This window comes from Zootoca vivipara, chromosome 6 (genome assembly GCF_965207765.1).
Source record: "Zootoca vivipara chromosome 6, rZooViv2.hap1.1, whole genome shotgun sequence".
Lineage (NCBI taxonomy): Eukaryota > Metazoa > Chordata > Lepidosauria > Squamata > Lacertidae > Zootoca > Zootoca vivipara.
In genome coordinates this window covers 61,466,290-61,605,583 of record NC_142589.1, presented here as the reverse complement: position 1 = coordinate 61,605,583, position 139,294 = coordinate 61,466,290, and the positions used below count along the sequence as shown (strand labels likewise).

General features: G+C 44.5%; 1 protein-coding gene and 2 long non-coding RNA genes across 9 annotated transcripts; 1 reads left to right on the top strand and 2 right to left on the bottom strand.

The window, feature by feature from the left end:
• Positions 1 to 22,619: 22,619 nt before the first annotated feature.
• On the bottom strand, positions 22,620 to 29,285 carry LOC148685369 (uncharacterized). Of its 2 annotated transcripts, XR_015950620.1 has the most exons (3): positions 27,326 to 29,285; positions 23,950 to 24,020; positions 22,620 to 22,801 (listed from the first exon to the last, which is right to left on the bottom strand). It is a non-coding gene; the product is annotated as an uncharacterized LOC148685369 (long non-coding RNA). The 2 variants fall into 2 exon arrangements; XR_015950619.1 differs by lacking the exon at positions 27,326 to 29,285 and having other exon boundaries at positions 23,950 to 25,841.
• A 2,464-nt stretch (positions 29,286 to 31,749) lies between these two features.
• Positions 31,750 to 119,595, bottom strand: RPS6KA1 (ribosomal protein S6 kinase A1). 4 transcript variants are annotated; one of them, XM_088672361.1, is made up of 24 exons: positions 119,175 to 119,508; positions 95,877 to 95,921; positions 62,397 to 62,458; positions 60,704 to 60,767; positions 56,651 to 56,767; positions 54,502 to 54,583; positions 54,193 to 54,273; positions 53,657 to 53,736; positions 50,486 to 50,592; positions 49,566 to 49,603; positions 49,271 to 49,413; positions 47,935 to 48,005; positions 46,989 to 47,077; positions 46,000 to 46,064; positions 45,052 to 45,154; positions 44,084 to 44,211; positions 43,326 to 43,451; positions 42,822 to 42,911; positions 42,034 to 42,192; positions 41,585 to 41,746; positions 40,233 to 40,309; positions 36,127 to 36,244; positions 34,222 to 34,359; positions 31,750 to 32,863 (listed from the first exon to the last, which is right to left on the bottom strand). In XM_088672361.1, the coding sequence occupies exons 1-24, from the start codon at positions 119,244 to 119,246 to the stop codon at positions 32,741 to 32,743; spliced, it is 2,340 nt and encodes a 779-aa protein (XP_088528487.1). In that variant the 5' UTR covers positions 119,247 to 119,508; the 3' UTR covers positions 31,750 to 32,740. The 4 variants fall into 4 exon arrangements, with proteins under 4 accessions (XP_088528487.1, XP_034976981.3, XP_034976983.2 ...); XM_035121090.3 differs by lacking the exon at positions 60,704 to 60,767 and having other exon boundaries at positions 62,405 to 62,458; positions 119,175 to 119,595; XM_035121092.3 differs by lacking the exons at positions 60,704 to 60,767; positions 95,877 to 95,921 and having other exon boundaries at positions 62,405 to 62,458; positions 119,175 to 119,533.
• Positions 119,595 to 129,371, top strand: LOC148685368 (uncharacterized). 3 transcript variants are annotated; one of them, XR_015950616.1, is made up of 4 exons: positions 119,595 to 119,703; positions 125,474 to 125,576; positions 126,438 to 126,582; positions 129,141 to 129,371. It is a non-coding gene; the product is annotated as an uncharacterized LOC148685368 (long non-coding RNA). The 3 variants fall into 3 exon arrangements; XR_015950618.1 differs by having other exon boundaries at positions 119,598 to 119,700; positions 125,477 to 125,576; XR_015950617.1 differs by having other exon boundaries at positions 119,650 to 119,911.
• The last annotated feature ends 9,923 nt before the right edge of the window (positions 129,372 to 139,294 follow it).

The window sequence follows — 139,294 nt, the reverse complement described above, 5'->3', positions numbered from 1 at the left end:
GGGATGAAAGGCATTGTAGTCTAGCAACATCTGGAGTGCTACAGGTTGTTGTTGTTTAGCTGTTGCTAGGGCAGTATCCTATCCAACCTAATAGGCCAGCCTCCCCTGTAAGTTGTAGTCGTTTAGTCGTGTCCAACTCTTTGTGACTCCATGGACCAGAGCACGCCAGGCACCCCTGTCTTCCACTGCCTCCTGCAGTTTGGTCAGACTCATGTTTGTGGTTTCGAGAACACTGTCCAACAATCTCATCCTCTGTCATCCCCTTCTCATGCCCTCAATCTTTCCCAACATCAGGGTCTTTTCCAGGGAGTCTTCTCTTCTCATGAGGTGGCCAAAGTTTTGGAGCCTCAGCTTCAGGATCTGTCCTTCCAGTGAGCACTCAGGGCTGATTTCCTTCAGAATGGATAGGTTTGATCATCTTACAGTCCATGGGACTCTCAGGAGTCTCCTCCAGCACCATAATTCAAAAGCATCAATTCTTCGGCGATCAGCCTTCTTTATGGTCCAGCCCTCACTTTCATACATCACTACTGGGAAACCATAGCTTGAACTATACGGACCTTTGTCGGCAAGGTGATGTCTCTGATTTTAAAGAGGCTGTCTAGATTTGTCATTGCTTTTCTCCCAATAAGCAGTTGTCTTTTAATTTTGTGACTGCTGTCACCATCTGCAGTGATCATGGAGCCCAAGAAAGAAAAATCTCTCACTGCCTCCATTTCTTCCCCTTCTATTTGCCCGGAGGTGATGGGACCAGTGGACATGATCTTAGTTTTTTTTTTATGTTGAGCTTCAGACTCAACATAAATGAGCTACCTCTCATTTATAAACAAAGTGATGTAAGACTGTATTATTTTGGTATTATAAGCTATCTTTTTGTATTTAAGGTATTAAAATTGATGAGTAAACAAATTTCACTTTGTTACACCAACATTTGGGGTTGTGTGCACCTTCAGTATTAGTTGAGAAAACCAGCATAGTACAGAATGCCACATTCTGTATTTTTCACCCAAGATCCAAACACCATGGTGTATATGGCAGCCCAATGGAAAATTATGAATAATTAAGGTTTATGTTTTGGCTAATTGTATAGCTACTGAAACCAGTAAAGTTCTGCCCTTGATATTTTGCTTATTCTCTGGAGTTCACTAGATTTTTCATAGTTACATTGCCAACAGACAGGTAAATAGAACAAACTTTTCATAGCTTTTGATGGTAGTAAACACTAGCTTTTGCTAAATATATGGTAATAATATTTTGCTTTTTAGAGATAACTTGTTTTGAGCATTTATAGTTTTGCGGTAGCAGAAGCATGTAGCTGTGTCAGAATTTTCCTTAGAGAGAAAATATTTATAACACGGGGGTGGGGGGAAATGGGGGTGTACAATGGCATGCAAGGAAAAAAATCTTATGTTCTGTTGGTTATTAGCTCCTAGCCATATGGGAAAACATTAATCTGAAGTTTACTATTTCTGTGGTGCATTAATGCTCTGATATTGTTCTTATACTCCAGGATTGTCCACTCTAAGTCAACAGCTGACATGTAGTATCTATACTGAAAGCTTCATTAGATCATATCTTTGCATAGTGCAAGTGGCTCCAGTTTAAAGTGGGGAAAAGCTTCCTATAAATCTAGCAAATACAAAAATATGCTGCATTGGAAATACTGCTGGCCTCACACTTGCTCAGCCACCATAGCAGAGAAATGATTTTACATTTTGGCCAGGAGGTAGTGTAGGATATCAGATGAAAACTGGTAGCCATGTTTGGCAGAGCCTCTAGTATGAGGGAGTAGACATTAACAATTTACCCATGATTTTACTTAAACTGCTTTGCAAGGTTCACTTGAAAAGTGGCATAAAATGTCAATGTAAATGAATAAACTAACAAATATGTCAGCAGGACCTGGGTGGGCAACATTCATCCAACTAAATGTATAGAACTAGTGTGCAGGTCAGAGCAGAAATACTTTATAAACATGATGACAAGTACACATAAGTGCATTTGACATGTATCAAAATTAATACGTATGGGCCAAACTGATTGCCTTTGAGTCTTTTCCAGTTTGTTCCTTCTGTTACATGATGTGGAAGATGACAGTGCATCAATTGGTCTATTTCCACCTGATTTGCTCTTTTAATGCTGTTTTGTTCTTTGTGCAGTTATAAATTTTTTGCAACAGTGCTGCTTTAGGATGGTGACGATACCCAAATTGAGCATTTATCCTAAGACTAAAATATAATATGCCAACATTCAAGCTTTAGGATTCCTTTAACTTTTCTTACTATGTGTGCTATCCAACTAAGTCACACTTAACTAATTGTTAAGTCCACTGATTTCACTGAGCCTACTCTATGACTGAATTCTAGGGTCTTTTAAAAGGTAATCAAATCAAATCAAAATAAAACAATTAACACAAACACAGATAAAAACAGAAAAATCTAAAATCATCAGAAAAAATTCAGCTGAGATAAAACAAACTGAATTTAAATGTCTGTGAAAATTAAGAAAATCTTCACCTGGTGCCAGAACAAAAGCAAGGTAGGCATCAAATGATACCACCACAAACAAATGGAATAGGGCCTCTGTTGAAGATCTTACCGTACTTTACTTCCAGACAACCTGTTTACTAAGCACTCATCCTAATTTGTTTGCAGGGTGATAGACAACTTCAGCTATTTATTGAGCATTCATTTTGATCTGTTTGTGGGGATGTTAGAGGACACTGCATTAAAGCAACTATTATCGTACACTTTCCAGTGCATTTTTCTGTCATTTTCCTTATAGCAAAAAGTTTGATTCTTTTTTTATAGAAGCAGATTTGTTGTGCAAGAGCTCTGAATCAATTTTTCATTGAGCAACCTGAATACAAAGCAAGTTTCCATACTATAATGCATTTTTGCATCACTAATATATGTATTTAATGCACACAACCCTAGCATATGGATTTTTGTACACATTACTTGGCTGGAGAACGGCATTGCAAAATTCAGAGATGTGTGACTTTTGAAGGATGGCTGTGTTTTGGTTCGCACATTATTTTCGAAAGTGTGAATTAGATAGGTTTCCCTTTAAATGCAAACTGAATCAAATTTCTGTCCCATCCTTAATCTACAGACATTCCAAGCTGACAGAAATAAAACTGCATAGTTATAGTGGACTGTATTTCAGTTATTAAATGGTTGAGAAAGACCAAGATTCAGAAGAATGTATAGAATCAGTTTGGCTATTTTCTGGCTGAAGTTAAACACAACCAAGAAACATAGGGTTAAAATGCAGCTGGAAAGGTTTGAACTGGACATTGGGAAGAACAGTGGAACACTGGTATAGCTTGTTGTCTGGGATTCAGTAGCATCATCATTTTTTGGATTAAATCAAATTTTTAAAATTTAAATGATAGTACTTTTACTTTTAACAAATAAATTTGTTTTAAAAGTACATGCAGTGATTAAGTGACAGTCTCCCATTTCAGACATTATGGAAAACAGTGATTTAACAAGTCAGGAAAGAAGCTCCAAGGCTAGGGAAGGGAAGGAGTGAAAATAAAGCCTAGGATCAGGGTATTTGAAGGACTGCCTACTCCCACATGAACTTGCTTGGTTGCTTAGATTAAAATCAGCACCCACTCACTAGGTACCACCTATACATGTCTACAAAGAAGTAACTTTCACTGAATTCAGTGGTACTTGCTATAAGATGAGCAGGTATAGCAGGAGTGGGGAACCTAAAGCTTTGTAGTCAGATATGGCCTTCCAAGCCTCTCTATTCAGTCCTCAAAACTCTTCCAAGGCCACATCCCTCATCAACACTGCTCTGCACTCTCCTTCGTGCTTTTCCCTGGGTGGAATGTGTCCTTGTGCTATGATACTACTTATTTTTGCATAGATGAAGATATGTGAGTTGTGTAGATTAGCTGGAATATACCCATTGTACAAAAGTTAACATTGACATATATTGCTCTGCCCAGCTCTGCTTATGGCCTAACCCATCTCTGGCATGTGGCCCCTGGAAGGCAGCCCAAGAGGAAATATGTCCTTCTGTCTGAAAAAAGGTCCCCCAACCTCAAGTATTTCAGTCTTAATTATTTTAAATTATGTTGTAAGCTGCCTTGGAAATGTTATTGTGAACAGCAGGGAAGACTTTTTTTTCAAAACAGAAACATAACAAGCCCTGCTTCAGATGTTTCATTAATAATATTTGATTTTATATCCATCATGGAATTTCAATTATTTGTTCATTAATATCAGTACTAATTTCATGGATCAATGCCTTGTCGTGGCGAAGGGGCTTGAATAACTCAGAGAAGCTATGAGCTATGCCATGCAGGGCCACCCAAGATGGACAGGTCATAGTGGAGAGTTTTGACTAAACGTGATCCACCTGGAGAAGGAACTGGCAAGCCACTCCAGTATCCCTGCCAAGAAAACTCCATGGACAAAGACAACAGGCATATAAAAGTTATGACGCTGGAAGATGAGCCCCTCAGGTCGGAAGGCGTCCAACATGCTACTGAGGAAGAGCGGAGGACAAGTACAAGTAGATTCAGAGCTGATGAAGCGGCTGGGCCAAAGCCGAAAGGACGCTCAGTTGCGGATATGCCTGGAAGCGAAAGGAAAGTCCGATGCTGTAAAGAAAAATATTGCATAGGAACCTGGAATGTAAGAACCATGAATGGAGGTAAGCTGGATGTGGTCAAAAATGAGATGACAAGAATAAATATCGACATCCTGGGCATCAGTGAACTAAAATGGAAGGGAATGGGCGAATTCAGTTCGGGTGACTATCATATCTACTACTGTGGGCAAGAATCCTGTAGAAGAAATGGAGTGGCCCTCATAGTCAACAAAAGAGTGGCAAAAGCTGTAATGGGATGCAATCTCAAAAATGACAGAATGATCTCGATACGAATCCAAGGCAGACCTTTTAACATCACAGTAATCCAAGTTTATGCACCAACTACCGGTGCTGAAGAAAGTGAAATTGACCAATTCTATGAAGACCTACAACACCTTCTAGAAATGACACCAAAGAAGGATGTTCTTCTCATTACAGGGGATTGGAATGCTAAAGTAGGGAATCAAGAGATAAAAGGAACAACTGGCAAGTTTGGCCTTGGAGTTCAAAATGAAGCAGGGCAAAGGCTAATAGAGTTCTGTCAAGAGAACAAGCTGGTCATCACAAACACTCTTTTCCAACAACACAAGAGACGACTCTACACATGGATATCACCAAATGGGCAGCATCGAAATCAGATTGATTATATTCTCTGCAGCCAAAGATGGAGAAGCTCTATACAGTCAGCAAAAACAAGACCTGGAGCTGACTGTAACTCAGATCATCAGCTTCTTATAGCAAAATTCCAGCTTAAACTGAAGAAAGTAGGAAAAACCACTGGGCCAGTAAGATACAATCTGAATCAAATCCCTTATGAATACACAGTGGAAGTGAGGAACAGGTTTAAGGATTTAGATTTGGTGGACAGAGTGCCTGAAGAACTATGGATGGAGGCTCGTAACATTATACAAGAGGCAGTAACAAAAACCATCCCAAGGAAAAGGAAATGCAAGAAAGCAAAATGGCTGTCCAACGAGGCCTTACAAATAGCGGAGGAGAGGAGGCAAGCAAAAGGCAAGGGAGATAGGGAAAGATACAGGAAACTGAATGCAGATTTCCAAAAAAACAGCAAGGAGAGACAAGAGGGTCTTCTTAAATGAGCAATGCAAAGAAATAGAGGAAAACAATAGAATGGGGAAAACCAGAGATCTGTTCAAGAAAATTGGAGATATGAAAGGTACATTTCGTACAAAGATTACCATAATCAAGGACAAAAGTGGTAAGGACCTAACAGAAGCAGAAGACATCAAGAAGAGGTGGCAAGAATACACAGAGGAATTATACCAGAAAGATATGGAGGTCTCGTACACCTCAGGTAGTGTGGTTGCTGACCTTGAGCCAGACATCTTGGAGAGTGAAGTCAAATGGGCCTTAGAAAGCATTGCTAATAACAAGGCCAGTGGAAGTGATGATATTCCAGCTGAACTATTTAAAATTTTAAAAGATGATGCTGTTAAGGTGCTACACCCAATATGCCAGCAAGTTTGGAAAACTCAGCAATGGCCAGAGGATTGGAGAAGATCAGTCTACATCCCAATTCCAAAGAAGGGCAGTGCCAAAGAATGCTCCAACTACCGCACAATTGCACTCATTTCACACGCTAGCAAGGTTATGCTTAAAATTCTACAAGGCAGGCTTAGGCAGTATGTGGACCGAGAACTCCCAGAAGTGCAAGCTGGATTTCGAAAGGGCAGAGGAACCAGAGACCAAATAGCAAACATGCACTGGATTATGGAGAAAGCTAGAGAGTTCCAGAAAAACGTCTACTTCTGCTTCATTGACTATGCAAAAGCCTTTGACTGTGTCGACCACAGCAAACTATGGCAAGTTCTTAAAGAAATGGGAGTGCCTGATCACCTCATCTGTCTCCTGAGAAATCTCTATGTGGGACAAGAAGCTACAGTTAGAACTGGATATGGAACAACTGATTGGTTCAAAATTGGGAAAGGAGTATGACAAGGTTGTATATTGTCTCCCTGCTTATTTAACTTATATGCAGAATTCATCATGCGAAAGGCTGGACTAGATGAATCCCAAGCCGGAATTAAGATTGCCGGAAGAAATATCAACAACCTCAGATATGCAGATGACACAACCTTGATGGCAGAAAGCGAGGAGGAATTAAAGAACCTTTTAATGAGGGTGAAAGAGGAGAGCGCAAAATATGGTCTGAAGCTCAACATCAAAAAAACCAAGATCATGGCCACTGGCCCATCACCTCCTGGCAAATAGAAGGGGAAGAAATGGAGGCAGTGAGAGATTTTACTTTCTTGGGCTCCTTGATCACTGCAGATGGTGACAGCAGTCACGAAATTAAAAGACGCCTGCTTCTTGGGAGAAAAGCAATGACAAACCTAGACAGCATCTTAAAAAGCAGAGACATCACCTTGCCGACAAAGGTCCGTATAGTTAAAGCTATGGTTTTCCCAGTAGTGATGTATGGAAGTGAGAGCTGGACCATAAAGAAGGCTGATCGCCGAAGAATTGATGCTTTTGAATTATGGTGCTGGAGGAGACTCTTGAGAGTCCCATGGACTGCAAGAAGATCAAACCTATCCATTCTTAAGGAAATCAGTCCTGAGTGCTCCCTGGAAGGACAGATCGTGAAGCTGAGGCTCCAATACTTTGGCCACCTCATGAGAAGAGAAGAATCCTTGGAAAAGACCCTGATGTTGGGAAAGATTGAGGGCACTAGGAGAAGGGGACGACAGAGGACAAGATGGTTGGACAGTGTTCTCGAAGCTACGAACATGAGTTTGACCAAACTGCGGGAGGCAGTGCAAGACAGGCGTGCCTGGCGTGCTCTGGTCCATGGGGTCACGAAGAGTCGGACACGACTAAACGACTAAACAACAACAATTTCTGTATATTTAAAGTAAATATATAATTCACCTTTATTTAGCAGTTACTAAAACGTTCAGTTAATAAGGATATCAAACTGTTTAATTGTGAAATAAATTAATATAGTTAAGGTATATTGTTTTAAGTCGCAACATCATTCCAAATGCAATGCAGAGGCTCTATTTCTTCATAAATCAACATATTTCAATGGTTATATCTTCCAGAAAGAATGCCTTCCTTCAGAAAGTAAAGAATGTATAAATGGTGAATCTCATTTAAATCAATTATTTAATTTGGTTTGATTTAAATTAATTTACCTTGTAACAAACCAACAATATGAAGTAACATAACAAAAATGAAGGGACCCTGCAAAGGAAAACCAAAATATAAATGATTCTCTCCCTTCCAAAAGCCAATCAGGTCACAAGAGTGCAAAGAAGCATAAAATACACAGTGAGTAGAAGCTAGGCTGACCTATCCATAGAATACAAGCATGCTCAGCAAATTCTCTGTGTCAGACTGTACTTGGAAAACTACAGTGATCCTTCCTCTAGACAAGTGAGGCTGGACAGCTTAAGAAACATAAGACTTCCTCAGGCTCAGACAAATGATGCCCAAATTTAGTGTAATGTTATACAGTATTCACTGTGATTTTTTTTTATTTCCCTTCATATAGAATCAGCTTGCCTGAATAGCCATATGCTGTTCTTCCTATAACATGGGGTGGGGGGGTGGGCTCATGCTTATTATGTATATTCATTTGGGAATTTGTTGTGATTGAATGACATATTTCTTTTCTTTCTTTCATGCAATATCAGGCATTCTCAAGGCTTCAGCTTCCCGATCTGTGCAACAGGGCTCACTGGAATATTGCAGGGGAAGGGCTGAAGAATTAAGAAAATTATGAAGTCAGCCACTCCGTCCAGTTCACACGCAATGTTAAACAGTTAGTTTGGTGTAATGCACACTGGCATTTTGCTCCCCCTAACACTTCTGACTGTGCCGTATGTGGGAAGAAACAAGCCAATCTGGTTTATCGTGACGTGAACCCAGGTTCATTGTTTGTTTCTCTTCAAACAAACCATGAGTATAAGCCAAGTTTTGTTTTAAACTTACTGCTTGTGGTTTGATTGGAGGAAACAAATCATGAGCCTGGGGTGGCATGTCATGACATGCCAGGCTTTTTCTGACTTGTTTCCTTCCCACACAAGTACAGTCAAGAGCAGGAGAAGAGCAAGCAGCTTGTGCGTGTTAAACCATACTTTATTTTAAACTATGGTTTAATGGTTGTCAACAAGGCCCCTGGCAGGCAATCCATCAGGCAATCCATACTTTAGCAATCAGATGATCAGGTATCCTCTGAACATGAGGTTGCATGCTCTTTAAGGTTGCACACCTATACCTACTTATTTAGGAGTAAGACCCATTAAACTCAATATAACTTACTTCTGAGTAGATGTGTATATTAACAATTGCCATACCTTTGCTTAATTACATTATTTGTTGGCTATTAGTCTTAAAAACAGAAATACAAAGATGACTATAATTATAAGCAGAGTTCAAAATACCAACGAAGTGTGATAAACACAACTCGAGCAAGAGATAAGGTGTTAAATGTGATTATGTGACAGTACAGGAGCTGTAGTTTCTGTGAGAGAGGCAAGTGATTGTCAACAGATAAATTTTAGTTTTGTACTCTCACCAAACTGCACTCCCAAAATTCTTTGAGGAGGAGTAGCTAACAAGCACAGACAAGCAGCTCTACACCATGGTTTGTTTCCTGTAGTCTGGAAACTCAAACCATGGTTTGGCAAACTATCCAACCTGAACCAATGTGCTAATTTATGTTGAAAATAATTGCTATTGATAAGCCATGCATAACATGGTGCTCATACATGTAAACAAGTAATTTATAAAATGTAATATAGTGTTACTTACATTTATTATTTTCTGTTGCTTTGCTTTTACTCTTTATTTTCTTTTCATTCCACATGGATTGGTGGATTCCTCCTTCAAACTTTTTCAGAATTGTATACATTTATGCATACGTTGTATCTTCCATTTCCATTTGATTGTTACACTTTTCCAGTCAGCTGGATATTTTTATTCACTTCTCTTTACCCTTTATTCTGTTATCCTCCTGCTTCCCAACCTTCTCCATGTTCATTTGCTTTTAGTCTCACTTTGCTACCTCCTCAAATGAAGCTTTCATTGAGGAAACCAGAAGGCTCTCCTATTTTCTCATTAGCTAATATTTTGCTTTGACTCCTGAGTTCTTTAATCTACTTTCCCTGACCTCTTTTCTAATATTTGCTTCCTCAAACCCTAGACATTTCAACATACAGTATTAGGAAAAGAAGAACGGTTGTACAGGATCAGATATACAGTGGCACCTTGGTTTTTGAACACCTCCGTAGTTGAATGCTTCGGAACTCTATTGAGTTAAATACAAGCATATTGGTATGCCACCTCTTTTGTAGACATAACAATATGCTAGTGTACAGGATAGTGTAGGGGATATGTGAGGGATGTCAGGAATCAAAGTCACCCCTCTCCTAGCATATTCCCAGTGCTGCAAATTTTTTGTTCCCCTGCTTGTTGACTTGCACTGGCAGTGGGGACACACCGGCATCATATCACACTGGTGTATTCCTAGTGATCTAACAGTGTAGAATTTCTGAGGGTGGGATATCTCCAAGACTTAAGCTAAATCATAAGGTGCTAAATTTAGAGTAACTGGTGGAAATTTAGCATAGTATTGTGCCCCAAGGCATTATTTCTTCTATTGTTTAATTGCACGGTAATTTTCAATTTCACTTCAGACTAAAAAGGCCAAAGTCAGACACTATATCAGTGGTCTCCATAATGGCATCCTGACACCTTCAGGCACCCCATGTCCATCTGCCTATTTATTTATTTATTGATTGGGGCTTTTTGATGTTTGGTTGAGGTGGATTGTTTGAGTTTGGGAATGCTGACAGTTTTTTAAAAAAATGTTTTATTTGGTTTTTTTGCAGCTATTTTGCCCATTGTTTTGGCCACAATAGTTTTGTCGATTTTCAGATGTGCTCCTTGCTCCAAAGATTGTGGACACTGCATTAGATTCTAACAAGCATCACAAACATCACCACCACCATCAAATGATTATATATAGATGCAGACTAGTAGCCCAGGTACAAATGACCAAGCAACATTGGCCATGCCCTGAGTTATACTCACTGTTTACACCCTACCCTTATACAAGCAGATAAAACTAACCAGGAAGAGCTTGTTTATCATGCTCTCCAAACCCAGGATCCTGATTTGTTGTTTCCAAAGGAGCCAGGGTTTGAAGGCTTACAAATCCTTGCTTGTTTGGAAGCAACAACTGGATTCCCTGTTTGGCATATCACAGTAAGCTAGCCCTTCCTTGTTAGTTTCCATGCTTGCAGGAAGAGAGGTGTAAATGGGCTGCATATACCAGCATGCTGCTTGTTTATAGTAAGATGCAACTGAAAGATTAAGCTTGTTTAATCATTTGAAAAAGACATATCAACAATTGGAAAATATTGATTCTATTCTGAATTACCTGAATATGGATGCATTGTAATTGCAACTGTAGTTCAATAAAGATCTATAAAAGTCTATGTTTCCCATGTTATTGTTTCTGCTTTCCTGTTAAGAGAAGGGAAACTCATGTTTATCACTGCCCTCTTTAAAATTAGTTTTTCCTAATAAATTTACATCCCTGATAAAGACTGTATATTACCATATTCAACTTTCAGTCTTACATCATATGCACACATACATACATATTTAACACTCATTTTCTCTTTCCTGTTTAACTGTTTCCCCAATGCTGTTATAACTTCTCCCTACCACCTCAACAAGCAGCTGATGTGTTTCTCCTTTATGTCTCATCTGCAATTTGGGGAGGGTGTCTCCTAATCTGGAGCCCCACACAATCTTCTTAACCTACTATAACTGGGAGAGAAGATAGGGCACAAGCAACTTCATATTAAGCCACCTGTTCATATGTGCATGTCTTTGCACTTCTTTAAATTGCCCTTAAAGGAGCACATCTACGGGTGAGCTGCATATAATTCTGTTAAGGGTTTTGTCTCTCCTGTCCTAAAAAACTGAAAAAAATTCTTCTAAAATGTTTATTATACCACACTACTTGTTATTACAACACATTTCACCTTGACATCTAAGCACAATAGTAAAATGTATCAGAATACATTAAAAGTATGAGTGCTCTGCAATAAGCTGAAGGATATTTTGTTTTGCTTGCTCACTTCTCTCTCTCTCTCTCTCTCTCTCTCTCTCTCTCTCTCTCTCTCTCTCTCTCTCTCTCTCTCTCTCTGCAAAGGAACACATTTTTCAAAATACAAACCCTTGGCCTCCATCTAGCATTACTCTTGACTGGATGTCTTCCAGCAAGAAATGTCATGAATAAGATGCTGTCATGATGGGACACTATAATATAAGCATTTTGGAGTTTGCAAACAATGTATTAGTTAAATTAGTTAAAAAATAAAATTGGTATTATAAAAATCTATTTAAAAAATCTGTACTACATCATACTTTTATCTGAGGATAAAGATCCTATATATCTTCTCTGATATGCACATTTACTCAGAAGGAAGACACACTGTGTTCAATAGGGCTTTCTCCATCAGTGTGTTTAGGCCTTGCCTTGGATTTCTAGACTGCATTTAATGACTGTCTATATTATTGAAACAAACAAACAAAATCCTTCCAGTAGCACCTTAGAGACCAACTAAGTTTGTCATTGGTATGAGCTTTCGTGTGCATGCACACTTCTTCAGATACCATAGACAGATAACTGTCTATATTATAGGGATCTTCTACAGTACCTATTCCCTTAGGCATTTGATAAATACTGCACACAATTATTAACTCAAAGTGCTTCACAAACATTAACTAGAACTCACAAAAGGAGTTTTTTGTGGGAAAATGGTAAGTTAAACTCTAAAAATGCTTATTCATATATTGAGAACCTGCCTTTTCGGAATTGTAACACTCACGTATAACACTGGTATTTAAAAATATGTGTAAGGAGTGATTATATAATCAGGCATCATAACACTTCGTTGGGAGTGAGCCTACATATATATATATGACTAGAGGGTGTGTTAGTATCCATTTACCGGTATTACAGGTGGCATCAACTACTCTAGAGATATAGGACTTGCATCTGATTAAGTCAGTTCTGATCCACAAAAGCTGATTAAATAATACATTTGTTAGTTATTTTTGCTGCAACAAACACAGCTAGAGCTCTGGAATAAATTAATATTATTGGTAATATTTACCCTGATCTATGAGACTGGCAAATTCATCTCTCTGTCCATTACATGAAGAAGTGTCACTGATTAGATGCAAAGGAATAGTGGGAACCCCCAAGGGAAGAAAGCTCAAAGCCAAGGGAGTGTTCATAGAACAAGAGAGAGTGGTCAGAGAGAGAAAACTGGGGGCGGGTGTTGGAAGCTGAAGAAGTAACAGGGCTTAGTGAATAGGGAGAGTCTGTGGCAGAGAACAGTCCAGACTCAGAGGCAGAAACTCATACAGGAGAAGAGGGAGGCCAAGAGGCAGAGAAGAATCAGGCTGGTGAAGGAGCACAGGTATTTCTCTATCCTGTTGAGGCAAGCTCCTCTCCCTCCTGGCCTCCCAGGACCAGGAGAGGCATAAATTGGGAGCAGCAAAGTCAGGCATGAAGGCACAGTCTCAGATTGTTTGGGGAAAACCCTGGAGAGGAGGGGACTTAGGCAGCTATTGGGGGGGGGGAGGGACATTCAGTCTCCACAACTGCTTCATAGGGGCAAGGACCTAGCAAGGAGTTGCTGTGCTCATTAGGGCTTGGCACTCCTGTGCAGATCCCTTTTTTCCTAATAAAGAGTTATTTCCACCTCCTTGGTGTGCTTTACTGCTGGCTCGCTCCTGACAATGAGTTTTTGGATGGTTAGAGAGCATATGCATCTGATTCTCCAGTCATTTTTTAATGTAACAAATACAGGGACTTTGCCACAGGCCATTGCTGTAATTATTTCTTGTCTTTCCTCAAGCCCCATCATTTTTTTCAAAAGCAGCTGAAGAATCCAATGTAAGGGCATCTCTATCCCAGCTACATCTCCTCTTGTCACGCCCATTTTGGACATTTATGCTGACATAGGTAGCTGGACCACAAATTTGCCCATACAGATGTGAGCATCTTAGAGAATGTGTTATCAGAAGCATTTTACAGAGGAGTCCTATACATGTTTCTTTATAAGGAAGTCCCATTATGTCAGCGCAATGTATTCCCAAAGTCCCAGGTCAGTATACTGCAACCTTATTCCCAAGTAAGTGGGTAGCTTCAATGATCAACAAGGGTATGGGGAAAACACATTGGTAACTCTCTCTCTCTCTCTCTCTCTCTCTCTCTCTCTCTCTCTCTCTCTCTCTCTCTCTGTGTGTGTGTGTGTGTGTGTGTGTGTGTTAATAAAAATAAGAAGTGTGCAATTAGAATGCTTGCCATGTGCAATTCCTGCCTGGGAGCTTAATGCCTGGCACTGCTGTTGCCACTGCTGCCTCCCAAGTTGAGTTAGGTTCACCTTTGGCCAGTCTCTGTCAGACCACGAAGGCTGGGGGTATCCTCTTATACCACCCCTTGTGGGGTGGTATAAGGAGGCACCTCTCTTTAGGGTGGGAGCTGCTCAGAGACCAGAGGTGGTAGCAGCTGCTGCCCAAAGGACTCCGAAGGAGAGAGGAGAGGAGGCAGAAAGAATGTAGTTGGTCAGGGGAGCCCTGGACACAAAAAGGTTGAAAACCTCTGGGTTAAAGAGACACTTTGCAATTCAGAAAAAAATGACACAAGTTTAACTCTTTAAAAAGGGTGAAAATCAAGCATCTGAAGAACTATGCAGTAACTGAATATTTGAGGATAATAATAATAAGAAAAATAAAGAACTATCAATGCCCATTAAATGTAAATAGAAGTGAAATGCAGGCAGTCCCATTTTTGTTTTCTGTTGAGCTGAGTCAGTCAGTTGGGCTGAGTCAGTTGGGCTGTCAGTCAGTCAGATGTGACAACAAAGCTGGCTGTGGGTTTTGTAATTAGACAGGGCTGTGTTTGTAGGTTTTGACTGGTAGAGAATATATATATAGTTGGGGGAAAACCATCAGAGCTTCTTGTATTCCCCTCTCTTCAGTGTTAACAGGAGGGATGCAAGTTATAGGAGCCTTGAGGGGGGATGGGGTAATGGAGGGGGCGGGGAAACCAGAGCAAGGCCTGAGAATTCTCATCAGTCCTCTGCTCTATTCAGCAGCACTAACAGGAGGATGTGAAGCCTTTGTAGCTACAAATGGGATAAGAAAAACAGCAAGAATAAGCCTGAGAATACTTAGGATTTTGCCCTCTTTCTCAGGGTTAATAGGTACACTGGGTAACTGAGATGTAGAAATTGAATCAGTAGAAAACAAGTCTTCAGAATGATCACTGTTTTTGCCCCTGTCTCCCAGCTAGCTTAATTGGAGGATGCGAAGCTCTGGTAGAAATCCAGAGTTAGGATTTGCAGAGTGTACTGCAAAGTAAAATGTGCAGCAAGCCCGGCCAGATTCTGAATTTTCTTTATCTGGGAAAGAGACTCAGGATTATCATTCCATGTGGGTGGGAATAACATACCCAGTGGAAAGGGGTATTGAGAAAACTATTTCCTTTGGAAAGACAGATCATTTAAAACCCCATTTTTTAAATAAAAAAATAAGCTGATCTAAACTAAAGGCCCCAAAAGTGTGCTATATGCTGTAGTTCTGCCAGAGTGTGATTTCCACAAAGGAAGGAACCGATGTAACTGTATACTTACTGTTTGACAAAGCAAGACTTCTCTATTTGGATTTGATTTTGGTGGGGGGAAATGTCATAGAAGTAGAGCTCAGAACTTCTCTTTTGCAGAATCAATGGGAACAAAGGTGTATTAGGAAGGATTCTGTCAGTTGCCCCATTAACCGCTCTGTGTCCCTGTTTAAAAACAATACTTTTAGACATTGTAAGCCATGTGTTAATTGACATATATTTTAGGAGAGGAAAGCCTGGGGAGCACAATCATCCCCTAAAAGTTTTCACCTGTTCTCCTGCATATCCTCTGATCCTAAGGACACTCACTCCTACTTACTCCCAAGCTGAGTCACAAGCAAAAGGCTTTCTAACCTACTCTCTGTCAGCATATACAGCAAAGAAGGCTTTGGCATGGCCTTCTCCTTATTATGCACCTCGGTGACTCTCTCCTGTGAGCAAGCCAGGATATTGGGAAATGGTAGTGAGCCTCCAAGATGCCTAAGGAAAGGGCTCTGCCAAAGCTGCTGTTGTAGTTTGTACTGTGGAGTCATTTTTTAAAGAGCCCTTTGCCTCCATCTAAGCCAGGCATGTCCAAAGTCCGTTTTGGGGGCCTAATCCAGCCCACCGGTTGGTTTAATACGGCCCCTGTGGCAGTTTATTTCATGGGGTAAAATCCTAAAAAAAAAACCAAAACCTCAACAACTTCAATCCTAAAAGAAGCTCAACAACTTTGGTCGGCCCCCATGGTCCTTCACTTCATCAGATCTGGCCCTCTTTGAAAAATGTTTGGACACCACTGATAAGCCTTTGGGCATATGAGTCCATGAGCAGAGCCAATGTCACTGGCTCTCCGTTGAAACCTGGCCCACGTTTTACAAATCTTGTTGCTTGCCCAAGTTCTAGTTAGTACTTCCTCCTGAAATAGCCACCAACTTTTCAAATCCCCCATTCCCTTCAGCATTTCCTCTTAAATCCTTCACTCTTGTCAGAATGAGAGCTCAGAACCAGATGCAACACAGAGAGAAATGAATGTCTGAATTGGAAGCAGCGCCACTAGCTTCTTCCTATGACTCCTGTGTCCTTCCTGTGCATATTTTCTGCAAAATAACCACCAAAGTCTGCCTATTCCTTTGTTCTTAACCCACCCACCCCCATCTCATCTACAAGCAGGGTCTTTCCCGCTTTCCAACTTTGCTCCCCATCTCCCTGCTTCACTCCAGTCCTGCTTTCAATTCTGCGACATCATCACTATTTCAGAGGACAAATTTGCTGCTCTAGTTATATCTGTACACTTGAGGGAAAGATCCACAGAAATGAAGGAATATTTCCCCTAATCCGAGGGTGTCTACAACAAAACGTTTTCTCCCTCTAATAATGTTGTGACTGCAGGCACAGCTTCAGGGCTGGGCTTTGGAGCCAAAGTTTAGGGTAATGTGCAGGAGGACCCCCAACAAATGGAGCAGGACTGGCTTATCACAGTTTTGAAGGTCTTATAGTCCAGAGTGTCTGCAATTATTTATTTAATTTCTATATCACCCTTCATCTGAGGACCACAGAGAAGTTTACAGTATAAAAAGCCAACTGCACAGCTTCCAGGGAGCTCTGTACTTAATAGGATGGTTTATTCATAGGTCAGAGAATGCTTTATAAACCATAAAGGGGCAATTCTTAACTCAGTTGGGCTCTTGATATTGCTGAGGTGTTTTATGAAGTGAATTCCAGGATTCTAGTGGGGGTGGGGGGTTGCATTATTTTCAAAAGCCACACTTAAGCTCTTGTAGTGTGGCAATAATTGGGGAAGGGGTGAAAACGTGTACGTGTGTGTTTTTCCAGGTATTTATTTCGCCGCAAACGTCCGTGTTAGATTGGGCAACAGAAATCTGAGGCGGATGCCCCGTGACTGAAAACTGGGGCGCCCTCAGTGTGTGCGTCGGGTGGGGTGGGGGGGTTGTCTGGCTGAAACTGGCAAATACACATGGCTTGCGAGGAGAAAAATGAAAGGCAGGGAGCAGGCGCCCCCTTTACTCTGTGTAAAGAGGACAGGCTCGAAGCTCCCAGGCTCGGCAGAGCTTGGCGCCTCTGAAACTCAGTGAGAAGCGCCCCCGGCTAGGGAGTGGAGGTGGGGGAGGGAAAGGCTGTTCCCAGCTCCGAACCGCGTTTTCCCGCTCACTCCCCTCCCCTCTCGCTAAACGAGATATTCGGCTCTCTCACTCCGTTGTTTGTCGACTGTATGCCGCCGCGGCGGCCGGGACTCGTTCCCCCCGCCTCATACTCAGCATATTTACACGCACCACTTCGTTTTTCACGCCGGCCGAAGCGTCCTTCAAATCCCAGAACGCGCCAGGTTTGCTCTTCGCTCGCCCTCACCCTCGCAAGGGGAAGAGAAAGCGAGGGCTCGCGGTGGTGAGACCGGGGGGACTACTTGACATGGTTGCCACAGTCTCGGCGGAGGGGTTTTAACGAGAGAGAGCGGATGAGCGATACTGCGGCTCTGCTCAGCGCTTCCTGGAAACTCCCGCTTAGGAGCGGGTGGGGCGGCCAGGAGGGGGGCGGGGAGCACGTCCTACACTGTGAGGGGAATGGGCGGGTAGTCAGTCAGTCAGGTAAAAAGCGAGCCCGAGCCCAGAGGGCAGAGCAAGAGTACAGAACTGAAAAGTAATCGTCACAGGGGCACCGCATACAGTGCTCACTGTCTGAACAACAAAAAAGACCACAAACCCTGCACATTTTAAAGGGGGTGCAGATGTACACTTGACCTAAAAAGAGGGAGAGAGAGCAGAGGCGTTTGGTATCTGTCGTCCAGAGGAACACAAAAGACACCCCCTTCATAAGGGGAAAAATTGTCATCCGTTTACAGAACACAGCAGGGGGAAGGGCATAATGACCCCAATAACTCTTTTTTTTTAAGTCAAGGGCGCCGAAGCACTTCTCCCAAGCGGAACCCCAAACCCCGAAATTGGGGTGGGGCGAAATGAGGAACCTTTGTTGTCCACTGCTTCAAATAATAATTTAGAAACAACCACCAACCACCCCATGGGCGCGTGTTAATTCCCACAACTCAAAAACACGGGGGCCAGTGAGAGAGGGGTGAACCCCGAATCGTGAGATAGTGGAGCGCCTTCTCTGAAGGCGAGGGGGCGCCCAGTCCACTAAAATCTAAGGCAGGTCGGCTTTTGCTTACTTCCAAACAAGGAAAATCTAACTTTTCCATGGGTGTGTGTGTGTGTTTCAGAGTCTGCTGTAGCTTGCGCCACTATCCCAAATGGAGAGTTAATTAACCCCCCCCCAAAAAAAATCTGGAAAGCGCACAGCAGCAGTCACCCCCACCCCTCCATACTCCTACAGACTTAGAAAGGGCTAGAATAAGGGGAAAAGCCCGTTCGGTGTGTGTACCCCCCTCCCCGCTTTCGCTCCCTTTTTTTTTTGCTACTAGAGTGCCTCCCCCCCAACCCCCACACACTTCTCTTTCTCAGTCTCCTTTCTGAGACCTTCAATTTATCCCATCACCAAGCTGCATGTCAGCTGGGAGGTGGGGAACAGGCTCCATAGCAAGCTGCTGCTACAGCAGCATCGCAGAGGGTTAACGGCAGAGCAGAGCTGGAGGATGGGGGAGGGGAGGCAGGGTTTGTAAATGGAAACATTGGTACATAAGCATTTAGCACAATCAGTAGGAAAAACGGCCCAACTGCAGGGAAGAGAACAAAAACTCTCCCTGTGCTGCCCCCTGGTGCCGGTTCTTGCAAATTTCCCTTAGCAAAAGGGAGAAAATATGTATATGCGTGTGTATTACTCCAATTAAACTTCTCTCTCTTTCTTTCTTTCTTTCTTTCTTTCTTTCTCTCTTGCTTGCTTGCTTGCTTGCTTGCTACTTTCATTTGCATGTGAAACAGGCGAAGCACACATACGAATTAGATTGCAGGCAGGGTTAGCTCAAGTTCAGATTCTTGTTAATGTGCACATTCCATAGCCATCTCTTAGTCACAACGGGCTTATCTGGTCATAGGATCAAGGGTATAAGTAGAGGAGGAGGAAGGAAGGGTGTGTGAGCTTTGGGAAGAGAGGATTTTTGGGGTGGGAGAGGGTGGTGCTGTTGAGAAACCAAAAGAGATATGAGTAGGAATTTATCAATAAAAAACTATGTGTGGCTGGGGTGGGAAAAGCTAGTCTGCACCTTCTCCAGGCACTCCATTATTCATATGTAAAGGTAAAGGGACCCCTGACCATTAGGTCCAGTCATTACCGACTCTGGGGTTGCGGCACTGTTTTGGGACTACAATTCCCATCATCCCTAACCACTGGTACTGTTTGTTAGGGATGATGGGAGTTGTAGTCCTGAAACATCTGGCAGGCTGAGTTTGGGGATGCCTGTTGTAGATGGACTATCCATCAGTTCCCATACCACCTATATCACTGTTTGCCTAAGAGAGAGACTATTCCACAGGAAATGCTTGCAGAGCAAATAGCTCTGCTACGCTTAGCAAACGATGCTAGCCATATCCTACACTTAGTGGCAAACAATCAAAGCAAGAGCTTTCTTAACTTTGTCAGAGTGGACCTCTCCTAGTACTAAAAACAAACACCAACAACAGCGACTCTTGTGCCACATTACACTAACAGATTTATTGAGTAATAACAATGGTTTTTCACATTACATGTGTTAATTGACACTAACATGATTGGCCCTACCATTAGGCAGACAGAGGCACCTGGTTTTGTGTGTTATGAAAGGGCAGCAAATTGTTAGTTTTTTAAATTTATGATTGTTCTGTTTTTACTGCCTGGGAAGGGAAAGAGGCACATGTGATTTTCTGCTTCGGGTGCCAAAATATATGCCTTGACTAGGGGAAGCGGTACTTGCTTTCTGCCTCAAGCAGCAAAATGCCTTGGGCAGCTCTGCTTACCAATGGCAAGATGTCTATGTTATCAGCAACTATTTTTTTGTGAATGGCCCTGTTAATTACATAATTATCACCACCCCTGTACTTTCTGCATTCCATTTCCCTCTGACTTCACTGTTTATAATCCCCTCCCCCAAAGTATGTGTGTGTTTCTGTGTGTAATACGTGTGCGTGTGTAAAACTCAATATTTGTGCATCTGATAAAGTGGGCTGTAATCTATTCAAGTTTAAACCAGGCACCCCCAAACTTCGGCCCTCCAGATGTTTTGGACTACAATTCCCATCATCCCTGACCACTGGTCCTCTTAGCTAGGGATCATGGGAGTTGTAGGCCAAAACATCTGGAGGGCCGCAGTTTGGGAATGCCTGGTTTAAACCATAATAAATTTGTTAGCTTTTAGGATGTCACAATAGGTTTTGTCTTGGTTTTGCTGGGAAAGACTTTCACAGCTATTGCTATGCAAACCTCTTCAAATGTATGACAGACAATTCAGCTAACAGTATAAACTCAACCCAGACTTAGGGCCATACATCCAACCTCAACCCTAAAAGAAAGGAAGCAGGGTTATACTTTTAATCCTGGACTTCCCTGGCAACTGTCCACGGCTCCCACATTGAGAAACACTGATTAAAAGCACTTTCAAGAGCTTCTTACTTCTGTTACTGAAGGACAAACATGGTACAAGACACTCCCCACCACACACATTGTTTTTTTTAAAAAAAACTTAGGATAGGATCATCATCAATCCTCTTCCATTTCTGCCAATGCTGACAAAGGGAGGCATTAAGCTAACACCAGTGCCCAGCAGGGTTCCATGCATTTGCTTCAACAGATTCCTGTTTAATAGAGCCTAGCACACTTTTGGTGCTAAGTAAACATTACAATTGTAGAAATCATTCGTAGGTATAGTGTTTTCAGAGGTTGTCAATTGCTTGCATGTTCTGAATCTTACTAGAGTATATCTACAAGTGGTACCAATTTGTCTGGACATAATATTGCCTCACAAGAATAAGGATCTGCCTTGTATCATGTCAGTCCAACAGTCCATCTGGCTCCTTATTGTTTACGCTGACTAGAGGCAGCCCTCCAGGGTCTTAAGGGAGGGATCTCTCTCAGCCTCCAGAGCTGAGAAAATGTAACTGAAGATGTTGGAGGTTAAAGCAGAGCTTTTACACATAGAAAACACATGTTCTGGTACTAAGTTATCACCTCTCCCCTCTCTACTTAAAACCAGACAACTTTAGTAGTACAAATTTTGCCCTGTGGTCAGCGTTCCTTGCTTCTGCCAGGATTCTCCATGCCATTCTCCCTGGTTTTCTCCTACCCCCGAAAGTCAATTAGCATTCAGTGCCCACTAAGCATATTCAGCCCACACAGTTCTAGATGGGTTGTTGTTTTTTTGTTTCTTTTTGTATTTTTGCAAACCTTGAAGTTCCCCCAAGCCTGCGAATATCTCCCCTTTGTACATGGATGGTGCTGTTTTGGCTATGTAAGGATCAAGGGAGAATGAATTTGCTATTAGCATGGTATAATGGATGCAATTTTTAAATTCTGTACCCTTTTCTCATTTTCAAACAGTCCCTTTCCATATTCTCAAAATTGTTATATTAATTCTGAAAGCAACAGAAAATGAATCTTGTACACCTCTAGTCCAGTTACTAGACCTTTTAACCCTGGACTCTCAAAACATGGACCTGACAGTGACTTAGTACAGCTGCTGAGAGCAAGTAAAGGCACATATAGGATGGAGATGTGGAGTTTCTCCTTCAGATACTTGAAGCGGCCTTAATTCTGGGAAATGGGGTTCAGGGTAGGGGGAAGGCTTGTGTCTGAAAACAGGACAAATCATATTTAAGTGACTTCTCTCTTCACATGTTTACAATTTCCTCCTCTTCCTTTTTTAAGATCTCATAAGATGTAAGAAAGATTCTCTACTTTCTTTGTACTCACCTTGCATTGTTAAATGTGGAGGGCGCCACATAGACTATGATAATCCATGCTATAAGGAATATTACTCATTATTTAATAATTCAGTGTATTACTTAATGTATCTTAGAAGTTAATGCCTCACAAATGTAGCTACATTTTTTATTAAAAAAAATCACTCTCAATTTTCCAATATCTTGGGTATGCATGTAGAGGACAAATATTTTAAGGTTTCGACAAGTTTGGAGACTGATGAAAGGGCAGGGGGCGGGAGAAGATGTGTCCTTGTTGTAATTGCAAGGTAAGTGTCTCTTCCTCTCTGCTTTCCTCTTCATGCTTTAATCATTTTGACACCAGGCTGTACAGAAGTAATTTAAAATTAATGTGATTGACACTCTGTGGATAGCAAGGCCCAATGCAGAGCTCCACCTCCTATGCAGGATGGCTCCAGTTGAGCTTTCAATTGGCTGCCAAGCTTAAGGCAGCTGACACAACACCTAGCAAAAATACAGCAAACAATTAATTTGCTAATTTCGTTCTCTCTTTAATTTGAAACCAGAAAATTGTCAGCCATCAGGTCAGAAGCGTAGTAGCTGTCTAGTCTCAGGATTCTGTGTTGAGAGAGCACTTGCCGTGTTGGTTGAAGCAGGAGAATGGAAGCCAGAAAAGTAGACAGCTCAGATACCCAGGCAGATGAAGGGCAAGCTATAAACAGTTTTAATAGAAATAAATAACATTTAAGAAGTCAGTTATGTACCCAAGTATTGAAAGCAAGGGAAGAGAGAAAATTGAGAAGCTTGAAACTGGAGGGTTAGAGGTGGAAAGATGGGAGAGAGATGATTTTATACCAAAATCAAGGACAGACAAAAGAAAGGACTTCTTCACATAGCACACAGTTAAATTATGGAATTCTGGTTGGCTACTGTGAAAACAGGATGCTGGACTAGATGGGCCACTGGTCTGATCCAGCAGGGCTCTTATTATTGTCCTGTGTTCAAAGGAGCTGACCCAGCGTGGTGGGCCTGATGTGGCATTGAGGCAGCCTTTCACAGAATAGGAAACAAACTGATGGCTGTGTGTTTTATTGCAGGGACAAAAACCTTTTATCCTTTTACTTCACATTCCCTCTAGGACAGGGAATAGGAGATACTCTGGCAGATCTACCCTCTTCCATGCTAAACTTGGAGGACCTCAAAATAAGAAGTGTGAACACACTAAAACAATGTAGATCACCCCAACACAACTAATTAAAAAGATATATTGGTAATTTTAGAAGTAGTGTATGGCATGGCTTGTTTATATACTGCCTTTTAGCCCAAAGCCCCATGAATACTGTTTTCTCAGTGAGCCATGAATGCTGGCTATGTTCTGTCTCTAACACAGAGGCAGCGTGTCTCTGAATGCCAGTTGCTGGGAATCACAGATGGGGAGAGTTCTGTTGCACTCACATCCTGCTTTGGGCTTCCCAGAGAAGGCACCTGGTGAGCCACTGTGAGAATAGGATGCTGGACTCTATTGCTATTTGCTCCTATTTCCCCACCCACAATACAGAATTCTCTGTGGGGTTGCATGACCAGCCCCTTCATCACCAATGTAAATATTAAAACCCACACTTAAACCTTCCCCCTTTTTTCAAATTCTGTCCGCACATTATTTGCATTCTGCAATTTGTCATTTACTTTGCTGGTAGACTTTATGACAATCAATGGCTGTTTCATAGCCTAGCAGTGAGGCTCAATAGTTAGAATATCAGTGAATATGTTGCGTTGGTTGATGAGGTGGGGTGGGATGGGAAGGCAGCAGGCTCACAGGTGAATAGATTAAAAAATAATAATACACATGATAATACTCACTGAAAACATTGTCTTGCTGTCCATCTAAGCACCAATATGGAAAAAGACTGGGCAGGAGGCAAGCAGCATTACTGCAACAGATGAATTAATAGTTGCATTAGATACTAGTGTGTCTGGGTCTTGAAAACCTCAGTGAAACTTCAAATATATTGGGAGTGGGGAAAACCAGTTCGTTATGTTTCAGCAACACTGTTTTCCATTGGGTCCATGGAAACTAATTTTCTAATCAGCAAACAATAAAAAAGCAGCCTGAGTGATTCCCATCCGCAGTTTGGATTCCAATTCTATCAAGGGAGGAAAAGCCAGCTCAATTCAGTAAGGCAGCACTGAACCTCTAATTGACATAATTGAGACAGACCAGCAACTGGATTGATAGGGCAGAGAAAGGGAGCAGGTGTCCTGATTGAGAAAGAAATGGAAATCCAGGACTGCAGCATCCCTCTTAGTCCATAGTCTTATAACAACTGAAAATCCTAAGATGAGTTGATTCACAATGTAATGAAGTCAAAGGCAAACTGGCAAGAGTCACCTAGGCAAGGGTACTCATGTTGTTCCCAAAGCCTATTTCAACATTTGTGGGTGTTGTTGGAATAAATCCATATGCTGTGTGTGAATAATGCAGAGAACTTCCCCTGGCACATCTAAAGCACAAGGCGAAATTCTCACCATGTTTTATTTGCAACTAAGATAGTATTTATTCCATATTAGCTTATATTGCCCTTGGCTTGCAATCCTTTTCTCATTTGTCTCCCTAACTACCCTGCTATGTAAGTCCTGCGAGTGAGTGGCGTTTAATTTTCCTATCCCAAGAGTCCATCTTTTGTCTCTTGCCTTATTTATAAAAATATTTGTATACCACTATTAATTAAAAGATCAAAGCAGTTTTCAACAATCACATGTATGTACAGTAAAGGTAAAGTGGTAAAGGGAACCCTGACCATTAGGTTCAGTCGCGGACGACTCTGGAGTTGCGGCGCTCATCTCGCTTTACTGGCCGAGGGAGCTGGCGTACAGCTTCCGGGTCATGTGGCCAGCATGACTAAGCCGCTTCTGGCGAACCAGAGCAGCGCACGGAAACGCCGTTTACCTTCCCGCTGGAGTGGTGCCTATTTTATCTACTTGCACTTTGACGTGCTTCTGAACTGCTAGGTTGGCAGGAACACGGACCGAGGAACGGGAGCTCACCCTGTTGCGGGGATTTAAACCGCCGACCTTCTGATCGGCAAGCCCTAGGCTCTGTGGTTTAACCCACAGCGCCACCCGCGTCCCTATGTACAGTAAATACCATGTAAAATCGGAGATCATACACCGGTAACTATTACAGAAAAATATTTTCTGAATTTCTTAATAAGCTTGGTGGCACAGAAAAGCTTTCAGCAGACGTCTGAAGGTTAAAACAGAAGGTGCCTACTGAATTTCTATTAGCAGAGTGTTCAACAGGATTGGGCTGATTGTACTAATGACTCAGTTTCTTGTTGCTGTCATGTGAGCCTCGCCAACTGGGGAAACAACTAACAACACTCCTGCAGGTTATCTCAGTGAATGAGCTGGGATATAAAGGTTTAGGTGGTCCATAATACACCCTGGACCGAAATTGCATAAAGTTGTAGATTCATACAAGGACCCTGAACTTGGCTTAGTAATAAATGTGCAGCGAGATATTTTAACAATGGTTTCACTCCCTTCCAACTCTACAATTCTATGATTCTATGTTGAAAGCTGTGCATCCTATCAGCAGTCTGGCCACCACATTCTGCACCAGGCATGCTCATAAATCCATCAAGTTAGGAAAAAAACATATTGTCCAGCTTGTGTCACTCTTACATCACATTAAAGGAATTAGAGAGATGGTAGAGGGGCATTTTTTATTTTTTATTTGTAAAACATCTCTGGTTAGTCAGTTGAAGGTGATTTTTTTTCACCAATGACAATCAGATTGGCAAATTCCAAGTAAAAAAATAAAATAAAAATCAAGTCAAATTTTGATCGGTTATGAATCAATTAATTACACCATGCAGCTCCTTCATTCTTCTAATTGTCCTGGGCTTTGGGTAGAAGGAAGACTAATCTAAATATTTGCATAACATGGAGTGCTATTTACATAAGAGATTTGGTATAATTTGCAACAAAAAGCTAGCCATTTTACTCATAAGTAATCCCCATTGAGGTGAATTATGTTTTGTCAGACCAAAAGATAATCATTTCTCCCTTGTAGAAAGATTGAGAAGCAATCACAGTACAGAGATTGCTAGCTTTCAAGAGTTTTATCCAATGTGGCATTAAAATTTAAAACCTTTTAAAATTAAAAGGCTATTTTAAACAATTTAAAATAAGCAAATGATTTAATACACAGCAAACTGAAGACAGCAGGTCTACTAAAACAAGCAATGCTTTGTCCACTAAAATGAAACTGTTTCCAGTATATGCTTATATGTGGCAATGAGGGCACCAGACTCCGTTTTCTTTAGGTTTTTATAAAATGTTTGTATGTTTATTTGTTTGCAATGCTCAAAGGATGAGACGTGTGCAGGGAGGTGAAACCTACAAGCTGCAGCCCAATGTTAGCCAAGCCCTGCTCCTTGCATTGCTTTCTAAAAACAGTTACTTAGGGGAACATCCTGAAAGGTACGGTGGTTAAGCCCCTTCTAGCCCTCTTCTAATTCAAGCACTGAACATGGGTTGATCTAAAGAGACAGCCTGAATAAACAAACAGTACTGATGCATACTGCTAAAGAAACACATGATGGAAAGATCCAGGTAGAGGGGCCATGGAGGTCCTTCACATAGAAAAAGGGGTCAAATCATGCCCCCTTCTAAAACTGCAGCAAAGGGAGACATCCCCAAACACAGAGAATGATTCCTCACCTGCACTTCAAGCACTTGGGAGAGGGAACATTCTCATATCTATCAACTATATCTATCTATCCACACACACTGCAGAAGTCCATGGTAAAATAATGGGAGAAATTCCCATTCTGGGTTAGTTTTGTTACCAATGACCTGCAGGGTACAATCTGGAACTTTTGTTCTCATGCACCATGCTGATGCACAACTACTAGCTTCGCAGGAATGCAGACAGCCAGATCAGACCTAGATGATGTCCAAACGTACCTGACAACTAGAGATTAGAACTGCAGACCAACTACTTTCCTTGCTGGAAGTTTGGCGTTTGCTCAGGCCAATCACAAGAGCTTCACCCAGAGAACAGAGCCACAGATATGCAGTTCCTTTTGAGGAACTATTAAAATAGCTTCTCCCACCTCCACCCAAAGCACCCAGATCCCAAGGCATAATAAACAAATGCGCCAGAATTATGGGTACCAGCAGTTTCCTCTGGTGCTCTGTTTACTCAAATGTTGTGGATCAGGACAAATACCTGGATTTATGTGGATTATGCTATGTTCGAAATAGCACTGTAATCCAAGTAGCATAGCCTCTTCTACTTTTTCTACTATTCCAACTTGGGGTGCCTGGCCTGGTGCATCTTCCATCCATGTCTGAAAGCCCCACATTCATCAGCACAACTCCTCTTGCTGTAGAACAGTGGTGTGGAAGCCTTTGTAGCCTGAGGGCCACATTTCCTTCTGGATTACCTACTAGGGTAAGGGGGGGGGAGTTATTTACTTTTTTTTTTTAAAAAAACACATTAAGAAGTAATATCTTCTCTTCTGTGGTCTCCTCTGTTGTGCAGCCTTCCTCTGGGCCCCAGCCTGCTCTCTTGGAGCGCTAGCCACCGTGGAGTAGACTCGGCTTAGGGCTTGGGCTTGGCCATGTGTCCTTGCCCTCCCGGTGCTCTCCTACCTCTCCTTTTCAGCAGTGGCAGCAGCAGCAGCGCAGCAAGGTCGGGGCTCCCCTCTTTTTCTCCTTCCTCTTTCGCTCTTCTCCTTCTCCTCTCCTCCTCCCTGCATCGGCTCCGGGGTTTTTACTCGCCCCAGAGCGCCACTGGGCAGTCAGCTGGGTGGCCGGGCACTCTTGCTCCCGGCTCTATTTGGGTCGTGGGGGGGTGTCAAAAGTTCCCCCAGTTGACGCACCGGGCGTCCCTGGTTCCCCCCTCGGCAGTGGCAGCAGCCCGGAGCCAGCCTGGTAGCACAGTTGGCTCTGGCTGGCTTCAGGAACTGCTCGCTGCCGTGGTGCCCGCCATTTTGCCTCACCGGAAGGCCCCATATGATGTGTCTTGTGCCGTTAAACCAATTGCGCAACATTCATTCCATACTAATAAATCTACAACACTTAAAATATAAATCCGGGGACATTAAATGAAATCCAGGGACATTCCGGGGACGGATTTTGTCTGGGGACAAATTTGTAAATTTGGGGACTGTCACCGGGAAACAGGGATGTTTGGTAACCATAGACTAGGGGCCACATTCTGGCAGGGCCAGAAGCAACAGCTGATAGAGCAATGAAGTTAAACTTTGCCTTTGTCCAGTAGGCTAGTTTCTACATACACTTGCACATTCCTCTTAAAGCTCCATCCAGACAAGCAGGAGGCATTAGTATTCAAGAATACATTTCAACCAAGCAAAAGCAAGGGTGTGATGCGGAGCAAGTGAAGGAAGAGTTCTGAGGACCAGGCAGAGAGGCCATAGGCTCTCTACCCGTGCTGTAGAGCCTACTACTGTGTGACATCTTCAACTGGCAAGAGTTAAATGTGGTTTGGCACCTCTACCCCTCAAAAAGAGCAAGAAAAACTAATTTTGGCTATGATATATACAGAGGGTAAATGTGTGTGTACCAGTAAGACAGGAGGATAAACTAGTGCCTAAATGGTGACATGCATTCTAATGATTGGTGTTCTCTGATATTTTAGAAACTCTGATGTGCCAATTATGTTAGTTCTTTGATACTACTGTGGGAAAACAAGTCACACACAAAAATGAGATTTTTGCCATTTTCTCCTCCTTACCCTGACCTCCATTTAGTCAAATCTAGGCCGGAACCATTCTGAACATGGGGATAATTTCTCTGGACTGGCAACTGCTATTACTTCAGAGCCACTGTACACAAAATGTAGTCTGACTGCTAGCACTGGCCTAGATAACAATAGGAGGAATTAGGGCTTGGGGCTGGGTATGAAACAAGGTACAGTATTCCGACACTGCACTTTGTACGAGTGGAACTGGTGGTAAAAGATTGCAGTGTATCCTTCTCCAAACGAGAGCGCTGCTGTTCAAGATTCCAACCAGCCATTCCCTCAGAGGGGAACTTAATTATACTCTTCCACACACCCCTGCTTATTTTCTACTTTGTTTTTAAAATTAATTACACAAAATTCTAGCACTAGAGATATAATACAAAAATACATGTAATTCATATATCAAATATTTGTCTGTCATAATGTTCACATCTCTAGATCATATATTAGTACATAGCTGCCAAATCTCCTGTTTTCCCCGGGAAATCCCCGTTTTTTCCAGCTGTTCCTAGCTGAAAAAACGGAATTTTTGTTTTTCCTCGGCGGCCATTTTGGAACTGGGCGGAGCATGCTCAGAAGCGACTTTTGATGCTACTCTGCCCAGCTCCAAAATGGCTGCAGTGCGACTTCTGGCGTGACGGCCATTTTGGAACTGAGCAAAGCAGCATCAAAAGTCACTTCTGAGCATGCTCCGCCCAGTTCCAAAATGGCGGCAGCGCTACTTCCGGTCTGCTATTTCTGGCCCCGTCCCTTATTTCTCTGACAGCAACTTGGCAGGTATGTATTAGTAATTGCACCTCTATTTGACTTCTTTTCTAAGGAAGTATGTATACAAGGAATCCTGGGAACTTTAGTTTACCCCTCAGAGAGCTACAGTTTCCAGGATTATTTGGGGCAAGTCATGTGCATTGTGTGTACACTGCCTAATACTCAGCATCTATAATGAAGCAGTGCTAGCTGCCACAGTGGCATATAACAGCATACATACAGTACATTTTTATTATATGACCTCAGTTAGGACCTCAGGGTTAGAGGTTTCTTTTAGTTACAGGGTGTTCAGAACTAAAAATCATAATAAAACCTCTCTACCCCTACCAAAAATATTCAGACATCTTTTAAAGTCTTCTGACTAATTAACGAATCCTCACCCATTTCCTAATACCAGCCCTGCTTGAGTTTGATGTCACTGAAGTCTGCTTCTCCATCCACAGTTGTTCCAGGGTAGACTGGTAATGTGGTTAAAGGATCTATACAATTATCAAATGCAGGTTGAGATACTGAACTCATGGACTGACATGAAAGGTCCTCCATCTGCTGCTCAGTTGTTGCTGGCAGGGACTCCTACGCTTTTAAATGACTGACACAGGCAAAATTTGAGCAGGTGTTGTTTCCTTGCTGCATCCCAGTTAAAGCTCCATCTGTTGAATTTCTGCTCTGACAGCTGGTAAAAATACAGGAAACTTGGGGTAGGGTCGGGGGGAAGGATGTTAACACTCTCCAGTACATGAAGCTGATTTAGTAGGGTGATCTCAGATCGAGTTCTGCACAGGCCATCTTCAAAGTACAAACTCGAGTCTGGAAGCTCCTAGACACGGCATTGTTTTATTATTTAGATGAGCTCACCAGTCTGTTCTATGGGGAGTTAATCAGGGACAAGAGTGGGGTCCTCCTAATACTGTTACCGGTATTTACGAGGAAGAGCTGCCAAGAAAAGATGCAAGGAGCAGCAGCGGCATGTTATATATTAGCCCCAGAGGTGAAGAGAAAGCAACAAGTGGAAGCATTCAATTCTTATTTGACCAAAAAGCTCTGCTGGGTACCAGTTTGTTCAAGGTGCTGGTGCTTCCCTTGAAAGCTTCAAGTCAAGATAAGGAACCTTTTCCAGCCCAGGGACCACATGACAGTTGTCAGTGTGGCCAGAGGCAATGGTGGCTGGGGAAAATAGATGAGATTCTTACCAGTGTATAGGCGGCTATATTCCAGCTATGCAGGAGTCAAATAGACACACACACACACACACACACCATCTCTGTCCAGGCAGAGTTCAAGGACACATTCCAGTTAGGCAAAAGCAACTGAGGAGTGTGAAGAGCAGGCCCAGTGAGGGGCTACAGCAGGCATCCCCAAGCTTCGTCCCTCCAGATGTTTTGGACTACAATTCCCATCATCCCTGACCACAGGTCCTCTTAGCTAGGGATCATGGCAGTTGTAGGCCAAAACATCTGGAGGGCCGCAGTTTGGGGATGCCTGGGCTACAGCTTGGGGAAGAGTCCAGAGATCTGGAAAGGGAGGACCGTTTTTGGCCTCTGGGACTGAGGTTCCCCATTCCTGCTCTAAATGGTTTGCATCCAGGATCATGGATATGAACCTCCTTCCTCTTAAAGATGTGGGGATAGGGGCTCCATGTTTCTATTGGTTTTGGAGGCATGAGTATTTGGAACATGGGAGAGGGTCTTCACCTATATTGTGGAACTCTGATGTGAGAAGTGAACCCAGGCTGGGAAAAGCACAACCAAGCACAGGGAGGCAAGGTATGGGAGGGTTCAAGCTCTCCTTTCCAGCCCTTTTAATGAAAGTGAATGGAACAGCCACCCATGGCAACCTGCTCCATGTTTAGTTTAGACCATACTGCAAGAGATCTTTGAAACATTCTCCAAGAAATTCTAGGTAGGCACATCAACATGAACACACTACCTTTTCAGGCATTCTCTAACACATTAGGATCCAGAGTATGCAAACCATGCACAGGAACAAAAAACTGTGATTACAAGAACATTACCAATAAGGAATTAACTAGTTCGTCTTCACACTATGTGCAATGTAGAAGAAACCCTACAGCACAACAAGGATGGACAGGGGAGTATGAAGTCAACCAGTAAAAAAACTTCAACTGCATGGTATGTTTTATTTGAAAATTCGGACAGAAACCCTGAGTTACCAGCCACAGAATCAGTTAAATAATAAAAAAAGAAGCTGATTTTTTGCGCTTTGCATCATGAGGCTCTGGATTGTGCTATTTGATAGAGAGTTTTTAAAAACCAAAGACAACCCCCCCACCTAAAAAATAATGGAATTTTCACAGTGGGAAAAGTTTTCTTACAAGCCCATTGCACGTTCAAAAGCTAGATATAATCCGGCAGAGGTCTAGGAGTCAACTGGATTCAAGGATATAGAAAAAGGAGTAATCCCGGAACCCTGCAAGTGGGAGGGTGTTCATGACATTGTGATGTCCAAATGGGGAGGGGGGGGAACAGAAGAAGAGAGGACAGTTTGAAATCTTCTTGGATAGCAGCCACGTGGCCTGGAGGATAGGAAGCATGAAATTCAAGAAGCTCATGCACACAATAACTCATAGATTATGTAAAAGAGAGGGAGAGAGTCTGCACAAACAGAGGGGATTCTAAGAACAAACAAGCCACCCCATTAGAGTGACCTTGGTGAGAGGGGAGGAGCAAATGCTGTTCCAGCTGTACCAGGTTTGAGTTGCAGGGCTATCAACTTGCCCAAGGCGCCTTTTTTTTTTGTGCAAGTGGAGGAGATTGCCTGTGTCACTAGCATCACACCACGGACTGCTGCAAGTTCAAATTCTGTCATTCACCTATATAGATCCCTTTACAAATAGTCTCTCTGTACACTTAAAACAACAACAAAAAAGAAATCCACAGGAATAGCAAGAGCTAGTCTTCCTGAAGGCACTTGGCCCTGATTTGCATTTGAGGAAGTGCTTCAAAGTGGACTTCTAGGGTGGGTGATATTTTTCGGCTCCTCTGGATGTCCAGAGCAGCTTGTGCAGAGTCAGGAAGCAGCACGGGCTGTGTGTGTGTGTGTGTGTGTGAGAGAGAGAGAGAGAGAGAGAGAGCGCCCAACATTCCCATGTCACAGTGTGGTTGACGGGAGCTTCTTGACCCGCCTCTGAGCCAAGAAGGAAAACTCGATGGGTTTCAGCTGGGGTCCTGGCTTTGAGTTATTCAGTGCGGAGTACGTGGCAGCCATAGCGCCCTAGGAGAGAAGAGCCACAGGTGTTTGCTCAAGTTACACACACACATAAACCCTTCCTGATACCTGACCAAGAGCCTGAAACAAAGCCAAGCCAGTGCTACTTCAGTAAAGTATGAATGCGCCCGATATGCTTGCAGACACATGCATCGTACCAGGTAGACTTCCTTGGCAGCTGGAATTGGCTGCAGTCTCCATGTTAAACATACATTTGAAGCAAGCCCATGCAATGTGTGAAACAGCCTCATGCAAAGGGGTTGCTGTTGTTGTTTCTGCAAGAGTAGTCCACAGTGCCTGTTTTTGTGAATGAGCTCCTTGGAGGTGCAACCTACCACCAATATGCATGAATCCTTGCTCTGCTTAGCTGTCTGCTTCTGCCAAGAGAGACTGGCTATGCCAATTACAATGTATTCCCCTTGTACTGTACCCAGTGTGTTTCCACCCCCAGTTCTAGGTGCTGGGATTTGACTTATAAAGCAGGGACAGTGGACCTATGGCTCTCCCAATGTCATTACAACTTTCATCAGTTTTGGCCACTGGCTATGTTGCTTGGGGCTGATGGGAGTTGTGGTCCAACATCATGTGAAGGGCATCACATTGGCTAACCTTCACTTAAATGATCTGGGTCTGGAATGCCTCAGGGAACATCGTCTCCCATGTGAATTTGCATTCCTTCTCCCCCAAATTTTGAAATCTGCCAGGGAGTCACTGCCCAGTGTCCCATCCCTTAGTGTATCTACTAGCAGGACCTGCTCGCAGTTGCCATAACAATGTGGACTGACTTCCTCCTTGTCTTATTTCCTGGAGGATTTGGAGAGAATTGAGAGCTGCTCAATAGAGATAATAGTGACTGTTGCCATTCCTATTTATGATGCTGCTTTTAATGTAGCATATTTTCAATGCTTTTTCATGTCTAGCAGCTTTTTGGCTCTACTGTATTGGTTACCTCTATTCCTCAGCTGACATCTAGCAGCCGCCATTCCAACAGCCTGCAGCAGACAAAGATGGAAGCTGAGAGAGCAGCTCCATTTGGCTTATCCTCTTCCTGTTTCCATTCCAGCTGGTCATTAAGAACTAATATGTACCTACAGGAATTGGTGCCTGAGTTTGCGTGGTTTCCTTTTCCCTCATCACCTTTTTTCCTTTTGTGACATGTCTTTTAGATTGTAGGGACTGCTTTGTTTTTATTGATATTAAGCAGCTGTGGGGACATTTTCAGCTAAAGAGCAGAGAAACACCCTACCAGTATTTTAAATGAATAAATAAATATCAACATGGCCAATGTGTTATATGTAAGGTGACAATGCAGGAAGCACACAAATCCCTCTCCCTCTGCCACCACCTCCCACCCAGATTTGTACCTTTACAAGCTGTACATCCTGGTGATTTAACTGGCTCTGGGGCAACTTGTCCTTCTGGGTTATCCATAAGTGCTGGAGGACTTGTTTGGCTGTCAGGCGCTGATGAGGATCAACGTGGAGCATCTTCGATACCAGGTCCTGCAACAAGCATTCAGAGAATATAGCTGCTGTATGCCTTTTTCACCTGGGTGACCTACAAATTCACAGATTTTTGACTGGCTTATAAGGCCAGCACTTCTATTTCTCAAGTTCCTGGCTATATTTATTTGACGCTTGTTCCCAGAATCTGACTTTGGTTGTCTTATAGAAGAAAGCGCACCCTTGATATCCAGGTGTAGATCACTTTGTTTCTTCCTTGTGCATCTGACAACTTTTTAAATTACTTAGGGATCCCCCCCCCCGCCAAGAAGCTCTCTTTTTCCTCCTACCCTTCTTACTGTAATAGCTCTTCTATTTAATCTACACTCCTTTACTATTCCAAGTACCCACTGGTGGCAAGAGGACTGCATAGATTACCATCAACCAATAGGGGAAATTTCTGCATTCCAAAAAAGGCTGATAACAAGATCCCAGTCCATTGTAGGAATAGGTAAGAACTTCCTGAAGTGTGTGTGCTGCTTTGATTCAATTACGCAGCTGGCAACAGCCCAGCAACATTTTTGAGGGTGGACACAGATGACACCTGCCCTAGGACCTCTTAACTTCCTGCCCCCATTGATATTGCCTTTGCTGTATTGATTTCAGTGCCTGCAGCAAAAAAAGGCCTTTCTATGTTTAGGCAAGCCTATCTTGACATGTAATTTTATTTTATTATATGTATTTTAAAATAATGGCTGATTTTACATATATTTTTATCAATTTCAAGTGAACTTGCTTTAAACTTTTGATTTTGTGAGTTTTTCTTAATAAACATTAAGCAGTTATGGGTGATTAAATGGTTTATAAATCCTGTTGATTAAACAAATAATTTTAAAAGCCAAATTATGTCATCCTTTTTCATACCTCTAGAACTTCAGTGCTGACTAGATTCCAGCCACCATCTCACTTCACCTTTCAATGTCCTGGATGTTCAATTATTCTGGGGTGTTGTGAAGGAAAAAAATGTCTGCCGCCCCCACAACGAAACATGGCAGTCACCAGGCCCAATATTTGGGGAAATACCAGAAGTCTAAACTTCTCTTATATAACACACTGAACATGTAGAAAATTCTTGCCATTATGGGTGTTGGTGGAGGTGTTCATGCTCCAAGTCAAATTATAATAATTGAGGGATAGTCAACTAAGTTCTACACAAGACTCATTGAAATGAATGAACTGCTCCAAGTAAGACTAGCATTGAATACTACACCCTAAGGTCTGGGTAATGAGATCGAGAAACTCTGCAACCAGGATTGAACATCCAATGCCATTTTGGCAGACCTGCCCATTTTATATAAAAGTGCTCAGTATCAACATCTCACACACATCTCTGCCCATTTAAGATCCGTGTGTTTTATTCTGAAGGGCAGGTAGAAAAAGATGGAGCAGAAGATGCAGGAACGAGGTCAGGATGTGTTATAGGATGGGGGCAAGAGAAGCAGAAGCCACAGACAGCATTCAGGGAACAGGCATCACAGCCTTGCAAATATTGCCTGAAAACCTTCCTAACCACAGAGTTTGAAACTAGAAAACAAAAGTGAGCAAGGAGATGTTCTCAGGAATCCAAGTGTTGCTCCATATAAAAATTCTGCAGAGAACTGAAAGGGACCAATAGCTCTCCAGATACCATGCTAATGACAAGAGCAAGGTGCAGGGGTCACTTCTCTGCAGGACAGGAAGTCCAGGGATATAGCAAGCCCCTGCCCCAAGCCAGAAGAAGGATGACAACACCCAAACTCCACTTCGAACATCAGCACTCAGTCTTACCTTGGCTGCGTCTGAAACTGTGTCCCAATTCCCCCCTTTAAGGGAGAACTTTCCCCCACCTATTCGCATGAGGATCTCCTCAGGGGTGTCACCGGGCCCATTTGCAAATGGGGTGTACCTGCAAGAGAGGAAAAATAGTATTTTTTATTTTTTTTTAAAAAACTGCAACACTATGGTAGCAGATGGAAAGGAGGGGTGGTAAGCCTGGAACAGTGGGAGGAAGGAGGTAAGGTTGGGGGTGGGGGGTGGGACTACCTAGGAACAAAGAAGAGGTGCTAAACTCCTAGCAGACTTCAACAGACATAAAGCTTTTCTGCACAAGTTGCTATTTTTTTTTTTTTTTGCAAAGGGGGTAAAAAAATACCTCCATGAAAGCTGGGATTATCAGGAGAGACAGATAGACAGACACAGTCTCCACACTAGAAGATGTCATAAATCATTATAATTATGACCGTGCAATAAGTCAAGAGTGCCTTATTATAAGATGAATTATGTGCGCTAGTCTGTCAATGATTGGCTGGGTGTAGAATATTGCAAAGGGTTGACCAGACCGACCTTCAGGTTCATTATTGCTCTAAAATGGTTAATAATATGTTCACACCAGTTTTTAAATGTACAATTCGTAGTAGTAGTAGTAGTAGTAACAACAACAACAACAACACTATACCCACAGCAGTTTTTCTAAAGCTTGGAATCCCTGCTTGGATGTATTGAAAAAGAACGGGTGGCACCATATAAAACTGTTTTAAGAGGTACCCGAAAGCTGGAAACAAAGAATAATCTTTTAATGGGGGTGCCTCAAAAACAGTTCCGATAGGCCCAGTTCTGCACCAGGTGATGGGAGCAGTGAAGCCAAGGCTGAGTGGAAGTGTACATGCTTGGAATGCAGAAGGTCCCAGTTCAGTTCCTGATTCTTTGCCAGAAGCCAGTCAGTACTGAGCTAGTTTGGCCTATACTCCTACCTGCTTTAAGGCACTTTCCTATGATCCTATGCAGTTCAACCTATTTACTGTATTATGTTACTAAACAACCCCTTCCTGCACTGGTGGTGGGGCACTCATGGAAGCTCACAAGATCTCACTGGAACCCGGAAACTGCTGCTGATGGTGTTTCTCTGCTGCTGGAGGCGGGTGATCTGTTGTGGGACGGGGGTCAGATCTGCCGCCCCCATGCAACTTGCCTTAGAAACAGACTGCTTCATATTGCCTCATTAAAAGGATGGCACACTGTGGATCTCCATTGAACACTGCCCAATTTCCATAGCTGCATCCAGTTGCAGCTACTGAACCATTATCTCATTTCCTCCATTCAGTGAACCCTGGGTAAAAGGGTCTTCATGATTTGGGATTCCTCACCCCCCCCCTCATTTAGTGCATCGCTCCCCCAAGCCCCATGCTCTTTGCCTCTTCCCAGAATCATTAGGATTCCCATCAGGCCCTACATTCTTCCTTCAACCACTGGGGCTCCTGAGAAACACCAGAAGAGAAGTCTATTTTGTGGATTCAAGGAAAACGCTGACACCTAGTGGTTAAGACCAGTTCTGGGACACCCAAGCTAAGGGTGTGGCACACCTTCCATTACTTTTACAAACACAAGAGGATACTATTCCAAGGGCTATCATCGAAAGTCACCTGATGTAGCAGCCTCACTAGGGCTAAACAGATCAGAGTGGTAAGTGCCCTGAGCCCTATCTACGACACCAAGTCCCTCTCAAGAGAGGTAGGATACAGTTGTTGACATGTATCTAGTTGTAAGGTTAGGGCCAGCCAAGGACATTTCACTACCTCAGGTGGAGTAGCAAATGACATTCTCTTCCCCCCACTCCAGTCAAGGTATGTCATACCCAACACTGATCAAGTTGTTTGGCACCTGAAGCAGAAAATCTCACATGCTCCTCTCCCTCCTGGGTGGTAAAAATGCAACAATAAATTAAATAACTAAACAGTTTGCTGCCATTTCATGACACCTGATTATTATTATTATTATTATTATTATTATTATTATTATTATTATTATTTGGGGGGAACACCTCACTCTGCAAAAAGACATTTTGTTGCTGGAAGTGAAAACAAGATGGAGTCCCCACACCCTAGTTCCATGCACAGAAGCTGACCAGACTGGTAACTGATTCTAACTGCAACACAGGTGACAAAGATAGCAACCCACATATCCACATTTGAAGGCAGCTGGCTGCCAGGTGGACCAGGATGAATGGTTGGTGTGTGTGGGTGTGTGTGTGTGTGTGTGTGTGTGTGTGCCACTACTGTCCACACCCCATACCCAGCCTCTGTTCCCCAAGGCAGCTGCCTCTCTCCACCTAATGTCTTACTCTGTAAGACTGGCATGTGCTCAGTGTAGTAGTCTGTGCTTTTTGCTGGAGATCCAGGACAGACTTAATAGGCATCCATCTAGAACCAATAAGAAACTTGGGGCTGCAATGTTTAATGGATCGATTTGATTAGAAACTCTTTAATCATCTGAAAATGTGCATCTGATTAAAACTAAGTAGCATCTTTTAAAAAAATCATTCATGAAAACTGCAGATGGCAAGCGCCACCCTAAAATAGGCATTTTATTGTCTTATAGAGGACAGAACGACTCTTATTCAAATGATGCCAGCTACACACGTGTGTATAATGTAAAAATGAAGAGTATATGCTTCTTGCTTTGGAAATACTGTTTTTACCTAAATCTTTAATGCTTAGCCACTGACCCCCCCCCCCCCCGGTCACTTTCCCCAGGGTAACCTTTTCAGCCTTCCTCCTTCCACCCAATGCAACTGCTAATCCCCCTTTTCACTTACCCAGCACTATTTTGAAGGTGCTTCTCTCAATTATTGTACAGTACCTCCATTTTTCACCTTCAGCCCCATTCCCATGCCGCCTCCTGTTGTTTTCCCCGGCCCTTCAAGGAACCCAGTGTAATCCTTGCTCCCCACCACCACTTTCACCAGCCACCTCTGTTATCACATTGATCTCTCCCCCCTCTTCCCCTCACATACAAACAAAGACTAATATTTGCCTCCCCCAGTCTCCTTCAACCCTACCCTGCCCCCTTCCAGCAGCCCTATATTGCCTATCAACCCTCCTCCTGGACCTACCTTCTTCCCTCCTTGCCATATTCCCCCTTATTCCTCCAAATGCTCCTCTAGCTAGAAATGCCCTCTTCAACCCCAGGCACTGCCACCTGCCCTCTCCCCAATTCCTCCTCCTCTCCAGCTTTCTTCCCCCCATCACTAGAGCCCTACAATTCTCTCTCACACACACCTTCACCCCTCCCCCTCATATTCCCCCTCCAAACAACACGTTGCCCCATGCCAGTTCCACCTGTCTCAACCTCTGCCCAGGCCTTCTTTTGCCGCCACCCCACAGTCATTCACCACCACGGACCTGACTCCCTCCTTTTTCCATTTCCTTCCTGTGCCTCCCCTTCTCCTCCTTCCTGACCTCCACCACCATGGGTGATGCTGTCCTTGCTCTGCCAGGGAGCTTCTCTAAACAGATGGGATCCCAGCATGGCTGCTTACTCTTCTCGGTCTTCCACCTTCTGTCATGGTGCCTGGCTGTCTCCCACCTGCTTCTCCCTGCCCTGATATTAACCTGCCCCCACTTGCTTCTTGCTTCTCTTCCCCTGTCAACATGTTGTTTTCGCAGGGTGACCTCACCCTGCCCTGCCCCTGCCTTGAGAACCTTGGTAAGCAGCCAATGGAAACATTGTGATGATGGCCTAGTGCAAATATTATATAGAAATGTGTGTGCATGTGCGCACATGTGCATATGTGTGGTGTAAAAAATAATAATCATACAATTAAGCAATTAAATTTTTGCAGGGAGCTAGCGTGGTGTAGTGTTTAAGAGTGATGGATTAGAAATAGGAAGGACTCGAATCTCTTGCTCAGCCATTAGGTACACTGGGTGATCATGGGCCCTTCATTTTCTTCTAGCTCAACCTACCTCACAGGGGTGTTGTGAAGATAAAAGCCAGAGAGAGGGCAACCATGTATGTCCTTCCTTCAGCTCCTTGGTGGAAGGGTGGGATAAAACTGTAATAAATAAATAGGGCTGAAAGCCTACTGTTAACCAAGCACAATGGATGCTGGCACCTACCCTGCCAACATTGTGTAGAGGAGGATCCCTAAGCTCCAGATATCACAGGCTTCATCATAACCTTGTCGCTTCAATACCTAAATGAGATAAGAACCAAGAAAAATGAGAGAGAACATCAGGTCACATCCATACCACACACTGAAAGCACTATTATACTACTTAGAATGCTGGTACCTGTCGCTTGTTAAGGATGCTGAGCATTCTTAGGAGACCCCTTACAAAGCCACACTTCCAGCGTCATTAACAAGCTACATTTCCCAGGATTCTTGGGAGAAAGCCAAGTGGTACAGGAGTGCTTTATCTCCCCAATAAGAATGAGAATGAATGCAATAAGAAGTGGGGACAACTTGAGCTGGTAGCCTCTTCCGTGTTCCTTTGGTTCTAAAAAGAAAGTAGTGAAGAGAAGAACACAAGTGGACTTTATCTGTTTTTAGGCCTGTAGCATCATGAACTAAAAAGGCAATGCGTCAAACACACAAAAGCCCAAACTCAGAGATGTTTAGGGACATGTGTGTATGGTGTCTCACAGCTGAGTCTCAGAACACATTTTTGCCATACGGCATAGGTGGATCTGAGAAAACCAAATTTTGCCTGCCAAAAGTTTAAAAGAAGCTATGGCAAAGCCAACAACTGGCCACCGTAACTGCTGTATAAAGAACAAGAAGATTTTTTTCTGGAATAGTAGAGAGATAATCGATTATTTGATGATGGGTGAAGATAAATACTCTGCATATTAGGTTTCTGTATCTGCTTTAGCAGCTCAATGGATTAGACAAAATTTCATTGAACAACATGGGGTCCAGTGTGCTGGACACTACTGGTGCTATATTGTACCTCAATACTGTTTGGATTTTTTGTGATGGCCAATGTTTTTAGCAGATAAATTTGACTGCCTGCCTGATGCATCTGCCAAGCAGAGCATACAACCACCAGGGGTCTATTAATCTACTGAATATAATTCTGTCATATTATAATCTGCAGCACAGACATCTTGATATCATCTGGTTTGTTCTAGGCCTAAGATGATTTGGTGAAACTGGCTGTTTACTGGAAAGGCAATTCTGGTCTGTGTTCAGCGATCAAACTAGGTGTGAACCTGTTTAGCAACAGTTAAGCCAAGCAGGGAAGGGACGGCTAGCAGGTCAAAATGAAAGTGTCCAGGTCAATCAATGTAAATGTCATATTTCTACAATAGCTAGCAAGAGGCACCATCAGAACAAGGACACATTCCAGCCAGGCACAGTGGAAATCTGCTTGTTTGCACCTGTATGCTGAAATGGTTGAGAACAGTAGAATGAGTATTTTGTAGACTATGGCAGCAACCGATGCAGCAAAGCTCATGAGCTACTCACCTCTGGAGCCACAAAATTGGCAGTATAGCAAGGGGTCATGAGGAGCCCATTGTCTGCCCTCAGCTGCTTGGCGAAGCCGAAGTCACAAATGCGAATAGACTCTGGGTTGCCAGATTCATCTACATAGAGGATGTTGCTAGGTTTCAAGTCTCTGTGGACCACCTGTGAAGGCAACAGTGGAAACCACAGGTTATTCCCTCCGGTCATGGCTGTCTTCCAAGTTACAAACAATAGCTATGCATTCACTTATACCCTGGTTTTTCTGTTCAAATACACTCAAAGTTTCATCCTTCTGACACTAGGCAAATACCTTAATATCTACCAGGTGATTTAAGGCCCTAATTGGTTATGTTGCTTCTCCCCAATTGACACACTTGCTTCTTTGCAACTGGATGAGAGAAGGAGAGATCTCTGCAGCATTGGCAGGCTTCTCCATATCTCCAACTTACGCCTTGCGAGTGAAGATATTCCACAGTCTTGCAGATCGTGTGCAGGACAGAGCTGGCCTCCCTTTCAGAGAAGCACTTCTGCTTGAGGATCCGATCCAGCAGCTCCCCTCCTCTCATTAAGTCCGTGACCAGGTAAACATGCTTGCCATCGTCATACACCTATCAGATGGACATGTTTTAAAGAAGTTACTATTTAACTACACTCCTGAAACCTTTTATAAGCATACAGAATGGCATTTATGACCAAGTTATCCTGCTTCGCATAAGAGTCCATTATAGGGTAGGAGACTGCACAGGGCAAAGTGTGCCCTGCACACATTTGCTCCATGATGCACAAAAAAATTAGAAATGGGGACAAAATTTGGCTTTGTGATGGGCTTGTGATGCCAAATCCATGAAACTAGAGAAACTGCTGCATCTGATCCAGCAAAGCACAGCTGGAAAAAAAGACAGCCTGCATGAGAGCATGCTTGTTCCCAGGCATCCAGAAACACATTGCCATTCCAAGGGCAAGTTCTGTGCTGGAACGAAGGAGAGTCAAAGCTATATTGGAGTGAAACATCAGAATTCACTTGCACACAGCTACGCAGAGACTATGCAACCTGCAAGGCTATTGCTTTGCAAAAGGTCAGCTGTGGATCCAAACTGGATGGAACAGAGGGAGAGAAGGGACACAAATCTACATTTTCTTATGGAAGAACTACAATTTTAGTTCCTGAGACACATGCAACCCACCAGCAAGCAAGGCCCTGAGTTTCCAATCAACCCTATTCTACTATTACACTCACATCCTTCAGAGTGATGATATTGGGGTGCTGTCCATACCGTAGGAGTATCTCAATCTCCTCCGAGGGATCCTGCTTACTCTTGTCAATCACCTGCAAGAAGGTACCTCACTTATTACAAAGCCACACCAATTTAGCATTTATATCACATGAGTGTTCAAAACAGCCCTAGCATTATCCCCATACTGCAGACTGAGGCTGAAGACATAAGACAGAGACAGAGAGGGCAGCAGCAGCACAAATGCCCAAAGCCACCTGGCAAATCCATGGTGGTACTGAGATTTGAAATCTGAATTCACTTAAACTACTAGGCTGCACCAACTCGGGTCCAAGGTCTTGCTGTGCAAAGAGAAGGCTGGCAAAGGTTGGGACTCTGGAGTCTGATGCCACAAGGCTTAGGATTTAAGTGCTGGTTGCCAGCCTTGGCTCCCCCCCGCTAAAAAAACACCTGCAAATAAAAATCCCCTTCAACTATGTCATGAGATTCTTTTTAAAAAAGGCTCTGACCTTGACAGCATATTCTGTGCCCGTTGCCTTGTGAATGCAGCGCTTGCACACCGAGTAGGAACCTACGCCAATGGCCTCCTTCACCACGTAGCCGTCACTAAACTGGTGATTCTTACCATGCAGTTGCTGGAAGTCAGATTGAGTACAAAGAGAAGAGGAGGGCGAGAATTTAGGCTGCTTCAGTGGGCCAAGCTTCCTATGCTGACTGAGGCACACAAAGGGCTATTGTCTCTTTAATTTATATACTTCAAAAGGAGGCTGTAGGCTGTGGGTGTGCACCAGACTGGGCCTCCAAGTGAGGTTGTTTTCTTTTTTTGGGGGGGGGGAGGTTTAAGCTTTGCTCTCCAGAATGATTTCCCCCATGAACATCCTTCCCCCAAAATGCTACTTTCCTCTGAAAGTCCCTGGTTCAACAGGGCTGGGAAAAGAGCCTGCCTAAAATCCTGGAGAGCCACACTGCCAGTCAGTGTGGACAGTACTAAACTCCGTGTGGTGACTCCGTATAAGGCAGTTTTGAAGAGACCATTTGCGTCTGACGAAACCTGCCTCTAGGCTGTGAAATGTCTATCTTATCTTTTGAAATGCATGCTATTTTGTAATGTCATTTGCTTTGGAAATGGGGTGGGGGGTGGGAGAGACCCAAAGCTATAATTTTGGGAAGGCAGCTTCAATTAAGCCCAGCTCTACTTCAACATGCTGCAGGCCCACCCCACCAGCTCTCACAATGCTTGTCTGCGACCCTCCCCACCTCTTCTTACCTGTACCATAGAATGCACAGGCACTGGTGGGGATTTGGCCTTCTCATCCTCATTCAGCCCAGTGGCCACAAAGCTGAACCCTCGGAAGAGCTGATGGGCCCCTGCGCTAGGTGGAATCCCAGGGGAGTCTAGAAAAGGGGAGGGAGGGAGGAAAGAAGAAAACTAACTGTATTGAAACAGCAGCTTGTTGGCAGGTGGCTGTTTTATGTCCCCTCTGTACAATCAAGGCGGCCCCAAGGTAAGGACCATCAAGCGAGAGCAATCCAGGGACAATAAGGTTTTCCTTGATTCCACCCATGATGTTGGAACAGAAACAAATGAGAAGGGCATTTCACATGGTTCCACTTTTGCTGGGCTGTATCATTTGGGGAGAGGCAGAGGAGAGAGCTAAATGACAGAATGCTCCCTTTTAAATAAGGTCTCTCTGTACATCCCAGGATACTAATTTTATTAGACTTTCATTAGCACACAAGGAAGATTTTCATACTGGAAAAGCAAATGGGGAACTTCTGATCCTGCAGATGGGCATGAAACATCAAGCAAAACCCATCCATCAGGCTTCCAAGGGAGAAAATATGCAAAGTTCACTGCAAACAACATCCCAAACTGAACTTGGGCATTAATGCATGATCTTAAAACCAAATTCAGGGCTTCTTTTGTGTCCTATTAACAAGCAGTTGTATCAAATGGTAATTTTGATGGATCTACACTGAGTAGAACTTAGTTAGGTATAACCCAATATGTCCAGACATCAGGGTTTAAAAGGCCGGGGATGGGGAATGTGTGGCCCTCCAGATGATGCTGGACTACAGCTCCCAACATCCCTAGCCAGCATGGCTAGTGGACGGAGAAGATGGGAGTTGTAGTTCAGCAACATCTGGAGGGCACTGTATTTCCCATTCCCAATTCAGGCTTAATGCAGCATCATGAGACACATCTCTTATTGTGCCAAAGTCCAAAATACAAACCTTTTGGTGTTCGTGAGGTAAACTCTTTGTCAAAATAAAAGGTATCATCTGGTTGGCCAACGGCAGGTTTGAAAGGTGGCTTGATTTCTCGGCGAAAGAGTTTCTGCAGAGTGAAAAGGTATACACAAGGGGCAGCTGAATCCATTTCACCAAACAAGTCATTCCAAAAACTGAGACACAGATGCACCAAGAAAGCCAAAAGGAGGAAGAGGAAAGCAAAATTCTGATTAGAGGCTTTGTTCTCCCCCAGGTGCTAACCTGAACCTTGAGCACGTCCCTTTGGAAAGGTGGGATCACATGACGAAATGCTCCTTCATGCAAAAACATTATCTTTATGTGAAGCAGGTGTGGGGAACCTTTCTGGCTTCATGGGCCAAATCATTATCCCATCCCACTGCCGGGTCAACTGTGACAGCCAGGAAGTCCTGCCCATTTGGCAATTACCTCACATCATGATGATAGCAAATGACTGATAAGCAGGTGGTCTCACCGACCTGTCAAAGTTGACCTGTGGGGATGGGTCTTTGCCAGTGTGTTCCCTGCAGGATATGTGCTCGCAAAGCAGCACCCAGCAGGATTGAACCCTGCCCATGGGCACGGTTTGGGGGAATGGCATCACGGGACAACGTGGACTGAAGTTGGCTGCCATTTTGTATACAGAGAACTGCATAGACCAGAGTCAGGATAGCAATTGGTTGGCTTTTTAAACTGAAAGGAGACCATCACCCGCAGCTGCTCTTCAGCCATTTGCATAATTTTGGGGAGCCACAGAAGTTGCTTTCCGGACCCAGAATTCTGGTTCCCTTCTCCGGAACAGCCAGCATGTCCAAACTAGCACCTATCACAGCAAATCAAAAGCCACAGTTGTACTGTTTACCAGTTACAGATGTGAATTTTAAAGAACTTGCATGGCCGAAGAGAAAAACAGAGGAAAAGACTGGTACTCACATTCCAGTCAATAGTGGAATAGAAAGGGTGGCGCTTTATTTCCTCAACACCATCTGAACCAGAACCTGAAACAGAAAGACACCATTTTGTTTATTATGCTGCAAACTGTCCTGTGACTTTCTGGCAAAGGGTTGTCCATAAATTTCTAAATAAAAAAGTAAACAGAGTATCTTGGTGGCTTGACTACATGGGCATTTGATCTGATTCAATAGGGGTCTCCTGACTGTATTGCTAACATTATCACAGCAGGAAGGGATAATCTGTGGCTGTCCAGATGTTGTTGAAGCCCAGCTCCCGCCAGAACAGCCAATGACAATGGAGTTGGTAGTCCAGCAATATCTATCTGGAGGGTCACAGGCACTGTAGCTCTCTGTTTTGAGCTAAAGCGTGAAATAGGAATGGGGGAAGGATCCACCCACCCTTTGATTTCCATCGTACTGCGGATGCCAGGGTAGCTAATGTGCTATTTTCCCACATATATCCCTGCCCGGCAACTGTGCTTCACGGATGGGGCACTGCTGGGAGTGCTGCATGCCCCAGAGGTGCACTTTGGACTAGAAACCAGGCTTTTAGTGTTGTGGTTGCAGCCCTCTGGAATCGTCCTAGCGTCTTGCTGTTTAGGCAGATACTGAATACATTTTTGTTTAAGAAGGCATTCCCTGGTGTGTGACCCACTCATTTTATGGAACTTTAACTGTACAACTGAAGAAACTGTTTCATTGTTTTTAGGGTCTGTATCATTACATTATTGTACACTGCTTTGATAGCTTCTTGCTGCCAAGCACCTTATAAATCTGCAAAACAAACAAACAACCTCCTCTGAACCCTAATAAAGTTTTAATTTCACAGGAGGATTTAAACTTTTTGTGTCAGTGAGTTCCAGCAGCATTGTGCCATGTTGCTGAAAAAAACTCAATGTGCATCTGACTACCAATCTGTGGCGGACTTTTTTGTGTCGGGGATGTGGCTGGATACAAAGCAAGTCTTACCTAACCTATTGGCTGGGTTCCTCTTGAAAAGGGCTCGCAGGAGACTCTGCGCTTCAGAGCTCAGAAACTGGGGCATGCCCAGCTTTGCTCTAAACAAAAGGCAAAGAATTGTGCAACCAACCATGAGTCACAGAGAGAAAGAGAAGGCAGCAAACAGACCGTAGCATCTCCATCTCCCCAACACGGCACCGCCCTCTGCTGTCTTTCCTCTCACAGCACAGAGCCAAAGGATACAGTGTGCTCTGTCATTTCTACATCACAAACCTGGGCTCTTGAAATGGCAGAGGGGACACAGAACCATGCTTCCAATGCAAGGGTGGGGAGCCTCCAGTCCGTGGATTGAATGCGGGCCCCCAAATCTCCATATTTGGCTCTCAAGTCTCTTCAGAAGCCACACACTCCATCATGGCCCTGCCCCAAATCCTCCTCGAGTCTTTTCCCCTTGCCTGGAACGTACCCTTCAACTGTGACATTGCCTCTTTTTTTCCCTGAATGGAGAGAGGTCTATAAAGGGCTGTAGAAACGGCAGACTTTTCATGGCTGGAATTCAGCCTGTTGTACGAAAGCTAAAAGTCATACCTGAGATTCTGCCTGCTTATGCCTCTGACCCTGTCTACCACTGGCATGCAGACCCTGGAAGGCTGGCCATGAAGGAATCCGGCCCTCAGGCTAGAGAAAGGTTCTCCATCCTTGTTCCAATGGCATGGCTTCCAAGCGCATACAGCAGAGATCGGCAACTGGCAGACCCTGGGTCCAAACTACCCACTGCACTCCAAGCGATGCTATTTGGCCCACCCCATGATCCACTCCAGGAAAGACCAAGGGTCAGCCTCTGTGGCACTATGAATCATTTGGTGGTATTGGGCAAAGGAAGGCCCTCCTTGTAAACAAGTTGCTGGCTGGGTCTATAGCACAAGGCAAACCCTCTACAGTTGTGTGGTCTTACTTGAGAATGAGAGTCATTGTCTCCTTCCGGTCCTTCCCCTGGAATGGCAGAGCCCCCGTGAGCATCTCAAACTGCAAAGGAGAGCAAGCAAAAGTAACACACTCATGAACCAGGGGGCCCTGGGGACAACTTTCAGTGTGCTTAACTGAAATAACTCTGCCAACTGAAATAATAATAATAATAATAATAATAATAATAATAATAATAATAATAATAATAATTTATTTGTACCCCGCTCATCCGGCTGGGTTTCTTCAGCCAGTCTGAAGATGAACAAAGAATGCATTTGATAAAGTGACCTCCTCTCCTCCATGACAGCTTAGACCAAATAAACCTGTTCCACAAGACCTGTGCTGTTTTCACCCATTTTTTAAAAAAACCTTAGCAAGGCCAGTTTTTACATGTAATTGCCACAAGATGGCGGCACTTCTTCAGCTAACAGCCACCCCCACTAGCAGCTTCCACAGCCAAACACAGAGTTTCAAAATGCTTTCCTACAGCCTCCATTCCTGAGCTGATGGAAGAGGTCTTGGGTGTGGTATTGAGGGTCCTTAGGACGATTGTCCTACTGGACAACAAGGTCGATGCTAAGGCTATCTTCTTGGGGGCACCCACAACGCCTTTTCATGGGCCCAATACTAGTGGATCTGAAGTTCTCATCAAGAAGGCTGGCAATCTGGATGTGGAACATTCCTCTCCTGACTATTTATTTATATAAGTGTTTATGAAGCTGCTTTAAAGGGCAAAGCTCTTTCAAGGTAGCTAATATAAAATATAAAATAATATTATCAAAAAACAACCCCCAAACAGTGGCAAAACTGCAGCATAAAATTAATACATAGGCCAGGGTCATTCTATACAGCAACCTTCCTCAACTGGGGGGGGGGGCTCCAGATGTTTCAGACCAAAACTAGGTGCTGGCTGAGACCAATGGGGGCCGTAGTCCTAAACATCTGTAGGTTGCTGAAGGTTTCAATAAAGACTATCAGCAACACTTTCTTTCCACCACTGCATCCTTGCAATGCCTGCCATGAGAACTCTTTCCAAGTGGTATGTGGCCTTCTTCAACTTAGCAAGCAAGCAGATGACGAAAGAATCTTCAGAGGCCCGCTATGCCTTGTTCACTAAGAGTCGCCTTTCCTAGCTTGCGTCCCTTCCGATGTTGTTGGGACTACAACTCCCATCATCCCTGGCCATTGGCCGTACAGGCTGGGTCTCAATGGGAGTTGCAGTCCAAAACATCTCAAAGGCACCAGGTTGGGGAAGGCAGTGTTAGCTCCCATGACAGCTTCAGGGCGGAAGGAAGGAAGGAAGGAAGGAAGGAAGAAAACACTACCATTAAAATCCCGTACGACCACCAGTCAGCGCTCTGGGTGTGGCCTTGGCGATTCACCACTTCTGGTGCCATGTATTCCACTGTCCCACAGAAAGAGTAGGCTTTCTTCTCATGGTCAATGGCTTCCTTGCTCAGACCAAAGTCTGCAAAAGGGGCAAGAAGTTGGGGGCGGTAGGGAGGATTAGGGATAGAGAGGGCAAAAAGTAAAATAAATGAGCTGCTTGCTTGACAAGACAGAGAGAAGCAGTTTATCATTACATCCAGGAATCAATCAACTTTTTAGGGCAGGCTGTACCTGTGAGTTTGATATGGCCTTCATCATCCAGGAGAATACTGCGAGGAAAAGAAGGAAAGAACAAAAGGTGAAGAAACAAATAGAATCAGCAGAACACAAAACACTACATTAGATACAAGCCTATGTAACCATCCTGTCAGTGCAAGGATTTCTGCTTGTGCAATAGGACCCCCCCCCACTCCTCCTGGGCTCTCCCCAAATCTGCTTTGGAGGGATTGGGGGGATCCAGAGCAGATATAGGGGGCATGCAGGGGGAAGGGGGGTAATACTTGCACTGACAGGATGGTTCTTTAGTGCAACACTGGATGCAAGCCTCATTGCAAAACAGTTTGCAAAACAGAATTCAACTGCATTCCATCTCCCACATGGCCCATTAGCTAGGTGCTGGCTGGTTAATGCTCTTAAGTTCTTCTACAGCTCAGCACCATTTTATGTTCACAAGTCAAGCTAGAAACAAGCTTGGCCCTCTCGCCCTGGAATTAGTCCCAGCTGCCTTCTTGGCTCTACAGAAGACAGAGCACTGGGGCAAGTTGTGATAGAGGGGAAGGCCAAAAAATCACGTAGTACATGACATTTCATCCTGTTGCCCCCCCCCCTCAAAGTGCTCTTGGCAGAATGATGGTCTACTTAGGAACAGTTGGTGGCCCCTGAAGCCTGGTGTGGCAGGGTTCATCTCTGCCCAAACCTAGAATTTGGAGTCTCAATTGAAGAGGAAAAGCAGGATCCAGGTGTCTCCACACCAGCAGTTGCTAGGGTTTCTGAATAGCTCTCAGATTCCACCCATCACCCCCTGGAGCAGAGGTGGTGGTGGTGAGTCAGGTCTGAGTTACAGGGTTTCTGGTGAAGTGCCTGACCAGCTGAACATTCAGGGAAAGGGGAATCAGGGTCCGCCTGAGAGCCAGGAAGGGATAGGGGCATACTTCTCTGGTTTAAGGTCCCGGTAGACGATTCCCAAACGGTGCAAGTGGCCGAGGCCAAGCGCCAGCTCTGCAAGGTAGAATTTCACGTCTTCCTCTGTGAACATTACCTTGGAGGAACAGAGAAGTCAGCTGAGGTCAGGAAATGTAGAACTAACGCAGCAGCAAAGGTCTGAGTATGCCTCATGTGTCTGTTAAGACTGTTGGGCAAGCAAGTACTATTGATATTCCATGTCAAATTCTGTAACCTATAAAGCCTTATGAGGCTCATGACCCCAATACCTCAAGGGCCACCTCTCTCCACATGAAGCAACCTAGACTCTGCAGTCTTCATCTGAGGCCCTTTGCCTTGTGCCCCCTGAGGGAGAGGTGGAGGGGTGACATGAGAACGGGCCTTCTTAGTGGTGGCTCCCCATGTATGGAATGCTTTCCCCAGGGAGGCATGCCTGGCCCCATCACTATCTGCAGATGCCAGGTAAAAATATCCTCATTATCCCAGGCATCTGGACCTTAATTTTATGCTTTTCCTTTAGTGGGGTTGTGTTAGATCAGTTTCTTACATATATTACTTGTGTGTTTTAGGTTGTTTATCCTTGTTCTTAATGTTCAAAGCAGCTTTGAGTTTCATTTTTTCTGGAAAAAGTGACTAATAAATATCAATAATAATAACCTTTCCCTCTTAAATAAAGAAAAAGAATTGCAAGTTTCTAGACCTCACTACTCATGTAGAGAAATGGCTTAAAAATGCATAGATGTCGGTAAATCTCAAAAGAGGGCAGGCCAGGTTTCAAAGAAGTAATTGTGCTAAACTATCCCAATTTATTTTTTTGGAGGGATGAGGCTATTAAGCTCTTTGAAGCAGCATCTCTGAATCTGGACAGAAAGATATAATTTATTATTGCAGCAGAACCTGGGTTCCATTCCTGCACAGCTTTTTAAGCCCCAGGAGCCACTCACAGTGTGAATGTGCTGAGCACATACGGCTCTGTCAATGATTCTTCCCCATTCCTTTCCCACCGTATTAAAAATATACTTCCTTGCTTCAATTCTACAAGCACATTCTAGTAAATGCATAAATTTTAAAAGCACATTTAGAAGTTGCTGAGCAGCAGTGGGTGGGGAGGGGGGGGAAAACAGATTTGGAATCTTTGTTTGAAGATCATCTAGCTGTTGTCCTCCTGGTGTCACATGCTTCCTTGTTCTCAGAGCAGTTTCCTGTTACCCCATCGGGGCCTCTTCTTCCCCACACTTCCTGCCAGCCTTTCCCCCTCCTACTCCAAGGTAACCAATAGCTTTGCTCAAGCAGCTATGGTGTAACAGGAAAGAATGTGTTACTGTTTTGCAATCCTTTTTTACTCTGCTTGACAAAGAAGAAAAAAGGGGGGGCTAGGCTTCTTTTCTTCTTCCAAAAGCCTGCTTCTTCAAATGCCAAAACTTACAGCATCCATCCTCTCCAAGAAACTGGCTTTTGGAATTCCAAGCCCTGCGCCCCACTTTTTTTTGCCAAGTTTAGTGCAGAGGAAATGGCAAATGGACCCACCGCCATATAAGCTCTGAAGACAGTTGGAAACCAGGGAACAAATTAAACCGAAACAATATTGTCTAATCCGTTGCTCTCTCCTTCCCCCTACTGCATTGCCTCCCAATGCTGACGTAGAGTCTCGCAATCTTCCTCCTACAGGTCTTAAAAACGTAACAATCTGCATATTTTGAGGCAGCCTAACTCGTCCGGAAACAGAATTGCTGTACCTTCTCCTTACTCTTCCCTCTATAGTCTCTCCACTTTGTGAGTTTGGAATCTAAATTGATCACTGCTGATCAGGAGCCGTGAAACCACTGCCTACCGGTATGAGCTGATGGGCAATGGCTTCAGGCCTGCTTTCTGCAGGGATCTGCTATGTGATCAAGTCTCCCACGTGGGTCATGCAGCCAGTCCGCTGCATCTCTGCCTGCCCACCCCCTACATTTAAAACACCTCTATGCCACTTTAAACTGTCATGGCTTCCTTCCTCCAAAGAATCTTGGAAACTGTCATTTGCTAAGGGTGCCGAGAATTGTTATGAGACCCCTCACAGCACCAATAAACTACAGTTCCCAGGATTCATAGGAGGAAGTAATGACTGTCAGAGTGGTATGACCCTCTAACATTATAGTCTGCAACATCCCCTGCAAGGCCTTGGGGAGATTTCACCAGCACTGCCCACATGTTTTCATGTGGCAGGACAGGCATGGCAAGTATTTGCTTACGGCAAAACTATTTTTAGAGATGGTAATAAAGTAGCAGACTATCTGAAAAGTTCAACTCAATGCAGTCTGCAAGCGATTCTGGATCTCTGATTTCACAGAGCTGCCTTGAGGCAGCAAAATGTATTTTCCATCTTTTGCCATCTTGAGGGTTAGAAACTTGCAGGTTGTTTTGCGTTCAAAGATGAAAGGCAAAATGAGGGTTGCTGCATGGGCTCAATTATATTTCTTCAGCATTTTACAGTGCCAAGAGAAGATCTGGCAGACTTACTGGGATCAGCATTAGCCCTACTGCATAGATGGGCAACATACATCAATGACAGCAGTGGAGACTCTCATAACCACTTGCACACTACCCTATTGAAAGCCCTATTCTGGCATTAATGTTCCTGTACATGGGAGCAGGAACAGGGCCGCATGCTGAGACACCCCACCGCTGCCATTGCCCCCGCCCTTGTTGTCCACAAAGTACAGTGCGAACATCTGCAGAGGTTGGTATCTTTGCACATGTACAGATCTATGCGCGGTCTCCCCTCCTGAAGATGCCAGCATACTTCCCTGCAACAAGTGGCAGAATGTATGTGCTGTTCTAAAGAGGGCTTATGTTTGCTCATTACTTCATTACAGCCCATCTCCATTATATATGCATGCATTACTCCAAGGAGCTCAAAGTCGCTTTCATGGTTACCCCTATTTTAGTCTCACAACCACTCTATGAGGTAGGTTAGGCTGAGAGACAGTTACTGGCCACCCATTGCGCTTCATGGCTAGGATCTCGCCAGTCCCAGTCCAACACTCTAACCTAGAAGGTGAGCCACGCATCCCCACACCACTGCACAATACCTGCATTGCACAGTTTTTCAATACCCCAGCACCTAATCAGATACAGCCAAACTGCCCATGAGCCACATGGTGCATGCATGTACTCACCTCTTTGGAAAGGCGCATGAAGAGGTCTCCTCCTCTGAGGAAGTCAAGGATGAGGTAGAGCTTCCCTTCAGTTTGGAAAGCTGAGGTGTGGGATACAGAACAGACAATCAGCATCCCCAGAGCTTGCCAGTGGCTGGAGGAGAACCTGGCCAGCCAAGCCTGAGAGATGTCTCAAGTGTTTAAAGGAGCCTTAGGCATGCACAAGGGCAATCCCATGTTGACTGTGGGCTGATGGGAGTTGTAGTCCAAAACTTCTAGAGGGCACTAGATAGGGGAAGGCGGCTGTTCCTCTGGCCCTCCCCCAGAAACAAAGTGCCCCACATGAACCATTTAACCAGGTTTCAAACAGGGGGTTGAAGTGGGCTTCTGATCGCAAGTTAAGGGGAATTAGATAGAATCAGTGCCAACTAACAAATTGTTTAATAGGAGGGGATAACAGAGATTCGGTCCTGAAATTGGTAGAATTTCAAAGGGTGGGGAGGGAGGAGATGGAAAGAGACAGAGACGCCACAAGAAAGTTGAAGTTTCACACTCACCATAGTGGAGTTTCACGATGAATGGGTGGTTGACTTCTACTAAAATGTCTCTTTCCATTTTTGTTCTTACACGATCACGCACTGTCAACACAGAAAGCTCAATTCAGACATATCACAATGGGGGGGGGGGGAAGCACCCAGCATCAACTCTGAAGACTGAGTTTCAACCCAAAACTAGTCTAGGTCCACATCAATCTGACGTGAGCACGAGGATAATTATTGCCAAGGATGATGTGCGCCTGAAATGTATCCCCTGCACCACAACTTCCTGGTTCATTCAGGTTCCTAGCACAAAGTGGGGCTCGTTACCTTTCAGGGTGGCTTTCTTTAGGACCTTCATGGCATAAAGGTGGCCACTGTCCGGTGGGGTGACTTTTCTTACGAGGAATACCTGCACAGAGAAAGGCCAGGACAGAGAGAGAGAGAGAGAGAGAGAGAGAGAGAGAGAGAGAGAGAGAGAGAGAGAGTCACACTCAGTAAAAATTCAGTGAAAAGAGCACCTTGAAGTTCAGAGGTAGGGAGAAGGCAACTTGTAACTGTTCCCTAGTGATTTTCAAGCCAATAAAGTAAGTTGACTGCAACTGCCAATTCCAACACTGGATGGGGCTGCTCTCATCTTAAAAACAAAAAACAAAACAAAACAAACAAACAAAAACAGAACCCAATAGGTCTGTCCTCTGCATTTTGCCACTCTGCACCCTTTCCGTAAAACCCCAAAATGTCTCTAGCTGTCTATGCATAGAGATAGGATAAGTTGAGTGTGACAAGCCTTTCCTCAGATTCGAAGGCCTTTACACAGGAGTGGAGAACTGGGCTGGGTCCTTACCTCCTCCGTTGCCTATGGGACACATTTGACAGGTGGGGCAGAGCTATGCGCAAGCCCTGACAATCAGCTGATCAACAGAGCCTGGGTGCTTTATGGAAGCTGCAGCCAGTGCAGAATGTGACAGTTTGCCACTGAATTTGGGTGTGGATGAGTAGCTTGAAGCAATGCCATCTCTGTGTTTGCTCCACACTTTTGGACTGTGTTCTCTGAATGCTGCAATAGAAGGTTAAGTACTCCTTTATAAGAACAAAATGGCCTCAGGCCTGACTGGGAACACAGCTGTCTGCCCTGAAAGGAAGCACTGCTTCTCTCTCTCTCTCTCTCTCTCTCTCTCTCTGTGTGTGTGTGTGTGTGCGCGCGTGTGTGTGTGTGTGTGTGTGTGTAGCAGCAGCTGAGTGGCAAGATGCTGTGTACATGACCAGAGGTATTATGGCTTTACTTTTTTTCTTTAAAAGTAGAGGTGTGTGGCTTTGTGCACATAGTTAAAAAGGAAGAGGGTGTGCATACAAGTCCCAGATCAATACTACTTGCAGGAAAATTCACACACCCCTCTGTTTTTTCAGAATCAAGAAATATTGAGTATTTCTGCCACCACTGGCAACCAACATTGAAATAAATGAAGCTACATGGCCAAGAGCTATAATTCTATACAACATCCATTCCCAACCTGGTGCTCTTTAGGTGTGTTGGGATACAACCCCCATCAGCTCCTGCTAACATGGCCAATGGCAAGTGATAATGGGAGCTGGAGTTCTACATCTGGAAGGCACTAGCTCAGAGAAGGTTACTAGATATATTACATGGGAGTAAGTCCACTGAACCGAATGTAGCTTACTTCTGGGAACAAACATACTGCTGAAGACTTTGTAGAGCAGCCTTCCCCAACCAGGTGCTCTCTTACAACAATAACCACCCTTGACAATTGATCACACTGTATGGGCCTGGTGGGAGTTGGAGTCCAACAGCATCTGGGGTGTACCAGCTTATAGAAGGCCATAATAAAGCATTAAATGATGGACTCACCACAACAGTCATTTTTGTGTTGGCAAATGTAACATGCAGGTCTAATCTGGGACCCTGTTACTCCTAGGCCGTTTCCGTGTGCTACTCTGGTTCACCAGGAGCGGCTTAGTCATGCTGACCACATGACTCAGAAGCTGTCTGCGGACAATCGTCGGCTCCCTCGGCCAGTAAAGTGAGATGAGCGCCGCAACCCCAGAGTCGTCCGCAACTGGATTTAATGGTCAGGGGTCCCTTTACTAAGTCATCTTTTGCAAAGGGATCAAATACTTATTTCACTCATTATAATGCAAATCAACCTCTGACTTTTGTCTTCTGGGTTTCTGTGGGTTTTCCTGTTGTTATTCTGCCTCTCACAGCTACAATAAACCTATCATTAAAATTATGGACTGGTCATTTCTTCATCAGAGGACAAACTGGCAAATTTAGCAGGGGATCAAATACTTTTTTTCCTCACTGTACTTCATCCAGACTATAAAAAAAAAGAAGTTTGCACAATACTGTGGAGCACGTATCTTTTTCATGCACAGTGTTGGAGTTCTCTTGAGAGTACGAGACATCCATTTTACTCTTCATCAGCTCAGCTAACGGATGCCAAAAAGGTGAACTCACTTTGCCAAACGAACCCTGTCCCAGGACTTTAAGAAGCTCAAACTGAGATGGATCAGCCTTCTCAGACCCCTCTTTCACAAGATATGTGATGGTATATTCTTGGACAGAGCCGTCATTCTAAAATTAAAGAGGAAGAAGAAAAAAGAAAAAGAGGTTAGCTGGTCCCACAGACCAGAAGACCCCTTGCTTTAAAAAGAACAATAAGACAATTAGAGATGATACAATGCTTTTGAGCATGCAGAAAACAGCCTAATTCTCTCACCAATGTCAGAATCTCTTTATGTTTTGCTGCCACTGAATACCACAATAGTCAAGGGTCAGAATCCTTGCCCCTGTGACCAGTCTGTCTGTTAACTGCTTGCTTGGTTCCAAGCAACAGTACCGTCAAGGCAGGACTTTGGGCCAAGAAACCTGGCGGATTTAGTAGAATGCACAGCAGGGCTGGTTGAAGTTAAATCAAGTAATACACATTAACCATCTTTAAAAGCACCTGCTCCCCCTTCTCAGTAAAACCATTAAGTTCAGAGTCTAAAATTACTTAACTGCTCCACTGATTCCAAGCACAGAAATATGCTTGAGCCCATCATGCAAGCTCAAGCCAACGAGATGATGGTGGCTGTGCACAAAACCCATCTTTGTGCATTTGTACTGAATTGCCAGCACTGAGCAAGCAATGCAAGTGTATGAAGTGCTATAAACTCTTACAGTGTTTGTATAGAGCTTTTCCTATTATAATCAAGGGACATGCCAAGGCCACATTATATTTATAATATGTAGAAGACATTCAGGTGGACAAGGTGCTGGCAGCTGCAACATGCATTCCTTTGGTGAACAGCAACACAATGGAGAGTGGCGGTCTTTGAAAGGAGCTCTCATTTAGCTGCCTCCAGGTGCAGTTGGACTCCAACTCCCATCAGCCCCTGTCAGCGTGGCCAATTGTCAGGGCTGATGGGAGCTGGAGTACAACAACATCTGGAGGGCTGCAATGCTTAGCATTTATCTCACTTCCTGCAGTTGAGGAGACCAGCTAGCTGCACATCCTTTACGCAAATGCAGGTAGCTGCAAAGTGAGATTCGACAGCACATGAGTCTGAGTCACTCACAGCCCTGAGAAATCCAGCGTTTCATAAGCAATGTCAGGACACTGTGGGATCTGTCAACTCATACATTACATGGACATTGCCCCACCCCAAGCATGACCACAGTTTACAGTGAACAGGAGCAAAGGGCCTTAGCTCCAGGATCTGGGCACAAGTGCAGGAGGGGCAATGTTTAGACAGCTTTACTGCAGGGGCAAAGTAAAGCTGTCCAAACATTTGGCATCAGTTAAGCAGATTACTAAGGATGGTGTGGGTGGAGAGAGAAGGGTCAGCAGCAGTTGCATGCACAGATATCTTGTGAGATACCTAGGGATGGCTCCAGGTTGGAGGGAACCTTGCCAGGGCACTGGACCCTAGCAGCTGCCAAAAGACAGCAGCTTTGGAGAAACTGCTGGGAGAAATCAGATTGAAGGGAAGGGGAAGAGGCATTATCCGAGTCCAAGGATGCAATCCAGCTAGGCAAAAACACTCAAGGAGGATGCACAACATGGCCTGTCAGGGGTATGGCTATGTAGGGGTTGTGGCTTGGGGAGAGACAAGAGGCCCAGACAGAGGCTTAAAAGGCCATATTGGGTCCCTGGGACTTGAAGTTCCCCTGTCTCTGATCTAAAGAAGCCACCAGATTCTGGCTTTTGCCTCAGTGCCATGCTTCTGTCTGCAGGACAGCTTTCAAGTCAGCAGCTTGGTGGCTTGCAAACATTTGCTGTTTCCCCACAATTAACATATGCACACACACTCTCTCTCCTTCCCCTCCCACAGTATTAAGCACTGCAGTACATTTTGCCATCTACTCCCGTCGCTTTTTGGCGGGTGGCAACGAGTGCGAATGTTTGCGCCACCAGAATTACCCACCACCCTACAGCAAACATGCTTGTTTGTTGCAAAACAGAGTCAGTGTGGCTGGCACATGGAGGAAGCAGATCCCCAACCCCAAAGCCATCTGCTTAGCTACATGAGAGCAGTTCTGGAAAAAACAACAACCAAGGAGTCTGCCTGCCTCTTGGCAGCCTTGCCCTCCCCCCACAACTTTCCTCTTCACTTCAGGGGGAGACTGAAGAAATGCCAACGCTTGAAACTGGCACGGTCTTGAGACAGAAATATCAAACCAGAGACAGACTTTGTATCAGAATCAAGAAGACTGAGCAAGCAAACTCAGAAGTCACAATTACAGAGGGCTTGTAACCAAGGCATGGTAACTGATTTGCCTTGCCTATGTCTCAGTGGTAGAGCACATGCACTGCATTTAAAAGAACCCAGGTTAAATCTTCAGCTTCTCAAGGCACAGCTGGGAAACACTCCCATCTGAAACTCTGAGGAGAATCTGGCAGTGTAGTCTATACCAGGGATCCCCAAACTAAGGCCCGGGGGCCGGATGTGGCCCAATCACCTTCTCAATCCGACCCGCAGACGGTCCGGGAATCAGCGTGTTTTTACATAATGCGGCCCAATCACCTTCTCAATCCAGCCCGCAGACAGTCCGGGAATCAGCGTGTTTTTACATAAGTAGAATGTGTCCTTTTATTTAAAATGCATCTCTGGGTTATTTGTGGGACCTGCCTGGTGTTTTTACATGAGTAGAACGTGTCCTTTTATTTAAAATGTATCTCTGGGTTATTTGTGGGGCATAGGAATTCGTTCATATTTTTTTCCAAAATATAGTCCGGCCCCATAGAGGGCTATGTTTCTATTTAATGCAGTTTCTTTATGCAGAATTATGAGGACTAGAATCTTAACTTTATTTTAAGGGGAAGGGCCATAAGCTCATAGGAAGAGAGCACATGTTCCACATGCAGATGGTCTTAGGCTCAATCCCTGGCTACTCCAGGTAGAGCTGGGAATGTCCCCTGTCCTGAAACCCTGAAAAGCCACTACCAGTCAGTGTGGGCAATATTGAGCTAGATGGAACATAGATCTGAATCACTTTAAGCAGCTTCCTATGTCTCGCTTACAAAAAGGAAAAATTGTGGGTGGTACTCAGTATAAAAAAGGTAAAGGTACTCAGTATAGTCCTACCCTGAATAGACTCCCACACCCCCAGCCAGCATAGCTGCAGATGATGGGAATCGTAGTCCAGGGACATTAGGAGGGCCATAAGCTCTCCACCTCGTTCATTATTTATATTTGTGTAGCTCAGTGTAGATGGGGAGACATTTGACTCAGTTTGTATTCAAAGGCAAATCTATCAAATCTGCACTTTCCAAAACAATACGAGAACTGAAACGCAGCTAAACTCCGAAGTCCACATTTTTCCAAATTTTGCAATGCAGCTCTCCAAACATCCAAAGTCTTTTTAAAAATGCTGTATATCTAGGGAAATTGCTTGCAAAAATGTGTACATTAGTCAAAACTTCATATAGTATGTGTTTGTTAGGAGAAAGTTGCAAAGTCACGGTGATGAATCTTTAAAGAAGATGAACAAACTTTTTTTAAAACAACAACAACTAACAAATTGCTGCAGATATGTAAAGTGCTGAATTTAAGACCGGAACAAATAAGAAACCGAGAGAACCGAAATGGAGAACCGAAATTTCCATTTGTAGCGGTAGAGAGCACCTGATTTGCATTGAGAAAAATCCCAGGTTCGATCCGTGGCATCTCTGGATAAGGTTGGGAGGGATTCCTGTCTCCTGTCTGAAATGCCGTAGAGTCACTGTCAGTCAGTGTGGACAACACTGAGCTAGAGGGACTCGTGGTCTGACTCGGTAGAAGGCTGCTTCCTGAACCCCTCCTTTCTTCAACAGGACTCATATGTACAGTTCCCATTCCTGGCACCAACCACACCCAGACCTGCTTTTTCCCAACAAGCTGGCATTTGGAATAGTCAGATGATGAGAGTACACCCAAAGGAGAAGAAAAAGCCACCATCGATGAAGCTGCCTCACTGCTACAGCTTACAAAAGCAAATAAGCACAGCTAGAACAGACTGTCCGCCAGGCCAAGCCAAAGTACTGACCGGGTTGCTGAGGTTGCTCGCGGGAGGCAGCGGGAGGCTGCAAGGCTCAGGGCGGCGCTTCCCGTTGATCCATAGCGCGAGGAGGGCAAGGATGCGAGGGAGCCTGGGTTCCTTAGCCACACTCATCGTCCCACCCTGGCGAGAGCGGCACATCTCTCATGACAAGGTCCCCAAGGTCCCCTAAGGGAGCATGACTGGTGGCTGCAGGCAGACCATCAGCTGGGGTGCACTCTGGGTCTCACAGGGGACCAGCTGCTGATACATGTACCCAAAGCCAAGCCAAGCGGAAGCAGGGAGGTAGGGCTGCCTTAAGAAGCAAAGCAGGTTAAAAACAGCACTTCTGGCCCTCCCTCAAACCAAAACACTTGTGGTTAGTTCACTTTAAACACCTTCAAGCTTCTTTCATGTTCCAGTTTCACTTTTTCTGTTCAAATGGAAGCCTCTGCCCTTAATTCTTTTGGCAGGGGGCGTGGGGAGCCTTTTTTCATCACGAGGACCATATTATTTCATGAACAGACTTCTGGGGGCTGCATGGTGATGGCAGGTGGGGCCGGAGGCAGAAGTAGGTGGGACAATGGATAGGAATCTGACCTTTATCAGTAGGCTACAGTCTAGGCAGGGAAAGGTCAGGTTGTTTTTCTCTGTATGTGTGTAGCTATATTTGCATGTGTTTATCCATATCTATTCATTTCACAAAAAATATTTGCCACTTGGTTCTCAAAAAACACTCAAGGTAGTTTACAAAAGAGTAAAACAATGAAAATTATCAATAAAAAGAGTAAAAAAACAACTTTTTAAAACAATATAATAATAGTCAAAATCAGCAATCAGCTGAAACCAGTTTTTAAACACACCTCAACATTCAACTTACCTGGATAGGCCTTCCTAAATGAAAAATATTTTTAGCAGGCACCTGCCTGATGTCAGTAGGCAGGAAATTCCAGTGTGTAGGTGCTCCCACACTAAAATATCAATTTCTTACAATGTGGAACAAGTTTTATGTGGCACCTGTAACATATTACATATACACACCTTATCAAGTCATTAGCCCGTAATACTGAAGTGAATATAATTTAAAAATCCACTTTCCCTCTTTTGTTTTTTCTAAGCGCATGAAAATAATTTTACAAATAATAAAAGCCAAAATAAATTGTTCACTAAAATCTCAGTTTTGGTCCACATCAAAAAATTTCAAGGGCTAAATCCATATTTGTAATACTGTAATATCAAGATGCAGAACTGTAGAACAGCCCCAATTGCTGGTTTTTGCTTCCTGCTTCATTCATGAAAATGGAAATATGAATTGTTCGTAACAGGCAGCTGATGTTCGCTGTAACCCTTCAGTCTGGATGTTAACTGTAGCCCTTCACTCTGCAAGAGACTGAAAAGTCCACCATCTTTGATTTTGGGGATTGGGTCACGTTGGTGAATTTGTTGGTATGTGATTAACAATGCTGCCGTATCTTCCCTGCTTAGACAACCTATTTCCACCCTTCCAAACTTCGGTTCACGCAGAGTTAAAAGCATAAAGACAGTATGACCTCAAAAGGAAAGAATGAGAAAGACAGCTTACATTAACTCAACTCAAGTCTAGTACAGAAATAATCATCCCATCTCTCACTATCTGCTTGTGAAGTAAGGTGAGAACACAAATTAAGACATCTCTTCCAAACAGCTGTTCCGCAAGCATGCGATTTTTACCTTATCTGATGTGTTCACATTGTCTTTCTCTATCCAAGTGGTGTTCCGTTTTGCCTGCAAAACAAAATGAGAAAATAGTGTCTGAGCAGGAGGTCTATGGAACCTGAAACAACAGCAACACTTTCTAAAAATGTTCATCTGAAGCATGGATATCAAATTGTGGACATAGCCAAATTGCCGCTGTCCCTCTAAAGCAGCCTTTCTCAACCTTGGGTCCCCAGGTGTTTTTGGCCTACAACTCCCATCATCCCTGACCACTGGTCCTGTGAGGTAGGGATCATGGGAGTTGTAGGCCAAAAACATCTGGGGACCCAAGGTTGAGAAACACTGCTCTAAAGTGTCAAAAGTACAGCACAAACAAAAGGTTGTGACTTCCACGCACTTCAACACAGAATACAATTATCTATTGAACCTTAGGTTTCAATTTTTCCTGGTAAAATTCCCAGTTCATATTGATATATGGTAATAGTAGCAGCAGCATTGGCAGCAGCAAGAGAATGGAAGAAAGAAGGTGAATCTTTCTTTGACATTTTCTTCTTTGTGACAAAATCTTTGTGAATCATGGAAGCAGCAGGCAGCGAGCAATGCTGATATGCCACAAGAAAGTTTTACATACATATTTGTGTGACACAGCAGAATTTGGATACTTCTTGGCATTGGGTAGGGGTCAACAGGTTTATATGCTCTTTACAGAATAGTGGCGGACAAGTCATGGAGTAATTCCTTAGTGACCAATGTAAGTTTCTTTACATTTGAACTCCATTTAACAATAAATTATTCGTCTGTTAACTGGCATGATTAACTCTACAAAAATAATCAACAAGAATGCTACAGGTAGCTTAAATGCCTTCATTGTGTTTTTAAAAGATGTGACCAATGTAACAGTTTTGCAACCTCAAGAATTCATTTGGAACTTGGATGGGTAACATTTTCTGACCAACACAACATGCTCAACCAGCGTAAGTTCCATTGTCCTAATCTCATCCGATTTTGTTCCTAACATACAATTTCTTGTCAGTTCACCAAATGAGAAAGCAAAACTATCAATACAATAAAAGGTCATTAATCCATTCTCTGTTTTCTTTGAACTTTAGAAAAACTTTGGAAAAAATTATCAACCAAGTAAAACAACTACAATCATGAAACAAGTGTAAAAACCAATCCAAAACAGTTTCATATATGAAACAATCAAAAACACTTCCAGGAATAAAAACAGTACAGTAGTAACATTTCAGCCCAATTTCACTTTTAAAAAACAGTTAAAATAGTTCCAATGCAAATTCAGACTGGGATAATGATTTCCATTTAAAAAAATTATGCATGGCATGGAGAAAGTGGACACTGAAAAGTTATGAAAGAGGGAGAACAACATGAGAACCCGTGGGCATCCAATGAAGCTGAATGTTGCAAGAACAAATAACCTGCCCTTTAAGGCTGGTGGGACAGAAGGCAGTCAGCCTGACAGTAGCTGGAAGAGCCAGAACCAATGACAAGCAGAACCTATTCATTCTAGTTTTGCCCCTACGTACAGTGGTACCTCAGGTTACAGATGCTTCAGGTTACAGACGCTTCAGGATACAGACTCCGCTAACCCAGAAATAGTACCTCGGGTTAAGAACTTTGCTTCAGGATGAGAATAGAAATCGTGCTGCAGTGGCACCGCGGCAGCGGGAGGCCACATTAGCTAAAGTGGTACCTCAGGTTAAGAACAGTTTCAGGTTAAGAACAGACCTCCAGAACGAATTAAGTTCTTAACCAGAGGTACCACTGTACTGAGTTCTACAAGGGGAAACACTGAGACTAAGGAGGAGGAAGCTAAGCACCCCCCAAACTGGATGCATGTAAGAAGGCAAACAGGTGAGGGCTGGCATGGGCAGAATGAGGTTGGCAGGGCACTGCTGCCAATGGAGTAAGGATGTGAATCTTTCATCTTCCTGACTCATTTTAACAAATGGTAGGGCCGGCCCAGACAGCAACAGATCCAGTGCCAGCCAGTAAGCTTCCTGGCTGAAAAGGGATTCGAACTCCTCACCTCCCTAGTCTCAACCCAACCACTCCACCAGACTGGCCCTGTGTAACTCCAAAGTACCATGTGCATTGATGGCATAATAAACAAATTAAAAAAAATAATGATGGTGAGTGGAGTAATTATTATAATGTTGCATATAGGTAAAAGGCCTCTGCCCGTTGGCATTTAAAGGACACCTGTCTTTCACCTGCATAGTGCGAGGAAGGGGGGGACATTTAAATGTGCAGAGATGAGGATAAGCTCTTTAACAAATTTTAAAAACAAACACAAAAACACAGCAGAGGAAATGAACCAAATAAATGTTCAAACCGCAAGCCTCCTGCAAGCAGGACTCTCTACATGAACCGTAAAGAGTCCCTTGCAAAAGCTGTTCTTACTTCCACTTATCTCAATCTGCAGCAAAGTCTCTACAGCTGGCAGGAAGAAGAGGGAACCATTTCCGGAACAATTGGGTTTCTCTGAGCCCAGGCTGAAAAGAGAAGCCGCAAACTTGTAACCAGGAAGTATCTGACCATTTAAAATCTGAAGAAGAAAGGGCAAACACTAATCCAGTGCTGGTGCTGCTATCCTCACGCAGCGTGGAGCCCATCCAAGAAGGGTATCCGTGGTGAGGTGCACAAACTGCCTCTTGCAGGTTTAAAGGGGTATCTTGCTGAAAATGCATTGCTCAACAGCTCCCCGCACTCCAATTTCTAAGACTAGGATAATAATGTAGCGCTGACTGAGGAGAGTCAGGTTCTAATTCCCACTCAGTCATGAAGGCTCTCACTTGCTATCTACTTCACAGGGTTGTTGTGATGAGCAAGCCCAAATAATGAGTTCCTCTGTCGTAACCATAATAACCCTTGATCTAAAGCTTTGCCTCTGTTAGGAAAACCTGGGTGTAGTTTGAATCCAAAGGGATTCTAGTGAAAAAAAGGGATAAACAACAGCAACCACAAGGCCAAAGTCGGGCCTTAGCCAAGTAGTTGCTGAATGGTACCAACCAAGGCTAGATCCAATGAAAATCCACACATGCATTGTCCGCCAAAGCATGCAAACTGTGCAGCACTCCGAATCCTGCTAACTTCCCCCTCTCCACAGGCAGAATTTTCCCTCTATACAACAACCAGGCAAATATTTTGACAAGCACCAAGGCTGAAGCAAAAGGAGCCAGTGACAACCTCACACACAGTCAGTTGCAGTGTCTGCCAGCCAGGTGCCCATTGGATGATCTGGATAACTCCCATAAGACCCAGCTCGTGTGGCCACTCTAGCTAGGGGTGATGGGAGTTGCATATGGAGGGCACCAGGTTGGGCAAGGCTGGTTAACTGATTTGCTGTGCTTCCTCTGGCAGGCAGCAGCCCTGCTCTCAAGAAGCTTTCAGGAGATATGTATCCTGCACATCCCCCTTCCTTTAAGACAAGAAAAGGTGGGTGGGTGGGTGCATACGGGTGCGGGGGAAGCACCCGTCTTTTCTTGCCATTTCACCCGCTTCCGTATCTTGCAGGTGGTTTTGGAAACAGGATGTTCATTTGTATTCCAAGATAAAGAGGAACTAGCTTATTCACAGCTTATTTAGATGGTTTAGGTTTGGGGTTTGTTTTTTTAAGGTGGAAGGAACAGTATGGGCAAAATTCCCTGGCAACTCATTTATGAAATACTTGCTAGGCTTATCGGAAACGGGAGCCAAATTGACAGACAGAGGTAAGTGCAGTTCAATGGTACAGCACATGCTTTGTGTGATGGGGGGGGGGGAGAGTCAATCTCCGGCTTCTCCTGGTAGGGCTAAAAACCTGGAGAGTTGCTGCCAATCAGAGGCCCAGATTTGATGAAGTGAAGGGCCGCAAGGGCCGACCAAAGTTGCTGACCTTTTTTTAGGATTGAAGTTGTCGAGTTTTTTTTAAGGATTTTACCCCAGAAAATAAACTGCCACAGGGGCTCGATTAAACCGACCAGCGGGCCGGATTAGGCCCTTGAAATGGACTTTGGACATGCCCGGGGTAGACAGTACTGAACTAGAGGCAACAATGACAGCTTTGAATTGATGTTCCTCCTTCCACTGACCCCTCTAAAAGAAAAGAAAAAAGTGTACCCTGCATAAATCAAGATACATGTTATTGTTTCTTGTAAAATACTTTGTGCATCCACACCACTAAACACCTACATTTTAGTGCGATTCACTTTCACGAAGGAAAGGAATTGGCCTCAGTTTGGTGTACTCCAATCAGCAGACCCTTCCCCTCCCCCCTTGGACTGTGACAAGTGCATGGGGACCTACTTATCAGTCCCCTGGTGTCAATAGTTGATCTGTGGTGTGGAGATGGGGAGGTAAAAGATCTGGTCTGCCAGGCCAAAAAGTTTCCCCGCCCTTAACTTATCCCCTCTGTCTTCATGGTGGCGCCAGACACATGGCACCTTACCCTGCAGAATAACAGCTATAAGCAGGCAAAGCCAGGTGCCATTTAAAAGTGCCAAGCCAAAACGTCAGTCAGCTGAAACACACTTCCACCTCCTGACCCTTTTAACTCTTCTTTTAAATCTGTGCAAATAGTCAAAACTTTGGGCTTTTGTTTTGTTGCCTTGGAGATACCCCCCCCCCAAAAAAACTTGTGTCCTCTAGACACTTAGGACTACAAATCCCATCAACCCCAGCAAGCACAGCTAACAGTCAGGAATGAGAGGCATTTCAACTAGATAATATTTGGAGAGCATCAGGTTGGGAAAGGCTAGCCTAGAGTTAAATGCAACTAAATCAAACTCAGAGGAGATCCACTGGAATAAATAGCCCAGAGTCTATTGATTTCAACAGATCTACTCTTGAATATGATTTAGCTCAATATCACCCAGTGTAATTACCATTAGACCAAATACAGGCTACTTAAAATGCTTTTAAGATGATTTTGTTCTGCCATTCAGAACAGTGTCCTCAATCAAGGCAACTAATGAACATTTCATTAGATTAAAACAATGTTTAAGATAGCACTATTAAAGCAGCAGCAGATACTTAAGGCAGGTAGCAAGACTGATCTATACGCCATGAAAAGCCCACAGCCCCAGCAAAAAAGAAATGCTTTTATTCAGTGCTGAGGAGAAATTAAATTTGGTGCCAGGCAAATGGGAAGGGAAGTTTCCAAAAGTCAAGGTGCCACCACAAGAAGCAGCCTAGGCAGCTGACCCTTGAGTCTGGCTACTAGACCAGTTGACACCTACAAATACCCACTTCTTCTCTCTCATTCACTCACACAAAGGTATTCCTCAGTGCCTCCATTCTAACCAAAGCGCCTGCAATCAAAGCCAAAAATATATTCAAAAATATTTTCCACTTTTTACAACAAGAGAAAGTGTAATTTTGACTGTGGAAATCAGTCTCCAGAATATATTTTTCAGACAACAACAACAAATATAATAATAATAATAATAATAATAATAATAATAATAACCACAACAATAATAATAACAATAATAAAAGGAATTAACATGGCTGAGTGGCAGAGCAAAAACACTGCATTCAGACGGGACATGTTCAATCCTGGCTGCAAAAAACATCTCATAATTTTTAAAATTAAAATTGTCCACTCAAAGCAGCTTGTAACCATTAAAATACCCAGTATAAACAAACGTCAGTATTACAAAAAACTAAAACAGATTCACAACTCCAACAACAATATTCCAAACCCCATCCAGCGGCTGGGACAACAGCAGCAACAAAAAGTACTTAGTGATGGCCAGTGGAAACGCATGAATTCATTTGAAAAGTGTGAAGTGCAGGCAAAGGTGGAAATCTTCTCCCTGCGAAAGACCCTGGACACACACTGCCACTAAGAGGAGACAACATGTAGCTAGATGGACAAAACAATGTCAGCTGGAATAAGGCAATGTCCCCCATCCCTTTAGTTTAGAGGGCCTCCCTAAAATTCTAGGCTGTCCAAAATTTAGCAGCAAACTCTACAACAATCTAGCAACAATCTCCACTTAATAGTTGCCCACAGGCCCTCAGTTCTCATCACACATCCCTGGTAATCTCTCAGGCCTTCTGCCCCCTGCTCCAAGCAGACAAACCAGCAGGGGGCCAGTTGTGTTGTAAACAGCCCAGTCCAGCCAAAACAACCACAAGGGATCATAGCACTTGCCTTGGTGCGGAAGAGAAGCCTCATCATCATCTCCGTAGCTCTAGGAAGTTGTTCTCCCATCGCCTGCTAGCCACCTTCTCTGAGCATGGACGCCAGCAGGGTTGCTCTGGGCAGCAGCACTATGTCATCTGGGCATATTTTGGAACTTTCCGCCTAGAGGAAACTGTAATTTCCCCACAGATAAACCACAGAGTGCTTCTAGCATGCAGCCCAGCTGATGAATCAGAAAGGTACTAAAAGGGCAAATGACCTCGGGTGTGATCCCTAATGTGCTTCGTAGATAGGGATAAGGCAGAAATGTGAATCTACCTAATTTGCACATTTCCAAACAATATACAGTATGTGAGCCAAAACACAGCTTTAAAATATTGGCCTATAAAATTCACACTTCTCTGCATTCAAAAAGTGCATATACTAGGGTAAATTGTGCATAAAGAATTCATATATTATTGAGAATTGCAAAGAAGGATGCACTATATAAGGGGAAATTGTAATGCAAAAAATATGTACATTTGGCAAGCTTGCATACAAAGATGTATCCATTAAGAGATGTTTGAACTGAATTGCTGATGAATTTTCATGAGGACTTTTTTTTAAAAAATGCAAAATGATGTGGAAACATGGAGAGATGATAACTCCCACACAGTACCCTGTAAGGTGTATATGTAGGAAAAGTGTGAAAGGAGGCATGTACCATTTGCAGAAAGTTACCGCCATTTTACTTTCTTGGGCTCCTTGATCACTGCAGATGGTGACAGATGGTGACAGCAGTCACGAAATTAAAAGACGCCTGCTTCTTGGGAGAAAAGCAATGACAAACCTAGACAGCATCTTAAAAAGCAGAGACATCACCTTGCCTACAAAGGTCTGTATAGTTAAAGCTATGGTTTTCCCAGTAGTGATGTATGGAAGTGAGAGCTGGACCATAAAGAAGGCTGATCGCCGAAGAATTGATGCTTTTGAATTATGGTGCTGGAGGAGACTCTTGAGAGTCCCATGGACTGCAAGAAGATCAAACCTATCCATTCTGAAGGAAATCAGCCCTGAGTGCTCACTGGAAGGACAGATCCTGAAGCTGAGGCTCCAATACTTTGGCCACCTCATGAGAAAACTCCCTGGAAAAGACCCTGATGTTGGGAAAGATGGAGGGCACTAGGAGAAGGGGACGACAGAGGACGAGATGGTTGGATAGTGTTCTCGAAGCTACCAACATGAGTTTGACCAAACTGCGGGAGGCAGTGGAAGACAGGAGTGCCTGGCGTGCTATGGTCCATGGGGTCACTAAGGGTCGGACACGACTAAACGACTAAACAACAACAACCGCCATTTTGAAGCAGCCTTCTTCGCAATAACATTATGATCAGAGACAAGTACAGGTTACATGCTTTACAGCAGAGGAAGCCAACATGGTGAGGTCCAGGTGTTGCTGCACTAGAATTCCTACTTTCTTTGACCATCGCCCAGGCTGACAATGTCACAGGTTCCCCATCCCTGCCTTACATAGAGATGAGATGGTTACATATACATATACATATACATATACATATACATATACATATGGCAGCAAACAAGGGGTGCAGAGAACTTTCCAGAGAAAGTTAAGATTTGGTCATCTTCTTGAGAATCACCCTGAAGCTGGACTTCAAACTATGCAGGGGATCTCAATTGTGTTCCAAGGAACTCTTCTGTTCTGCAAAAGCTTAGCAAGGGCTCCTTAAACGAGAAGTTAACAGCAGACACCTTGCCCACCATGGCTGAACTTCCTCCACAATATAAAGGCACTGAAGTGCTGGGTGTATTCTAGAGAACACAGAGTTCATCCATAGTGATTGCAAGGTATCTCATGCATGCATCTGCTTCGTGTGAAGATCTCAGGTTCAATACCTACCCTGTTTCCCCTTTTTTAATACGTAGTCATAAAGTAAGCCATGGCAGGGTTTTTAAGTATTTGAGAAATATAAGACATACCCCGAAAATAAGCCATACTTCCGCGCCGCGGAAACCAACCTCCACAGGCACCTCCACTCACAGAGTCACTCCATGCAGCCAGCACTGCAGGAGCGCGATCAGCTATGATGAGGCGCTCCAAGAGCTCCGCTTAACAGCTGATCGCGCTCCCGCCTTGCTGGCTGCATCCCCGCGCTCTGCCTTCTCGTCCACCGCCATCCCTGCCACTTCCGTGCTTGCCGCCACTGCTGGGCTCACTGCTTCTTCCTTGCCTGGCCTGGCCAAGGAGCTTGGAGCGCCCTGCAGCGGCGGGCGGAGCGCATGAGCCAGCGGCCTCTGCCTGGCCCGGCCAAAGACGCCTGCCACCCCGCCACCCGGAACTGGGGGCTGCTGCAGCGCCGAGCACTCAAGACAGCCCAGCAGTGCCCTGAGCCAGCGCCCTGAACCGTAAAAACCGTACCGGTAATAAAAAAATAAGACATCCCACCGAAAGTAAGCCACCCTGTGTTTTTTGAGGGGGGAAAAGTTATAAGACGGTGTCTTAAAAAGGGGGAAACACGGTAGTACCTTCTGTTAGAAGGATCAGTAAGCAGGTGGCAGGAATCCTTTGCCCGATAGCTCGGAAAGCCACTGTCAGTGAGTGTTGAAGCATAGTGGGCTAGATGAATAAGTAATTCTGATCTGGTGCAAGGCAGTTATTAGGATCCCTTGAAAAGGCCTGTATGGGGCCACATGGGACTTCATATGCACTCTAAGTCCAAGAATCCTTTACTGTACTGTATAAGCATGAACAGAAGTCCGTCAAGGGGAAGAGGATTCCTTCAAGGTACAGACAACCACAGGTCCCTTACTTTCTTCCAGCCTAAGCTACCTCACAAGCTTGTTGTGAAGGTTACACTCAGGACAAATGCTTACCTCACTGAGCTTCTAGGAGGCAGGGTGGGATCCAAGTGCAGTATGCCCATCATGAATTTGAAAGCAGTTGGAGTGAACCCGTGGCCCTCCAGATGTTGCTTAGCTAAAACTCTCATCATCCCTGACCACTGGCCATGCTGGCTGCGACATGGAGCCCAGCAAATCCCTGCCCTAATGGGGAATCTCATACCCTCCAACTTTTCTCCAATGAATATAGGGGCATCATATACCATAATAATAATATTACTATTTATACCCCAACCATCTGACTGGGTTGCCCCAGCCACTCTGGGCGGCTTCTGATATATATAAAAACGTAATAAAACATTAAACATTAGGGAAAATTCCCTATTTAGTTACAGGTAGGTAGCCGTGTTGGTCTGACGTAGTTGAAACAAAATAAAAAAAATCCTTCCAGTAGCACCTTAGAGACCAACTAAGTTTGTCATTGGTATGAGTTTTCGTGTGCATGGTATGAGGTATCTGAAGAAGTGTGCATGCACATGAAAGCTCATACCAATGACAAACTTAGTTGGTCTCTAAGGTGCTACTGGAAGGATTTTTAAAATTTTGTTTCCCTATTTAGGGCTACCATCAGATGGCTCAGGGGTTGGATAATTCCATACCCTCCAGCATTTCTGATAAAAATAGGGACGTCGTAAGGAAAAGCGGGACATTTCAGGATCAAATCAGAAACCAGGACAGCTTCTGTAAAAGTGGAACTGTCCCTGGGAAATAGGAACACTTGGAGGGTCTATAATCTGTTGAGGGCAGGGGCCGTGTGCTGGTGCTGGGCAGAGCCAGAAAGGATGATGGGTGGAACTAGAGGCAGGGGAAGTGTTGTGGATTAACAAATTGGGAAGAAAGGTCACCCTGACTTTCATTTTCACTGTGGCTACAACAGAGCAGAATTCCAAAATCTAGGCAGACCTGCACAGGAGTAGGAATGGAAGATGTATTTTTTAAGTTTGCTTTAAATGGCAAAACTTACCTAATTTGCACTTGTCAAAACAATATGCAAACCAAAACACAGCCATCCTTTGAAATTTTTCATTCTCCCCCCCTTTATGTTCTGGACTCCCACTTGAGTGCTTTTTTGTATGTGAATTTTATTTATAGGTTTTCTTTTCCAAAAGAAAAGAATTGTTGTATAGGAATGGAAATTGACATGAGTGTATAACAGAAAATCCCACTTGAGTGCTTTGACTGCAGTTGCTTTGCTACTGCTTACTGATAAACTCTCTGCAGTAATACAATACCAGCATGGAAAAAGAATTTTGGCTTCAGCCCTAGACAGCCCAGATGCCCAACTGCTTCTCTGCAAGCTACAAACACTGTCCAAATTCACTCTCCTCTCCCTCCCCCACACCTTTGCAGGTTGTGTAAAATAGCTCTTGTGCTACCTTAGCAGCTGCCAGGCTAACACACACATGCACCAGTTGGTTGGGAGATATTCTGATCTCCCAGCAGAGTTGTGGATCTGCAGAGAGAGAGAGAGAGAGGCAAGCCAGCCATTCTCCTGTACAGAAATCAAATGCATCCTGTAGAAGGTGGCTAAATCAGTATTGGTTACAACCAGAGCACGGATCAGAATTTCATAAACAGGAAGCTGCCGGTGTGATAAAAGCTGCTCCAAAACAGCAGCTGTCTCTTGCACTATGCACTAGAAGTGGGCTTCTGGCCTCACTCTGAAGGCTATGTATAAAAAGCCTGCACGTGCAGATCATAACACACACAAATAATAGAATCAAATAAATGTTGGTCTCATTGTGGTGTTAACCCAAATGGAGTGCCTCCTTCCATACCAACATGCTCACATTTGCTGAGGCCTCTTAGGGCTTCCTTGACATCTAGAAACCACAGAATGACACCACAGGATCCTGGTTATGGAATGCCCTCCCCAAGGAGATTCCCCTGGCACCCATATTCAGGCTAGAATATAATATAATATTGTATTCTCCAGGGTGTTTTAAACAAATGAAGCTGCCTTATGTCAGACTCAGACCATAACTTCATGTACCTAAAAACTTTAGCGAGCAAAGCATGTACTTTGTCATTGAGCTATAGTCCTTCCCCACAAAATGCCTGCAAAATGTCTGCACAGGACAGACAAGGTCAGACCTTTGGGTCCATCTAGCTCAGTACTGTCTGCACTAACTGGCAGCAGCAATCAAGTGTTTCAGATGGAAGACTTTGCAGCCCTACCCACAGATGCTAGGGACTGAACCAGGAACCTTTTGCCTGCCCCCTTCACTCACTCTCCAACAACTCTTCTTTTTTAGCATCCTGTCCAGTGGGCTGCTTGGGGAGAAACAGGTGGCTCTGGCCAGGGGCCCAGGCTCCTCACATGAAAATTAGGCCAAGGGCCACGGGCAGTCTTTGAGCCAGAGCCCCATCCCCCACTGCTGTTTTGTAACATGGATGGCAAAGTATGGCATTCCCAGTACAGTATGGAGAATGTAAGCCTTGCTGTGGATAGTCAGAGATGCACTTCCACCTTCTGATGTGTGCACTGAGGCTACCTCCTCCTAGGTTCTGGGAAGAGGTTGGCCACTACAGCCTCAATATGTGGCTATGCCAAACACTGATGTGTAGAGATATACATGTGTGTGCATGCACGCACATGTAGGGAAACCACAAGAGCCAAACATGCACAGTTACTCCAGGCACACCCTACTGTTCCCTACACAGGCATTTTTTATGGCTCACAACCCTGGAAAATGAATAGCATGAAGCTGTACCCAGAGCTGCATTCAGAGTTATAGCCATTAAAACGTGGGGAGCGAGCAAAAATGTGACATCTCATTTGTAAACGATTTGGACAATTATCATTTCATATTTAGGGGACGGATGGGCAAGGCAAGTCTCCAGACAATATGAAACTGCTCAGTGAGACAGAATTACTGCTGTATTGTGAGGGGGTCAATAAAAGTTTGAAGGAGAACTTAAGAAGTTGTGAGAAGATGCTTACATGCAGAGGACACACACATCTGGCTCCCTTGCGTGCTTTGATACACTTTTACTGTGTACATAAGCAAGTTCTGCATGCACAGACTTGTGCTGACACCCTCTTTTCTTCTGGAAAATGATAAGAGCTGTGTTTAGGCGCAACCAGCACACTTGGCACAGTTCGTAGCAGTAGCTTTCAAACTTTCAGCCTTCAGGGAACACTGTCAGTTATTGCAACACACTGGGGTTCCTCAGAAGAGGGCTCAGAGCACTGAAGCACAAATAGTTCTTTGGCCAAAATTTCCTTGTACCCTCAAAACAAGTCTCTGGCATCAGAGCACTGCAGAGGAAGATCAGCAAAGATAAACAAGTTCTCTTTCAGAGAATGTTGCCCGCTGTTATTTAAACATTTTGACCGAAGAGGAAACGGTTGATAAGACACCAAGAAATCTCAAGGTTCCCCGGAACAGTTTTTTAAAATCAGTAGGCTGAAAGAATAATGGGGGGGGGGGGAAACCACCCAAGGAAATAACCCAAAGAAGGTGGGGTGGTGGCAAAAACCAGGATAGATAGCCAGTTTGGGAGATGCCTTAGAAAACTGTGTTGAAGAATCTGAATTTAAAAATTAGCCTCAGATTCTCACACCCTCTGCGCATTTAAAGCCTTTTATTTCTATTTTTGCAGAAGTGTGTGTTAGTAGAACCTAGATTTCTTTCTTTCTTTCTCTTTCATTCTTTCTTTTCAAACTACAAAAGAAATCAGAGATTGAAGTACCCTACTTATGCCTAATTTATTTTGTATTGCATGTACAAGTAAATATTTAAACACCTGCCATGATTACTTACCTAATTGCTTATTAATAAGGAAAGGTGTAGAAAATTATTGCAACTGGGCGGCTTTTTGGCCCGGTGGGCAACATCATTCTCTCTTCACCCCTGTGGCAGGTCAGCTTTGACAGGTGGGTGGGACCATCTACTAGGGAAGGGCGATATCAGCTTTTCAACATGGCGGTGTATCACATGGCGGTTTGGTGATATACCGCGATGTTGAAAAAACAAGACGCTGAGGCAGTTTCACCCAGGCGTTTGCGGGCTGGGACAAGGCAACTTGTTTGCGCAGCTCAGCTGGGGATTGGGAAGGTTCCCCCTCTCCAGCTGATACAGCCCCCAGTGCTCTCCCCGCTTGCCCATGAGCAGGCAGAGGATCTTGGACTCCTTTACCTGCTCACTGCGGGGAGCATCAGGTATGGGGCAGGTGACATGTTTCATTAAAGAAGTCTGAGGGCCAGACCTCTTCCCCACCTCTTCTTACACTAACACTGGTTGGACAACAAGAGATACAAAATGAGCAAGACAATCTCTTAATCTCAAATTCTTTCAGCAGGGATGAGGAGTGGAGGCTCTGTAGATGCAGCTGGATGGGGCTGATGTGGTTGGGAGTCCAAGAACAGCTGGAGGGCCACAGCTTCCCCATCTCTGCCTTAGATGAGCCAAAACTCTGGCCATGAACAGGTTGGGTGGGTGTGGAGAGGGTTTGAATTGTTCTGCCCAACAGTAAAGCCACCCTACAGACAACCACACAACACAGGTTCACAAATGAACAAAAGGTGGTTATTTATGTCTCAATCTCTCATTACAAGGAAGATAAAGTTGTCACAGGAAGGAAACCCTCTTCCGGAAGGTGTGAAGTCCAGGAGGCTGCAAATAGACACTGCCAGTTGCTAAAGAGGAATCTGACAGTGTGTGGATGCCTCATAAAAATGAGAAAATCAATTTAGGGGTGGAAGTTGCCGACCCGAGCTAAGGGAAAGCAGGGCTCTGGAACGCCAGGATACGTTCCATGGAAGTGCACTGGGTCTTTCGCCTTGAACCTCAAGTTAACTGACAAAGGCAGGAATTTTACAAAGACACATTAAATTTGTCCCTTCCTCCTCCTAAATTTGGCTGATAACTTCCATGATCCATAGTAACACACAAGCAGAAGCTGGACCATTAGGGCAAATGGGGCACTGTTCTATCCACTGCGTGCCTACTTACAACCAGTCCGCGGGTGGCTCTGCCAGTCATTGCCTCTGGCTCCAGCAAGTGCTTGTCTCCCTGCAAGCTAATGTGCTCATGTCCTATGGGAATCCTGTAGGCGGGACATGAGCATATTAGCATGCTTCCTGCTGGTGCTCCCCAGCCATTTCTGTTCAGAGGTAGGCTGCCTCCGACGCTGGAGGTAGGACATAGGCATAATGACTAGTCACCATGATAGTCTTATCTTTCATGAAATTATCTAAACCCTGCTAAAAGCCAACCAAGCTGGTGGCCATTACTACATCTCACGTGAGCAAATCCCACAGCTTAATTTTCTGCTGTATGACATAGGAATGGGGTTTGTAAGTCCTACCCATCCCCCCGCCACAGGAGACAAATCCAGTAAGTTAAGGGATGGTAAAGCCACAAAACAGAGTTTCAGGTTAGCAAATAACTGCAGCAGGAAATAAGAACGCCCTCTGCCCCAACCACACTCTTGCTCTTGTGTTTCATTTTAAACATTTAGATTCCAGACTCCTTCACATTCCACACCTCTGATGTATTTCTAGGGTGTGCAAAAAAAGAAAAGAAAAGAAGAAAGGTCAGAAACCTCAACCAGCTTCATTATATATGCAACAGAATAAGGTGGCAGAAGAGACTGTACTACTTCACACTGTAGTGGGATGGTCATATTTGCACATGCTCCCCTTTAAGCAGAAATTCATCCCAGCTCTTTTCCTCCCTATTGTGCTGCTTTTCTATTTTCAGTAAAGCTTTGTTTGTTTTGTTTTTAAAGAAAGAGCATTCACAGGAACCCACCATAGAAGCTACAAGCTGAAGTGGCGCAGCCCATTCTATCACCTCAGTCCTACCTCATTCTCCTGCATCTACAGCTCAGGGCAGTGTCTGTACTTGCTGGTAGGATTAAGCAAAGTACTTTTGTGGTTTAATATGGAATGAATTTTAAGGGTTGTAAAATTCCTTGTGCCTCTTCCAACAAGAGACACATAATTTGCATTTGCACTTCCCATTTGCTGGGACTGACTCTGGCACTTTTGGGCGCTAAGAGTTACAAACGCAGTGCTCAGGTACTTTCTGCTAGGAGAGCCGACAGGAAGCAGCAGCATCTTGCCCATGGGGCTGCCCTACTGAATCATGGGGGCCACATATCGGAGGCAAAACACCTGCTGTTCATATAGGAAGCCTGAAGTTCAATCCCCAACACAGAAAGATGAGGTAAGCAGGTTCTAGGAAAGACCCTTTGCCTGAGACCCTGAGGAGTCACTGCCAATCAATGTAGACAATATGGACAAATGGTCTGAAGTGGTATTTGGCAGATTCCTATATTTCCAAGCAATGCTCAAAAACTGTCAAGGACAGATGCTTTCCTATGCCTAGAAACATGAGTTTGAATTCAGATCAGGGCTGGGGGGAGACTTTTGGTCCTCCAGATGTTGTTGGACACAGCTCCCATCATGCCCAATGACTGGCCATGCTGGCTGGGGTTGATGGGAGCTGGAGCCCAATGAAATCCGGAGGGCCACAAGTTCCCCACTTGTGAGGGACGGCTTCTCTGTAGGTTAGGATCCCAGCAAACAACAAACAAATTCCCCGTGTGCTTTCCACGCAAGTTGTACTAACTGCACAAGCCTCAAGGGGGCATGATAACTCTGTGGAACAAAGGCAGGTTGGGGGCGGGGGGGCCGGATAGGCTTTCCAATGCCAGTCCCAACAGTCCTCCATTATTCTCTGTTTAAACAGCCATGGGTGTTTGACGTTGAAAGGACAGAAGCCAGAGACGACAGCAGCAGCGGCGGCAAGAAAAGGAGTGATCTGACACTCACAGGAAGCACAAAAGAGATAGGTTGACTAAGTCAGCTTCGTGCAAAGAGTGTGGATTTTAGGAGCAGTTAACATGGTCTACACTGCACTCCCCAAAAAGATGGTATTTCATTTTGGTTACACAATATGCTTGAACTGGTGCCCATTACAGTCTTGCAGAGGCCACCCCAACACCAGAGGAAAAACTGGGTGGTACCATCAATGCTCCAACAATATCCTGAAGGAGCGCCTCCACCCCCATTGTTCTGCCCGGACACTGAGGTCCAGCTCAGAGGGCCTTCTGGCAGTTCCCTCACTGTGAGAAGCAAAACTACAGGGAACCAGGCAGAGGGCCTTCTCGGTAGTGGCACCCGCCCTATGAAATGCCCTCCCATCAGAGGTCAAAGAGATAAACAACTACCTGACATTTAGAAAACATCTGAAGGCAGCCCTGTTTAGGGAAGTTTTTAATGTGTGACATTTTAATGTATTTTAATCCTTGTTGGAAGCTGCCCAGAGTGGCTGGGGAAACCCAGCCGGATGGGCAGGGTAAAAATAATAAATTATTAATTATTATATCAATCCCAAACAAATGCATTTGAACCTTTACTTGTCTTTTTCTTTTCTCTCTCGTTTTTTTTGCACAGTTGCACTTCAGTGCAAGAATTAAAAGCTGACAAAAGAGGTAGCTGTTGAAAAAAGAAGGGGGGGGAGGGACTGTACCGCAGAACATATGATAGGAGAGGTGCCAGAGACCAATGCAGGTAAACACTCTGTTCATGGACAGGAAATGGAAGTGGGCTGAACTGAACCTCCCGCTTCCTTTAAGCAGTTGTGGTCAACCTCAAGACTGGGGGGCCAAATGCAGCCTCCAGCTCTTTCTGTCCAGCCTTAGTAGTCTCCCCAGGCAACACCCCTCACTGGTCCACTCCTGAGTGCTTTTGCTTGGTTGGAATGTGTCCTTGAACTGTGATAATGCTTTGTTTTCCAGGATGGAGGGAAAAAAGTGTATTTGTCCATGTGCAAGGGAGAGAGACAGAGACAGAGAGAAGGACTAGAAACGGTTCCCTTTCGCATGGCAGGAGTGTAGCCGATTCTACAATAGGGGTAGGAGACACCCCTATTGCTCCCCCCAGTTCTGCGTCTGGTGCTGCCCTCAGGCAGAAAAATGTACCCTACCTCTGCTTTTTAACTTTTAACAAGAGCCCTATGAATTCTGGACAAGTAAAAAGCAGAGCAGCAGCCAGAAAATGCTGGACATGCAATAGAAAATGCTGGACATGCAATGCAGAACGGAGTGAATTAGGCTTTGCCAGCCCAGTCAGTTGTGCAAAAAGCTGACATTAATTGCCCTTAAATATACCACAAAGCAGGTGGGTTTTTTTTTTTTTAATGATTGCCCTTCCACCCATGTTTTTAGCCATTCTTGTTTTATCTGTAAGTTGCCTTGAGCCCTATCAGGGGAAAAGGTGTGGTATAAATCAGTTAATACCTACAGTACTAAGAATAATCTTAAGAGACAGAAGGACTAAACACAGGAAAAACCAGAATGCAACAACTGGACAGCAATGTCACCAGGATTTTCCTCTTTTTTTGCTAGTTAACAGATGGTGTACTGTATGTTAGAAAATAGCAGATGTAGAAGCGCTCAAAGATCTTCAAAGGTGTTTTGATGCCGGAGGGAGGAAGCCCGAGTGGTTAAAACATTTAATAAGCTAAATAATTGACAATTTGCAGCCCTAATGATAACTCCCAAAACTGCTGCCTGAGGAAAGCTATGTATGCCAACCCCAATGAAACAAAAGCTGTAAGGGAAAAATAAAAAGGAGTACCGCTGCCGCAGTCTCTCCCAGTGAGGTCACTGAAACAGCCAAGGTACAGTACCTGCTTTAAAACAAAGCCCTGCCTGTTTCTCCATCCGTGACCAGAAGTATTCTCCAAGCCCAACCTAGAGCCACAGCAGCATCCTATTTCAGATAGAGGCCTGTCAGGCATGTACAATGCAAGACTGAGACTCTTTATTTTCTCCCCAAGGAACTGAAATATACCATTAGGAATATCCCACTGACTATATAACGATTTAAGTGATGGGCAGCCCTCTTGAATCCTGGAGTAATTCACCTGCATGAATCAGGTTGCTGCTGCTGCTGCTATTATTATTATTATTAGGTTGTATTCAACATTACTTATATTCAGATTAAACCCACTGAAATGAATGGGTATGACTGGTGTACATCAATTAATTTCAGTCAGTCTACTCTGGGTAGAACTTAGTTGGAGACAACCTATTATTATTAATTACGGTAGTAGATTTCTACAAGCATTTTAAAATACAATATTAAATCGTTAAAGCAACTGACACTTAAGAGAACAGGGTGGGTCCAAAATATGTATCTCGAAGGTCAGGGTAAAAGGGTGATTTTCAGAATACAGTACAACAAAAAGTACACAGTGAAGGTGCCAGATGCACCTCTGTGGGCATGAAATTACATAGCTGAGGGGTTTTCACAGAGAAAGTTCTCGTTCCAAAGAAAGAAGCAGGAAGGATAAATATTTCACTAAAAAGCATTATCCAAGAGTTTTTGTTTGCAGAGGACAACAGGAAGGATAGGCTATCTTTAATAATAATAATAAATAATAAATTTTTATTTATACCCCGCCCTCCCCAGTCAAAACCGGACTCAGGGCGGCTAACACCAATAAAATTACAATAAGACATTAAAAAAGAAAACAATTATTTAAAATACAGATTAAAATACAATATTAAAATTTAAAATGCAGCCTCATTTTAAGTAGTCCATAAATCCAAACCACGAGGGAGGAAAACACAGGGGTCAGACTGAATCCAACCCAAAGGCCACACGGATCAGCTCTGTCTTGCAAGCCCTGCGGAAAAATGACAAATCCCGCAGTCCCTGGTCTCCTGTGAAAGAGCATTCCACCAAGTTGGGGCCAATACTGAAAAGGCCCTGGCCCTAGTAGAGGCCAATCTAGCCACCTTATGGCTCGGGATCTCCAAAATATTGTTTGTGGACCTTAAGGTCCTCCGCGGGGCATACCAGGAGAGGCAGTCCCGTAGGTACGAGGGTCCCAAGCCGCATGGGGCTTTAAATGTCAAAACCAGCACCTTAAACCTGATCCTGTATTCCACCGGGAGCCAGTGCAACTGGTAAAGCACTGGATGAATGTGATCCCGTGGCCGGGACCCCGTTAGGAGCCTCGCCGCGGCATTCTGCACCCGCTGGAGTTTCTGGGTCAGCTTCAAGGGCAGCCCCGCATAGAGCGAGTTACAATAATCAAGCCTGGAGGTGACAGTCGCATGGATCACTGGCCAGATCAGGGCGAGAGAGGTAAGGGACCAACTGCTTGATACGGCGGAGATGGAAAAATGCCACCTTAGCTGTGGCTGCAACCTGCACCTCCATAGAAAGGGAGGCGTCGAAGGTTACACCCAAACTCTTGACAGAAGGCGCTGGCACTAATTGAGCCCCTGCAAGAAATGGGAGTTGGCCCCACAAACCCATGTCGTCCAGACCCAGCCAGAGAACCTCTGTCTTTGAAGGATTTAGCTTCAACCAGCTCCCACGTAGCCATCCAGCCACAGCTTCCAAGCACTTGGTCAGTGTGTCCGGGGCCAAGGCAGGGTGGCCATCCATCAACAGATAGATCTGGGTGTCATCAGCATATTGATGACAACCCAGCCCAAATCTCCAGACAATCTGGGCAAGGGGGTGCATAAAGATATTAAAAAGCATCGGGGAAAGGATTGCGCCTTGCGGGACTCCACACACCAAGGAGTGCCGCAGCGACAACTCCCTCCCTAGCGCCACCCTCTGTCCCCGACCTAAGATAAAGGAGCGCAGCCATTGTTGGACTGTGCCCTGAATCCCGTCAGCAAGGCGGTGGTCTAAAAGTTCGTGATCAACCATATTGAAAGCTGCTGACAAATCTAAAAGAATCAGCTGTCCCAACCCACCTCGATCCAGCTGTCTACGGAGATAATCTGTTAAGGCGACCAGAGCCGTCTCGGTCCCATGACCAGGGCAAAAGCCGGACTGAAATGGATCCTTAGGCTTATGGGGGACACTTTGCTTTTTAAAACTAGAATTCCCAGTGTTCCACTGATGTGTTTTTAAACAGATACCGTGTTTCTCCGAAAATAAGCCATACCCCCAAAATAAGCCACACCCCGAAAATAAGCCATAACCCAAAAAATAAGCTATACCCCGAAAATAAGCCATAGTTTAACCTTGTAGGTTAAACTGTACCATACTTAATAAAAAAATAAGACATCCCCTGAAAATAAGCCACCGTGTTGTTGTTTTTTGAGGAAAAATAAATATAAGACGGTGTCTTATTTTTGGAGAAACATGGTAATGCAGGATCTCTTAGCAATAAAGCCATATGTCGTCTTGTGCTCTGTGATCCCAAGCAGGGTTTTAAAAGCAGACTTTCCAGCTGCAAAGATTCCCCAACAGATGCACAGCTGAATGAACACAAAGCGTACTTTGCTCCTTGTTTACACCCTGCATCAGTGGTGGTTTCTCCACAGGAGTCGGTAGTTCTTATCACAGAATCAGGCGATGCTGGATTTCGGCATCAATGTTGGCCCCACTGTGGAAGGACGTGTGGATCCACAATTGGCCTCCACAGTCACTTACGGACCCATTGTTAAAATCATGTTTATGGAAGACAATCTTACTCAGCTACGAGTAAGAAGAATCACAGAATCATAGAGTTGGAAGCAACTCCCAAGGGTCCTCTGCAATATCTACTATACAGCAGCGATTCATTGATTAATCTGCCATAACCCAGTAACTAACAGGCACACAAAAAAGGAGTCCTTTAAGATATATGCAAGGATGTGATGAAGCATTAACTGCCCAAACGTGCAGCAAGGAGAGATTCTGGCCAAAAAGAAGAAAATGTTTTAATATGGTTTGGACAGTTAACTGAGTGCATTCTACCCTTATATAATTTGCATACATGCTATTCCCGACATGTTAAGTGCTTCATAAGCACATACTGTATGTCAAACATGTGAAATCTACCCCCCATGCCCATTTTACAAATTGCACACTATCAGCTTTCCAACTGCACACAATTTTTTCCAACTCCTTATTTTGTGTTCAACTGCACACGAAAAGCAAGAACTCCAAACCCTTTATCCCTTTGCTTAAGGGCAAGTTGGGCTTTGCTGGATTAGACCAGCATAGTTCATGCTAGTCCAGAACTCTTTGCAAGGAGCCCTAAAGCCAGCAGATGCTGGGCCACCTCTCAGCCTTCCTTCGACCCACACCTGAGCTACAGCAAGGATTCTCAAACTGGTATGCAGCTGTGGTCACAGACGGGATTACGGAATCATGTGCATGTATGTAGATATGGAATGTGACAGCAGAGTCATATTCCAGCCGATAAAAGAAATCTGGTGCCTTGATGGCTGCAACAAAAGTGGCTGGCCACCACATATTGAGAAACCATGCACTAAAAGGTTTCTGGTAGTACTTTTTAATTGTGCTCATCACTGAACAGACAAGCTTGAAAACCTGACGGCAGCATGTCTAAGAATTAGAGACCAGGGGGCAAACACAGTCACCATGCAATTTAGATGCTAAAAGCTTAGGAAGTTGCCTTCCATCGGAGCAGACTATTTGTCTCCTCTGACTGGCAGAGGGTCTCAGGCAGAAGTTTTTTTTCTGCTCCTTGAAGAAAGAAAGAAAAAAGACTGGAGATGCTGGGGGCTGAACTGGGACCTTGTCCATATAAGGCAGGTGTGCTCTCTCTCTCTCTCTCTCTCTCTCTCTCTCTCTCTCTCTCTCTCTCTCTCTCTCTCTCTCTCTCTCTCTCTCTCTCTCTCTCTCAGGCTAAGCTATGGTATCTCCCCAAGCCCCATAAGCTCATCTCACTGATATACAAGATTTAAAACAGGCAGCGCCAGAACAGCAGAGAGATGTGGCAGGTGCAAAAGGTAAATGAAGATGGCACTACACTAACTGATTTTTTTCCCTTTTGGGCAGGGGAGAAGCAGGATGAGTTTGGAGAGTGGCCCAACCATTGGCACATTTTGTTTTTCAGGGCAAAATAACCCTACAGCTTGACCTTAGACATCCATAAACTTAAGCAAGCTTTAAGTGCAGAGGCAGACATATAGGGAGGCCTTGTCGGTGTTAAGCATGAGAGACAAGCCATGCATGACCAACAGCAGCTTCTGCACAAGGACAGGCCACATCCTATTTTACACACACACACACACACACACACACACACATTTACAGATGCTAGAATGGAGGCAGCTAGATACTGGGGGGGGGGGAGACGACGACTCTGATTTGGTTTGAAAAGTTAACTCATGCACCTAAAATCTGTTTCTTTCTTTGAAATGTAGTTCTCCTACATCTTCTCCATAAAGAGAGGGGTGTCAGGGATTCATCCTCCACCACCATTTCCATGACCCTTTTGGAAAGATATATCACACTTTTGAAAGTATTTCTATTATAATCTAACTTTATAAGCAGGGACATCAAGTATAATCCCCCCCCCCAAAATAGACCCAAATCCCACCCTGTGCTTTGTTTATCCAAGGAAAAATGGCCATTGCATAAATCTATTAGTGACAACTACAAACAAATATTAAGCAGGCTTAACAAAGTCAATGTTTTAGCTTCATTTACTAAATACAAGTAAAATAATCATGCTAAAATTATATCATGCCCTAGGACAGAAAATTTCCCCATGCAAACTGAAAATTTTCTGATGCAGGTTGCCACATCACCACTTATTATTCTTTGGGGCTATGGCTCCAATTGTTTTTGTTCTGTCCTCTTTTATCCACATTTGCTTTTTAAACTCATTTTGTCATATAGCAGTGCATGTACCTGTAATGCAATAAAATGAAACATGTAAACCAGCACATCAAAGAGAAACTTTATGCTCCCAGCACGTTTATGAATTTCACATGTAAAGAAATGTAACAGTGAAGGCACTTATGTCGTCAGGTTGGTGATCCTTCAATTTAAAGCACACACAGGCCCCATCTACAATATACATTTAAAGCATTATCACACCACTTTAAAAAATTGTCATGGCTTCCCCAAAGAACCCAGGTCCTGGGACCTGTAGTTTGTTAAGGGTGCTGAGAGCTCTTAGGAGATCCTATTCCTTGCACAGAGCTTCAATTCCAAGAATTCCATGGGAAGAAGAATGGTTTGTTGAACTACTCTGAAAAGTGTAGCTCTGTGAGGGCAATAGGGATCTCCTCTCAGCACCTTTGAAAGAACTACAATTCCCAGGATTTTGGGAGGGAAGCCTTGAAGTGATATGATGGTGTTTTAAATAGGGTCAAAGTGTAGGAGTCCCAGGCTTCCAGTTCAATATTCCTGAACTTCATTTCAGTAATCCATACAACAATCTTGGAAGGTAGGCCAGTATTATTCCCATGTCAGAGACTGGAGGAGCACTGAGATTAAGACACAGAAGTTTGCCTAAAGCCACCTAATGAGTTTTAGTTAGGGAAATAATCAAAAGGAGAGTCTTCCTGACTTCTGGCGCTAATGTTATTTCAGCTCTACGATGCCAAACTAAGAAAGCTTCATTGCCCACAACAACCCAGCAAGTGGGGCGGGGTTGGAAGAGAGGCACAACACAAGGGGAAAAGGAGACACTCAACACTGAATGGTGAAGGAAGGAGTCACCTTTCCAAAAAGGAAGGGGACACCATTCCAAGCAAGAAGATCCTTCCTTGCAGATGTAAAGAACCTTTAACACATAATCCATGCTGCAGCCGCACTTAAAAAAAAAAAAAGCAGTGCAAGAAAGCAAACAGATGCAAAGGTCGATATTTTTGTTCAGCCACCGCCCTGTATACACAGCACCAATTAAGCCAGATTTTCGAGGGCAAAAGACTCCTCACAGCAGCCACATTTGCTTCTGTCAAAATCTATCATCACTATCACCTTCTACTGGTGACTGAACCTAGGTGACAGAATTATGTTAACAGTTTATTGTTACCTATCTCATTAAAATAATAATCACAGCACAAACCTATACATGTCTACTTGGAAGCAAGTCTTAGGGTGTTCAGTGGGGCTTACCCCCTAGCAAACATGTCTAGGATTGCTGCCTCACTGAGGATGGAGCCCGAAAGATGGTAGTGAGGGTTCGCCAAAAGCAGCCAATTCTTATACTAACCTGCATTATGTTCAACACGAAATAAGCAGGCCGCAATCCACTGCAATGTTCATCATATTTTAGACTTCACCGACGCTTGCAAGCTTAAGCGTGTCCAACTATGCCAAGCCATGACCATAATTTTTCACATAGCACAGATAGCATCTGTGGAACTCACGGTTACGAGGTGTATGCATGCTTAACCTTCCTAAAGCTTTATAACTAAAAACTCTATAAATAAAAACAGGATTACTGAAAACAAAAAGCATTAAGGCCTGGTACATTTCCCTCTCATGCTTGAGGCTGTTGCTGAACTTGAAACGGCTCAAGAAAACACAACAGGAAACAGCATGTTCTAATACTACCCTGTAATTCTGCAATAATATATTACATCTCATCCCTTGGTTGACACACAAGCATGATGTAATAACTGCCAAAACATTTGGGAAGGAACAAGCCAACCTCAGGCAGGAGATACAGCTTGCCTCCAAAGCAACTATGCTCAGGGAAAGTTTATGTAGTAGCAACAGCCAAAAGGAGTCCAGAGTTAGAAACTGTGGGAGAACAGGTTCTTCATTAGATGCACCATCAGCCAAAACCAGAACAGGTTTTGCAATAATAGTTGCTTTTATTTAAAATGAGTATATAGAAGGACAGAGCTATAGCACTTACTTGCAAAGTAGCAGCCACTATAAAGAATGTAAGAAGAGCCCGCTGGATCAGGCCAATGACCCATCTAGTCCAGCATCCTGTTCTCACAGTGACCAACCAGATGACTGTGGGAAGCCTATGAGCAGGATGGGCATTCACTCCTCCTGAAATTTCCACAGCTGGTATTCAGAAGCATTACTGCCTCCACTGTAGAGGCAGTAGTGGAGCATAGCCATAATGGCTACCAATAGCCCTCTCCTCCATGGTACCTTCCAACTCTGCAGATAATGTAAAAAAACAAAAACTTGTGCATCAGGGTCCTTGTGCCCCAAACAAAGACTTAAGTGATGCTTAAGTTGAATTAAAATCAAAAACACACACATGAAATTGTGATTATTAGTTTGTCCTGTTAGGCCAGACAACATGCAACGGGGGGTGTGTGTGTGCAGGGGGGGGGGCTGGGGGCTGGCAAAAGAAGCAGAATTGCCGTGCTAAGTTGCACCCCTGACCTATACATATTCATTTGAAGATTTGCATACAACTGAACACACCTCTTTGTACAACCGGGAATCCTGAGCTGTACATGTTTATAAATCTATGTGCGTAAGTAGGAGATTGAGACTACGACTGCAACCTTGCTCCCTCCCCTCAACATGTGTGTATTCATTCCATGCTGCACATCATCTGCAAAACGGTTGATTTCACTGGGGCTTAAAGCAGGTGCAATTTCTGCTGGATTGGGGCCAAAGTGTTTTCACACATAACCTCTCTCTCTCAAGTCCAAATTAAACCATGGTATTGAAAGTGCTGTCTTGTAACATTGAGATCTTAACTGCAAGAATTCAAACCAACGCGATTTCTTATTGCCCGTCTGAAGCTTGATCTTTTCATATAAAGAAGTCTGAAATCTCTGCAATATTTATATGTGCACATTGCAAATTCTCCACACTTGAAATGCATCACTGACTGAAACCCAAGTCATTTATTTCTGCCATAGGAGATATGGACAGACTCATTAACCTCATATTCTTAATTGGTAACTAATTACAAGATAATTGTGGGGGTTTTATTTTCTTTTGGAATAGACCTTTGATCCAACAGTAGGAATTGGAAGTTGAAGTGCTCTTTTAATCCACCAGTAGTAGGCTTTCCCCCCTGATTAATTCAATTATTTTGGTATATAATACATAAAACAATTTATGAAATATGCAATCAATTAAGAATTGAAAATAGTATGAGACATTATTAGAGTTAGGTTCTACCGTACCTTTCCTCTTAACGATCACCAGCTAGCATACAGTGTTGGAGTCCCCCCACCTTTTATCCTCACAACAGCCCTGTGAGGCAGGTCAGTCTGAGAGATCGTGACTGGACCAACATCACCCTGTGGGCTTCATGTTCAACCTAGGCCCCCATCTGCACAATAAGGAGCATTAAACCACTTCAAGCAGCCATGGTTTCCCCCTAAGAATTCTGGAACTGTTATGTAAGGGCACTGAGACTTGTTAGGACACCCCTATTCCCCACACAAAACTACAATTCTGAGTTTCTTGGGAGGAAGGATTGTTACACCATTATGGGAATTGTAGCTATGCAAGGGGAACAGATGACGGCGAATGACGATACGCTTTGAAGACCCAGCTGCCAGGCCTACAAAGTGCAGCATGGGACTGTTTAAAAGTCCTTTTATAAATAGCCCCACCGTGCGCTTTGAACCTCTGGTTCAGGGTGTCAAACTAGGACCCAGGAGGCCCAAATTCAAATGCACACGCAACCATTGTAGTTCACTGGGTGACCTTGGACCAATAATTCTCTCAGTCTCATACCTACCTTACAAAATTGTTTTAAGGATACCAACAGGCAGGTGTGTGTGTGGGGAGCCTATGTATGCTGCTTTAAGATCCCTGGAGGAAAGACAGGATATATAAATCTGATAAATTGAGTAGACAAATAAATAAGGAGATTGGCTGGCATTCTTTGCAAAAAGGTCATCATTTGCTTGTAAACTGAAAATATTCCTTCCTTCCTTGTATCACCCACTTAAAAACAACAACCAAACTTCTCTCCCCAAAAGATCATTAGACAACAAATTATTAATTTAAGCAATACACCACTAGACTGCTCCTAAAATTTTAGGAGACTCTTATAGGATTTTCAGGACACCAAGAACCTGTAGCAGCTAAATGCATTGTTACAAACAGCAAGAGAAGAAGTTTGGAGTGCTTTCAAGACATCCACCCCCCCAGCCCACCCCTAGCTGTGCAACTAAGCTATTTCCACAGTGCTAGAAAAAGCTAGCTGGTTATGAGGAATGCAGGGCTCTGAAAGCTGATCCTTATTCAATTATTAATTGAAGCCTACGGCAGAGAGGCAGAGAGGCAGAGAGAGAGAGAGAGAGAGAGAGAGAGAGAGAGAGAGAGAGAGAGAGAGAGAGAGAGAGAGAGAGAGAAGGATTGCTATATTTGTTTAATGGCACCAAAGAGTTTGCCATTAGCTGGAGCCCATTCTTGGCACGGGACAGTCAAGAGTTCTGGGAGGAACAGATACATGTGTCTGAGAGCATAGTAACATAAAGAGACAGTGGCTGTGCAAAACACACACACACACACAAAGCAAATCTGCAATCTTTGTCGTATAATTTTCCTTCTGCCATGTTGTTGTTTAGTCGTTTAGTCTTGTCTGACTCTTCGTGACTCCATGGACTAGAGCACGCCAGGCACTCCTGTCTTCCACCGCCTCCCACAGTTTGGTCAAACTCATGTTCGTAGCTTCGATAAATATATTATTTATTCCCCGCCCATCTGGCTGGGTTTATTTATTGATTTACATTTATTTGTATGTCCGCATGCAGACAATCATCATCATTGTTGTTGTTGTTAGTCGTTTAGTCGTGTCCAACTCTTTGTGACCCCATGGACCAGAGCACGCCAGGCACTCCTGTCTTGCACCGCCTCCCGCAGTTTGGTCAAACTCATGTTCGTAGCTTCGAGAACACTGTCCAACCATCTCGTCCTCTGTCGTCCCCTTCTCCTAGTGCCCTCCATCTTTCCCAACATCAGGGTCTTTTCCAGGGAGTCTTCTCCTCTCATGAGGTGGCCAAAGTATTGTAGACTCAGCTTCAGGATCTGTCCTTCCAGTGAGCACTCGGGGCTGATTTCCTTCAGAATGGATAGGTTTGATCTTCTAGCAGTCCATGGGACTCTCAAGAGTCTCCTCCAGCACCAAAATTCAAAAGCATCAATTCTTCGGCGATCAACCTTCTTTATGGTCCAGCTCTCACTTCCATACATCACTACTGGGAAAACCATAGCTTTAACTATACGGAACTTTGTTGGCAAGGTGATGTCTCTGCTTTTTAAGATGTTGTCTAGGTTTGTCATTGCTTTTCTCCCAAGAAGCAGACGTCTTTTAATTTCGTGACTGCTGTCACCCCTTCTGCCATACTCACCCTGTAATATGGGGCGGAGGTAGGTGACAGTGACCCAAAAGGATCACCATGTGCCCTTCTCGACCACAATGTTTCCAAGGGTGTGTACTGAAGATATCATGGGTGTGCCGTATTTAGCCTGTTGGGTAGATTGAGTGACCTTGGGGGCTGAGGATAGCTCAGTTGGAAGACATGAGTTCTACATGCAGAAAGATCCCTGGTACCTCTGGTTAACAAGAGGCTCAGATGGCACAGCTTGGAAAGCCCTCTACCTTGGGGAAGTGGCTTCCTATCTAAGCAGGACAGCAAACTTCCAAACTGCACTGATAAGCCAAGAACAACTCACACAGAACCCTAACAACAACAATTTTATTTATATGTAGACTGTGTGCTCTCCCAAGAATCTTGTGGAAGATGCAAGCGTTCCATGGCAAGATCTTCAGCAGACAAGTCCATGCAGAAATGGTTCCCTGCAGATTGGACATTTGAAAACACAGTATTGCATATATGTTTTTATCCTACACTTCCTTCAAGGAGCCCAGGGCAGCATACAGTATATGGCTCGCCCCTATTTTATACTCACAGCAACCCTGCAAGGTAGATTAGGCTGAAAGATGTTGAGTGGCCCAGATCCCCTTGCTTTGCTAGTTGGGGCTTGCAGACAGGGCCATGCTGTCTAGGCCAGGAATGAGGAATGTGTGGCCTGCTAATTGTTGCTTGACTTCAACTCCCCTCAACCCCACCTTGCCTTGCTAATGGTCAGGGGTGATGTGAGTTGTAGTCCAGCAATATCAAGGAGGGCACACAGATTTTCCATCCCTGATCTAGGCAACACTGGTGTCCAAGCAATATAGGCAGTACATCACAATAGCTGTGAAGAGTTGAAAATGCTTATCAAAGAACTTCAGCACTGTTCAAACACCAGAGCTCAGTGGCTCCCTCATCCATACGGAGCGGAAACATTGCAATTGCAAATGGAAGCCCTTCAACCTGGGACAAGGAGTCCCAACAGGGCTGCGTGCCACGGACTTTTTCTTAGTTCTATGGGGCAATGCAACGCAGCCTGGCACTCCCTTTGTTCTAGGAATGCTTCCCCAAGGGCACTTTGAAGCAGCAATGCAAGACTTAACATAAACTGGGGAACAGGCTTGCCTGAGATCAGATCTTTAGGCTGGTATTTTAAAGCAGTTTGTTACTTACCCTGAGCCTAAGGAATAAGGTGGGCTAGCCCTTTTTTCAAAAAACAAAAATGGGAAAGAGGAAAAGCTGGAGCAACAGAAAGCAATAGAGGTCTTAATATTTTGCTAATCGACTACACAGACTCTAGAGGAATCATGGGATGCAGGCAAGCTAGCAGATTTGCCAGTTCATAAGCACTAGAGAGGAAACCAATTTAGCTAGATTACAAGCCTATAGCTCTACCCATCCTGCTCCCCCGCATCATGGATAACATTGCACTGGCAAGATCTAGCCAGCTGTTTTCAAGGAAAGCCGTCTGCCCAATTCGGCTGCTTAAAAACAAAAAAGGTTTTTTTAAGATTAGAGCATTTGATACCAGCAAGTGATTGGATTGCTGGGAACTTCTAGCCCTTCTGTCACCAGAATATATGCTATGTCTGCAATTAAAGAGAGACAGGCACCCTTTCCCACTGGAAGGTAGGCCTGGCATGTAAATGGGACCTCCCTGACCTGACCAGCCAACATTGGAAGCTGCCAGTTGTACCAGGTCAGAGCATCTGGCCCAGTAGTGCAGGGGGAGACAACCTAAGGCCCATGGGCCGGATGCGGCCCAATCACCTTCTCAATCCGGCCCACGGACAGTCTGGGAATCAGCGTGTTTTTACATGAGTAGCATGTGTCCTTTTATTTAAAATGCATCTCTGGGTTATTTGTGGGGCCTGCCTGGTGTTTTTACATAAGTAGAATGTGTGCTTTTATTTAAAATGCATCTCTGGGTTATTTGTGGGGCATAGGAATTCGGCTGAAAAAGGTTGCTGACCCCTGCAGTAGTGTGTACTCTGACTGCCAGCAGCTCTTCAGGGCTGAAAGCAAAGGTCTTTCCCATGTTATGCTGCTTTTAACGAGAGATGTTGGGGATTGATCCCGTGACCTCCTGGATGCAAAAATTTTGCTCCACCATTGTAATATGGTTCATGGACCCTACAACAACCTTTCAGTTTACAGTGGCCTTCAGGGCCCCTTTAGGTGTGATGTTGATGTTTGTGTCTGCTACCAGTGCTGACTGGTTATTTATCAGGAGTTAAGGTTGTGTTGAACCATGGAGGTTACGATTGAGTGGATGGAAATAGTTTTACATTCTCCAGATTGAGAGCCTGTTCTGGTATTAAACTGGGCATCTCCCAGATGAGAGATGGAGGAATGTTAGATGGTCTAGTAGTGGGTGTGAAGAATGAGCTCATCTGTGCTTCAGAAATGGGGTGAGCATCTTACAAGACCTTCCTTTGCAGTGTTCCTACGTATATTGCAAACTGTTTCAAGTCGTTCAGGTAGTCTCTAAATGGAAATAATAAAATTAATGAACCAGTAAGCTAAGCATCTTTAGAGGCAGTCCTGCAACATGGCAGGGAAGTATGGCTACCTTTGGTGGTAGATCCTGGGGGCCAATAAGGGCAACAAACTTTGAAAGCAAACAGATCTGACCCACTGAACTCAATGCAAAATGAGAGGTTTTGCAGCGTATGAAGTGAATTGGAGCTTGAGCTACAGGAAGACTTTGTTCTGACTCATTTCATTGGACCTTGTGCAGGAAGAAAACATGCCAATATATTGGTCTCCTTGTTAAAATTAGCAGGAAAGGGGATGTTATTTGGGTTTCAATTAAATAAAAAATAATATTTTTTTAAAATAAAATACCTTTATTTATTTTTCCAATATACAACAGACAAAACAGGTTCAATAAAAATCAAGAAAATAAAATACATCTATAACATTGTGTTACATGTATCTTATTTGTAAATTACCCCCCTCCCTCCCCTCTGAGCCCTCCCTCCCATCCCCGACGACTTCTCAGCCGTTCTTGAGTTTTTCCCTTTTGATTCCATGTATAATCTCTGCATACTGTTTTCCAAATTCATCTTCATATTGTTTATTTGTACCATACCTAAATGGTATTATAAGAGTCTTTAATTAATGATTGGTTAATAATTAATTAGTTACAGAACTTTTAAATATCTGATATGAGGATTGGTTTTTCTATTGTATCTTTTATGTAATTAAAAAATGGCTTCCAATTATTATTTGAATTTTCTTTTTAAAGGGGAATAAAAAATAATTTTATTAGGCAGTTTTCCCCACTAAGAAGTCTCCAAAATATGAAGAAGACATATTCAATTTTAAAGTTCAAGTCAGCTATCTGAGAGATTAAAAGACTACAATTTTTTTTTTAACTCTGCAAGTTCAGAAACATACAGAGGATTTGAAGCCCAAGCACTGTGGACACGCAGAACTCAAAGCTCAGAGAAAGAACAGTCTATAGCTAGTACTGTACATGAAGACTGTTTTGAGGATTGGATCCACCATCTTCCTTGCTTTTTATGAAAGAAAAAAAAACAAAGTCTGAAGCTACTATTCCTAAAAAAAAAGAAAAGAAAGGGTGCCAAGCTAAAGAATGCTGCCTGGAAAAACTACTAACCAGATAGAGACATTTGTGCGGAATTTAAAATAAAAAGTTAAATTCAGGCCAGGAAGTAGGAAAACATGCTACCAGAACTTTAAAAGTTCATTTTTCGAAAGAACTAGTTTTAGTTTGACATGTCCCAAAAGGAACTGGTTCCCATTCCCATTCATCTCTTTATAAAACAAACTAGTTTGGGTTCATGTTCAGTTCACAGATCAATTCAAGTTCATCCAAATGAACCTCAGCAAAAAAGTTCAGCATTCAGAACATTACAAGCTGCTTTGCTGAAGGATAAAATATACAGAAGATTAAGAAAACGTCAAAACACAAACACAGTGGAATGTGAATTGTTTAATTTACATTCCCCAACAATAATGACCTTTAAGGTTAAAGACCCAAAGAGTAAAACAAAAAAAATGCAAGAGATTGAACTAGAAGTTCTATCCCAAAACGAACTTAATTCACATTCATTTCACCAGGCTGTTATGGGAATTACTTTCAGACTATCAAGCCCAAAAAAACTGACAATAAGCAGCTACAGAACCACTGGATTCCGAAGCAGAATCAGCACTGTGGCAGCCAATATAAAGGACTAGTACTCAGAGAATGGGATGCGGGTGGCACTGTGGGTTAAACCACAGAGCCTAGGGCTTGCTGATCAGAAGGTCGGTGGTTCGAATCCCCGTGATGGTGTGAGCTCCTGTTGTTCAGTCCCTGCTCCTGCCAACCTAGTAGTACAAAATCATGTCAAAGTGAAAGTAGATAAATAGGTACCACTCTGACGGGAAGGTAAACGGCATTTCTGTGCGCTGCTCTGGTTTACCAGAAGCGGCTTAGTCATGCTGGCCACATGACCTGGAAGCTGTATGCCGGCTCCCTCGGCCAGTAAAGCGACATGAGTGCTGCAACCCCAGAGTCGTCTGCGGCTGGACCTAATGGTCCCTTTACCTTTACTCAGAGAATGAGTTTATTATTGATATGTAACATACGGGGATTTGTATGTGTTTTAATCTCTTTTTCATTTACTGCTGACTCTAATTGTTTTAAAACATGTTTTAGTTATTTGCTTTTAACGGTTTTGATTTGATTTGAATCTCTCTCATAAACAGCTTAAAGATTTTGTTACAAACAAGTGGTATATAAATTTTGTTAAATAAATGAAGGATTGCTTCCCCCCCCCCTTCCCAACACAGCCTCCTGAATACTGAATAAATTTGTGAGTGGATTTTTGAACCTTGCTGTGAATCTTGACCACCCGCCCACATCAAAACTGAAAAATCTTTCCTGATTTCTCGTCATCACTCATGACTGCAGTTGTTACAGTACTAGCTTTCTGCAACCAGTCCAGAACCTTTCCCCAAAGTTGTGCTTCCGTTGCAGGCAGAGTGCATTTTCCAGGTGCTGGATATCTTAGCAAGCCCACCACCCTCTGTGAGTGAAGTCACGCACAAGTAGTTCAAAACTTCTCCTTGACAAAGGCAAGGCAATTCAGTGGGAATGGTGGAGATCCTTAGTTGGTTAAAAAAGAAAGATTGAATCAGGTAGTAAAAAATATTTATGATTTGAAAAGGCAAATACCATCTCTGTCAACACACCTTTTGGGGAGGCAGGGGGAGAAGCAGCAGATTAATTAAAGCCACAGACTAATCTATCACTAATTTCACTCTCAGCTCTGCTGGAAAAATCACACCAGACACCAAAGTCGCATAGAGGAAGAGTCTGGAAACTACGCCATAGTGAAACATTCAAACCAGCACTGTGTAATAAAAGCAGGAAAAGATTCATATGTGTGGTTTTACCTTCGGCAGAGCTCCCTTTTTTCCTTCTGGAGCAGCTTGTCCATTCTGCAAAGCAAAAAAGCCAAACTTCCCATTAGTCATGTGTCCAGCGGCACCATCCCTTGCTGAACAAAAACAGCAATGATCTACGGTAAACACTGCTTGGTGATCTTAACAAGCTCCAAGCCTACTACAAGCCTTAGCATCTTTCTTCAAAGCAGTTTACAAAACAAATAAAGCAGTAACATTATAAGTAAACAAATAGTTAAAAACAATTATTTAAAATGTTATTTAAAATAACTAGGTTTGACAATAAGCTAAAAACTGGATTAAAACACATGCCAACATTCTACGTGCCTGGATAGGCATGCCTAAGCAAAAACGTTTTCAACAGGCACCAAAAGGAGCACAGGAAAGGTGTCTTGCCTGATGTCAATATGCAAGGAGTTCCAAAGCACGCGTGCTGCCACGCTAATATACTGATTTCTTACAAATGTGGAATGAGTATCATGTGGTACTTTTAACAATGCCCACTCTCTCTATACAGCTATTCCCAAGAGACCAGGACCATGTAACAAAATACACAAATGTGAAGAACACAGTTTTAACCCAAAGTGATATTGTACAACAGTAGTGTGTTATGGTAAGGTAAAGGTAAAGGACCTCTGGAAGGTTAAGTCCAGTCAGAAGTGATTATGGGGTGCGGCGCTCATCTTGCTTTCAGGCCGAGGGAGCCGATGTTTGTCCACAGACAGTTTTCTGGGTCATGTGGCCAGCATGACTAAACCGCTTCTGGCGCAGCAGAACACCATGACGAGTGCCAGAGGCGCACAGAAACACTGTTTACCTTCCTGCCACAGTGGTACCTATTTCTCTACTCACACTGGCATGCTTTCGAACTGCTAGGTTGGCAGAAGCTGGGACAGAGCAACGCAAGCTCCCCCTGTCACGCAGATTCGAACCGCCAACCTTCTGATCAGTAAGCACAAGAGGCGGAGTGGTTTAGACCACAGCGCCACCCACTCCCATGGGTATGTTATGATACTCTTTTCAGTGCACTAAGCAAATCCTTTCCTTGCTGTTGAGAAGAAAGAGTTAAACGTACCGTAGTTCAACATCTTAAGGATGACTCAGCAGAAAGTAATCTGGGTAGGTGTGCCATAGGTAGCCAAGGCAGCTGCCGGAAGCCCCTTTTATCAACACTTCCTCCCCAGGCGCCAGGCAAGAACAAAGTCAACCAAGGAGAACCGATACTGCCAAAGTGGGCAGTGGCTTCTCACATCCTGGGTTTTAACCAGAGACTCATTGCAAATCCTAGCTCTTACCCCATTTTATTTCAACACTTATAAAGCCGTGATTCCAACAGCAACTCGTTAAGGAAACAAATATATTTATAACCAAATGGAGCCCTCTTATACGGTCCTTTATTTTTTACTCCAAAAATCCCAAACATACATTTGCACTTCTAATTTACATGAACAAACACCTTAACCAAATCTGGAAGTGGAAAGGCAACTCTGGTATAAATTCTTGAAGTTACAATTCAAATATATAGTTCTATCTATGTCGCTTCTTGCTGCGTAGAAGAATTATCACCAATTTTCAGTGGTGGCTCTGGTTGTCTTGCCCTCCCTAGAAGCACCCCCCCCATCCAATCCAGGAGCAGAACTGGTAACAATGGCCACATCCACACCGTACATTAACATACTATTATACCATTTTAACAGTCATGGGCTGTGGTGTGTTAAGGGTGCTGACCTCACTAGACCTACGATTCCCAGCACCCTTAACAACACCCTAGGATTCTCCAACTTCGTTAAAGTGATATGTACAGTACTTCAAATGTATGGTTTGGGTGTGACCCAAGCTCATAATATGAGGTGAAATTCAAACTGCAGACTTGCCAAGTCTGTAGCTTAGTCCAGGCATCCCCAACCTTTGGCCCTCCAGATGTTTTGGACTACAATTCCCATCATCCCTGACCACTGGTCCTGTTAGCTAGGGATTGTGGGAGTTGTAGGCCAAAACATCTGGAGGATCACAGGTTGGGGATGCCTGGCTTAGTCTCTTAATCATTGACTACGCTTTATTTCACCTGCAATTTAAGAAAGCAGTTTTGCCAAGAAAGATTCACCCCACAAACCATACCAGAGAAAACCAATTATCGCAAAAAAAGGTATCCCTCCCACCAATAAAACAAACTCAGTTACCCAACCAAGCCCAGGTGGGTTACATAACTTCCCACCTGAGGCTGCTGAATTTGGAGAAGATCTGGGGACAACTGCTGGTTAAAGCTCTTTAATTCCACATAATCCTCCATGCAGACAGAAAGCAATCTGCTGAACTGGATCCTGGAAGCCAAAGAAAGTTCTAAAGCCAAGCAAAGGGGATCCGTAGGGATTCAACACAGGAAATATGAAACCAGACTGCTGCTGCTGTTGCCATTAAGAATAGCTGTGGCATCAGCCATGGAGCACTGGTCAAGCCTCAGACCACTGGGGAAAGGGGAGAAATGGGAGCCTGATAGCCAGAGGAGATCCCAACCACGGGATGATCTGCAGGAGGCTAAGGAATAAACCTTTCTCCCAACTTCTTCCAGGAAGTTGATTAAATCACAGACTTGGAGGGGGGCCTTTTAGGTCACCTAGTCCAACCTGTGCCCCAATGGAGGAAATCCAAAGCTAGAACATCACCAACAGATGGCTTGGCTGGCCTATGCTTGAACACCTCCAGTGAGGGAAAGAGCCCATCCACCCAATTCAGCAGCAACAACAACATTAATTTACTGTAATTTAGGACCCAGGTGGCACTGTGGTTAAACCACTGAGCCTAGGGCTTGCTGATCAGAAGGTCGGCGGTTCGAATCCCTGTGACGGGGTGAGCTCCTGTTGCTTGGTCCCAGCTCCTGCCAACCTAGCAGTTCGAAAGCACGTCAAAATGCAAGTAGATAAATAGGTACCGCTACAGCGGGAAGGTAAACGGCGTTTCCATGTGCTGCTCTGGTTTGCCAGAAGCGGCTTTGTCATGCTGGCCACATGACCTGGAAGCTATACGCCGGCTCCCTCGGCCAATAATGCGAGATGAGCGCGCAACCCCAGAGTCGGTCACGACTGGACCTAATGGTCAGGGGTCCCTTTACCTTTACCTAGGCCCATTAAAGCTGTGTACACACTATACATTTAAAACACTTTTCCTCCAACAAAGAACCTTGGGAACTGAAGCTTATCCCTCAAAGCTATAATGCCTAGCACCCTTAACTGGGAACTGCTTTAAATGCATGATGATCAAGGATAGTCCATTGTAGGACAAAGCACAAGGTCCTACCAACAGCATGATTTAAAGCACATGGCTTCCCCTAAACTAAAGAATCCCAGGAACTGCAATTTGTGTTGAGATATGTATGGTAGCTCTGTGAAAGGTAAAGTACAGTTCCCAGGATTTTTTTTGGGGGGGGGGAGGAAGCTATGTGCTTTAAAACAGGGGCGTACCCAGGATCAAAACTAGGGGGGGCAAGGGGCGGGGCCAAGGCACGGGAGGGGAGGGGCCACAAAGTGGGAATGTGGGCGGGGCTACAGAGCCCAGGTGAAATCAAAATAAACAGTAAAAACTACAGCAAACTGATCACATATTTTAGGAAGGGGTCCCCAGAGTTGTTGACCTTTGGGAACTGACACCACACTTGCGTATTATACCCCAGAGGACAGGATCACACTTCAAAATGACCTTAACAGATTAGACAACTGGGCCAAAGCAAACAAGATGAATTTTAAAAAGGAGAAAAGTAAAGTACTACACTTGGGCAAAAAAAAATGAAAGGCGCAAATACAGGATGGGGGACACCTGGCTTGAGAGTAGTACATGTGAAAAGGATCTAGGAGTCCTGGTGGACCACAAACTTGACATGAGTCAACAGTGTGATGCAGCAGCTAATAAAGCCAATGCAATTCTGGGCTGTATCAATAGGAGTATAGCGTCTAGATCAAGGGAAGTAATAGTACCACTGTATTCTGCTCTGGTCAGACCTCACCTGGAGTACTGTGTCCAGTTTTGGGCACCACAGTTCAAGAAGGATACTGACAAGCTGGAACGTGTCCAGAAGAGGGCAACCAAAATGGTCAAAGGCTTGGAAACAATGCCTTATGAGGAACGGCTTAGGGAGCTGGGTATGTTTAGCCTGGAGAAGAGAAGGTTAAGGGGTGATATGATAGCCATGTTCAAATATATAAAAGGATATCATATAGAGGAGGGTGAAAGGTTGTTTTCTGTTGCTCCAGAGAAGCGGACACGGAGCAATGGATTAAAACTACAAGAAAGAGGATTCCACCTAAACATTAGGAAGAACTTCCTGACAGTAAGAGCTGTTCGGCAGTGGAATTTGCTGCCAAGGAGTGTGGTGGAGTCTCCTTCTTTGGATGTTTTTAAGCAGAGGCTTGACAGCCATATGTCAAGAATGCTTTGATGGTGTGTGTGGGGGGGGAGGCGGACGTGAACCTGAAGCGACGGCGGCGAAGGGGAGAAAACCAGCGGCCGCCTAGAGGAGAAGAGGGAAGTCTGGGGGTGGGCGGGGGGGGAGAGAAGGGAACCAGGCTTGGATCGGGGCCTCCGCGGAGGTCTGGAGCAAAGCCCCGGCCTCCGCGAAGCCTTCCGGGGCTCCGTTGCTGCAGCGGTCTGGCAGGCGCTGAACGACTCCCGACGTTCGGGAGACCTTTGAGCACAGCCGCGCTGTGCGCATGCGCCCTGCACGGCGGCCGCCGAAGTCCACAGCCGCGCTGTGCGCATGCGCAAAGGTCTCCCGAACGTCGGGAGCGTCAGCCCTTGCCCCCTCCCACACAGCGCGGCTGTGTGGACTCCGCACGGCTCGGGCGCAAGAGACTGCTGCGGGCGCCGAACTCGCGCTCCGCTGGGCTGTCCTCCGCCTCTGCCCACCAGCCCCGCCGGCAGCGCCACTCTTGCCCGCAGCTGCCCGACCGGCCCTGCCTCTAGAGTAGGGCAGCGGCCCCTCCCTGCCCCGCGGTGGGTACGCCCTTGCTTTAAAATATATATGGTGTGCATGTGGCCTAAGTCTTTGGCCTTTTCCATGCAAGTCTCACAAGAGATCCTGAACATTCAATTTATGGGGTGTGTTAGTCTGTTACAGCAAACATGCACATACACACACACAAATTTTGTGACACCTAAGAAGAAATGCAACACAAATGGGAACTCCAAAACTGAATTGGTAATAGGAGAAAAAAGCAATGGTGTACTGTAGACGCATCCAATGAAAAGAGGCAGCAGATCTTAATGTTTGATTCTCAGAAGTTCCCTGAAGAATTAATTCCTTTTCTTCAAGGACTAGTAGGGTCCAAAAGGCATTGCATCAATAGGTAAAGGACCCCTGGACGGTTAAGTCCAGTCAAAGGCAACTATGGGGTGTGGCGCTCATCTCGCTTTCAGACCGAGGGAGCCGGTGTCTGTCCACAGACAGCTTTCCAGGCCATGTGGCCAGCATGACTAAACCACTTCTGGTGCAACCAACAGAACACTGTGACGGAAACCAGAGCGCATGGAAATGGCATTTACCTTCCCGCCACAGCAGTACCTATTTATCTACTCGCACCGGTATGCTTTCGAACTGCTAGGTTGGCAGGAGCTGGGACAGAGCAACACGAGCTCACCCCATTGCGTGGATTCGAACTGCCGACCTTCTGATCAACAAACCCAAGAGGCTGAGTGGTTTAGACCAGTGCTCCCCAACCTTTTTATCGCCGTGGACCAGTCAACGTTTGATAATTTTACCGTGGCCCGCTGAGGGGGGACGTTGATTGTTTATATTTTATTTAGATTGTTTTGATTTAATAATTTTAATTTAATTGTATTTAAATGTTCCTTGGGCGGCCCGGTACCAATTGATCCACGGACCGGTACCGGTCCGTGGCCCGGGGGTTGAGAACCACTGGTTTAGACCACAGCGCCACACATGTCCCTAAATTTCTGTCAACCCCATTGCTTTCTGTTCCTACTCCCAATACCTTAAAGAGCAAATTTATTGTAGCCACAAAATTATATCTCCTTTTCCACCAGTTGCTATTAAAAGAGGGCCACAGCTCAGTGGTATAGCATCTGCCTGGCATGCAGAAGGTCCCTGGTTCAATCCTCAGCATCTCCAGATAGGGCTGGAAATGTCCCTGGGCCTGAGACCCTGAAGAGTTGCTAACAGTATCGACAGTACTGTACTGAGCTACCGGTAGGTGGTCCAACAGTCTGCCTCTGTATAAGGCAGCTTCCTATGCTAGAGGCAAAGGTGGCTACCCAGTGGAGTTATGCTGCAATAAACCTGTTTGGTATTTAAAAATTACCAGAAACTCATTTTATGTTCATTTAAAATGAGGCACACAAATAAGAACTTCCAGTGGATTGTGTCCTCTGCTAATCAGAGCGTGTGCATGCAAAGGTGGGGAATTTGGGTTTCCCACTTTGGGAGCCAAAATGTTCAGGGGCTGGGCTCTATTTACAGGTGTGCAGCAGGGTGGGTTGTTGCTTTTTCAAAAGCCACATGTGTTTCTCAGAAGGGGGGAAAGAGAGAAAACAGGCTCCCAATTAACACAGAGAGCTTTGCCTTAAGACCCCCTGAATGTGGGTTAAAATGCAAAACTGCCTATGGGGGCATGAGGGAATCCACTTTCTGTAGTAAGAATGTGTCCAACTAAGCCACTTAATATTGGAGAATTGAAGAAGTTTTAATTAATTTTTATTTATTTTTCCAAGTGTGAGGGTTGTGTATTTCATGAAAAGCAAATTCATTCCAGCTTGAAATCACCTGGGGTTGGTTGTGTAATTTTACATCAGCTACACTGAAGTTATATTAGCATAATAAAGCGTCAGCATGGTTTTAAGGCTGTTAAGCAGATTTGGGGACAAACTCATTTGATTCCCTTTTTCCCCATTGCTTCCCAGTCAGTTATCAATAGGTTTAAAAAAAACACAAAACAAAAACAAAACAAAACACCGAGCCTTAGCGAGGTTGAAGCATTCAAATGTACCATACAATGAGACACTAGGAAATAAATAAGGTTCAATAAATCCCTCAACTATGTACTGTTTCCTTACAGAAAATTAGCCCTGCAAAGGTACACCCCTTTGAATGGTTTAGAAAAGCACAGCTGTACCAAAGCTCACCTGGCTTGCCACACTACAGTTTGCCACTACTGCTGTTACCCAAACTTCAGTGCAACTTGTAGCATTAATCATAATTTACTAGTACTAGCACACTCCTTTGAAGAACCCCAGGGGAAGAACTTCCTTCCACTAGTGGAGACAATTCCTTTATGTCTCCCAAAACACAGAAAAGCTGCCTTCTCAGGTCAGAAGATGAAGATTCTTCCAGTCCATATATGAGGAAAATTTTACAGCCCAAAGACCACATTCTCTTCTGGGCAACTTTCAGGAGACCACATGCTGGTGGCAAGTGGGCCAAGAAGTAATGGAGGGTGGAGCAACTATGAATTTTACCTTTGTAAAGAAGGCTAGCTTTTATACACAGCTCCCTCCATCCTACATATAAGCAAGAGTTCAAGGACAACATCCAAGCCAGGGAAAAACACTCAAAGAGGAAGAGAAACAAGGTCAGTGAGGGGTGTGCCCTGGGGAGAGTTCCCGGGGCCGAACAGACAGGCCTGGAGGGCCACATATGGCCCTTGGGCCTGAGGTTCCCTGCCATTGATCCAGTACTTTACTGACTGCATTTGTGCCAAACTCAGATGAAACTCATGACGAGCATTGCTACAACTTCTGGTAATGAATCCACAGATTGATTATGCATGGTCTGAAATATTAAGCATCTGGACAGCAGGCCAAAACTGATGACCAGAAGAATCACATAGTGCAGCTCAACCTTGAACCTGGCTCAATAGTTAGATGGGCAGCCACTGCAGCCAGCTAGATGCCCCCATTAGCAATCTGGCCACCACATTCTCTACTAGCTGGAGCTTCCAAACCAGACCCAAGGGCAGTGTTGCAGTAATTCAGCCTCAAGCTGCCTAACACATGGACCACAGGAGTCGGGCTACCAAATGCTAAAGCCACCTTCACCAAGCTGGCATCCTCCAGATGCTTTGGACTACAACTCCCAACAGCCCCACCCTGCAAGTTGAATCAAGAGCTCTAACCCTTGAGATGGACACAAAACACATGCACAAACACGTAACTAGTCTCTAAAATTGAATCATAAATACTTGAATAGCCTGGGAATTGCAAATACTGTATAACACCCCCCCCCAGCGCAACTGTGATAACACCCCTGCCTTGTGACTCACTGACACCCAAAGGTTTAAGAAAACCTTGTTAAGACCTTCATGGCAAGGATCCCAGAGCAATTTACATAACTGACATTCTGGTCCAGGGTTGCTACCTTTTGTGGGGTGGGCAGAGCTCCCCTGCCTCTCTCAGCAGCATATTTAGCAGAAATTCAGCAGGTAATGCCTTATCCAGCATTGATCAGGAATGCTGTACCCATTGGATTTCTCCTTGCCATGCAGAAGTTATAAGTGCAGGAACAAATACTTGTTTAATTAATTAGGGGTGGATGGCAAGGGCACCCTCTGTCACTCTGGGGTCAGGCAGTGATCCGCGGTCTCCTGTGCCCCAGCCTTGGGAAAACATTATTCAGCCCGAGGGCCACATTCCTCTCTTGACAACCTTCCAGAGGTGGTGGCTCTCCAGTTTAATAAATCTGCAGTGGAGAATGGCATGTGCACGAAGCAGTCCACTATTTGATCACCCTCAGAAACTGAGTAAGTTCACCAATTCAGCAGGAACCACCTGCTCTCTTTTTTCCTGGCATCTCTGCAGCCACTGTTCTTCTTGCACCCCCTTTTTCCACAACAGGCACCCCAGGGGTGGAGAAATCAATTTGAAGTAGTTCAAATTGCCTGCCTGCCTTTCTCCTTTTGCACCTTCTTCTACAGCAGGCAACCCAGGGGGTAGAAAAATCAATCAGCAGCCTCTCAGCTCCAGCCAACATGCCTCCCCACACACCTTCAGCTACAGACTGCATCTCTTCTTAGTTTAAGCCCTTCCCCTGCCCACCCCTGCTCTGGATCTCTCTAGCTACTTCTTCCTTTTGAGTGCCTTGCAGCTGAGCTCCTGGGTCACTCCTGAAACCTTGTAGCATCTCACCAAGCAGGGCTCACACTTTCCTTTCCACAAAGACTTCTCACATACTCTGCTTGAAGTTGTTTCATTTCACTGAACCACTGGTTCCACTGCTTTATCTGTTGTTTGATTTGCTGCTGGATTTGCTGTTGGATTTGGCCCAGCTGCTCAAGGGGTGTCACTACTCCTCCCTCCATTTGGGCTCAGGTACACCTAGTTCTCAGCTTCCCCTGCAGGAAACACAGATCCCACTTCTAACACCAGGAATACATGCCAGCCCAATTTCCACAAGCAGTCCAAGAGCCCAGGGGTTGCAGGTGCGCTTACCAGGATCCATGTTCCCTTCGGGGACAATGAAACACAAGAGTGACTTGTAGTGTCTTTATGACATGTGCTTTTATTTGCACATACAGTGGTACCTTGGTTTGCATACGTCTTGGTTTGCCTACGTTTTGGGTTACAAACATGTTATACCCAGAAGTGCATGTCCCGGTTTGCAACCTTTTTATGGATTACAACCCTTTTTTTGGATTACGAACAAAAAAAATTTGGAGGCTCCATTGGCAAAAGCGCGCCTTGGGTTACAACCTGTTTTGGTTTACAACGGACCTCCAGAATGGATTATGATTGTAAACCAAGGTACCACTGTATATACAAGCTATACAGTTGTATATACAACCTACACCTAGATCAGGCATCCCCAAACTTCGGCCCTCCAGATGGTTTGACCTACAACTCCCATGATCCCTAGCTAAGAGGACCAGTGGTCAGGGATGATGGGAATTGTAGTCCAAAACATCTGGAGGGCCGAAGTTTGGGGATGCCTGACCTAGATGGAGGGATTGCAAAGCACTCACATCCTATGAGGGTCTGGCTTCCTCCTTAAGGACAGCATTGGATTCAAAGGACAGCAAAAAGCCATCCTCTGGATTTCTTAGTTCCAGCCTATCATCCCCAAATCACATGGGAGTTCTGCCCCTCCTTCTCCCTAACCGACTCCAAGGAGCTCCCCGCCCACAGCTGAAACCCCAACCTGGCCTTTGTCTGCTACCATTGGCCTTTGCCTCTGCTACTCAAAGGGGGAGGGGGAGGGCTCCACCTCTCTGCTGGGCAACAGTATTTGCATCCCCAGACTGTTCTTAATGGTCCAGTACTCTGCTCTCTTTGTTTCTTGCCAATGGCCCATTTTCTTTCAGGTCACTTTCTGAGCACAGAAAACTGGTTTGGCCTGTCTTTTTGACACTGCTAGATTCAGCACCTGCCAGCTTCCCTTAATACACCAGGCACTGATTTGTTCATTGTTATAACACATTTAGGGGTCCCCCCCAAAACATCATAACCTCATAAATAGTAACATTTCTGGCCTTGCAGGCATCCCTGCTTCATGCACAACTATTTGCTAGAATGCAACTACCTATGCTGAAAAATATCATTCCTGTCCAAGCTCTGCTTTTGGGCAGTTTCACATTATGGACTGTGCCTCTCCCAATTCCTACATATCTTCTTGCATCAACGCAAAAAGTTTGTAGGAAAAAATCACTGCAAGTCCCAGGGCAAGTGAACAGCTCCCCGCCTGGGCCAATCCTAGGATTTTATGGCTGGAAGGGATCAGAAGGTCACTAACACCCACTCTTAAAGCAGGATTATCCATCTATCAGCCCTGCCCACACAAACCAAGTTAACTCCAGTAATCCTGATCACACAACATACCGCATACAGAGAGCCAGAGGGAACAACTTATATTCAAATTCCCTCTGTGACTTGGCGATATGGCTCAGTATTTCTGGCACGCACAGGGCACAATCCCTTTTGTCCTTAAATGGTTTTGCGGGGGGGGGGGGTTAAGAGAGTTCAGACAGAAGGTATATCTGCAGCTGGGGGGGGGGGAGAAACAACATCAAAACTTTATTTCTTGTATACTGCCCGAAAACTGTTGTGTTATGGGGCAACATGCAAATATCTTTAATAAATATGATCTAATATTTATTTAACATTTAAATATGAATTAAATATTGCTTCTGGAGGTAGGTGTGGGGGATGGTTGAATGTTGATTGTTGCATAAAATTTTTAAAATAAATAAATAAAAACCTAGCGAAAACCATTTGTGAAATGTCACTCCAAACCATGAAATGCACAGTGGGTGGGGGAAATGAAATTCATTCCATCTCCCCATGGAATTGTAATTCTAAAAAAAAGTAGGAGCTACTATGGACCTCTGATGAATGATTTTTAATATCCACAAACAATGCCCAGAATTCCTCAGGGTGGGGTTCAGTGGGAGAAGCCAAGATTATTAAAAACAGTATGAAACAAGACAGAGGATGTAAAATACATATGTACTAAGATCAACAATGCTTCTTAGTATGTGTGAAAATGGCACTAAGGAAGCGGCAGTGACAAAGGGCAAGGGATGATGAAAGCCAAAGTGCTTTGTTTTCTTGAACTATTAAGCGATCGGTAAAGGGATGTGCATTCAGCTACACAGCAGTTGTGAAGAAATTTCACTTATTCTATTTTCTTGAAAGTAGCAATAAAGATGTAGCCTGGGAGGAGTAGTACTCCCATCATTCCCCCCCCCCCATTTTTTTTACCAAGCTTCTCAACTTTTGTTAAGCTTCTCAACTTTTGTTTGGTGTCAACTTATCAAGAAAAAAGAGAAAACCTACTATCTCCTGCTTGCTTTTGGCACTGATAGAAATTCTGGATCCCTATGACTAAAGAGCAGGAGGATTCAAACAACTTAAATGCCACATTGTTTGTAACAAATGAACAAAAAAAAAACCAATATCACTTTGCATTAAATGCAAGCCCCATTAAACACCCCCACCCAGAAGGCAGCCAAGCTGCGTTGTTTGCAGACCCGAGTCAGGAAAAAATGCACGGCTGCCTGTCCAGCAGGATTAATGAATAAATCCCAAGCATGACAAAAATCTTGCATGTCACAGAGGCTGGCACTAACCTTTCTCCTGGTTACTGGAGTAAGATTCCTGATACCTAAAGTTTTTTTTAATAAAAAAAACCCTTTGCACTGGAAGAAGAAAGCAACCACTCCGCCAACTCAATAGCCATCACAGATTGCTACTCTCCGTATCAGGTCAGGCTGTTGGTACCATATTGTATAGCACAGATGGGGTCTAAGTAGACCCACTATCCTGCCACTTTGAACAGTTATGCCTTCCCCCAAAGAATCCTAGGAACTGTAGCTTGTTATGGATGCTGAGGGTTGATAGGGGACCCCTATTCCCTTCACAGAGCTATCATTCCCAGAGTGCTCTAAATAACAGTCAGTCCCTCTTTCCCAGGGAACTATGGGAATTGTAGCTCTCTGGGGGGAATGAGCTATCCAGAAGACCATCCCAAGGAAGGCCCAGAGCAGTTTCCATGTTTCCTGACAGCACTCTGCCCGATTTGACAGAAACAATAAGAGGATTATTTCTGTGACCACCCCCCCCCCCCGGTCCCCCTGCCGCAACTTGTTACTTGATGCTCTGGCCTTTTCCATATAGCATGGGTAGCACGCAGGGAACGAGGGACAAGCTGAACACAAAGCCTGACATAACACTAGGGGAGGCAATTAAACAACTGCGGAGTGATGTTCTGAAACAGAGACAAGAATGAAGAGTTGAAAGGGTCACCAAGCTGGAAAAGCAAATAGCTTCCCAAGAGTTTAGACAGGCAAAGACCTACATTTTCCAGGCTTGTGTGGCAAAGGTGGTTCCCCACTTGGGCGTTGTTAGCTGTGGGCCTGGGAAATGTGTGCCCCGAATCTTTATCTGAGCACTCCAAGCATTATCAAGCAGGTAATACACTTTAGGGGAAAACTGAACAAGTGTTGATCTTGATTACTGGGTAGGATATTAATTTGGGGAAATCAATCAATTTAGGATGTTATCCAGAGATTGGAGGAAAATGAATAGGAGTAATTGAAGGAGGGTTGAACTGATTTGGAACAGGAAATTGGGAGAAAATGAACCAAAGATGAACTGATATGAGGTGGGGCAAAAATTAAAAGCATACCTGGGGTGATTTGGACATGAAATTATTTGGCTTGCCTTCTGTGACATTTAAAGGCTCAGCCTGCATCCATGCATATAAATTAGCACTTGCATGTTTTATGCATTTCTCCCCCTATGGGTTCATGCCCTTTTTTAAAAATGACCTAACAATGTCTCTGCTCCCCACACCAAGGTGCCACCAAGACACAGTCCTCCCCCCGCTGCACAGAGATTTCTTAATTTTTTTGTAAGCTAGTAAATCTGCCTCCATGCCCACATGTCATAAGGAAGAGCTCACTGCTATTTTGAACTACCCTAGAACATTTCCCATGACATTTAACAGCATGAGTTACACTGAACTGTAATTCGTGAAGCTGGAATTGGGGGAATTGTTGGTGGAACCCAATCATGGGAGTTGCTGCTCTCAGCTACACTCCAAACAATGCCTGCACAAAGAAGAAATGATAATGTGAGAGCTGTTCTATGGCCAGTTTATAGGGTCAGCAAAATCAAAGTGAGATTATACCACCTGCAGCTGCAGATAGTGGGGATTCCATGTTTGAATGTTGTGTGCACAGATTCCTCTTTTCACATAGGAAAAATACCACATTTTGGATGTTTATGTGAAAAGTAGACTTCACCCATTTGCCTATCACGCGACCACCCTATTTGCAGTGCAGAGGCCTCAGGTTCAATTCCTGGTATCTCCGAGTAGGGCTGGCAATGCCCCATGCCTGAAAACCTGGACAGCCCCTGCCAGTCAGTGTGGACAGTACTCAGCTGGATGGACCAAGAATCTGACTCTACAAGGCAACTCCCTACGATCCTCCCTAAACATGCAACCCTGCACTTACTGCTTGAAGTAGCGCTCTCTGGGAAAAACATCAGCACTGAATTCTGTGGATTGTATAAACTTAAAGAGTTCCCTAGATATCCAGAATGATGTGGGAGTGTGTGTTCACAATGTTTCGGGGCTGTGCCACTTGGTGCTATGGTGGTGGTGATGGAAGCTTATGAATGCTTTGCACTTAAAACAAAACCAAAAAACCTCTGTACAGAAAACTAGCACATCAGAGAGAAAAGGTTTTGCATTGCCCTCTTGCAACATGCAGTTCCTCACCTGCAGTCTAAAGTAGCACAGTCCAGAATCCCCCATACCTTTCCCTTGAATGGCTCTCACTGTCATGCTAATCCCCACACCTGTCATCTGCCACACTTACACAGAGCACAATCATTTCCCCTCCTCATACTCATCTCACACCAGGCAGGCAGCCAGAGTTTCCAGCTTATCCCAAACTGAGAATATAGATATCATTCCCCTGTTATGTGGTGAGTAAACAAACAAACAAACTCTCTTTCAGCAACAGGTAGGTAGCCGTGTTGGTCTGAGTTGAAGCAAAATAAAAAAATTCCTTCAGTAGCACCTTAAAGACCAACTAAGTTTATATTTTGGTATGAGCTTTCGTGTGCATGCACACTTCTTCAGATACTCTTCAGATATCTGAAGAAGTGTGCATGCACACGAAAGCTCATACCAAAAAATAAACTTAGTTGGTCTTTAAGGTGCAACTGAAGGAATTTTTTTATTTCTCTTTCAGCAGTAAGGACAATAAAGAGGACCCCAAGTCCAGAGTGGCAAAGTCCCAATCTGTATGGAGTGGTGCCCTTTGGATTGCGTAAATGCAGGCATGTCCAACAGGTAGATCACTGGATGTCTGCGATAGGTCACTGGTAGATCATTGGCTCCCCCCAAAGAAGCTGAACTGTGGCTCCCCTAAAAAAATTTTTACCTCCTCCCTTTCACCTGAATCCCCCCAAAATGGGCCTTTTTCCTTCCTCAACTTTGACCTGAACCCCCCAAAAGGGGGTAGATTACTGCCAGTTTTTAACTCCGTGAGTAGATTGCAGTTTCTTGGGAGTTGGCCACCCCTGGTGTAAAGGATCCTACTCCAAAAGCTTAGTTAACCTAAGGGTCAACTCAGCCCTTAGGGCTACTGTTGTTTGTGACAGAAAAGACTGCCAGCCTTTACTTTAAATGTCACAGTATTTGAAGGAACTGAATTATTTATTTAATGAGGCAACATTATTCTTTTGAAGCAAAGAAAAGAATTGGAGGAAACCCACCTACCCCCACAGGGCAGTCTGAGACAAACACAGCAGGGTGCATTTCTTCCTTTTTCCTTTACCTAATGTAAAGTTTAACCACTCCTTTGGTTATTGCATTGAGCCAAATGGTTAAGAATAAATAGTAATAGAGAAAGTAGTGATGCTTTTAAACAAGCACATGCTGGCAAAACCAGGTTTGAACAGATCAATGGCTGTTCCAGTTGTGTGTGTGTGTGTGTGTGTGTGTGTCAAGTCAGTCCACCTGAAAATGAATTGTGTATTTTGCACATCAAGGTCTGCAGAAAAGTCTTACAATAAAACTGCAGTTCTCATAAGTCTAGCAGTATCTCAAACAACGTAAAATGTTCTAGTTACAGGTAGGTAGCCGTGTTGGTCTGAGTCGAAGCAAAATAAAAAAATTCCTTCAGTAGCACCTTAAAGACCAACTTAGTTCTTAGTTGGTCTTTAAGGTGCTACTGAAGGAATTTTTTTATTAACGTAAAATGTATTGGCATTTTTGCCAATCAATAGGGTAAACTAGATACAGTAGTCAACAAAGAGAATAAAATGTGACATTCACACTCCTTTGTATCCTTTCCTTCCAATACAAGGAATAACTATAAGACAAAACTCAAATCTACAAATAATGCCACCCCACATTAGTGCTTCTAGGCTGGGTGGATAGGGAAATGGTGTGCTACATGATTATGACTAATATTACACACCCTTGTACATTTTGTACGCAATTTAAAAATCCATTGTTCTTTAACTTAGTGAAATGTCCTTCCTTCCTTCCTTCCTTCCTTCCTTCCTTCCTTCCTTCCTTCCTTCCTTCCTTCCTTCCCTGACTCTCATGAGCCATTTCCTCTTTCTCATTCAAGAAGCACCCTGGGTGCCTTAATTAACATAAATCGAAGCACTGTTTAGGACAGGGATGGGGCTCTCCAAGCCTGGGGGCCAAATGCAGCCCTTTAAACTACTCTATCTGGCCCTTCTCGAGGCCACACCTTCTCCTAAGCCACACCCCTCACCAACTATACCTTCCTACCTCGAGTTATTGCTTGGCTGGAATGTCAATTTGTTGCTTGCTTCACCCATGTTTTCCTCTGGACCCACCCACCACTGGTATGTGGCCCCAGCAAGATCTCCCAGATGGGAATGTGGCACCTGAGCTGAAAAGGTTTTCCCACTCTCAGTGTAGGCTTCTAATTCTTAAAATTTATAAAAGAAGCAGAATGCTCATGCTCACGTGGCTGGCCGTAGCCAGTATGGGCCACATAATCAGCCCTGCTAGCTTCTTCTAGTCTTCACAGTAAGTAAGGAGATATTCCCACTTTCCAGGCAATAGTCTCAAATTGTGTTTAATACTCCTGAACCAACAATCTAGGAACCCCTGGACACACTGGCCTAGGGCACTGGCATGCAACAGGTGGGTCAGGACCCACTACTGAGTCACAGTCTGATCTAAGGTGGGCTGCAGCAACAGCACTACCAAACTAAAAATATGTGGTTAAAATAAAAGGGTCCCCAAATGCCTGGTGGGTCCAGGTCTGAAAAGGTTAGAGCAGCCTTGCAAATCAGCTCACAAACCTTACTAACCAGGAAAAAAACGACACACCTACCGTATTTGGGCTACCCCTCTGTAAATTGTTAACCTGTGATAAGCTTTATTAGCAGGCCGGCTTTATCATTAGGCAGAGAAAGGCAGCTGCCTCAGGCTAGAATTTTAAATACAACCTCTTCAAAATAACACTACCGCTATGCCTTTTAGTGCTCCACCCTAAGGTTCACCTTAACAGAACAACACACACACACACCCAACACACCACCCACATAAAGCCCTGATCAAAATTTGCCTTATCTCTGTCCTAAGTGAGACTGAGACTATAAGCTTACACTTACAGCATCGCCTCCAGATTCTGCACGGCATCAAGCACACTGCAAAGCATTAAAGGAGAACTGTCAGGGTTCCTTGCAACCAGAGCACCAGTATGCCATTGGGCACAGTCAGCCATTAATCAGCCCAATCCTATGCACATTTGATTCAGAAGGAAGTTAGGGCAAGCAGAAGGTCCCAAATTCAATCCCAGAAATCTTCATTTAAAAGGTTCAGAGAGCAGGATATGAGGAAAGCCTCTCCCTACCCAAGACCCTGGAGAACCACTGGCAAGCCAGTGTGGAAAATGCTAAACTTGAAGGATGGATAGAGTCTGAATTCTTCATATGCTCATGTTTCCCCTTTGGACCAAGATACTGCACTATATAATAATAATAATAATAATAATAATAATTTATTATTTATACCCCGCCCATCTGGCCGGGTTCCCCCAGCCACTCTGGGCGGCTTCCAACAAAACAGAAATTCTAAAATACAGAGATCCATCAAACATTAAAATACAGAAATACATCAAACATTAAAAGCTTCCCTAAACAGGGCTGCCTTGAGATGCCTTCTAAAGGTCTGGTAATTGTTGTTCTCTTTGACCTCTAGTGGGAGGGCATTCCACAGGGTGGGTGCCACTACCGAGAAGGCCCTCTGCCTGGTTCCCTGTAACTTGGCTTCTCGTAGTGAGGGAACCGCCAGAAGGCCCTCGGAGCTGGACCTCAGTGTCCGGGCAGAACGATGGGGGTGGAGACGCTCCTTCAGGTATACCGGACCGAGGCCGTTTAGGGCTTTAAAGGTCAACACCAACACTTTGAATTGTGCTCGGAAACGTACTGGGAGCCAATGTAGGTCTTTCAAGACCGGTGTTATGTGGTCTCGGCGGCCGCTCCCAGTCACCAGTCTAGCTGCCGCATTCTGGATTAGTTGTAGTTTCCGGGTCACCTTCAAAGGTAGCCCCACGTAGAGCGCATTGCAGTAGTCCAAGCGAGAGATAACTAGAGCATGCACCAATCTGGAGAGACAGTCAGTGGGCAGGTAGGGACTCAGCCTGCGTACCAGATGGAGCTGATAAACAGCTGTCTTGGACACAGAGTTGACGTGTGCCTCCATGGACAGCTGTGCGTCTAAGATGACTCCCAGGCTGCGCACCTGGTCTTTCAGGGGCACAGTTACCCCATTCAGGACCAGGGAGTCCTCCACACCCGCCCGCCTCCTGTCCCCCACAAACAGTACTTCTGTCTTGTCAGGATTCAATCTCAATCTGTTAGCCGCCATCCATCCTCCAACCGCCTCCAAGCACTCACACAGGACCTTCACCGCCTTCACTGGTTCTGATTTAAAAGAGAGGTAGAGCTGGGTATCATCAGCATACTGATGGACACCCAGCCCAAACCCCCTGATGATCTCTCCCAGCGGCTGCATATAGATGTTAAAAAGCATGGGGGAGAGGACAGAACCCTGAGGCACCCCACAAGTGAGAGCCCAGGGGTCTGAACACTCATCCCCCACCACCACTTTCTGAACACGGCCCAGGAGGAAGGAGCGGAACCACTGCATGACGGTGCCCCCAGCTCCCAAACCCTCTAGACGATCCAGAAGGATGTTATGGTCGATGGTGTCAAAAGCCGCTGAGAGATCCAGCAGAACAAGGAAACAGCTGTTACCTTTGTCCCTAGCCCGCCGGAGATCATCGACCAGTGCGACCAAGGCAGTTTCAGTCCCATGATGAGGCCTGAATCCTGACTGGAAGGGATCCAAATGGTCCGCTTCTTCCAGGCGTGCCTGAAGTTGTTCAGCAACCACTCGCTCAATCACCTTGCCCAAGAATGGAAGATTTGAGACTGGGCGATAGTTGGCCATATTGGCCGGATCTAAAGATGGTTTTTTAAGAAGCGGTTTAATAACCGCCTCTTTCAGCGGGTCTGGGAAGGCTCCTTCATGGAGAGAAGCATTTACCAACCCGCGAAGCCCATCGCCCAGCCCTTCCTGGCTAGCTTTTATAAGCCAGGATGGGCAAGGATCAAGGAGACAGGTGGTTGGTTTCACTCGTCGAAGCAGCCTGTCCACATCCTCGGAGGTAACAGATTGAAATTGATCCCACAAAACTTGACTAGACAGGACTCTAGCACTCCCCCGCCCCGGCCCTGCTCCCACGGTGGAGTCTACCTCTTCCCGAATCTGAGCGACTTTATCTGCAAAAAACTTTGCAAAATCATTGCAGGAGATCATGTGGCCCGTACTGGGCCCGGATGGAGCAGGTGGTTCCGCTAAATTGCGAACCACCTGGAAGAGTCTCCTGCTGCTGTTTTCTGCAGATGCGATGGAGACGGTGAAGAAGGTCCTCTTCGCTGTCGCCATTGCCACTTGGTAGGCTCGAAGTTGAGCTCTAGCCCGTGTCCGGTCTGATTCAAAATGAGTTTTCCGCCACCGGCGCTCTAGCCGTCTCAGCGACTGTTTCATCGCCCTCAGCGCCGGGGAAAACCACGGGGCTGTCCGGGCTCCATGCAATCTGAGAGGGCGCTTCGGAGCCAGACAGTCAATAGCGCTGGTTAACTCCGCATTCCAGCGGGCCACCAGGGAATCAGCTGAAAGGCCATCGACATGGGATAAAACATCCCCTACCACTCTCTGGAAGCCAATTGGATCCATTAAGTAGCGGGGGCGGACCATCCGAATCGGTCCCACCTCCCTGCAGAGGGGAAGGGTTGCGGAGAAGTCCAGTTGCACCAGAAAGTGATCTGACCATGGCACTTCTTTTGTTTCGCTTTTACTTAATGTCAGATCACCAACATCCATAGAGGTGAACACCAAGTCCAAGGCATGTCCGTGGCTATGAGTTGGGCCAGACTTATTCAGGGACAGCCCCATGGTGGCCATGCTTTCCACGAAGTCCCGAGCGGCTCCTTGTAAGGTCGTGTCGGCATGGATGTTAAAATCCCCTAAGACAACCAAGCTAGGTGTCTCCAGGAGCACATCCGACACGGCCTGAAGCAGCTCGGGCAGGGAATCCTTGGTGCAGCGGGGAGGTCGGTACACCAAAAGGAATCCTGTACTGCCCCTATTGCCCAACTTCCAGAACATGCACTCAGAAAACTCCGTCTTACCAATAGGACGCCTGGTGCAAACTAATGACTTCCTAAAAATCACTGCAACCCCCCCTCCCCGCCCAGATGGCCTGGGTTGCTGTGCATAAGAGAAACCTGGTGGACAAGCAGCGCCAAGAACGGGCCCACTAGCTCATTCTTGTGCATTACAAAAGGCCTGCAGAGCTTCATTGGTATCCTAGCATGGGGAAAAGATTGAGACACCTGGGACACATATTCACCATACATTTAAATCACTCTTATACCAATAATGTTGGGAAATTGTAGCTTGTTAAGGGTGCTGAGAGTTGTTAAGAAAGAGAGTTGTTCCCTCACAGAGCTGCCATTCTCACAATGCCCTGCCTGGCCACTCTGGGAATGGTAGCTCTGTGATGGGAAAAAGGGGGTCTTCTAACAACTCTCAACACCCTTAACTACAGCTCCTAGGATGTTTGTTGGAAGCCATGACTGTTAATGTGGTATAAGACAAATATAATATACAGATGTGGACCTGGTCTGCAGTTACAGCAGAATGAGAATCCTGAACTGTGCCACTTAAAGCACTTTGTCCCTACCTTCATATAGGAATGGCACAAACATTCCTTACAGGTCAAAGGGGAGCAAGGCTCTGCAGAGCATTACCATTTTATAATGTCCTACTTGCATAAAGTCCCCCCTGCTGCCACATTGCAGAGTGGGAGAATTCAGAAGTGCATTCTGCCTGCAGTTGAAAGTGGTGTAAGTCCAGGGCCAGCAGCCCAATACATTTTCCTGCCTGAGGTAAAGCGCAAGAAAGCACCCTCTCATTCTTCATAAGAAGCCAACTTGATTTGCTGTTGAATTTTTATTCAACACCAACAATGCCATCCAGTGAGCCAGGGGGCAGCAGGCTATGATTATTCTTATTCTCATAATAATAATTACTCACCCTTCACTGTAAGATTCCAGGGCAAAACAAAAACACAATATTAAAAACAGTTTATAACAACTTACAGTCACAGAAATAAGGTGGGTCCTAAAAAATATACCACTCAAGTGTCAAAAGCCAGCATAAAGAGATACTTCGCTAAAAGCTGTACAGTATAATGAAGATACCAGAAGCACCTCTGTGCTGAGGGGGTTCCACAACTTAGAGGCTGCCACAGATAATTCACTATCCTGGGTCACTGCCACCCCCAAACCTCTGAAGGCAGTGGAGCAACCAAGTGGAGCAAGCCAATCTTAACACCCAAGATGGTTTTGTAGGGGAGGAAGTAGACTTCCCTTGGGCACTCTCTAATATAGCCCATCTTTCCACCACAGGCCTCTACCACTGCATACATACACCCTAGAGAGGTCACTTTGGTGCTGCTAATGCAGCTGTTTGACTTCACCCTCAGAAGTGCACTCCATTGTCTCTAGAGACAGATGCCAACAATTACTTGCATGTGCAGACCAGATGCCTGATGAAGATGCCTGATCATTTGACAAAACACCTTTCTATAACAAAGTAAAAAATGCAGGGGTTGGCACCCTACCAATCCTGGTTTGCAGGACTGTCACCCAGACCCTTCCTAGGTGACAAGCCACACCATGACAGACAAGAACACAAGTTCATAGTCTCAAGAGCAAATGTGGGTTACTAAGTTTAGAATGTTTGACTAAGATCCGAGAGGCAGGTACAAATGCCCATTCAGCCATGAAATTCACTGGGTGATCTTGGGTAATCTTTGGCAATTCACCATCTCACAAATTAACCCACCTAACATGGTTGTTGTGAGGCTAAAACGGGCTATCCTGATCCCTTTAGTTGAAGAGTGGGATAAAAGTGTCGCACATAAATACTCAGGACACAATTTCATTACTTTGGATGAATCACTGAGCCCTTCTCAGCCTGGCTCACCCTCCTCACAAAGCTGTAAAAGCTTGTATTTGCATTCCTATGATAGAAAATGAATTCTAAATATATGGATTGAGAGTTATGTGGGTTCCTTGCCTTAGATGTTAAAACATTACCACTTTGGGGTGGGTGGGGAACACTCCAGTGTGTTTAGACTGCTAACCTGCTGCTTCAGAGAGACGCAATCCAATCCCCCTCCCCACTTTCCACCTGCCTTTCTATTTACACCAGATCTTACCACACAGCTGTTTCAGGCAAGCATTAAATAAATTCTACCCTAGTCAGGCCTGGAAGCCCCTATTATTCATACCTTTGGAGCAAAGCTGGAAGTTGTCTTTTAAAATAGTTTGAGCCAGAAGTTTTGAGATTTCTTCTTTTTAAACACCCTTCTAAGGCCCAGATGCAAATCCACAAGGATGCCATTCCTCAAGGGGGCAAAGTTACAACAACCTTGGTGTGCCAAGGTAAGATCAATGCAGTGCATTAATGCCTCAACCTCACGGCAGAATAAATAAAATCCCCTCCAGGATTCATAATGTTCAGACTCCTCCTGCTCTGCTTAAAGAGAATAACTCAATCGTGTCAGGACAACTGGAAGTCTGCTTGTGGGCATGTTCAACCGATGATCAGGAAAAGCAATCCTCTCTCTTCCTCCTCCCCCCCCCCTTCAACTCTTTTCCAACCGGGGAAGGAAGGAAGGAAGGACCTAACCATTAGCTGCAGGTCTCCGACGTAACATATAAAGCTACACATTGATCGGCCCAATGATGAGGGTTGGGTTACTTTTTAATTGCAGGAAAGAGCTTTTTATGCAGTTTTCCAGGAGAGGCAAGCAACCGCTTTCATTGGGCCAAATGACAACGATAACGAAACTTATACATACAATCAAAGAGAATCCGATTGTGTGTCAACCTATGCAGTGACTTTTGCAATGAAGGGGGGGGGGGAGCGCTCAACACACTGCCACCCGCTCCCCAACTCACAGCAGCCCGACGACCCAATCCCAGCCTGCAAATAAGAGAGCTGGAACACGCGTGCTCTCGGTCCTTTGCGCGGAGGCGCAACGAGGCGACAGGCGTAGACGCCACTCCTTTGCAGGCAATCCTGGGGAAAAGTCACCAGGAGACCTTCGCCCTCCGAGGAAAGGCAGGCAGGCCATGCCCCACCGCCGCCTCCTTCGACTCACCTATCGCCCCTCTCCCTCCCTCCTCCGGAGCCCCACCGCCGCCACCTCTCACCTCCGCGTCCAGCTCCATGTCCACCAGCTCCATGTCGGGCCAAGGTTCCGCTCCCAGCTGGGCAAGCGGCATTGCGGCTGCTTCCTCGGAGCCCCGAGAAATCCTGCAAGTCCGGCTAATAGGGGATCTCGATCTCTCCTTATTCCGCCTCCAGCCGCGCTTCAGGCTTCTTTACGCGCGCTGCGGCGGAGCTGTGAGTAGGGTGGCCGGGCAGCCAGGCGCCGCGCTCGACCACAGCCACCCTTCGCCTCTCGGCGCTGCGGGCTACTCGGGTGCCCGAAGACTTTCTGCGCCGCCGCTTGTTTCCCACCGCTCCACCAGCACACTCAGCGTCGGGCTCCGCTCTCCCCGGGAAGGAGGAGCTGAATGCCGGCCCCTGGCGCCTTATTGGCTGCTCGGCCTAGCGGGGAAGAAGAGGGCGGCTACTCCTCGACTCTGGCTGAATCTCCGGCCCAGCCCGGGGCCCGCTCGCTCCGGGGAAGGGCGGGGAGGAGTGAGAAAGCCCACCTCCTCGCAGCTGCTCCAGGTAGTAGTACCTCTCGCTTCCCCGCAGTCCCTCCTCCGTCCCCTCAAAATGCTCCCGCCGTCGTAAATTCCCGATTAAGTCATCCATCCGCAATCGCGGCCGCCGCTCTGGCGTCTTCATCCTGCTGCGTGCGATCCTAAACATGCTTGGTAGAAAGTCCGTTGCCTGCCTCCTGCCCGCCCATCCATATTAGATATCATGGGACTTAAAGGTAAAGGTAAAGGGACCCCTGACCATTAGGTCCAGTCGTTCTTCCGTGTAAAAGGGCGAAGCAGTGCGCTGTTAGTGGCAGTTCGATCCTAGCTAAACCGTGTTTGCAGGAAAGCAAGTCCTGTTGAATTCAGGGGTGGGGGGAGACACTGGGTGTTACTCTCAAGTAAAGAATCTTAGCTTGAGAATCGCGTAGGTTTGATAACCTCGTAGAACCAATTACCAGCATTCATTTCCTGTTAACTAACACGCTTCTTTTTAATGACTAACATGCAGTCCTGTACAGATTTACCTGGGAATTCATTCACATGGGGCTTTAAAATAGACCTGAATAGGATTGCACTATTCCTGTAGGGCAGCCTTTCTAGCACACTACTGCAGCTGGAGTTTATGAGCGCTGTAGTCCAAAGCACCTGGAGGGCACCAGGTTGGGGAAGGCTGATGTAGAGCTAGGAGAGTGGGGATGAACTTTTTGCAGCCACATGACAATGGGCCACATGACAATGGGCCACATGACAATGGGTGTGTGTGGCCAGTGGCAAAAGTGGACAAAATGAATGCAAATTTTATCTGTGTGCTAGTTTCTACAAACACACCCCTCTCTCCTCTATCCAGGCAAGAAATAGGCATTATCAGAAATCAAGGAAACATTTTGGCTACGTGAAAACACTCAATGAGCATGCAAAGCAGGGCTGGTGAGGGGTGTGGCTTCAGAGAGGGTGCAGCCTGTGAAGAGTCCAGAGAGCCCATCAGACCACATTGGGGTCCTGGAACCTGAGGTTCCCCATTCTTGGGCTAAAAGGTAAAGGGACCCCTGACCATTAGGTCCAGTCGTGACCGACTCTGGGGTTGCGCGCTCATCTCGCATTATTGGCTGAGGGAGCCGGCGTATAGCTTCCAGGTCATGTGGCCAGCATGACAAAGCCGCTTCTGGCAAACCAGAGCAGCACATGGAAACGCCGTTTACCTTCCCGCTGTAGCGGTTCCTATTTATCTACTTGCACTTTGACGTGCTTTCGAACTGCTAGGTTGGCAGGATTCTTGGGCTAGGATCAAGTAAAACAGGATCTGAATCCCTGCTCAATCATGAAGCTCATGGAGTGATCATGGGCCAATCAATGTATCTCGTCTTAACCTGCCTCAGAGGGTTATTGTAAAAATGAAATGAGAAGGAAATCAGCCATAAATCTTACCATTTCCCTGGCTGAATGTTCTTGAACCCTGATAATGCCTCATTGCTTGCTATCTAGCCTCAGGACTGTCCCCAGAATGCCGTATTTGCCCTGCTGCATGCCCTCTTTGTGGTTTTGCCTGGCTGAATGTGTTTTTGAATTGTGCAGATGCTTCATTGCTTACGTGTGTGTGTGTGTGTGTGCGTGTGTGCGTGCGCGCGCGCGCAAATCATCAACTTTTGCATGGCTGCAGTGTAGCCCACGGTACAAAAGTAGAAGTCACATCCTTGTTCTGACCACCACTGGCATGTGGATCCCGAAAGGTGTCATACAAGGATATGTGGGTCTCAGGCTGAAAAAGGTTCCCTAACCCTAAGTACCCCCCCCCCGATTTTCCTCTGAAATCCTAACACAGGGGGGGTTAATCCTCTTTGACTTGAGGGCCACACTCACTCTTGGCCAACTATCTGGAGCATGCACACCAGTAGCAAATGAGACCATCCCACACACATATACCCTCTGTAGCAGATGCATGAAGATCAGTTCAAGAGGGCATTTTTTGCCCCTCCCCCACCACACATCACTTTATCAATCTGATGACCGTAGGTTAAATTTGCATTCCCACCAGGGTGCTGGGTTGGTCAGGGATGCTTAAACCTCTTTCTCCATCAAAGCAGAGCATCTAATTTATTTATGTATTCTTTTTTCTGCTGCACCAAACCTGGTGGGAACTTTGGGGGCTATTAAGAATTTGCTTGGGAGGTGGCAGAAGTTAAGGACTAGTAGCATGGTAGGTCTTGTGGAAGGGGTTACCCTGTATCTAGCCATCTTATTGCAGTCATACGCTAGCTTTCCCAAGTCACAATGAAACTGAATGACCACCACTGCCTTTGAGCAGCAAGCAGTCTTTATATGAAAAGTATTTCCCACAAGTTAGGGCCCTTCAGATTCTTGGAATGTGAAATGCTGACTTATTTTTAAAGAGGGATGCAATGCCAAAGCTTTGCAAGGCCTGGACCTTCATCAATATTTCTAGCCAACAGAAGTTGCCAAAATCTCTTTGGTTTGGTTATTTAATTGCTAGGAAATCTCTGACCCAGAGGTCAGGACTGCCCACTGTAAATGTGGGAAATATGTTAAAAATAAAACAGTTTCCTTTCTATTTATTCAAAAGTCACCAGATAGGTAGGTGCACAGTAACCAGAAGGAATTGCACCACTGCAATGTCAAGGTCACAGTGCGAGGTTAATGGCCAACATCCACAGGGATCATGTGTGCAGCATGGCAAAGCATGCCCAATACAATTTAAAAACTGGAGGAAAATCTCTGCTGTTCCTTCTCCACCCCCTCATTAACAGACTTGCCGCAAGTATTTCATCCCAAGAAAATTGGCATATTGACAGCATACCTGACAACGGTAATGGGAAATTAAAATATCAGTAGTTTTAAATATCTTAATTTAAATTGCAAGTGAAGTATGACACCCTTGTTCTGGCACATCAGAACGGCATTGGAGCCATCAGAGCAGGACTTAGGGGCAGAAGACTAGGGCCCCACTCAGCAGAATGAGCTGGAGGGCCCCCCCAAAAATGTTGCAGGGCTAGCTTATCACAGTTCTGAAGCAATACACACATTACCCTCCGAAAAGCCTCCCCACCACAACCAATAGTATTAAATCTGTAAGTCTAATACTGTATTCTGAACAATGCTAGAAAGACCAAGCAAAAGGGTGATGCATTTACACTATAGCATTATACAAAAGTGGAAATAATCCAATTGTCAAGTTACCTGTGGTGACTACTGAGGGTTAGTTCCAGGGAATCAGGTAGGAAACCTTGGCAGATCAGAATAGAATTTGTGCCTTTCCTCTTGCAAGTAGTGAGTAGCAAATAGCCACCGATAAGTGCAAGTTTTATGAAGAGGAGTTGAGGTCTGCAAAAGAAGGAGGGGAGAAGCAACATTGTGGAGTGTTCCTGTTCAAGATTCCAGCTAGCCATGCCCTTTCCCACAGTACTCCATGCCGTTCCCCTAAGGGCTTCCATCTCTCCCACCAAAATATGCTTGCTGTTGTCTGCCCACTGAGCATTCAGGCCTCCTTAGGCTGTTTCTGGAACTCTCCCACTGCTGCTTCAGTTCTTTTTCTCAAGTGTTATTGTACTTCTGCAAACCTTGAGGTTCTCCTAAGCCTGCCAATCCCTCTCTCTCTTGCATGGATGGTGTTGTGTTGGTTACATAAGGATTAGCTCTTAAGAGAGTGAGTTGTCACAGATTGTGCTGCGTTTCATTTCATTGCCATTTGGCCCCACTTTCTTCTTCATATTAATGTGTATCTGTGTATCTGTCTGCTAACTAAGGATAACACTTCATGCACCTGGCAAAGTTGGCACTAGTCCATGAAAGCTTCTGTTCATCTTTAAGGTGTCGCAAAATGCTTTGATGTGTTTGCTGTAACAGACTATCCCCTCTCAAAGCAACCTGTTACTGTGAGCTTTGCAGGTTACAAATGTTTTACTTGTGTTTCCATTGTTGCTTCTGAATGTGTAAAATACTGATATGAGCAGAACGATGCCAGTTTGGATAGCTACATCATGGCATGCAGAGAAAAGAGGAATAATGCTACTGGGGGGGGTGCCTCTTCAGTAGCACCTTCCCTGTAATGAAATGATGATATGCAAAGAACCTCTTGTAGAGGAGCTTGTGTTTGCTTTTCATGGAGACTAAAATGAACCAACTACAGCAATAACTAACAAAAAAAAGAGAGGGAACACAACAGGAACAGTGCTGCCATTCACAGGCACGTCTGCTCCTTTGATGTAAACAGAAAGGAAAGAACGGCACTTGGAGACATCAATGAATGCAATTAAAAAAATAAAATAACAAGTGACACCAGCTGCTGCCTCTGGAGCAAAGTAAATGAAATTCCAGGATGGTATGACTTTAAACAAAAATGCAAAGAGTGAATGCCTTGTAAATTGTTGATGTGAAAATGACAGTTGATAAACTCATGGTGGTGAGTTAACAACAATCATTTCATCTCCTGCTTTTCAGTTCTCTTCCAATTTCCCACTCCTCTAGCATATAAAGCAGAGTGAAAAAGAGGACAGGAGTTTGTGCACCTTTATTAGCTGTGTAGAAGAGTAGATTTCAGTGGTGTATCACCCCTGTAAAGGCCTCATTGAGGATGGATGAGAAATCACCTCTTATGTAGTCTCCCATTTTTATTTTAAGACATTTCTCTTGCATGATGTAGTGATGATGTGTGTGATTATAAAGGAAGGAAGAAGCAACCTACCTACTTGTACATATTCCACCATTCAGAAAATCCTGAATGAGACACGTTAGCACTGTTCAAAGAGCCCTGCTGGATCATGCCAAAAGTCCATTTAAGTACAGCATCATACCACTCGCAGTGGCCCACCAGATTGCTTCCAGGAATACCACCACCTGGACAGGAAAGCAGTAGTCCTCTCCAAATGTTGACTCCCTCAGCAACTGGTATTCATCGCAGAGGTTCTCTGTTTAGCCATGGTGAATGTGATGGCCTGGTGCAAAAGAGGATAGGGCTCATGCACCTTTAATTATAGTGTAGAAAAGGGAATTTCAATAGGTGGTGTTTGCCTGACAAGTAGCACCTGCTATAATCCCCTCTTCTACATAATTATTAAAGGTGCAGGAGCCCTGTCTTCTTTTGTACCCGGAGAGCTTAAAATTGGTGACTAATAGCCATCAAAAGATGTAGGAACATAAGAACAGCCTGCTGAATCAAGCCAATAGCCCATCTAGTCCAGCATCCAGTTCTCACAGTGACCAAACAGATGCCTAACATATCCCACATGATTACCCCTTTTGTACTCAATACAGTACATCACATTCTAAAGCAGGCTTCCTCAAACTCGGCCCTCCAGATGTTTTTGGCCTACAACTCCCATGATCCCTAGCTAGCAGGACCAGTGGTCAGAGATGATGGGAATTGTAGTCTCAAAACATTTGGAGGGCCGAGTTTGAGGAAGCCTGTTCTAAAGCAAAGGCAGAGAACCCTTTTCAGTCCAAGGGACACATTCCCTCATGAGCAACTTTCCAGGTACCACATGCCAGTAGTGGGTGAGGCCAAAGCCAAGAATAGGTAGGAACGAGAGCAAAAGTGGGCAGAACAAAGATGTGACTATTACCTTTGTAGAGCAAGCTTTGTTGTTGGCATCCATCTGTCTCAGGGGACAATGGAGGAGTATGCCTTTGGAGGTAAAGTCAAACCATTGGAGTTGCATTGCCTGCTGTAGCTATAGAGACTGATACAGGAGAGACATGTTTTGTTGCAGCTGGGGCAAATGAAGGCGTCCAGTTGTGCTCATGCAGGTGTACCATGGCAATTCTTCTTTCTTTGCTTCTCCCAGCAGTCATTCCTCCCCTAGTCACTGCTGTGGATACACGACCTGACCGATTGTCTCCAGGTGCAGGAGCAGGCTACATTCCATTTGCAAACATCTCTCAATCCAGGCAAGTATTATCAGAGTTCAAGGACACATTCCAGCCAGGGAAACACATTCAGCAAAGGAGTAGAGCAGAGCCTGGAGTGAAGGGCCTGACAGAGAGGATGAGAGGGCAGCATTATATATGCAGATCAGATATTTCTGTGCATTCCCAACTCTTATTCCTAGAGAAATGGGAAGATTGATTGGCTCTTACAATAGGGAGGCAGAGTTGGTGAGGCTGGCTTTGAAATGGCAAAACCTGACCAAGTTATACTTCCCAAACCACAAGTTTCTAAAGCAAATGAAGTTTCACATTCACAGTCTCGGTATCAGAGGAGAGAGTCTAAGAAATTTAAGTGGCAATGCTGAAGAAATGGCCTCTCTTCCTGGGGAGGGCAGAGTCAGTTTCCTAGCTTATCTTCCAGCCCTGATAATAATTACTGAAATCCTTTGAAACATTCAAGAATGCATTCCCACTGCATGTGATTGATGCTATCAGCAAGCAATATTTAATGCCGGAAGACATCCAACAATGGGGTTCTTGTTTACTGGCCTTTGGCACTTCACCACTGAAAATAGGTACACCACTTTGACAAGCAAATAAGGTGCTTCCACAAGTGGAATAACACTCTTTTAATGTGTTTCATGTAATATATCACTTTTAAAATATCAGTTTCTCAGCAGAACCAGAAGCAAAAGTGGGCAGAGCAAGAGATGCCAGGAAAAGCACATGTTTACATTCGAATGATCAGGTTTGTAGGTCTTCTGAGGGAAGGAGAAAATACACAAAATTACCATTGCTTAGGATGTAGAATCTGCTCAGTCTACAAAAACTGTATTACTGGGATAATTATAAGCCCCAACTAAAACATGTTTGAATTTCCAGTGCCATCTGGATAACCATCAAAAACATCCAGTTGTTCTTCATGCTGTATAAGCTGCAGGAGTTGCAACCAGCCCTTGGATCCCACGGTATGGTCTGAAGGTATGAGGGACCATCACCTGGCTGAAGCTAAGCAGATCTAGGCCCAGTAAGTGTCTGGGTGGGAGAACTTCCAGAAACTACATATATGCCATCTTAGTCTCCACGATGGAAGAAAAGTGATATATAAACATTAAGAAAAACAATAAATAGAATAATAGAATCCAGCTATCAAGGGCAGGATCTGGAGACAGATATTTCATCCTATGAATTTCCATTTGGAGGGGAAGAAAAGTTGTCCTCCTGATTGCTGACCAAAACTTGGGGAGGAAATGGGTCCAAGAACTGGGAAAAGAAACCCCTAAACTGAACACATGAAAGTGCCCTTTCCTGAGTCATACCAGGGATCTATGCAGACTACATGTTCTTCCACATACAGTCTATTCATGGTTACTCAAAAGTTCCGTCATAGGTTCAAATGGTAAAGACTCCCAGGAAATTCTATAAAAGACTTCAGTCTCTCATAAGTTGAAGCTTTACTTCCCAGGCCCTTTCTACCAACTTCTACTCCTGTACTGGCATATGGTTCTGCCTAAATATTCTGAATTGTGGGAAAACTCAAGAGTTGCTTAATGAGAAAAATTACAAATTTGTGTAATTATTTCTGGTTTTGTGCACATTCCTTGTTGTTATTCCACAACTTCATTTGTCAAAATGCAGAGAGAATAGTTCCCAGACTCTTAATATACATACTCCCCTGCTAACAAATAACTGGTTCTTTTTTTCATTTTCCAATTCTATGGCACAGGCACGGCTGTACACGTGTACCAAAAACATTGCCATGGATCACATAATTTATCAGATGTACAAATCCTGTGCAAAAGAATAAATTGTACAAAGCCAGCTGCAAAAACCCTTGTGGGAAAATGTTGTGCCTGGTTTTAAAAAGAAAGGAAGTATGACATCCCCAGTGATGTCTCCAGCTTAAGGCAATCTATTCAGCAGCCTGAGGCTGCAGATTTAAACAGCACCAATTTATTTCTTGACCTGTCATAGATTCCATGGTGCAGCTTCTTGCAGAAATTATTACACCAGAATCTACTACAACATGGTTATTTCAGGGAGGTTTGTTCCCTTTCCATAAGTCCATTATTGTATCTCTTGCTTAAAATCATACTCAGAGACAGAATTCTTAAGGGATGTGGTGGTTTCTTCTGTGCTGGGAAATGTTTTCAGCTGTGTTTGATCCATGGTTGTGTATCATTGGTAGCTTGTCCAAAGCAGACCCGAAGGAGTGTCTCCACCCCCATCGCTCATCCCGGACACTGAGGTCCTCCTTTGAGGGTCTCCTAGCTGTTAGCTCACTGCAAGAAGTGAGGTACAAGGCCTTCTCAGCAGTGGTACCCTCCCTGTGGAACACCCTCCCATCAGATTTCAATGAGATAAAGAACTACACAACTTTTTGAAGACCAGCCCTGTAACAGAAAGTTTTTAATGTCTGGTGTTTTAATATGTACTATATGCTGCCCAGATGGGCGGTGTATAAATATTATTATTATTATTATTATTATTATTATTATTATTATTATTATTATTATTTGTATACCGCCACCCTCTGGACCACACATGGATCTCCCCAAATGTAATGCCAAACAAACAACTGCATGGATTGTTTTTATTCCCAAAGCATTTTGATATGTTAAATATTTATCAAAGAGGGAATCTTACTCATTCTTAAAACATGATAAGGCATGGCTCAGAAAACTCTTATAGCAGCTATCAACTCAAGAAGGTTATCTGAATCATGAGAATGCAAATGTGAATTTTCTAAATAAATAGTTCTTCTTTTCTGCCAATTAGTGCTAACATTTTTGTAACCCAGAAAGCACTTGCCTTGCACAGCAAATGATTTGAAAGTGGAAGGCAAGGGATGGGAAACCAAGTGTTGTTGGACTCCAACTCCCAGCCAGCATTGTCAAGGTTCAGAGATTATGGTAGTTGTATTCCCAACAGCATCTGGAGGGCACCAACACATTGGCAACCCGGGACTAATCATTGACACGAGTCAGCCTCCCCCAACATCCAGATGTTGTTGGACTGCAACTCCCCAAATCCCTGGTCATTGGTGATACAGTACTTGCTGAGGTTGATGGGAGTTGTAATCCAAAAGATCTGGAGCGCACCAGGTTTTGGAATGTTGGCATAAAACAACTTCCATAAAAGATGGCTACGAGTGGTTACAAAATTAAAAGTGGATCCCAAAGCTGGTCCTGGGTTTGAAAAGATTGAGCTGTACTACCTTGAGCAGTACAGAGGTATCAGGGCTAAGGTGTTGTTCATGTTTGGCCCTGGATACTTTCTACTGCAGATAATACATCTCACCACTTGGGCAGGATCACATGAAAAAGGCACAAGAGGGAGGAGTCAGAGGCACTCCCTTAGTTCAGGTTGGCTAGGAGCGAGCATGAAAACCTTACTTTATTTAACATTCCAGGAGTTTCCTGGTGATCCCATCCAATCCTTTGCACTGAAGGGCGCATACATGTTCTGATTGTTTGATTATTATTTTTGTAAACCAACTCAGGAATATGAAGGGCAAATGTTTAGCCTAAATAAATAAATAATACTTACAACTCCTCTCTTGCCTCTCTCTCCTATCTCACCCAGCTCCTGATCAGTGGTATAGTAGAGGGAGAATGCAGTTCCGTCTTTTTTCAGAACAGGAGCAAAGACGTCATCTGCTGGAGCACCAGGGTAATTAATAGACCCCAAGGAGACTTTCAGGTTGCTGCTGCTGTTTTAATCATCATAGTGGGTTACAAAAGAGGCCATCAAAAGATGAGGCCAGTTTACTATTCTGTGACTGTCAGCTGTTTAATAAAGGTCGGTATTTGGATATGTGCTGCTGCTGCTCTTTGATGTGTGCATATAATGGATCAGTGAAGCTGCTTGCATCTTTGGACCATTCTTGGGGGTTTGGTTAAGGGACTGTTATGATGACCTGGATGTCAGAGTTTTCTGTGACACTTCTGCTCTTGAGTAAGAGTTAGCATGGTACTAATGTACTCCTTAAACCGGGCACCCCCAAACTTTGGCCCTCCAGATGTTTTGGACTACAATTCCCATCCTCCCTGACCACTGGTCCTGTTAGCTAGGGATCATGGGAGTTGTAGGCCAAAACATCTGGAGGGCCGCAGTTTGGGAATGCCTGCAGTTTAAACTGTTTACAGAGGCATTAATGATACATACAACCTAACATCAAGTTCTTCCATTAGCAGACTTTAGACTGGTTTGGAGAATCACCTTCCAGGTGACTAGTAACAAGGCACAGTAAGCTTCAGGCTTGGGTGTCTCCCCCTCCCCCTCCCCCTGACTCCCCCTCCCATAAGGTGCTGGTGGAGGCTCCCGAGGGCAGGTTGTTCAAACTGCCAGAGGGGAATTTATCTAATGTTACTACCGGTACAAGTTGCTCATTCCACCTGCACCTAGCCCTGCAAGTGTTTCCCTTCTTCCTTCGCCCTTCTGCTCTCTTTGTGTCTAACTTTTGGAACCTATTCTCTTTCTCTAGCCACATTTTTCTCTCCCCCTGCCCAGTTCAATGACTTGGCCTCCCCACCACACCAGCAAAACCCCAATTTTGCAAATGTCCAGGACTCCAGTTCCTTCGCTTGAGAGGTCCTAGCAGCCACAACATGTAGTAAGGGACCCCTCCAAGCTGTGCACTGACCCATCCCTATCAGGTAACCAAGGTGGCTGCAACACTAAATAAAGCTTTCATTAAATTTGTTTCAACAAAGGCTAGAGCTGAAGTAAATCTTAATGAACCCTTTCCCCCAGTCCATCTTTCCCAAGCTCCACCCCTCTGGCCTGAAAACTGGATCTTAAAAGGCTAATCCCCTGGCTTTAGTATTTATTTGCTTTGATGTCATCTTCTATCCAGACGGAGCACTTGCTGTGGTGCTCTGCAGGTGCGGCAGTGTGGGCAGCACTCAGGTGAGTCAGGCCCAGGGGACCCTTCTGTGGGTGTCCTGGCCCGGGTGCTAGACCATCAGTTTGATGGAATTACAACTGTAGGAACCCTTCACCTAATGGTTTATTCTGTTGGCAGCCAATCAAGAGAAGTTGGTGGAGGTGTTGCCTAGCAACCAGTCTGAATGGTATGATCCTTGCTGAGGTAACTAATGTGCTAATTGGCTGTGCAGTTCTTAGGGAGTTTCCCCCCTGTATGTTTAGCTCAGGCATAGGCAAACTCGGCTCTCCAGATGTTTTTGGCCTACAACTACCACCATCCCTAGCTAACAGGACCAGTGGTCAGGGATTATGGGAATTGTAGTCTCAAAACATCTGGAGGGCCGAGTTTGCCTATGCCTGGTTTAGCTGAATATCATGCTACTACCAACAAGCCCTGAATTAAGAAATACAAAACCTCTCTATTTCTCCTCATATCATGTACTGTTTTCTTAAGTTTACCCAGTAAAGCATTATCATGTTCATTTCTCTCTGGACTCTACCGGCATTGTTTTAAGTGACTCTGCTAACATAGCCTAGGTTCTATGGGCTCAGAACCACCAGCTTCAGGCTCTGTGGGCTCTGAATCAGTTATCAGTTAGCACCAGGAACCTGGTTCCCAGAAAGTGGTATAGCAGCCCCAGACATGACTGGCTCTGAGATCAAGGCCAGCATCACAGCAGGCTGTGGCACCTGACTACATATTAAAGCAAAGTTACGAGTGAATAGATTGGATCCAAGAGCATTAAAAGAGAAGATTTGGGGGGGGAATCACCCTTAAACCATATCTGCTTTGCTCAAGCAATGCATTGGGCAGGCAAGTCTGCAGTCCTAAGGGGCCACGGTGAGGTACCCAGAGTGTTTGGAGTTCTGTGCAGCTGGAATTTCAAATATGCTGGCCATCATCCACCATGCTCAGTTAGTGCAAGGAAAAGACAGGCAGCCTCTTTTCCTGTTTGAAATGTCAAGCACTCTGCAATGTTTGGAAATAAGTCGAGACCCTCATTGCTCATTTCTTTCCATCCAGGAAACGGGAAATTTGTGGTGTAGGGAGGTGAGGGGAGGATGATGGTGAGATTGTAGTCATGGCAACCAGCAGAGATGACCTCTACTGCCTGGGCTCCTCTCATTTGATTGGCTAAGCTCTCAAGCGAGATGGGTCTCTTTCTGCTTTGTGGGTATATATTACCTCTGGCTCGGTTGCCATATTTTTGCAAGTTTCTATGACAAGTGAAAGCTCCTTCGAGCAGATTTATGGAGCTGAAGTAGAGAATTCTCAACGTAGGAAGATCAGACAGGATGTGGTTGGAAGGAACATTGTTTCTTGAGCCTGGTTAACCCTTTTTAAAAAGCTGCTTCATGATTGTACCACTTGATTGGGCTTTGAACATGTGGGCATTCCAAGGGACATCTGTTTCCAGTCTTTTCCTACTCCCTGCACTAGTAGAATGTGCAAGCAGACACAAGGAATAAATCAAGTTAGGAATGCACAGCACCTAATTTGATGTTTGATAGGAATTATGATATATCATTGTGATGTTCCTGGGACCCTTTGAAAGGCTCTGTCACCAGGTTGTCCCTAAGATTAGTCTCTTCCATCAATCCAATTAAGTCCAAACATTCCTTGGATACCAGCTGCCACCAACCTACTGATTTGGAGCAGTAGGAATCTCCCTTGGAACTCTCCCTTGGAAATCTGACTTGGACCCAGTCCCACTTAAGAATAAAAGAAGAGCCCTACTAGATCAGACATTTAGTCTAGTGTCCCGTTCTCACAGTGGTCATCCAGATGCCTATAGGAAGCCCACAAGCAGAACATGACTGAAATAGCCCTTTCTTCACTTGCAATTCTCAGCAACTCAGAGGCATACTGCCTCTGGCAGTGGAAGGCAAGTATAGGCACTGAGGCTAGTCACTTCATACATGGGATCTGCTTCATACATATATCTGCTTTTGAAATCCCCCAGACCACATGTCAAATTCTATTTTGCTAATATAACACTTTCCAAAGTTTAAATGTTTTATCCTAAAAAGACTACATCTATCCCTAGCTGCTATCCTTACTCTGTTTACATATTTACTGACATCTCTTTCTAATCCCATCCCCCTGCCTGTCTCCAGCTGTCAGTTTGCCATTTTCCTAAATGACAATATACCAGTCACTTCCTCTAGCTCTGTCCAACATTCTACTCAGCCCTGTCAATCACTTGTAACAAAATGTTTAAATTATCAAGTGGGGTCTATTACATTTGGTTGGTTGGGAATACATTGGGCTGGAAGTTGGAGGAGTAATGTTGTTAGATGATATATGAAAAATATCAATAAACTAATTCTAAATACAATCATCATGGGTGTATGACACAAGCACAGAATTTGATCTCTACTCCTTATTGACAGAGCAAAGTGAAGCCTATTGGGTGAGATCAGGATTGGTGCATGTGTGTGGATGAAATCCCTTCTTTCGCAGTTTCCCTCTTTAAAATTACTTTCCATCCTCCAAGGCTGCTGCTTACCCTTGTAATGTTTTGCAAATACTGTAGCTCCCTAGGGGAGATTTCAATTTGGGAAAAGGTACATTGCACCTTCCAGTGATGTGGTCACCATCCAGATTGGGTCTCCACAACTGCAATGTTCTAGTTGGGGCTGATGGGAGTTGTAATTCAAGACATCTGGAGGGTACCAATTTGGGGGAAGGCTGTTCTACACACTAAATAATATGTGTTTAAATGAGTTGACCTATGTGCTACCTCTTTGTGCCAAAGGCACAGATGTCTTTATATAGAAGAAGCTGACTTGTGTGGATAACATTGTTTTACTTTTGATAACAAGCAATATAGTAACCATAACAGAAGCTCATAAAATACAATGCTATCCTTTCCCTGTGATTTAACCTTGGTTATAAATACTGTAAATAAAACTAGGCCTTTTAAACCTTACTTAGATGCTTCACCCTCCCCCAATCTGAAATTATCTTCCACCCTCCTAGGTTTGTTTCAAAATGATTCCCGTCCAAGGCAGAGCAGCAAATGACCTTTAGTCAAGGTGAACAGTACCCAAAGCTAGTCATGTTCTTTAGGTATTTCATTCAGAAATCACACAAGAACCATTTGCTGCTTTTTCGTGACATCCCAAATCTGTTGCCTGAGGCAGCCACTTCACTCCATCTAATGGTAGGGCTACTTATTACGGAATACATTTTCTCTTATGTAACTGCATTTTTAACTGAATGACCTCCTGATCATTAAAGAGAAGTGCAAGACTCATCAGATGCTTGCGGCCACCTCTTTCAGGGGAAGTGGAGATCCACATTCTCCCTGCCTTGCCATCCCCCAGGCATTAATTTTGCAGGGTGTCTGCTGCTGTGAAGCATTTTCCACACTCGGGTTGCTGCCCGGACTTGCCTCAGAAGGCTGTGGCATTTTGGGCAGCTGTGATCACATGTAGCAGCAAATAAAATGCATTCTTTTTTTTAAGTTGGAAAGAAACCCATCACAAAATGAAAAATCTATTAAATGTGATGTTCAAGGGCGCTGGCCAAAATATCTCACATCTGGAGCTTCTGTTCTCTTTCAAAGTATGACATTCACACCCAGCAAAGGAAAAATAAAATAGTAATGGAGACGTATGCACTGCTCAGACAAAGTGATACATCATCTCATCCGCATACAAAAACACAGAAAATAAAAACAAGATGAGAGGTGGAGAAAACAATGGTATATGAATTAGTTCTCAGATTGTATTTACAGTTCAAGCCAATTTATTTATTACTTTTTTATGCAACTTTTCTCCCAATGATTTCAAGGCAGCGGACATGATTCTACCTCTCCCCACCCCAATTATTCTCTCAACAACACTGTGAGGTTGGCTAGGCTGAGAGAGAATGTCCAAGGTCCAAGGTTGCTGAGGGAGTTTGGTGGTGTGGGTTGAGGAGATTTGAATCCGGTTGGAATTTGAGTCATAACAGTCCCGGGCAGTCTAACTACTGCACCACACTGCCTCTGTGACAGCTGTTTTCCCCCCCAGGGAAGTCAGTGAGAATTATACTTCTACAAAAGAGAGGAGGAGGGGAATATCTGGTGGCAAATTCTCAGAACCCTTGCCAAAATAACACTTCCCTGTAATTCACTGCGGGAACCTATGGCTGCATAGAATCAATAAAGCTGCCTAGGGCATGTTCTGTTGAAGAACGGGATTTAAATTTAATAAATAAAATAAAATGTAGGGTTTTTTGTGAAGGTACTCCCTGAGAGTGAATTATTAGACCCTCTGGTGTTGGTCCATGCTAAGGCAGAGACACTGAACCTGACGCTAGCTGTCCGACTCTGGGGTTGTGGTGCTCATCTCGCTCTATAGGCCGAGGGAGCCAGCGTTTGTCCGCAGACAGCTTCCGGGTCATGTGGCCAGCATGACAAAGCTGCTTCTGGCGAACCAGAGCAGCGCACGGAAATGCCATTTACCTTCCCACCGGAGCGGTCCCTATTTATCTACTTGCACTTTGATGTGCTTTTGAACTGCTAGGTGGGCAAGTAGCTTTTACACCAAGGCAAATTCACTCACAACCCCATCCAGCTATGGGGAATAGTCTGCCTCTAACCCCAAATTTCTTCCAGCTGAATTTCCAAATGCTTCAGCTGGTTTTTTATTTATTTAACCAAAACATTTGTGTCACCTTCATAGCACAACGCAGCCACTGGCTCCCTTCCTCTGATATTTGCCAGAAAACTACAGTTATCACACCAGGAAGAAGAGCTTAATACTGAAGGCTAGGCTACCCACCCTCACCTCAGCCTCTCCTGGCCTGTGCCTCACACTTCCATCTTCAGCCAACATTTCCAGCTGCCATCATTTCTCTCAACAGGCAGTTAGCTACCCTTTCTTCACTGACTGGACCCTCCAACCAATCAGTTTGTTAGTCCCCTGACCAATCAAAATGAATTTACCTGACCCAGATACCTTCTATAAATATTAAAAAGCCATTCTCATTCTCCTCCCCTTCCTATATGCTTGTGTACACACTATACCCAGTGCTTTTTTTTCCCTAGGAAAAGGGGTGCCGGAACTTACCATGAACTCTATTAATGGCCACGGCACCTACCTGAGAGGTGCCAGAACTCAGTTCTGACCAGTTCCAGCTGGGAAAAAAGCCCTGATTATACCTTTAAAACATATTGGAAGCACATTCTTTCCTTCAAGGAATTCTGGGTACTGTAGTTGGTTAAGGGATTATGGGAATTGTAACTGTGAGGGGGTAAACTACAGGGCCCAGATTTTTTTGAGGGAAACAATGTGCTTTGAAGGTATTCAGCATAACACAGTCTCCCTCTTGTTTCAACAAAATAAAAAAATTCCTTCCAGCAGCACCTTAAAGACCAACTAAGTTTTTTATGTTGGTACGAGCTTTCGTGTGCATGCACACTTCTTCAGATACACTGAAATAGAAGTCTTGTTCCAGAATCTGCTGCCAAGCTGCTACTTCTAAACAGGCCTGCAACATAGGAACAGCACAAGGCCTTGAACTTTGACAGCCATCCTCTAAAATCAACAGAGTTCACAGATATACAAAGCGCAAAACATAAACAGATGCTCAAATACACAGCATTTCACCACCAGGAGAAGTTATGCTAACTACCGTAGCTGGTGCGTGCTGGCTAGATCATTGGTAAAAAGTCCATTTCATGTACGAGCCTTTTTCAAGTCATTGATAGCTTCTGATTTTTTAGGGAAATGTTCTTTGTCAAATTCCAGCATGAATCATTAAATCTGAAGCTACCAATAAATAACTCAAGAAAGATTCATCATTGCAATGGACACCTTGCCCGTGATCCATAATTGTTGTGGTTTTATAATACCTCGATTTACAAACTTAATCCATTCCAGAAATCCGTTCTTAAACCGAAACCGTTCTTAAATCGAGGCACACTTTCCCTAATGAGGCCTCCCGCCGTCAGTGCCCTGCCACCGTTCGGCTTCCATTCTTAGACCGATGTAAAGTTCGCAGACTGGGACACTACTTCCAGTTTTGCGGAGTTTGTAAACTGAATAGTTCATCAACAGGGCTGTTCTAAAACCGAGGTACCACTGTATTCATTGTTATTTGGATTTGTATAGGTTTGCAAATTTGTATTAATATCATAGAATCATAGTGTTGGGAGGACCCATATATTAGATATAGAAATGATAGAGACATATTTAGAACACTTTCTTTCTAAATTTTTGTTGTGAAACACTGTTAGCATATATGTCTCTTGTGCATCACCATAAAGAAAAATGAGAACACTGTCTACTCGCTTACAAAAAGCATTTTTCATTTCTCTCTGTTTTTATTAAGCCCTCCATGTCTTCTTTCTTCCTCCCCACTACAAACAGGTAGTTGTGGAAGTGGTAGGAGAAAGTTCAAAGCTGATAAAATGCTGCTCTTTCTAACCTCAGGGGTCAAGTCAGGAAGCAATATCTAGGCTGGAATTTATTTTTTATGGGATAAAAATGTGCCTTCAGGCATCTCTCTCAAAAATTTATGCAGTGAAGGCAGTTTCAGGAAAGGGGTAAATTAATGCTGAACCAATTGGGTCAAGATTTCTCAAAAGACATTTTTCTGACAAAATTTCTGATATTTCTTTTGGGTGGGCACTTCACAGATCCCACCCTCCTATATTCTTCACCATTTTTTGTGGCAGTCACCATTCCCCAACATACAGTGTCCTGAATCAACACTATGGCTGCACACACCCCTTACATTCAAAGCACTTTCCCAATAATTTGGGGAACTGTAGTTTGTTAAGGGTGCTGGGAATTATAGCCGAGGGTGTAAACTAGAATCAATTCCCATAATTCTTGGGGGAGGGAGATGTGCTTTGAATGTATAGTGTGTATGTAGCCTGGTGAAGAGTAGAAAATGTTGAATGGAGAAGAGTAGAAAATGTTGTCCAGGTTGCCAACATGGTGGCTGCTGCCACCTGCAGCCTTAAAAGAATAAGGTCTGTGCCACTGCCAATGGTGAGCCCTGCCCTTGAGAAGCTGTTGGAGAATTCCCCCTTCCTTGGAAGAAATTCAGTGAAATGATCCCCGTCCCCTAATTTCTCAGCCCACAGTTATGGTGGAGAATTTGGAGAGACCAACCGCACACAACTCAATTCACAGGCAGAGCAGAAGGTCCCAGTCGCCGGCTTCTCCAGTTAAGAAGGTACATTGATGAAATTATGACCTGCTTCAGTGTAATGTGGCTTCACACATTCTTATGAATTAGGTCAACCCTCTGTTACTATGGTGACAAAATGCCACTGAGTGGCAAGTGCAAATGCTGTTGCACTTTTAATCAGGGCTCAGCCAAGATGTTTTGGCCACCTGAGGCCAAGATGGCTAAACACCGCCCCCACCCCCACCCCGCTCCAGTCCACATTCAGAAGCCAATTGAACTGGCTTCCACCCTGGCAACAGGAAAGCGTCCTTCAGCTCAAGTTTAGGATGTGTGGGACGGACTGTTTAGCACACACAGCTCTATCCTAAAATGGTGGCAATGGTGGGGAGATTGTGGGGGAATGGTAGAAAAAGGCAGGGGACTGCCACAGCCACACTCAGCAACTGCTGTGTGCGGGAGTCACCACGCTCTGCCTAATGGGAGGGCAAGTCCTGATGTTGAAAGTGGCAAAGAAGGATGGAATTTTAGCTGAAGCAGCTTGCCATTGCAAGGTGCAGGGGTGAGAGATGATGAATGTGCTAAAAATCCCTGGCTTCTACATAACTGTTAAATGGGTGTCTCCACTATCAACTGCTACACAAAGAGAAGGCACACCACATCCCATCAGGCGTGGAATTTGGTAATGTGTGTGGCTAAAATTTGACGCCCCCTGCCTAAGCAGACTTTGGGAAGGAGACGTAAGGCTCTGGCAGGGTCCTACAGTTCTCCTGCTTCCTTCCCAAAGCCTAGTTGGTGCTTGTTCAGCTTTGGGAAGGGCTATGGAGGGCTCTAGCAAAGGCGGTTGCACCGGGCGCAGAATGCATGGGGCGCTGCAGCAGGCACCGCAACTATGACATCCAGTGGAAGGTGAGAGGCGGGGGGTGCCCGATTTTGGCATCACACAGGGAACCACTAAAATTTGAGATGCCAAGATCCACCACTGACTCTAGGACCCTGCCAGAGCCCTCATGCCTCCTTCCCGAAGCAAGAGCATACTATGCTTTGGGAATAGGGTTGTCAGACTCAATAGAGGACAGGACTTCTGTGCCTTTAATTGCCCTGCTCTCTTTTGAGTCTGGAAACCTTAAAGAGAAACCAGCAGACCCTTTGTTTAATTTCCAAGCAAAGGGTCTGCTGGTTTCTCTTTAAGGTTTCCAGACTCAAAAGAGAGCAGGGCAATTAAAGGCACAGAAGTCCTGTCCTCTATTGAGTCTGGCAATCCTATTTGGGAAGGAGGCAGGAAGACGCCCCCTCGACTCTGTGCCCTGTGTGCCCTGCCCTATATCTGCCTCTGATTGCATGACCTACCACCTATTATTGATACCAGAAGCATAGTGGTGCTGGAGTGTGGGGTATGCATGCGTGTGCATATGTATATGTGTATGTGTGTGTGTGTGTATGTATGTGTGTGTGTGTGTGTGTGTGTGTGTGTGTATATATAGTCACAGTATATAGCATAACACCCAGTTTATTAGGATCAGCATGACTGCAATTCTATGCATTTTTTTTACTGCATGCAAATAAGCTCCATTTAACTCATTGAGGTGTGCTTACTTCCAGGGGAGGCTGGCCTGTTAGGTTGGATAGGATACTGCCCTAGCAACTGTGCTGAATTAAACCCTGTGGAGGTCCCAGGTGG

Excerpts from the sequence above, each read along its gene's own strand:
- RPS6KA1 (XM_088672361.1), bottom strand. The coding sequence starts at position 119,246 with ATGCCGCTTGCCCAGCTGGGAGCGGAACCTTGGCCCGACATGGAGCTG. Across the intron at positions 60,768-62,396 it reads ACATCAGATAAGGTAAAAAT|CGGGAAGCGCCGCCCTGAGC; the intron begins CGCATGCTTGCG and ends GCTATGGATCAA. Across the intron at positions 43,452-44,083 it reads CTGTGCATTCTATGGTACAG|CAACTGCATGGTAAGAATCA; the intron begins GTAAGAAGAGGT and ends TCTGACTTCCAG.